Consider the following 141,951-nt stretch of genomic DNA (forward strand, 5'->3'; position numbering starts at 1 on the left):
GCTGCTGTACATGTTGAACGGGAAGGTATAGGCTCTTTGAAAAACATGGGCCCTTCCTTACGGGCTTCAATGGCTGGGAGGAGAATTCACGGGAGGATGGTGTCTGATAAGTCTTCAGTGGCAGCTGTTAAGGAGGGGTCTGTTTTGCGAGTTACTTCTACATAGGTGATGGAGAAGTTCACAAGGATGTCTATGGAAAATGAGGCACGTAAGTTGCTTACTGATAGTAATAGCTTGGCTTTGGGTTCTAAACTCGAGGTGGTTAAAGGCTTGGCTACAATTGTGGGCTCTAAAGACGTTGGTTCCCAAGTCAATGCTCCTGTGGTAATTCGTGATAGGAGGGAGGAACCTGATGTGTTGGCGCTGGCTACTAATTTGGAGCATGTGGCTCCTAATTCAGAACAGGTGGCATCAAAAGGGAAGGAGCAGGTGCCACCAATGGGCGGTGAAGATTTTATTTTTGCTGCTACCACACCTTTGCATGATTTGGTTGGGGTCGATAGTGCTTTGCACTGTGAGAGGAGTAAGAATAGTGGGGGAAAAACAAGTGTTATGAACTGGAGGCGTGCAGCCAGGTCTGGGGTTCCTTCAGGAAGCAAGGTAGGAGGTGATAGTGGGGAGGGTAAGCGTAGGGAAGGTATGATGTTGGATGATGACAGTTCACATGCTGGAGTGCACAAGCGCACCAAGATGTGCACATCAAATTGTTTGTCTACGGAGGGTATATCGGCCGAGCTGGAGGACCAGCTCCACCGAGAGCAATGAACATCTTAAGCTGGAACTGCTGGGGGCTTGGGATTCCCCAGGCAGAACAGGCATTACAAAGGTTAGTGTCCACTCAAAGTCCCGATGTAGTCTTCCTCATGGAGACTAGAAGGAAAGTGGGGGAATTGAAGACGGTCCAATGAAAAGTTGATATGCAAGGGATGTTGGGGGTGGATTGTAGGGGGCATGTTAGAGAACGGGGTGGAGGTTTGGCTCTTTTGTGGAAGGAAGATATTGATGTTCAAGTGGTGAACTACTCCCTTAATCATATTTTTGCTACAGTCAAAGGTGAGGGATGTCGTTTAGTAACCATTACTGGTTTTTATAGTTTCCCAGAGGAAGCAAATAAGCATTTGTCTTGGGCGCTGCTTTCTCATCTTCATGGTATGGGACGGGTTCATGAGTTTGTTTTGGTGATTTTAATGCTTTAGTTTCCAATACCGAAAAGCTGGGGGAAGGGATAAATGTGTTGAACAGTTGGAGGCTTTATGAGGGTGTCTTTCATCATGTCAGTTGCAGGATTTTGGCTATTCAGGTCATTCTTTCACGTGGTGTAATGGCAAATCTGGTCAAGCTCAGGTGCATGAGCTGTTGGACAGGGCGGTGGTGTCATTGGAGTTCGTGGAGGCATGTCCTTTAACATATGTGGTTCATTTGGTGCGATTTTATTTGGACCGATCCTTGCATGCATAACAAATCAAGAGCACGAACCCCCAAGACGCAAGGAGCGTATTTTTCGTTTTGTAGATTACTTATCACACGACCCGGATTTGACCTTCATTTTGCCTCAGACATGGAGAACGAGGGGATCTGATTTTGATAATAGACTTAAGAAGACCAGGGAGATGATGAAGAAATTTAAGGAGGGTAAAGGAAGTCTACGACGCGACATAGAGCTGCTGTCCCGTCGGCTCGAACGGGCACAAGGGTGGGATAGCAGCGAAGAAAATGTTATTCAACGTCGTGCAATGGAGAGAGATCTGTCTGATCTATTGCAGAAACAAGAAGTTTATTAGCGACAACGTTCTCAAGCTATGTGGCTTAAAGAGGGAGACAAGAACACCAAATTTTTCCATAACAAAGCCAATCAACGAAAAAAAACGAAATTTCATCTAGAGAATCAAAGATAGAAATGGTGCTTGGGTGACAACTCATGAGAAGAAGGTAGAGGTTATAAGGAAGCACTTTAGGGAGATTTTTACTTCTGGTCAGACTTGCAATGTTTCACAGGTTTGTGCAGCGATTACTCACATGTTATCTCTGGGTATGGTGATGGAGCTTCAGCAACCGTTTAGTGGAGCTGATGTGAAAGAAGCACTTAATCAAATGCACCCTCTCAAGGCGCCTGGTCCGGATGGTTTTCCGGCTCTGTTTTGTCAGAAGTATTGGAATTTGGTTGGTCCTGATGTCACAACAAAGGTGTTGGCTATTTATAATAATGGGGTGGATCTAGGGAAGGTTAATCAAACTTTCATTTGTTTGATTCCTAAGGTTAAAGTGCCTGAGGTTCCAAAGGATATACGACCAATTAGTTTGAGTGAGAATCAGAGTGCTTTTATTCCAGGTCGGTCTATTACAGATAATGCTTTGGTGGGTTTTGAAGCGGCAAGGAAGGAAATGGTCTATGGCTTTAAAACTTGATATGGCAAAGGCCTATGACAGGATTGACTGGGTTTCCTTGCGCCAGGTGTTGATGACATATGGTTTCCCCAAAGCCTTTACAGATCTGATTCTGAGATGTGTTTCATCGGTGTCTTATGCCCCATTAGTTAATGGGGAGCCCACATCTTTCTTTTTGCCATCGAGGGGCTTGCGCCAGGGTGCTCCCCTTTCACCTTATCTTTTCATTCTATGTGCGGAGGCCCTGTCTGGTTTGTTACAGGACAAGGTTGGGAGGCGTCTTCTGCATGGGGTTAGAGTAGCCGGGGGGGCTCTAGAGGTGAGCCACTTATTCTTTGCAGATGATTGTTTGATTTTTGCTAGGGCATCAGTTGAGGAAGCAGATTGCTTGATGAAGGTCATTCGGGCCTATGAGCAGGCCTCATGTCAATTAGTAAATTTGGATAAGTCAGAGATTTCATTTAGCCGAAACGTTTCTGATACCAGTATGGTTATGATCTGGAATAGGATGAGAGTAAAGGTTGTTACTGTCCATGACAAATACCTAGGGTTGCCTACTGTGATAGGGAGATCTAAGAAAGTGGTGTTTGCTTCGATTCAAGAAAGGGTCTGGCGTAAGCTTCAAGATTGGAAGGGAAAATCGCTCTCGAGGGCAGGCAAATAGATTCTGCTTAAGTCGGTTGCCCAGGAAATCCCTAATTATGTGAGGAGTTTTTTTAAACTTCCAGCTGGTTTGTGCCAAAATATGGAGAGTTCCATGACAAGTTTTTGGTGGGGGGAAAAGCATTATGAGAAGAAACTTCATTGGGTGAGTTGGAAAAATTTGTGTCAACCGAAAGGTAGGGGAGGGCTTGGTTTTCGTGAGTTGGAGGCTTTTAATCATGCTCTTTTCTCTAAGAAAGCATGGAGGTTGTTGTCTTCTCCTACTTCACTGCTTTGTAAGGTATGGAAAGCTAGATATTTCCCTAGAAAGGCTTGTTGGAGGCGGATTTGGGTTTTAGGATGAGTTATTCTTGGAGAAGAGTGCGGGGGATGCTAGCTTCAGTTAAGGAGGGGGTGCGATGGAGGGTTGAAGATGAGTGGTATATTAATATTTGGCAGGATGCGTGGTTATTAGGATTTGGTCATGGTTTAGTTCTATCTACTCCGCCGTCGATTTTGAACTTAGTTAAGGTGGAGGATCTGAGTCGCTCTCACACAAGGCAATAGAATGGCTCTTTAATTGATCAACTTTTCACCCCTAAGGAGGCTCATGCTATTAAATTAATTCCTTTGCCTTTGCACACTTCTGGGAGTCGGTGTTATTTGAATTGGAGTAAGGATGGGAGATTTTTAGTTCGTTCGGCTTACCATCGAGTGCAGGAAGTGCAACGTTCGAATATAGTTGGGAGCTCTAGTGCTGGCTCTTTCCCGTGGCAGAAACTGTGGGGTGCGATGGTCCCTTCAAAGGTGAAGCATTTGCCTTCAAACTGGCTTCCAATATGCTACTTTGTCGGGCCAACTTAGCACGGAGAAGAGTTCAGATGCAGCAAGAGTGTCCTTTATGTCTTTGCTAATGTGAAGAAACACAGCGACATATTTTCCTTGAGTGTAACTGGGTTCGAGCTGCATGGTTTGCACACTCTTTGTCTCTGAATTCAGATACAGTGCAGGCTCCTCTTCGTGATTGGTTTGCGTCTTGTTTGCTGGGATATACACAGGACTAGGTTGTGGCTTTGTGCAGTGGGCTCTATGGAATTTGGAAGGCGTGGAATGATGCTTGTTTCAACGGGAAATTGGGTGATCCTGCAGCTGTCATGGTGGTCGCTTTTGCCAAGTTGGATGAGTGGAAACAAGCCCATGAGAGGGGTGAGCCGGGGACGAGTTCAACTGAGGATATTCGTGATTGGTGGCAGGTACCTCCGGTTGGAGTTTGGAAAGTCAATATCGACGCGGGGTGGTCCGGCAGTGGTACGGGGTTTGGTTTGGTGGTGCGCAGTCATGCGGGTGAGTTTATCTATGCGGCTACTCACCTGTAGTAGTTGAGGTAGGATTCTTTGGTAGCAGAGGCACTTGCACTGCGATGATGTTTAGGATGACTTCTTCATTTGGAAATAGACAAGGTTATGGTGGAATTGGATGCTGCAGTGGTAGAACAAGCAATGAAGGCTCTAACTTGTCAACCTAGAATTGCTGCTATAATTGAGGATTGTAAGGTTTTGGCAAACCAGTTTTTTGTTTTTACAATTTCTCATGTGAGGAGGAATGCCAATGTTGTGGCTCGTAGTTTTGCTTCACATAGTATTGATTTTAGATCTTTTGAGTGGTGGGATGTTCCTCCACATTTTATTTCTCATGTCCTGCTAGTTGATTCACGGTTAGTTAAAGTTCTAATCCTAGCTCATTCCTAATCCTAGGGTTAAGTCATCGACTATATGGTCATTACCTGATTGGTGAGGGTGTGGGATGTTACAGGTAGCGGCGTGGAAGATGGTGTTAGGCGTTACATTCAATGTTTGGTGGCTATGGTTGTGTTTGGCCTTGGTTTCTAGGTTGTGATAGTAATGACTCTTGCTCTGATCTTGTTGTATGGTAGGCTCGTCCGACCGAGTCAGTGTAGGCATAGTCCTCCGGTGGTGGTACTTGCAAAATAAGAAACTTTTATCCTAAGCTCATAACATAATTCCAGTACTCTATTCCTATAGTTTCCTACCTTCTCAGACTAACTAAACCATTTTCACAAGTTGTTGAGCACTGCTACAAGCTCAATTAGCCATTTTAAAAACCGGCCGAGTGGTGAAATTGGGGTTTTTCACCTCAAGGCTTAATTATCAATTCTACCTATCCTAATATGTCCTAACATGTTCCAGAAGCATAAACCAACTCTCATAGTGCTCCAATTTGCTCTAAAGACCTCAACTCGAAGAGAAAACTGAGGTCAAAAGTTCATGCATTGGCTGCTTCGATTCCTATGGTTTCAGGCTTTGAAACTAGTCTAAAGCTTCCTAAAATCACTCTAACATGCTTAAGGATAAGTTTAGGATTGAAATTCGTGAAGAAAATCGAGTTTTGGAAACTCACAGATCGGAAGCTCACCGCAAAAGACGACATGTTCGTCTGACCTTTCAAAAACGTCGACGTCGGAGCTGTTATGGGCACAGGTTCGTGTTTTACTCGTCGAGAGAAGAAGATTAGTTGTGATAGGTGGCTCTGGAACTGAACGAGGTGATCTGAAAGTAGAGTTGCAGGTCGTGCAACTCGCCGAATTCTGGAAGTCACTCGCCGGAGATGATGATCTTCTTCGTTTTTTAGCTATCCTTGCTCAAAGCTTCACCAAAATGACCCAGATCCACTCATTATCCTTCTAGAAGTCTAATGAACTAAGAATTACACTCTAACACTCAAGGAATTGGAAGAATCGAAGAGAAGAAGCTCTTGAAGCTCTTGAAACTCTTCTCGGGTTTTGGGGTGTTAGGGGCTCTCTAGACGCTCTTGGATGAAACTGAGGCTTTGAATGGATTGCTGGGGACTCAAGAACTTCATCATGCATCATTTTATAAGCTGGAAGGTAGTTGATTTCGAAAATCAAGCTTAAGCTCCTAAGCTAGTTGCACCTCCAATGGATATTCATGCAGCTGGATTAACACATGGTTCTAGGGCCACTGCATGTCTGATCACGTCCGGGTAGTATGCAGACAAGACTTTATGGGAAATGGAAGTCATCATGGAGCTTACCATTGATGAATAGTAGCTGGTCATCATGGGTGAATAGTGCTAGCTTGCACTGGTTGGTCGATTATTATATTATGTCTTCAGATCGGGACAAAGTGGCTACTATGCATCATTATTTTTGGCTGGTATAGGTTTCGGTCTGACGGCTCGAGTATTGATTGATCTGAGACAATGTATTTCCATTGTCAAGAGATTTGATCAAAGTGTCTTCATATCCCTCTCTATTCGAATTCTATACCTTATTCGGGTTATGACAACCATGTCTTTGGTACTTTTCATTGTCGGTTTGACCTAATCGTCCTACCGACCGTCTATCTACGTATCCTTCTAATCTCAAGTCGTATACAAGCATTAGGTCATACACACATACACACACACACACACACACACACACACACACACACACACACACACACACACACACACACACACACACACACACACACACACACACACACATATATATATATATATATTCACGGGTAGTTAAAGTTCTAATCCTAGGTGATTCCTAGTCCTAGGGTTAAGTCATCGACTATATGGTCATTACCTGATTGGTGAGAGTGTGGGATGTTACATGCAACACACATTCATTGGTTATAGAATATATATTATGCTTTTCAGCAAGCCTTTGAGTTGAATCCCAACTTACAATCGTGAGATGGAAACCCTAATTCTCCACTGAACAATCGTTTAGAATATTATTCGTTGAAGTTAAGAAGCTTGACAATCCCCGCTTCAAAGTACAAAAACTATCTATATCCAGGGAATCATCAAAGCTAACAACCGATCAACGTTAGAGATGTACGTTCTTAGAGAATGAATTCACGATCGCTTCATCGTCTCGTGTAAAATGCCTTGCGACTTTGACCTTCCTCTGTTTGGTTCAAGCTGTCTTGTAGCTTTGTCTTGCATATATCATCAGACAGTAGAAGGATGTGAAGCATAAGTGATATTTACTTAAATATAATTCACATGAAATTTTTAACCGTTCTACTTATATCCTTGAAATTGTTATCATTCAAAATTTGATAAACGATATAGATAGCGTTTAAACTTAACATCTTAGAGTCTCCATCTTGGCATCTTAATTGGATGCTTGGTCGTCAGAGATTTAGGGGAGAAGTGTGGCATCGCCGCTGTTGACGCCGTCAAGAAGGCCAAAGAGATGGTGGCGGCGCAGCAATGGGAGTGAGGAGGTAGCAGTTAGGGTGAGGAAGAGGAGAGGTCTGCTAGGGTTTTGTCGTAAATGTTTTGATATATAAAAACATTAAGATTTGTTTGTTTCAAATTAATATATTTTTTATTATTTAATAGGAACGTAATTAAAAAAATAGCTCAAGTGGTAGGAGATGGGGGACATATGGGTTGGGTAAGGGAGGTACATGAATCGATTTCTGGCGGGTGCAATTTATCTTTCCGATGTACCAAAAAAAACTTTTTTTTAATTTCAAAAAAATTAACAAAAATTATTTTTGTTTAAAACAACAATTAAATGTACTTATTATTTTCCACAATATATCGCACATCATCGCAATAAATGTAGGATTTAAGTTTTTTTTAATAGGCAAATAAAACTTGTTAGTAATGTTAGTAAATTAGTCCCTATCCCCGAATGATAGTTCGAGTGGTAAGAGTTAGGGGACATATAGGTTGGGTGGGAGAGGTCCAGGGATCAATCCTTAGATGATGCAATTTATCTTTTCGATGTACAAACAAAAGTAAATTAGTAACTCCTTAGGGCCCGTTTGGTGCACCGTATTAGACCTGATTGTATAAGCTTATACAATACATTATTGGCTTCTCAGTTGTTTGGTGCTTACGTCGTATTGGATAACTTTATCCATCAATCCTTTCTAATACATTAAAATGATGGATAACTTAATCCATCACTAAAAGGCAGGATAAGACCTGATAAGTTTTAATGTATTAGCTATTTAAAAATCTTCCAACCCTAGCCTCATTCATCTGTATGCTCATCACACGTCGTTCCTGCTTCCTGTTGTCACGTTCATATTCATCTTTGTGGCCTTCATTCATCTTCTTCCTCCTTTCACCTTCTTCTTTCTCCATTCCTCTTCTTCCTCCTCTTTTCTATTTTTCTCCTAGCCCTATTTCATCTTCTTTCTCCTTTCACCTTTCCTCTGTTCTCGCTATTATTTTCCCCCAAATTAGAAGCTAGAGTAATTTCTCTTTGTATGGGATTTTGTTCGATACTATTCATATGTTTGATGTGATTATTTGGAAAACTGCACTTGGCTGGATGGTTATAGGAACTAAATCAATTGTGGGATTTGTGGCTCTGAAGCATGTAGGGGAAAAAGGATTACCAGTAATCGTGTCTGTTTGGAATTACCATGGCTTAATTAACCGTTCTCCTCTTGCATCAATTCACGAAAGATTAGTGAAAAGGACTTGACAAGCTCTGAAATGGAGTTTAGCTATTGATACATGTTGATTGGGGCATTGACAATTTTGGCCACTCATATGAACGTTCTGGGGTGTGGTTTTAAATTATTAAAATCCCTTTCTATTGCAAAGTTCTAATTTGGGGGTTTTAAGGGACTTCTCACTTGTCCCTTAATCCATTATTTTCTGTTCTGATATTGTATTTTAGTTCTAAAACTGTCTGTGCTAGCTTAGAATACAATTTTGATTTATGAAAAAAACAATTGACTGGATGATTTAGAGCGTGACTGAGACTAGAGCTGGCACATATATTTTGCATATCCTCTTGATTTTGATTAGTTGTGTAAGATTGGATACTCTCACCACAAATTATGTGTGAGGTAGACAATGTTATTTATAATGATAAAAGTACAGAATATGTTAAGGAATATTCTGAGGCATATTACAAAATATATAAAAGAATATCCCGTAGGATAGTACACTTATTTATCTCTAACACCCCCCTTCAAGCTTAGCGTTGGATTGAGACCAACTCGAAGCTTGGATCTAAAAAGGTCAAACAACGGACGAGACAACGCCTTAGTGAAAATATCAGCAAGCTGGAGAGAAGTAGGCACATGGCGAACAGTTAATCGACCAGAAGCAACCAGCTCACGAACGAAATGACAATCCAAGTCAATGTGTTTGGCATGCTTATGAGCAACAGGATTCTGGGCCATAAACAAAGCACTTTGGTTGTCACTAAAAAGAAGAGGGGTCGCCGATAACCGAACACAAAGCTCATGAAGAAGATTAATCAACCAAACGAGCTCAGAAGCAGTATTGGTCATAGCTCGGTACTCAGATTCACAACTAGAGCGAGCAACAGTGGGTTGTTTCTTGGCACTCCAAGACAATAGATTATCACCAAGAAAAATAGCGTAGCCATAAGTAGATCGGCGAGTGTTCGTGCAGCGAGCCCAATCAGCATCACTAAAACCAAGAATAGCAGGGGAAGAGGTACGACGAAACGTAAGACCAAAGTGTTGTGTGCCACAAACATAACGAAGAATGCGCTTGACAGCCTGAAAATGATCCACAGTCGGAGCCTGAAGGAACTGACTAACCGTGTTAACAGCATATGACAAGTCAGACGAGTAATGGTCAAGTACTGCGAGGCCCCAACCAAAGAGCGATAATGTGTAGGATCTGAGTAAGCCGCACCAGAACTGACAAGATGAGAACCAGCAGCCAAGGGTGTCGAAACATGACTGGCCTCAAGCATCATAGCACGAGAAAGCAAATCATGTGCATATTTGGCTTGTCCCAAGAATAAACCATCAGCAGTATAAGTGATCTCAAGACCAAGGAAATAGCCAAGCTTACCCAGATATTTAATGGCGAACTCATCATTAAGACGAGCAATAAACTGAGTCAGAAGAGATGGATCACTACCAGTAAGAATGATGTCATCCACATACACAAGTAGATAAAGAGTAATATGTCCTTTGTAGAAAAAGAACAAGGATGGATCAGCTCGACTACAAGAAAAACCATAGCGCAGGAGAAAAGAGCTCAAGCGCTGAAACCTAGCACGAGGCGCCTGTTTGAGGCCATATAAGGCCTTGTTCAACCGACACACATGACTCGGGAAACGAGGATCAACAAATCCAGGAGGCTGCTCCATATAAACAGTTTCAGTGAGATGACCATAAAGGAAAGCATTTTTGACATCCAACTGATGAAGCTGCCAATCATTAAGCACGGCAAGAGATAAAATAAGGCGTACAGTAGTAGCTTTGACAACTGGACTGAAAGTAAGAGAGTAATCAAAGCCTGGAATCTGCGTGAAACCCTGAGGTACCAAACGCGCTTTTAAGCGCTCAACAGTGCCGTCACTATGAAATTTAGTGCGAAAAACCCATTTACTTCCAACAACATTGGTAGTGGAAGGACGTGGAACCAAAGTCCAAGTGCAATTCTTATGAAGAGCAGAAAGTTCATCCTCCATGGCTGCCAACCATTGAGGATGCTTCAAAGCAGATTTGAAACCCTTAGGCTCAGTAACAGTATGCAAAGCAGTGAGAAGACCAGTAGGCTGAGCATGAACCAAGGCATAACGCGGATTCGGCCGAACAATGCCATTCTGAGATCGAGTCCGCGGGCGATTAGCAACAGGAGCAAGAGGAACCTTAGCCACAACAGGAGGAGTAGCTGGCGGTGAAGCAGGCGGAGCCTGAGCCACAACAGTAGGGGTGGCCGACGGCGTTGGGGAAGTAGGATCCGGTGAAGGTGGTGTATCATTGTGAGGAACCAACGAAGGTAATGCATCATTGTGAGGAACCGGCCGCACATCTGGGTCATCACAAGAAGGACATGACAGAGGACCAGTCGGTGATGAACTCTCTGAAACAACGGGAAGAGCAGGTTGTGAAGATGTAGGGGAGCATGCAGCTGGTTCATAAAACGTAGAGACCTCCAAGTCATTAGTATAAGAGTTAGAACCTGCAAAAGGGAAGCAAAATTCATCAAATTGGGCATGACGGGACACATAAGTGCGAGAAGTAGCCGGTTCGAAGCATTTGAATCCCTTGTGGTGACTGCTGTATCCCATAAATATGCAAGGAGTACTCCGAGGACTAAATTTATTTTTCACGTAGGGGCGCAAGCACGGATACACCCGACATCCAAAGGGATGAATAATGTATACCGCAGAACTGAAGGCATCAACCCAATAGCTAGTAGGTACATGTGAGTGATACAACTTAGCAAGACCAAGCTCAAGAACATGTCTGTGTTTCCGTTCAACCCGACCATTCTGTGCTTGAGTATGAGAGCATGAAAATCGATGAAGCACACCAGAGGAAGCAAATAAGGCTTGTACTTTGTTATTTGTGAACTCAGTGCCATTGTCACTTTGAAAAACTTTGATCGACCGAGAGAATTGATTTTCCACAAACGCTTTGAATCGAACAAGCACATCATAAAAATCAGACTTGCGCTTCAATGGATAAAACCAAGTAAACCGGGAGAAGTCATCCACAAAAATAACAAAGTAAGAGAAACCATCAACAGAATCAACATGAGACGGTCCCCACAAATCACAATGTATAAGGTCTAAAACGGCAGAAGCTCGTTGATGATTATCATAGAAGACTAAACGCTTACTCTTAGCCATCTGACAAGAAGTGCAGCAGATGGGCTTAGGCAAAATAGAGGAAACATCTAAACAACCATGTTTATGCAATTGTTTAATGATGTCAAAATTAACATGTCCTAACCGTGAGTGCCATAATTCAAAGGAGGCACGGGGTAATGGAGATATGGTAGTAAGCAACGCTTGCGGTCCTTGGTTTAACACATAAAGTCCTTGTTCACATCGGCCCCTTCCCAGAACGGCGCCTGTCTTTCGGTTCTGAAGCACAAAAGAATCATCCAGAAAAATAGCTCTAGCATTATGGTCGCGTATCAATTTGCTAACAGAGACAAGATTTTTAGTTAACTGAGGCACAACCAAAACATTAGATAAAGGAACAGAATGTGAAACAGAACGAGAACCAATATGGGAAATATGTAAGCCAGCACCATTACCCACAAGAACACGATCATTACCGGAGTAGTCATGAGAGTCTGTTAGCTGAGATAAAGAAGGAGTCATATGAGAGGTGGCACCTGTATCCATATACCAATCGGAACGAGTTGAGTTGTCCAACGAACAACCCGCAGCAAATGATTGTGCTAAATTTGCAGACTCGGAAGAACGATCCCAGCGAACCGGACACTTAGCTGCATAGTGACCCTGCTCACGACAAATTTGACAGCGAGGAGGAGAAGAACCACGATGACTAGAGCCACCATTGTTGCGACGCTGACAAGAGCCATCATTAGAGTGGCCATGATTTCCACGGTTTCCACTATTGGAAGACTGATTGCTAGAAGAGTGAGTCTGAGTGCTCGCATGGAAGGCAGTAGGCGGAGGGGTCACTCAGTCCTCAAGAGAAGCTTGAAAAATAGCATGGCTCTCGACTTTACAAAGAATGTCAGCAAAGAGAGGTAGGGGTACGTGATCAAGTTGACCTGTGGAAAAATTTGCATATGAGGGGCCAAGACCACGAAGAAACCAGTGAACTTTGTCATCATTAGCCACAGGTGCACCAATAGCAGCTAACTTTTCACAAATAGAGCGGAAGTTCCGTCCATACTCAGAGACTGAGAGAGAACCACGACGCATAAGTTGAAGTTTATCGCGGAGACACAGTTCACGAGCCTTGCTTTGTGAATCATAAGCAGAGTGTAGAGCAGTCCAAACATCCCGAGCAGTGACAGCACTGAGAGTCTCAGATAAGGCCTCCTCAGTCAGAGAGGATAGAAGGAGACTATTGACATTGCAATCACGAGCCTGCCACTGAGCAAAAGAAGGATTTGGAACATGAACACCTGTACACAAACCGGAAGAGAGGATTTGTGGCACAAACTCTGGCGGTGGATCAACCGTAGCATCAACAATATCAAACAAGTTCTGATTCTGAAGAAGAGCAGTAACCTGTTTACGCCAGAGAAGAAAATTATTGGCTTTAAGTTTCACTGTAATCATATGCACCAGAGTGGTGAAGGAAAGAGTCCGTGGAGTAGCATGGTCACCCATTGCTGGAAAGAACCAAAGTTAAGCCTTTACAACCAAAATAATAATCAAATAGCTGAAGAGTATTATCAATTGAAAATTTCAACGTTGATATGCAATTGAACAAGTTCAAGTTGATAAGATGACAAAAAGTAATAATAATAAAAAAACAATCGCACAAGACAGAAGGAATTCAACACGTCCAGGATGCTTGTGTCTATATTTCAGCTTTGAATTGAATCCAATTCAACACGTTGGCGGTGGCTGCAGAAGGACAATAATAGAGGAGCGTAGCGACGCGAGAAGATCAGAACGGATGCGGTGCGAAAGGGGCCCTTTGGACAGATCTGTACTAAAACTGAAGTAACACCAAATGGAGGTTAACAGATCTGAAACTGTGAAAATAGAAGAGAATATGCGAGTGCGGATGTGCACAGCGGCGCGAAGGCGGCAACGATCAAAGAAGCAGTTGCACGCGGGAGGAAGGGCGCAAGAAAGCGGCAGACAGTGGCGGTTGGGTCGCAGGCACGTCACGGGCTGGAGAAAAGGAGAGAGATGGGGCTCACAGTGGGTGGGAGACGGCACAAGGGTTTGGAGGCTAGGGTTTGGAACCTAAACCTGATACCATGCAAGATTGGATACTCTCACCACAAATTATGTGTGAGGTAGACAATGTTATTTATAATGATAAAAGTACAGAATATGTTAAGGAATATTCTGAGGCATATTACAAAATATATAAAAGAATATCCCGTAGGATAGTACACTTATTTATCTCTAACAAGTTGTGTTTAGGGATTAGGTGTGGTAATGTTCTTTTAATTGATGAAAACTAGTTCAAATCTTGAAACTATTTTGCAAGTATGATAAAATATGTTTAAAGGGTAATTTTATACAAATATTTAATTTTTATACTATACATCATTATTCATTACTTAACCAATTATAGGATTGTATTAAGTTAAAGAATACGACAAATTATACAATGTCACACCAAACGTTGTATAGTATTAATTTTTATCAGGTCTTATACTATCAGGTCTTATACAATCAGGTTTTATACTATCAGACCTTATACTATACAACATACCAAACGAGCCCTTAGAGTTTGACTTTGAATCCTTTACCCTTCATTCAGCAAACCCTTATGTCCACTAACTCTTACCACTTGAGCTAACACTCAGGAAAAATGTAAGATTAAAATATATTATAAATTTTTAATTGAAGTGCATGTGAATCATATTATTTTCATCTCATGCGTAAATTTCTCTGTGTTTTACTTTATTAATTAATTTAAAAAAAGTTTTACTTTGTTAATTACATATTTGCATTTTTAGTAGAAACTTACAATCTGATTCTAATCTTCAAATCAACGATTTTTTGGCCTCTTCCTGATCAAAAATAGGATCCCGATCTTGATAACCTTCTTCTACGTAATTAGTTCCATTGATTTTACTCTTTTCTAATTTTCCAGGTGATTTCTATGATACCCTAAATGCATCATACATGACTGACGTGACCAATAAATAATTTACATCTATCTTTTTTTTTACTTTTTTTTTTTTCGTTTTTTAAAAGAGAAAATAGGAGATGCACTGACAGTGTAAACTTGTTTTACACATGCACCCAATTGATTTCCGCCACATCAGCAATTTATTAATTTACTAATTAAAATTAAAAAGATTTGTAACTACTTAGTCTTATGTGGCATAATGTGATTGGACGTCAGTGTAAAACTTCTTTACACTGACAGTGCATATTCATTAATCTCTTTTAAATATAGAGGGGATAGATGGTAAATTTAAAGAATTGAGGGAGTCAATAAAATTAAATATTTATTATGTTATAGTCCTAACATTTTTTCATAATTCACATTCAGGAAAATGGATTAAGCTTCATCTTAACCTAGAAATTTATCCTTCATCTTCATCTTCTTCATAGTCATCTCCCTTAACAAAGTTAAAATACCACTTCATCTTCCACAATTCAGATTTGGAAAAAAGAAAAATAGAAAATATGAACACCAAACCTAACCACAATACATATCTGAAAATGAGAAAAAGAGGAATGAATCACCAAATCGAATCCTGAGCTTTCTATGCATACCCAATTCAATTTCTTGAACCTTTCACAAACGCCACTGCTTCTTTCGCATGTCGCTTCACCTTCTCAATCATCTCGTCATCTTATTGCCCTTCCGGCGACGATATTGCTTTTGTCATAGCCGCAAAAACCGATTTGCCAAGCCTCTCTTGTGGGTACATGGGTCTTCCTGGACCGGTTCTGAACCAGAAAAATTCATACTTTGCAGATTTGGGAAGGACACAACATATATCATGAAATTCTAGTTCCCATGTGGTAGATGTCCTACGCGATGCTTAGGCAATTGCTTTGACAATCGAATAACAGTGAAGAGTAAAACATTAAAATAAACAAAGCACAACAACAAAGTTGTTAACCCAGTTCGGTGAAACTTCACCTACGTCTGGAGGGTTTGCACCCAATGAAAGGAAATCCACTATCTCAAGATATAGGAACTACAGACACTCATGAACACCACAACTCATAGTTCTCTTCCTAATCTACCCAGTGTATTTCTACTTAGTATATCGACCTAAGTATGAGAGCCCCTCTCACTTTCTCTCAGCCACTACCACAGTGATTGGTAAGAACAACAATAATTAGAATTTTAACACTCAAAAACACAGAACACAACCTTGCCTTATAGAATCAATGAGCAAGGTTTGTTCACAACGAACACAAGGACTAACACAATTAACAATCCTAAAACACTTGATCTGTTTCTCTCAAAAGCTCTGGTAGTCTTCACGTTTGAGCTTCAGCAGCCACACTAGGGTTGCAGAGGCCGAAGCCAGTAGTCCAACATCAACAAATCAAAACGCAATCTTCCATTATGATGATTGTGTTTACAGATCAATCAACCATTAACACAATAGAGACATATCCTCAATCAGAGATTGCCTCATCAAATAAACCAGCCCACAATAAATAACCAGAATACAACTACTTAAACCATAAGTAACCACAATAAAATCTTCACCAGATTTTCAGGGCACTTCTGACACTTTTGTACTGAGAAGTCACATGTCGAGGCACTTGCTGAGACATCTGTCCAGACAACGTGCTGTTGATTGGTTTCTTGAATTCAGATTGCTTTCCAGCAGCCACAAATTCCTTTGGAACCTTCTAGCCTTCCCTGTTTGTAGTCCTGTAGTCAAAGCCAATACCCTTCAAGCTTCTCCCTTGTTTGCTTCTTTTCTTGAGAATCTCATCAAGCATATCTGAGCCATTGTTCAGCATCCTAAGGGATTTGTTTGTGGTTTCAAGCTTGTTTTTCAAAGAAGCAACTTCCTCCTGCAATTCTGCATTAACACCCATTAATTTTACCTTTTCTAGAGTATCAATGTATTCAAGCTTTGATTTCCAGTCATCAAGTTCTTCTTTTAGTTTGCTGCTGATCTCATATAGCTTCTCTTTTTTAGTAGTCAGCTGCTCTATTTCACTTTCTTTCTCTCTCACACGCTTACATGCTTCCTTCCACTTTCTATGCAATAATCTGTAAGTTTCAGCCAGCTCTTCATCAGTTACGCCCTCATCACTGGAGTCAGGTTCATCTATTATTCCAGAGAAAGCAGTAACTTTGTTTGCAGAGACCCCATCTTCCTCATTTGTGTCTTCATCTGACCAGGTTACCATTATGCCTTTCTTCTGCTTTTTAAGATAGGTAGCACATTCAGTTCTGATGTGACCATATCCTTCACATTCATGACATTGCACTCCTTTATTCTGACCAGATTTATCATCCTCTTTGGCCTTCCTCTGAAAGTTAGAAGATCTAATGTTGTCGAACTTCATGTCTGTTAAGTTCAAACACATCATAATGTTTTTAAATCTAATTATTGATCATAACAATTTTTATAGAAGCACCTCTATTGTCAACTAAGCTTCTTATAACATTTGAATTTCAGGAGAAATTCAATTCACTCTATTTGATTCAACGTTCAATCATCACAAAAAGAAAAAGCTTCAGAAGTCACAAGACTGTTTGACAAGCAAACTCTTTCAAGTCATGACACATCTGCTCTGACCGTCCAATGCCAACTCATCAGTCAGAAATATTGAAGACAAATTTTGAGCGCCAAAGACAAAGTCAGATTGCAACCAATTGACTTACATTCAAATCAAATCACGTAAAGACTATGTTGCTTTAGTTAAAGGCACTCTGACCAACAAGGGAAAAGGATAAGATGTCAATATCAAATTTCCCAATTGTCTCATGTCTGAAAAGTAGCCCAAGTCTATTGTCACCTACTAGCTGACAAACATCACCTTTATGGCTAAAAGATAGACTGGACTCTAAGCATGCATTCAATGAAGCTACCGACCGAAGCCATTTGAATCAACAGATGGATCTCATCTCACAACGGCTAGAACAACGGTCGGATCATATGACTCACAACGGCTACAACACTAGCAAGCGAGTATATAAGGCACTCATGAAGAATGGAGATCAAGGGAATTTGTAAGACCCTAATTTAATTAGTATTATTATTTATTGGGATGAATAAATAAGTATTGATTTTGTGAAGTTTTGGTGAAGTTTAAGTTGTTTGAGAATCTGTCTGTGACCTTGTATGATTTTTAGAGTCATCTTAACGACCTAATCTTGAGAAGCTTTCTTCATAAGAGTTGTAGTTCGCTCTGTTAGCTAAAGTCTCCCGTTGATTTCATGTCATTCAGACCTTTGTAGCTCGAGTTATTAAAGTTTTGGTGAGCAGAGGTCAGGCTGTACAGTCCTTGCGATTTTGCTATACGAATGGTTTTAATTCCGAAATTATTTTCAAAATTCAAGGAAGGGGGGACTGTTTAACTTTAATATTCAGTTTTATTTTATTAAAAAGTTGGATAATTAAGTATTTTCAAATAATAGAAGGTAGAATTTGAAAATAAAACCCTAATGGGCCTTGGGGGCCGCGGGTTTGCATGGGAAAAGAGGGGGAAGGTTTCAGCTTTGAGTGAACAAAAGAGGGCTGAATTAGAAACCCTTCCAAACACTTTTCACGTTGAAAACAGAAGAAAGAAGAGAGAAAAGAGAGAGAGGGACTCGTGAGTGAGAGAGAAGAGAGAGGAGCCGCCACCATCAACCCTAAACGCCGCCGCCGATTCGTGGAGGAAAAGGAAGAAGTGCGGCCGAGAGGAGGGAAAGGAGAGGAGGCGCGTGTGAGGGGGAAAAACAGTAAGGAACTATTCTTCATCTTCATCTTCTTTCAAGTTTTAAGGCCAAGGTGAGGGGGGTTCTAGTAAAGGGTAGAGTCTAGGTTTATTTGTTGCAAGATTTATGATGTTCTACGTGATGAAGATGCCATGCTTGTCTCTAGTACTTGCAAAACTTTCCTTGATATTTTAGAGCCTTAAAGAACATGTTTAGGGGCTGGAGTTTTCTGTTTTGACATGCCTATGCTTGATCTTGATGATTTTGGTGTCAAAACCTTGCCATCTTTGCTCTATATGCTTAGTTTTGAGTTTTGGGTTTATGGTATGTGCTAGATCTGTTTGGATGATGATATTTGGTGTTGAAAACCCTGTTGGAAAATGAATATGTACGACTTGATGAACATGAACAAAAATTTTGGAAAGCCCTAGGCCAAAGGAGGCCACGACCGAACCCTAATTTGGGGTTTCAGCGAACTTTTCTCGTTTCTCTTGTCTACATGTTGGCTTGATAATTTGGTACTGTTTTGGTAATGTGTTTATGATAATATGAATATGGTGATGAGGATATGGATACCCATTAGATACACGAACCTATTTCTTGATGATTTATAAGCCAAATGTACATAGTATTGATGCATGACTTAGAAACCTTGAGAATATGTGAGTAGATGAGACTTAAGTGATGTTATATATGAATATGTGTTGCTGGATTTTGTATGAATGTTGTGAATAAGCATGTTAAAGCGACATTGGTTGTCCACTTGACTAGTTAGGCCGAAACCCTAACTATCTCAGGTTTCGGTATGCAAGTTTGAATAACTTGCTATGTTTAAGTTGCTGAATTTTTATATTATGTTATGATACAAATTTGACTAATGGACACTTCTATAATATGAGAATAGGAGTAGAACCTAGAGATGAGACTTAGTCGCTTGCAAGTAGTGTGATGTGACTTAAGGTAATAGTTCTAGGAGTAGGCTATGAACCATGAGAACGATGGTGCCGTTAGAGACAAACGGTTACTTGCACACGAGGGTGGTTGTGGATTGATTGTGTGTCTCCACGTGATCAGGATTGACTGTGGTCTCCTCGAGATTTATGGATTGACTGAGTGTCTCCATGTGATTTAGGTTGACTGAGTGTCCCCTTGTGATTGTTCATCTGCGGATGATCGAGATTGGATCCATGGTGTTGAGGTGGTTGTGTGAAATGGTGAGGACGTTAGTTTGACCAACTTAGGGTTACTAACTTCAGATATGACACTATTAATTATATGATTATATGCCTGTGATTTCTGAGAGTCTTTGCATGAGAACTAACCCTCTTTATTTGTTTATGTGTTTGTTATGGGAGAGCCCAGATGGTGCGGATCACGAGTTAGGTGCACCCCTGGACGATCGATCTCCATGATCAAGCGAACGACAATGCCTAGGTGACCGACTCATGCCAGGAGCATCGAATATACGTCGGCAGTGCTACGATCACTAGTCGTGATCGAAAGGGGGACACCATTCAGGTCCAAGAGATGGAGCGAGGAAAAGTTAAGATGTCGTCTGTTCCTTGTCGTTTCCTACACCTGAAGGACGAGGGTTCGAGGACGTCTTCAGCATAGGTATCCGAAGAGGAGGAAGACCCCTCGGAGGATATGGCGATCGCTCTGGGGCGACCATTGGCAGGGCCCATTGCTACACCAGTGCCAGCTCCGGAGGCAGCTACCGTCAAGCGGAAGGCTGAGGATCCAGTAAAGCCACGGAAGAAGAATTGTGGAGGGTGGCTCGAGGAGTCTGAGTCAGAGTGATGTTCGTCTTTATTTTGGGATGAGTGACCGTTAGCATTGGACTTTACTTATTTTGATTCTTTTGATTTTTCTGCTAAACAATTTAATGTAATCAGCACTTGAGTTTTCAGACTACGGTTGGATATTTGTTTCCGTTTGGATTTTACTGTTTAATGAAGAGAGTTATTTGTTTCAACGGTTGTGATGTTAAATAATTCCGCGCTTTTGAAAATTAAGGTTTCAAGAGTTTTATGTAAAATGAACGTTCGTCGCTAATTAAAGATTAATTAATTGAACGACGAAAACTTTTTACGAAAACTTTGGGGCGTTACAAAATTAACTTTGCAAGACAAGAACTCAAAGCATTCATTTCAACTTTCTTCAAAGCATTCAAAGCTCAAAGCAGAAAATTCCCTAAGTGTCAAATCCAAGCCATTACTTCTGCAAAGTGAAAGAGAGAACCTCGTACCTTAAAAAGAGTCAAATCTCTTTATTCCTTTCTCTCTTAGACTTAGAACTCTCAAGTGAACCAAAGTCAAATCTTAACCCAAACACTTAGAGTTCCAGTGCTATAAATTATCTACTTATACTCTTGTACGAAGAGAAAACTTGTAGAGTGAAATAATCTTGTAAAGATTGTGGGAGAAGTCATGAACAATACTTGTAGGAGAAGTCCTGAACAATACTTGTAGGAGGAGTCCTGTAGAATACTTGGAGAAGTCTGTGATAATACTTGTTGGAGAAGTCCTTGAGAATACTTGTATCGAAGAAGTCCTTGATACTTTCTAGTGAAAATCTTGGTGTTGGCCAAGTACTGGACATAGCTCAGTCGTTTAGGGTGAACCAGTATAAATCTCTGTGTATTGATCGTCTGCCTTTACTTGCTTAAATTTCCGCTGCACTAAACGGTTTACGAAATGTTTTACTAAACGTTTTTCAAGAACTAATATTCTTTTCACAAACCTAGGTTTTAAAAAGCAATTTTCAAGTACACAATTCAAACCCTCCCCCCTTTTTTGTATTATTTATTTGCATCTCAATGTCTTGGACATTAGACTTTGATCTTTTGTCAATCTTTCTTAAGGCTCTGTTAAACTTTCTTCCAATAAGAGCTAGAGCTTCAGAAAGGTTTTCACCTTCACACTCAATATCATCATCCTCATCAGTGTTTGACACAAAAGCTATGCACTTATTCTTTTTCTTAGTCTTGTCAAAGGTTAACTCATAAGTTTGCAAGGAACCAATAAGTTCATCAACCTTCATGCTTCCAATGTCTTGAGCATCCTCAATTGCAGTAACTTTCTTAGAAAACTTCTTGGGCAGAGATCTCAGGATTTTCCTCACAAGCTTCTCATCTGACATAGGTTCTCCCAAGGCAAAGGATGAGTTAGCAAAGTCACGTACACACATATGAAATTCTGAAATTCTCTCATCTTCAGTCATCCTCATGTTCTCAAACTGAGTAGTAAGCATTTGAAGTCTGGACATCCTTACTCTGGTAGTTCCTTCATGAGCAGTTTTCAGAATATCCCAGGCTACCTTTGCAACAGTACACATATTGATGAGTCTAAACAGGTTCTTGTCAACACCATTGAAGATGGCATTCAAAGCTTTACAGTTCCCCAGAGCAGCTTCATCTTCTTCCTTTGTCCATTCTTCCTCAAGTTTCTTAGTGGTCGCGGTAGAACTTCCTTCAGTCTGTTCCTTGGTAGGATGCTTCCATCCTTTGACAATAGCTTTCAAAGTCTTGCTGTCAATTGACTTGAGAAAAGCAGTCATGCGAACTTTCCAATAGTCATAGTTAGTACCATCCAGAATGGGTGGCCCATTGACTGATCCTCCCTCCTTGTTGTCCATGAGAACTGAATCTATCTCCCTGGAGCTGACCCAAACAGAACAGGGTGCCTGCTCTAATGCCAATTGAAATTCTAGTTCCCGTATGGCAGATGTCCTACACGATGCTTAGGCAATTACTTTGACAATCGAATAACATTGAAGAGTAAAAGTATAAAATAAATAAAGCACAACACTAAAGTTGTTAACATAGTTCGGTGAAACTTCACCTACGTCTAGAGGGTTTGCACCCAAAGAAAGGAAATCTATTATCTCAAGATATAGGAACTACAGACACTCATGTACACCACAACTCATGGTTCTCTTCCTAATCTACCTAGTATATTTCGACTTAATATATCGACCTAAATATGAGAGCCCATCTCACTTTCTCTCAACCACTGCCACAGTGATTGGTAAGAACAACAACAATCAGAGTTTTAACACTCAAGAACACAGAACACAACCTTGCCTTATAGAATCAATGAGCAAGGTTTGTTCACAACGAACACAAGGACTAACACAATTAACAACCCTAAAACACTTGATCTGTTTCTCTCAAAAGCCCTGGTAGTCTTCACGTTTTGGGTCTTCATATATATAAGCTTCAGCAGCCACACTAGGGTTTCCAGAGGTTGAAGCCAGTAGTCCAACAACAACCAATCAAAACGTAATCTTCCATTATGATGATTGTGTTTGTAAATCAATCAACCATTAACACAATAGAGACATATCCTCAACCAGATATTGCATCAACAAATAAACCAGCGCACAATAAATAACCAGAATACAACTACTTAAACCGTAAGTTACCACAATAAAATATTCACCATATTTTCAGGGCACACATAAGCACTCCAAGTCATGGACTGATGTCCTGTGCTACACATTGGCAAATGTCACAACATCTGCTTCGACACCAGGTTGTTTTTTACAAAATGCAAGCAGGGCTAAGCATCGGGCGGGTTCGGTCGGATTCGGGCCCATTTTGGCCCAACCGACCAAAACCGCCATGAACTAATACTGGCCCATTCCCGACCGTGAACATTTTCGGGTATGTCGGGCTCGGGTAACTTCTGATAGTGGTTTATTCGGGCGGGTTACTGCGGTTTGTTTCTAAAGATGATATGGGGAAAAACGTTTTTGATTTTTGCCAACTTGTGAGAATGAAAAAAAGATGTAAAGTGTAGATGAGAGATAAATGTTGCAGATAGAAAGAGAAGAACTGATACACCCTCATTTTAGAAACATAAAACAGATTTAGAATTTAGAAATCAATAAATCAACCTCAAAGAGAAAATTTAGTACAGGAAGGACATTGAATCAAGAAGAAACCATAGAAGAATACTTGGAATCCTTAACCACACTGCCGCATCAAGATCTAGTCGTGCAACGGTCTCAAACAGAAGCAACAACAACGAAGAGGAAGAGGACCTTAAATAGAGGAGGAACCCGTTGAGAATCCTGTGGAACCTTCACGAAGGACCTGTTACACTCTTGTTGAGTGGTGATATTGATTTTGTTGAACAAAAACAGAGCAAGGAAGATTGCTTTTGATGCTACGTGGTGTTGTTGAGTGTTGAGTTAGAGCAAATGATGTGTGTGGGTCAGTGGGAAGAGAAAATAGTGACTAGTGAGTAACATAAAAGATTTGAAATAAATTAGGTGAGATACAACTAGCTTCAACTCCCAAGATTTATAGTATAAAAAATAAAAAGAAGTCTGAAAGTGTTCAGTATTAAAGACAAGACATGACATGTTGAGAAAGAAGTATAGATAAGACACTATCGAGACATGAGTAATTGTGTATGTGAAATTTGAATATTTAACTCAAAGTGTCGGTCGGATTCGGTTACCATGGGAAAAAAATCTCACACCCGCACCCGCCCGGTACACCCGCTGCTAACTGAATTGTTCAAACCGAAAATGAGCAGTAACCCGATTAAACTCACCTGAGAGGAAAAATCTGTGGTCGGGTATTACGGTTTCGGGCGGATTCGGTTTTCTTGCTCACCCCTAAATGCAAGACAACCAAAAGTAACCACATATTAGAGAAAAGGTTGAAGCTTGGTGATAGATTTCTGGGTTTCTCGTTGGATGGTGGTGATGAGATTCGGGAGGATTAGGTTTCTCTCTCCCACCACAACCCCAACCTCAGATCTGTAGTGAAACTCACTTCTTCTTCTCCAATCCCAGATCTGCAATGAAATCTATTGACAAAATTGGCGAGACAAATTGGACATGTCGAAAAACTTGGCGCCATCACTCCCTGTAATGTGGCAATCACTATCTGTAAAAAAAAAATCATGCACGATGACTCAATCCTTCCTAGAAGCATTTGAATCTCAACGGAGTAAAGCAAGTTACCTGAATCTACAAGATTGAACTAGTCTTGATAGATCTTCTGGTGCTGTTTTGAGCATGAAACGAAGGGGAGCGAATTGAACTCCATCGTTCTCATAACGCAGCTTCTCTGCGTTTAATGTTCCAAAAGCAAGCGAGAGCGTTGTACGATGATGATGGCTTGTACTAGCGGTGTCGTATTTTTGGTGAGAAACAAGAGGTTTTACAAACTCCGTTTATTCATACGAAGGAAAGTTGGGAGTAACAGGGAATAAAGATTTAGAGAAAAGACCTATGAAGAAGGGTGATCCCCTAATGTGCGCCACTTTTAAAGTCCACTTGCTTTAACCTGCTATAACAGGTCAACACATTTTTTTTTTATTTTTTTGGGAATCCAAATATATATATTATATATAATAAAAAGGGGAGAGACTAAGCTCAAATATAGGATAATGAGGATACACAAAACCAAAACCTCAAACATCCAAAGAAATGCACACCTACTTAATCATCCTAAAAGGTATAAACAGCAAGAACCTCTCTAAACAAAGGAGAAAAGCCAGTGGGGTGAACTCAAAAACTTAAACCATAACCAAAGAACCACCAAAAGTAGAAACAACACTCAAGGCGGCCACCACTCCTCCATTTCCTGTGCCAGGCCGCGAATAGCCGCCTCATCCCCACCGTCAAAAGTACAACCCACAAGCTTACCAACCATCCACGCCTTTGTAGCTCGCGTCCAGTAACGACCCCTTGTAGCGCTCCCTGAAACAAACGGAGCAGGATGAGGCAAGGGCAAGATCTCACTCGACGAAGGACCTCCACCATTAGCTGCATATATTTTTTTTAAAAAAAAAGATGTGTCAACATGCTATAACTGTAAAAAAAAAATAACAGTCAAAATAAGTGGTGTAAAATTGCACCACTCTAAACGTGGTGCATATTAGGGAGAAGGCTTATTAGCACTTTTGTTCCCCCAGGATTACAAAATGTGCAAAAGGCGTCCCTAAACTTAAAAAATAGCATATTGTATCCCCGACGTTATTCTCCATTAACAGTTTTGGTCCCTCACCATATTCTGTTAAGAAACTAACGTTTTCTGGGTAAAAAATAATAAAAAAATCAGAAACACATGAACTTCATCATCCTTATCTCTTTCTTCAAACATTCTTCATCATCTACCTAGAAACCACAAGCTTTCAAAATAAAATCTTCCATAATCATCTTTTTTTCCCAGAATCATAATCCTTCTCCTTCAACCCTCACACTTCTCACTTTTCCCATCTCTCTTCCGAATCCAAAGATAACCAACCTCTTCAAACCCTCTCCTCAATCAGACTTTTCTCCTCCGCTTCCAAACCCAAAACCTAGCAACGCTCTCCCTTCTACGCTCCTCTTCTGCCCTTGTTCTGGGTTTGTTGCTGGTTGGGCGTAGTGAGTCAGTGTGGGTTTGCTGGTATGCGATTTGGGGGCGGGGAGATGGAGGTTGTAGGTTGCGATTGAGGGGTGAGGCGGTGGAGGTTGTTGGTCGCGATTTAGGGAAAGCGGTGGTGGTGGTTGTAGGTTGCGATTTGGGGGTGAAACAAAGCTCCATTCATTACATTAACACAAGGGTGGGGCGGTGGAGGTTGTAGTCATCCAAACTGCAAGTTCTCTAAAGTCTGTCCAGTAAGAATCACCATTTCAGGAGCATTTGGTTTTGAAATTGGGGTGGTTTTTCAATATAGGAGTTATGTGCTCTCTGTAACTTGATGCTTGGTCTCGTGGAGTTTGGATTTGGGCACGAAAGTGGTTGGAATGGTGCTGGGTGTATCTCCTATAGTGGGGGGTTTAATTTTGCTGGTTTAGCTTGCTAGTTATGGACTATAACTTTATTAGTCTCATTTCTGTATAAGTCTCAGTTAATGTCACTAAAAAATTGATTTTTTGAAATTTTGATTTTTTATTCTGGATTTTTCTGACTGTTTATGAAGAAGATGATGAAGAATGTTTGAAGAAAGAGATGAAGATGATGAAGTTCACGTGTTTTTTTTTTTATTTTTTATTTTTTACCCAGAAAACATTAGATTTTTAACAGATTATGGACAAGGGACCAAAACTGTTGACGAAGAATAATGTCGGGGATGCATTATGCTATTTTTAAAGTTTAGGGACACCGTTTGCACATTTTGCAATCCTGGGGGACCAAAAGTGCTAATAAGCCTAGGGAGAACCATGAAGAAGACGTAGTGATTTTTAGAGAAGAGGTGTTTGAAGACTAGGAGCATTATCAATTAATACATTAATTGAGGACTACTTAATATGCGGTGAAATTAATAATAATATTTGACAGAAAAATAAAATAAAAGTGTTTAATTAATTACACTCTAGATTTATTTGATTGGAACACATCATCTCATTATCAGATCCTATTATGGCTTAAGGTATGGTAACAAACACCTTTTCAATATATATCATCCACATATTTTGCGCTGGTTTTTGTATGGTAGAAGGTTTTTTTGTCTCACATAACAAACTTTTATTTCTATCAAAATACTTGAGCGTTATATTGATGCAAGGACAAACAATCACTTTAAAAAGTAGCACCGTATAATATATCAAAACAACTACGTACGTCGTTATAAGTAATTTCTCCAAATTCATCTTGACCCGGCCAAAGAGGTCTTAATCAGACAATTCTCACAGGTAAGTCCAAGAAAAGGTGTTTGGTGGTTTAAGTTGAAAACTACAAGATCAACATATAGTTCATTTTTAACTTTCCTATAAATACCACAAATCATCTTGAATACCAGCACAACACATCTTTCTCATCACATCTTTAATTAACCAAAGTTATTCAAAGTCACCATACTCCATACACTAGCTGACTAGCTACCATGGCTACCAAAAATCAATTCTATCAAATTTCATTTGCATTGGTTCTCTGTTTGGGATTGTGGGCTTTTCAAGTCTCATCTCGCACTCTCCAAGATGCCTCAATGCATGAGAGGCATGAGCAATGGATGGCTCGCTATGGCAAAGTCTATAAGGATCTCCAAGAAAAGGAAAAGCGTTTCAACATATTTCAAGAAAATGTGAAGTACATTGAAGCTTCCAACAATGCTGGCAATAAACCTTACAAGCTAGGTGTTAATCAATTTACAGATCTCACCAATAAAGAGTTCATAGCAACTAGAAACAAATTCAAAGGACACATGAGCTCATCTATCACAAGGACAACCACTTTTAAGTACGAAAATGTAACCGCGCCTTCCACTGTGGATTGGAGGCAGGAAGGAGCAGTGACACCTGTGAAGAACCAAGGCACATGTGGTAAGTATTTGATAATTCATGCAAATTGAATCCAAGAAGTCAAGATTGAAATGTCATCTAACTCTAGTTTCAATTAATTACCTTTCTAGGATGTTGTTGGGCCTTTTCTGCTGTTGCCGCGACAGAAGGAATTCATAAATTGAGTACTGGGAATTTGGTTTCTTTATCTGAACAAGAACTTGTTGATTGTGACACAAGTGGTGCAGACCAAGGTTGCCAGGGTGGTCTTATGGATGATGCTTTCAAATTCATCATCCAAAATGGTGGACTCAACACTGAAGCTCAATATCCCTATCAAGGGGTTGATGGAACATGCAATACAAATGAAGAAGTTACCCATGTTGCTACCATTACTGGGTATGAGGATGTCCCTAGCAACAATGAGCAGGCACTGCAACAAGCTGTGGCTAATCAACCAATCTCTGTAGCAATTGATGCCAGTGGTTCTGACTTTCAAAACTACCAAAGTGGTGTCTTCACTGGTAGCTGTGGCACTCAGTTGGACCATGGTGTTGCTGTTGTGGGTTATGGTGTTAGTGATGATGGAACCAAGTATTGGTTGGTTAAGAACTCATGGGGAGAAGATTGGGGTGAAGAAGGATACATTAGAATGCAAAGGGATGTGGAGGCCCCAGAAGGACTCTGTGGCATAGCAATGCAACCATCTTACCCAACTGCATAATTACCAAAAAAATTGATACCACTTGCAATTCTATTGCAATTTCTTCTTAAGTTCAAATTCATACTATCTGATATTTGTACATTGTACCCTCTACATGAACCATTCACCATTGTACCCCTCAATTTATACGCAATGAAATATAGTATTGTCATGATTATGACTTATGATACATAAGCATCCTGAGTTTTTTTTAAATGGATTGAATGAAATTTACAGATTTCAATATGTAGGATATGTAGGGGATTCAAGCACTCGATTGCACGAAGTAGTAGAGCGAGAAATCACAGATAAAACACACAGCATCTTTGGTCACGCAGTTCGGCCAAATTGCCTACCTCTGCGGCTATAGAGTAGCTATAGCTCCTTTGTATTACTTGTAGCATGAAGCATGTGGTGCCAAGTACAACTTTTATGGTTACATTGTTATCCTATTTAGAGTTGATTCTTTTGATCTCTATTTTACAATAAAATCCTAATAAATCCTATAACAATCCCTTAAAACCTTTTACAATCCACATTAAATCAAATCCTAATAAACTAAAGATTTTAGTCCAAAATATAATGAGTCAAATCTCAACACAATAACATAATGAAAAGTTTATAAATCCAAAAATAATGAAGCTCCAAAAATAATGGAGCATTATGTTATGTTGGTTCAGGATCATTACTCTACTTATAAATGTGAGTTTGATTGGTGGATGTTATTACCTATATATGTGTATTGTGTGTCTGTTTAGTAATTCACGAAGTACTATCCCATACTTTATTAATATGGAGACAAGCTATGATGGGTGAGATAGCTTCTACTTGGATACCCAACCAAACCTAGCCACTTAAATCATTTCTACATAGAAAATATGTTTTTAGTGTTGAGAATAGAGTGGTGCAGCGGAAAAAGTAGGAACACAAAAATTTATCTTCACTTGTGAGAAGAGAATATAGAAACTTGCAACAAAACCAATATCAACAGTAACAATAATAGATAACAATAAAATAAAATAAAATAGACACAAAAGAAATTTTAACGTGGAAAAACTTATCTCAATTTGAGAGAATAAAAAATATGAGCACAAGCCAGAAAATCACCACTGTAGAAAAATAATGAATACAAAATAGTGTCTTCCTAAATACATCAAAATCTACACCTTTAAGGTGGAAAGTGGAAACAGACACAACCAAAAAAACCCTAACAAAAAAGGGTAAACTATCCCAGACTACAGAGAAGGTAAAAACTGAAATAAAAATTTCAAAAAAAGCTGAAATAAAAAATATTAAAATAACGAGCACGTCGATAGGAAACACATACTGAAACTATACCACCAAAATCTGTCAACGACTTAAAACATTCTCCTTTTCTTGCCTGCTACTGTTGTGCTGCTTTAAAGTGTGAAATAAGGGTGTGCTGCTTCAAATTGTGAAATAAGGCTTTACTCCCTTAAAAAGTGAAACTTGGGGTACAACCCATTTTCTTTTCCTTAAAATCAAGTTGGGCCCCACTTAAGGACCACCCAATTGTTAGACGCCAACTAGATTTTATTGTTAGATGTTTGTGGGTATTAGGAGTCATATATGTTTGATGTTAACTAGCTCGACCCGAAGAAAAGCAGTGCCCCCCATGTTAGCATCAACTAAAAGTCAACACTATTAACTTACTAAAAAGGTCAAAACTACGGTTAATATCAGCCAATCCAACCATAAATAATCAACATTAGTGTCGGTCTAGCTAACGTAACATATAAAAATAAAATGTCTTTCTTCTTGTACTAGGGACGTAACTTTCTATTATCTATGCTTTGATAGATTATATTTTCACTATAAGAATATGGTGATTTTAACGTGTGAATTTAGAATCGGCTACGACAACGACACTAAACTCTACACATTTGTGTTGGCTACACTGGTTTATACAAAATGAAAATAACTTACTTAAAATTTGCGGCAACTAGACCTTCGATAAATAGTGTTGCATTTTACCAAGTTAGCATTGGTTAACACGAACGCTAAGATGATTGACCATTTTAACATCTGACTTCGGGCAGTTAGAGTCGACTGTTCTACGCTAAGTCCGCCAACCAGTGTAGTGGCGGGTGGAGCTGGTGTAAATCATGCTACAGACTAGCCATGACATGGTCAATAAATTGTGTTAGATCGGTCGACAATAAGTCTCATATTTTTCTTCGCTCGAATTTCCTTATAAGCTTCTCTTTTCCAAAACCACCTTTCTCACAAACCTTACCTTTCAATATTCTCTTCCACCTCCATCTCCCTCCCTAGCCACCCCTAGTTGCTCCTCCTCTGCACCCTCATGCGTTGTGTTTCACCATGTTTCACCATCACGCCCACCATTACTGCCACCCCTCTCGGGAACCCTCCTCTATCACCCCTCACCATCACCCCACCCTTACTGTTGCCTCTCTATCAAACCCTCCTTTGTTGCGCCTCACCTATCCCCCACAAATATTTCCTCTCCTCCCCCAAAGCCTCCTCCGTCGCGCCTCACCATCACCCCATCCTTACCTCCGCTCCTCCCCCAAACCTCCTCCATCGCGCCTCTCACCGCTCCTTCCTCCTCTGCCATTTGCTTCCCCCGTCCTTCATCCTCCGCAAAAGTCACTATCTCTTTCTCCACCCTTCGCAATTGTTTCGCACCATTTGTCCTACTAGCGTTGTTATAATATGCACTACATTTTTCAGTATATGTTTTTCTAATCTGGGTTGTATCTTTTCTATTTGTGTGTTTATTTGCTAACTTTTTTTTGTTATATTTTTCTAGGTTGTGTCTCTTTTTAATAGACTTATCTATTAGGATATATTGGTTTACCAAAATGAAATTCATGGTCAAAGGAGACTTGGCACATGTATGTTTGTAATTTTAAACTGATTTTTTTTGGATGATGTAAATTGCTTATAGATTATGAATACTAATTTGTTTAAGTTTAATTTTGTTAGGTTGTGGTTGTATTACAAGTTTGTATGCGTAAGTGTGAACAAAAAATTGAGCTTCTAAAGAGAAAGGGACTCAATGCTAAGACCGGTTAGAGCTCATTTACTGTTTTTGACTGATTATATGCAAAACTGGGCAACACTATATAGAAGTTATGAGATTCTCGTGTTTAGATGTATTGTATGTAAAAGTGAGAAGTGCTATATAGGAATTCTAGGAATATTTCCAAGTATTCTCAAGTATGTTAAAGTGAGAAGCACTATATATATGAAATTTGAAAATATTTGTTTAAGTTTAATTTTGTTAGGTTGTGGTTGTATTACAAGTTTGTATGCGTAAGTGTGAACAAAAAATTGAGCTTCTAAAGAGAAAGGGACTCAATGCTAAGACCGGTTAGAGCTCATTTACTGTTTTTGACTGATTATATGCAAAACTGGGCAACACTATATAGAAGTTATGAGATTCTCGTGTTTAGATGTATTGTATGTAAAAGTGAGAAGTGCTATATAGGAATTCTAGGAATATTTCCAAGTATTCTCAAGTATGTTAAAGTGAGAAGCACTATATATATGAAATTTGAAAATATTTGTATGATATGTAAACTTTATTATTGATGTATAAGTATAATAGAAATATCTCGTTCCTATTATAATCATATGAATGAATAATGTTCCGTGCTAAAACATAGAGAAGAAAGGTAGTACTCAAAGTGTGAGGAAAGTGATGTGAATGCTTAGAGAGAGAAACTCTAACCGCTTAGAGAGAGAAACTTTAACCGCTTACAGAGAGAAAATATAACTGAATTTCAATGCTATTATTTCTCAAATGAGCTAAGAGTCCCTTACAATTGGTATTCCCCTCCTATTTATAGAGGTCGAGTTGGGCTTTGGGGCCTTTAGTCTGTCTAAATGGGTCAGTTGGGCTTCGGGAAGGGAGACCCAAGGTCATGGTGTGTCCTACGCCCAAGGTCAGGTCTCCTGGGCGAGGGACCCTGGGGTCTCGCCTAGTCCACAAGTCCACAAGACACCGAGCTCGAAGCATGAGAGCTAAGTGTGTCTTTAAGCAAGAAACAAGGCAATAGCCCTAAGGATGCCGACTAAAACTTAAAAACTTAAAATCTAGAAGTGAAAAACGATGGCCAACATGGCCTGATAAATAAAGCCTTTTGCAATCGACACTTTGGACCTTCAGCTGCGTCCTCTTCTTTCGGACGACCCCAGTCCACAAGCAGGCTTGTGGCGGCGGCTTTTAGTCTGCCCGCCTCAGCATAGTTATGCACGTACCTTGAATCGTGACACTCTGTCACGTGTTGTGTCCATCCCACGCGTCGAGCCTTGAAGTGATGTCAGGGTCAGTGAATCCACAGAATCTCAACCGCTACCTTTGACATGTCCCTTCCAGTCACGTCACAACTTTGACAATTTGAATTTTAACCAATCGACAGCAACCGTTGCAGCTTTTCATTTAATGCGTCTTTCTCACTCCCTAAAATTTCGCAACTGCAATCATGTCATTTCCTGACGTCATGGGGCACAACCTCTCTTTTTTTCTCCACATCTCTCGGTAACCGTCCACAACTTCTTCCTACATGTTCCCTTCTGCACGTCACTCCCCGCTTATAACAGCATTATCTCACTAACCCCTTTCGTTCCTTTACGATTACAAACCTTTGCTTTTTCACCCTTACGCGAACTTGTCCAGTGTCAAAATTACCTTTATTCCTTGCAATCCCTCTGCAATGACTCCAAAGCGCCAGACCAAAAGTTCCAAACGTAATGTCGTCGCTGCCACCCCTCTCTGGTGCGTTCCTCTTGAAGAAAAAGACGGCATTGCCTTCCGAACGAGGACTTGGAAATCTTTAAGTGCTCCCGCCGCGAGGGCTTTGCCGGCCGGGACAATGCCTAACCAACGGTCAAGTTTGGAAAAAGAATCGTACATTTGGGAGATTTCCAAAGAATCGTCCATTTGGAAAAAGCTTATGTATGTCAGTCCCTGCTCACCCTTTGAACGCCCTTGGCTTCGTCCCAAAGACGACTTCGTGGGTGCTCCTCACTTCTTTTACGTGTATGGGTATATATTCACAAATTTGAAGATTAAATTTCTTTTTTCCCCTTTTATCTGCTCCGTTCTTCACAATATCAATGTGGCTCCTAGTCAACTTCATCCACAAAGTTGGGCGTTCCTCCGGTGTTTCGAAATTCTCTGCGACGCGATTCACCAGGAACCTGAACCTTCAACCTTCTTTTATTTCTATCGCGTATCTGTCCAGCCCTCCCCGCAGCGCAGCTGGGTTTCCCTAGAAGCTAGGCCTGGTCGTCAGCGCTTCAACCCTATCTGGCCTAGCATCACCGTCGATTTAGCCCAGATATTCTTCAGGGTTATGGTGTCCCACGAATATCCTGAGGTTTTCACACACAGAGATGGCACCGCTCGATTTCCTTTCTACTGGACTCAGGGCGCGCGCCAAATAATTGACTCGTCTGATGACTCCCTCACTCCTGAATACAAGGCTGTCATCGACTTGCTGGCCCGTCTCGTCGTTTCAGACTGCTCTCGCGTGATTGGTAAATCTTCCTCTTCTACCCCTCTCATTCTTTCTATTTTCTACCAGCTTACCTTTTCCTTTTTTTTTTTTATTTTTAGGACAAACTCACTGTGCCGATGAGGAGCTTCTGGCGGCCTTTGAGAAGAAAAATAACGTCTCCTTTCCTCCTCGAATAAATTTGAAAGGCGACAAGGCGTCTCTGTTGAGAATACAGGCGAGCGGAAAACGGCCCCTTGGCGAGGAGGATCCTCGCCCTTCCCCGAAAAGGTTGAATTCCAGCGAGCCTTCAGGGACGATGCCAGCCCAACACGGTCTTGTCGACGACTCACTTTCCCGTCCAACAGTTATCTCGTCGCCGCTTGGTCCAAACTTGACGTCTTCCGCCAACGCCCCTCCTCCACCTGCTCATACTTCCACCCCCTCCTCAGAGTCTGTGAGTCGGGGATTCCCGTATTCTTTAACTTTGACATCAGCCCAAATGGCGCGAATGGATGAAGTTGTTAAGCAGCGTGGTTTGGATAATGTCTCTGAAGGGGCTGTGGCGGGAGTGCTCCACGCGTTCCACTACTATAGGCGCTCCGCCCAGGATGCTGACGAATTACGATCCAAAGTGGCGCGCCTCCGCGCTCTCAATTCTCAACTTGCTGAGGATCGCGAAGTGCTCGCCGCTCAACTGATCGCCAAGGAAAACTCATTTTCCAAAGAGCTAGCCGAGCAGTCCGCTCGTGCTGAAGTTAGCTTAGAGTTTCGAGATAGGAGGATTTCTGAACTGGAGAAAACTCTTGCAGAGCTGCGGCAGGAGGCGCAGCTAGAATTGAGCGCGAAAGCATACCAAATAGCTTTGACGGAGGCCGACCTTGAAAACCTTCGATCTGACCTGGCGAAGAAAGATGATCTTCTATCCTCAGCGAAGACTCAAGCCCATCTTGACGCGAAGGCCTTAGAAGAAAGATTGAGGTCAAAGGCTGCTGTTGCTGCCGTTTCTAAACGCGGCCGAGGCTTCTTCCTCGCCAAAGCCCAAGTCAAACATCTCCATCCTCTGATTGATCTCAGCCAGATGGGGGCATTTAAGAGGGTTACACCCACAGGATTGGTCGGGCCCGACGATCATCCAGGCTTCGTCGCCGAGCGTTTCCTGACGGAAGAACATGTAGAGCCAACTCAAAATGTTAGGAGTCCTTAGATTATCTTTATTATCTTTGTACCAAGGGTCTCTTTTTTTTTCTTATTTTTAATGAGAACCCCAAGTTTTTACTGCTTTTGCTATGAGTCTTTATTGTACGCCTCCCGCCGGGAGATAAACTATGCGGGACGTTCCTCTTAGGGAATTTCAAACGTCTGCCCAAGTGCTTCTTTTCCACGTTCCAACGGTTTACTGTTGACCACCGGCCACGAACGCTCAAGCCTTAATTGCAAGTCGCTCCTTTTCTAAGAAAAACTCCTCGAGAAACTGCTCAAACAATAACTTCCGGAGACTGAACCGGGCTTATAAATAAGAACCAAAACGCAGCAAACTTCACATCTCATCTGCTTTCTAAAACTTCAAGGAAATGGCATCCTACATTGCCTGTTTGGAAGAGCTTAGAAAGAAAGCTTTTGATGAAGATCTCTTCATCAACGTTAGGCATCCGGAGGATCCCAACGTTTACGTCCTGACCAACAAGTTGCTGGGAATGGATTTGAGTCCAAAGATGGACGTTATCCTTAGAAATTTCCTCTGCTTCGTGGAAGAGATTCAAGAGCTCTGCTGATGGGAGCTGGATTTGCTGGAGGAGATAGGAGCAGTGAAAACAGCTCTGGAGACGGCGGAAGAAGGTCTTGAGAAGCTGGAGCTGAGCCGAAGACTGTGCAACCTAGAGTACAGGCAATACCGTTTGGAGCATGAGAGGACAGAGCAACGCAAAGAATGTAGGAAAATGAGAAGAGATCCTCCCTTTTGAATGTATAAAGTCAAATATTTGAATAAAAGTTTTGTTTCCTGAATTGTTTTGACGTGCATCATTATGAATCATACGAGCAAACAAATAACCGAGTTAGTAAATCGTCACGACACAAACAGATAAATGAAGGAATAAATGAATAATTAAATGAGCGAAGGATAGTTAAGCGGGCGAGGCGGGCGGCCCGCTACTTATCTTCGCCTTTCGTTGATCGCTGCTTAGCACGTGTTTTCAGTGCTTGTCTCCCAGTTTTACGTGAGTAATTTTCGAGAGTGTGCTACGTATAACTAGGACTTTCGCTCGGTATTTTACCGAGGCTTTTGTTCGCACCAATATTTCCCGTAAGAGCAGGTGCGGCCCCTCCAGCCTTATTAGGTGGGGATTTGCAGTTGCTCGGAGCCCAATGGCCATATGAGTTTACCCGAGACTTTTGGCCTAGTTAAAAAATGCTTCCCGCATTTCAGGAAGACTCGACTCGCCCAAATTTCAGGGAGGTTCTTTGGATAAGGAGCTTTATTCGCGCACGCCGCCAACGGGTGGCGACGGGAAGCTCATCCGCACACGTCGCCTGCAGGGGCTATGGTCAGCGCCGGACTTTCCGGAGTGATCCCCAGACATCAAGGTCGTGTTGGGATCGCCACCTTCAGGAAATTTTCCCACCAGGCTGCCGTCTCAGTTCGATAGTTAGGAGTATTGCTAAGAATATCCTTTTGTATTTGATTTGTTTAAATTTTTACATCGAGGGATGCCTCGTTAAAAAACTCCCGTGTCGGAGAAAAAGAGTGCATCTTTATTTTGGTCCTTGCCTTTTGGTCTCCTTTTCAATCAGAGTATTACTCCCAGCATCCTGTCTTCCTCGCCTTCTTTGCCTTCTCTGCCGTGGCGAGGGATCTGTCCCTGTCCTTCCTCGCGATTGGCGGGCCGAGCTGACTTCGTTGGTCTTCTGTCCTCATCCCTTTGTTGCTCGCCCTCCCTCTTGTTACCCCTTCCTTCTGCTGTTTTCTTTCCTTCATTCCCGGTCTGACGATGAGTTTCTCCCATTCCTGCCTTCCGAGGGGGCCAAGCAAATGCAGGCGGCTCCCCACAAACAATTCATCTTTTCCCCCAATTGAAGAGGTCAACGTTATCTTCTACTATTTCACTCAAGCGTTGTTCTTGTTCCTTTGTGAGTCTGGGCTCGATTGTCAGTATTCCTCTACTGGTAGCGTTCATGTCCCAGTTCTCGTCATACAGCTCATTATCTTTTTGAGCGTAGAGCTTGCCTTCCCCTATCCTACGGGATTCTTCGCCCTGATTCCTCCCCTTCCTTTCGTCGCCGTCGCTCTGGTTCTGTGCTCCCAAACGCTCTTGTTCACCTTCACCGCCTTCAGACGTCCCAATCTTTTGGCACCTGTGCCCGTCACCAGCTCCTTTTCTGCCATACAGGTTGAGGCAATGGCTATTGCACTTCCTCGCCTCCTTTTGGTCTACTGCCAGTTTCCATATCCCTCCGCAAAGTAGGGGATACTTTACCGCAAGGTGGGCCGTAGATATCACTGCATGGAGGTGATTTAAGGTACCTCGCCATATGATGACGTTATAAGCAGCCGCGACTTGTAGGACCAGATATTTTATCCTCAAGAGCTCGGCGTCCTCGCCCACTCCGAAAACTGTATCCAACTCTACGTAGCCACGTACCTGAACTTGCTTCCCGGAGAAACCTACCAAACTTCCTGTGTATGGCTTTAAATCCTTGTCCGCCAGCCCCATCTGTCTGAATGCGTCCTCATAGATTATATCCGCCGAGCTGGCCTGGTCTAAAAGCACCCTCTGTACATTGAAACCTTTTATTCTTACCATTACTAATAACGGATCGTTCGTATGGGCCTTGATTCCCTTGAAATCCGCGGTCGACATGACTATGTTTGGATGTGGGCACCCATATGGTCCTGGATACACCTGTACCGATGTTGTCGCCCCACTGTCTCCCGGCCCGCCGCCGATACGTCATTGCAAACTTCGAAACCTCCAGCGATTGTGTTCGTTGCTTCAACCGTTCCTCCGCCCTCGCCGCTATCAGCTTCTTCAAATTCCTTCCCCTTCGCCTCTGGCGGCCTTTCGCCCTGATAAGCTGCCTGATTCGACCCTTCAGCATGAAACAGTCGGTGGTGTTATGGCCCTCTAAGTTGTGGTACTCACACCACCTCAGCGGATTCCTCGCCTCGCTTCTGGGGTCCTTTCTGCACTCGTCGACTCTGTTCATATTCTCAATTTCCGCCTCGAGAAGTAAATTTGCTAACTCCTTGTTTGAGCATCCCTGCGACCTCATTCGCTGGCTTACCTTCGCTTCTCGGCGAGGGAACCAGTGCTTTCTATCCCTCGTTTTCGGGTGGAGTAGTTGTCCTTTATTCTTCTTTAAGAACCGGCCAGCTTCCCCAAACCTCTGCTCACGACTTCCTTCCTTGTATTGTATCATTTTCCTTGCCAGCGACACCTTTGTCGCACGCTCGCCCTTCCTCTTGTGCACTTCAATTTCCTCTTTTAAGATGTAGCCCTGCGCTCGGGCGCGGACTTCCACCATTGAGCATGCCAGCTCCCTACTCAGCTCGCAATAAAATTCTCCCCAGGACAGACCGCCTTTGAAAGCGCACACGCACACGCGTGGCTGAAATTCGTCGAACCTCGCGGATATGGCACTGTATCGTTTCACATATTGTGTCAAGGTTTCACGTTCCTCCTGCCGAATATCAAATAGATCCTCGATCGTCCTCGCAGAGAAATAGTCAAGGAATTTTGATGAGAAATCGCGGAACTTAGCTATGGATCCTGGAGGCAGATTCGTGAACCATTCCTTTGTCGCGCGTCAAAACGTTGATGGAAGCATCCTGCATTTCACAGCGTCGGAAACCGCGTACTTCGCCATCTTCGCATCAAAACGAGGCAGATGATGAAGGTATGAAAAACGGTAGAAAGGGGGGGTTTGAATAACGTTTTCAGAATAAAACTTCCACCTTAAAGATTTTAACAAATCTTTCGAGAACAAAGTGCTTAAGATAAGAGATAGAAAAGCACACAAGGATTTTTATCCTTGTTCACTTGATAAATCCCTCAAGCTAATCCAGTCCACCCGTTAAGGTGATTTCTTCCTTCTTAGAATGAAGGCAATCCACTAATCAGGTAAATGTTACAACTGCACTTGAAACCTACAAGTGACTAACAATTACACTGACTTAGCTCACACTAAGATTCACTCTCTTAGTCTTCTCTCGGATCCGATCCTAAAGGTAACTAAACAACTGTTTTAGAAAGAATGTTTACAAAGAGTTTTCTTCTGAAAAGCTAATAGTAAACACAATGAATTCAGATGAAAGAATGCTTAGAAGGTTTTTTGAATTTAGCTTGCGCGTGTGAGATTCTTCCAACCGCATCTTTCAATCTTCAGCCTCTATTTATACTCCAAGGATTAGGGTTTGAACGCTGCATGGAAATGCTACCGTTGGAGGGCAGTTCTGGAAATTCTAGCTTCTGCTATGGCTGAGAATGTTAGGTAGGTCGTCGGGATAGTACATTTGCTTTTGTACTTGGATAGTGACTTGACCTTTAAACCTAGTAGACTTCTGATCAGGGGAATGCTTCATGTTGGAACTTGTGAAGCCAGTTGATCAGAGTCAGAGGGAAGCACAGATCCTCTGACCGTTGTATCTTCTGATTCTGAACTCAGAGGGAAGTACATGGTCTTCAGAGTCATCTTGCTTCTGGACATCAGAGATTTCACGTTTCAGCTTCTGGATCTTCAGAGTCTTCTACACCATCAGAACATCTGAACCTTCAGAGTTTCTTGGTTGTCAGAACGTCTGAATCTTCAGAACTTCAAGTGATTGAGTCCATATCAGAGCTTTGTGTGGCTTCAGATCTTCTGAAGCGTTTCTACTGTTCATAGTGAACATAGATGTTGCGAAAGCGTTGCTTGGATCACTCTTTATGCACAGTGCTTCTGATTTGTGTGAGATTGAATTGAGGTCAGAGCCTGTAAATAACACACTCAGAAAAACACGTTAGAGTACCATAATTGTTCATACTAAAATGTTAACTTGTAATCATCAAAACATAGAGTTGTACTACTCGATCAAAACTTGATCTTACAATCTCCCCCTTTTTGATGATGACAAAACCACGTATTTTGATGAACAATTCTTAAACAATAAACTGAATTCACTCAGAGTTTAGAGATATAGAAATAGACTTATCCTGATGTGAATAGTTTATTTTGCTCATCCTGAATCCATGTCACAGCTTGATTCTGAGCATAGCTCCCCCTGAATCTAAGACTTAATGAAAAATGTTAGAAATGTCTAGATTCTGAGCTAAATAATGTAAGAGTTCAGAGTGAAGGCGCATGACATAGATGAAATAAAATAATCAGAGCGCATAAGTATTCAGAGTCAACGATAAGTGGTATCAGAGTCAAATAGAATCACTTCAGAAGAAGTGAAATGTATTCCTTGTATTTGCCCAGTGACACATCTATGGTCATAAAGGTGGAACTCTTAAATTCTCCAAAGGAAAAATAAATCACACTAACACAGCTTACACATAAAAAACTGGGTGTACTCCCCCCTTTTTGTCATAAGCAAAAAGTATGAGGTGTGAAAAAGCTTAGCTTGAAGTACGAGGTACTCCCCCTTAGAGAAGGTCTAAGTTTAAAAAAATGGAGAAAGAAACGATGCATGAATGAGAGTTAAGCGAACTAAAGAAGGGAGTTAATGCAAAAGATGAACGTTTACCACCGGCCACGGGAGTAAATAGAAGCTTCAGTTACCAAGGACTTAACCTCGAGAAACTGTAGGAGCAATAACTTCCAAGGAGAGAATGAAGCTTATATAAGGCGATTTAGAAGAGGGTAAGCTTCACAACTCAATCAATACCATAAAAAGAAATGGCTTCATACATGGTCGCACTGGAAGAGCTCAGAAGGAAAGCCTTCGAGGAAGACATGTTCCTTAACATCCGGCACCCTGATGGTACACGAACGATACACGAGCTGACGAAGACACTGCTTGACGAAGACCTTTGTCCAGAGCTGGAGAAGGATTTGAAAGAATTCCTTGCCTTCGTGGAGGAAATTCAGGAACTCAGCCAGCTTGAGCTGAATTTACTGGAAGAGAAGGAAGCTATGGAAAAGAGACTCAAGACGACAGAAGATAGTCTGGAGAGGGATGAGCTGAACAACAAACTCAACAACATCCAGTATTCATTGGATCATCTGGAGAAAGAAAGGGTAGAGCAGCGCCAAGAATGCAGAAGAATGAGGAAGGATCCTCCATTCTAGATTTAGGGACAAAATGTATGATGTAATAAACATAAATTATTATGAATAAAGAAAAGGATTTTGCAAACACAAGGTCATTTATATATATGCAATGATAAACTACTAGTAAGCAAAACATAGCAAGTAATGCAAAGAAAATAGAAATAAAGAGAAATTAAGTTAAGAAAAACGAAAGAAATCCTAAAACTAAGGTTTATCAGAGCGACGCAGGAGTTCTTGAAGAATTTGCTTCATGTCCATCAGCAGAGTCTCATGAGAATTAAGACGTTGTTCCATGATATCAAGTCTGGAAGAACTTGGCTGTGTAGAGCTAGAAGGAACATTCTGAGCAGATTGATGAGCTTGAGTGGAATCAGAAGCAGCAGGAGTGAAGACCACTGGTGCAAGAGCTTGACATCTAAGAGCTTCAGCTTCAGCTTCAAGTCTCTCAGCTTCTAATCTTGCATTTTCAGCTTGTACAGCCGCTTGACGTGCAGCTTCTTCTGCTTGCTCTTTCTTTCTTCTGGCCTCTTCAACAGCTTCAAGTAACTTAGTTCTTTGCTGTTGTTCATGCAGAGCCACTCTTCTTGTAAACCGCTGCCTAGCAGCCTCAATCCTCTGATCCCTTTCTGCAGTGAGATGACTCATCATAATAGGAACCTGAGCAACTAACCAAGTACTCAGACGATTCCATTCTTCAGCAACAGAGTCAGCGTTCTCACTCAGGTCAGTGTGACCTTGCACATTGCGTAACATCAGTGAAGCTTCATGATTAAAAACACTGATGCACTCAGAGAGAGAGGTTGGCCTGAGATATGTGTAGGGAATAATGGAGAGGTTGGTTTCAGGAGAGGTTGGGTGGTTGCTGCGGTTTGCCTCAGAGGCACCTTGAGGAGAGCCAATATCAAAAGTTTGGACATTTGGTTCAGAGGCTCCAAGGTTTGGTTCAGAGGTTTCAACCTGAGGATGTGGTGATCTAACCGAAGAGTGATTAGACACAGAGTTTTCTGGTTCTGGTTGAATAGGCTCTTGATGAACTTGGTCAGATTGGACTTGTTGGGTTAAAGGGTCTGCTTCATGCAAGGGTTCAGCCTGGATAGGATCATCTGGGTCAACTAGATGTTCTGGTCTAGGTCCAGGGTATCTCCTGGGGCTTGGTACTGTGAGGTAGTACTCTGGAATGGCAGACACTTTTTCTTTCCTGACGTCCAAAAATTTACGAAGTGACTCAGAGTTGTTGGAAGGTGAGGAGTCAGCAACATTGGTAGGAAAGGATACAGAAGTATAGGGAGTGGAAGAATCTGTATCAGCAGTTCTACGATCAGGACGTTCTGATGCTCTGGGGACAGAGTGATCAGACGTTCTGGGTTCAGGTTCTGGATGTTCAAGTTCTGGTTGTTCAAGAATGATGGGTTCAGAGGTTAGTGGGTTGTATTGGATGGTAATGGGAGAGGTTGGTTCAGAGGGACGTGGAGTCTGAAGCATATTCCACAGAGGTGCTTCTTCTTGGGAAGGTTGAAAAAATGAAGACCTTGGGGAATTAGGTGGAGATGTGGTTTGAGCAGCTGGTTGAGACTCTGGGATAGGAGTGAGTTAGGTGGCGGTGCGGTTAAGAAGTGTAGAGATGGGGAGTGCATCAAGTGAATTTAAATCATCATCAGATTCAGTGACAGCAGACTTACTTGATGAACGCACGACAAACCGAGTCACTCTGGCAGAAGTCTCCATTCTGATGACTGCAGCAGCAGGTTCCACACGGGTAGGCTTATCCACAATTCTGACTTGCTTCTTCTTTTTCTTTGGAGGAGAAGGACCATCATCATTATCACCATCATCACCATCATCAGGCTTGGTGGTTTCATCATGCTTCCTCTTAGGCTTGTCAGCCTTCTTCTTCTTCTTCTTCAGAGGAACATCAGACTCCTCAGAAGATTCCTCCAAGACCATTTTTCTCTGAACTTTCCTCTTGGGAGGAGAGTCAAACTCTGGAGCTGGTGGCAATCGCTTGAAGAACTCATCTACATCAATCTCAAACCCTTGTTGCTTCAGATCATCAATGTAGCACAAAATAGCTTCTGGGTTGTCTGCTTGGGTCCACAAAGGGAAATCATTCAGAGGCACCCTTCTTTGTCTTACTTCATCAGAAGTATCTTCATGAACAGGGGCTATTTTCTTCTTGACCAATCCCATCTTCTTCAAAGATGTGGATGTGAAGACATCACTGACAATTGTAGACAGATCCTCTGTGCATCCTGCCTTGATCAGATCTTCTACGAATTTACTCTCAATGAAGAGATCTGAAAGCAGTCTCCCAAAGGGGATGTACTTGATGGCAGACTTGATGGAGGCAGTGGTTCTGGACTTCCTGATGCATTCTTTCATGTAAGAGAACAAGAAGAAAGGAAGGCGGATCTTCCTCTTATCCTGAATGAAGAATAGCATTGCCTTCTGGCAGAAGTTGATGTAATCAGGAGAGCTACCCTTTGGCCTCTGGTTGATGCAGTGAAGCAGAATCTTGTGCTAGATTCTGAGCTTGGGATGAAGATCCACCACCTTGTAGTCGCTCTTGCCATGTTTGTAGTTGGTGTAAAGAGCCTTGTTGGTTTCTTCCTTTGTTCTGGGTTTCAACTTCGATTCTGTCAGTTGGAATCTATACCCAGTTCCAGTGTGTGCACCCAGCAGATTCACAATGGACTTCTCAGTGATGATTATCCTCCTTCCAGCAATGTAGGAGACAACTTGTGTATCATCACAGTCCGTGTGTTTCCAGAATTCCTTGACCAATTTGTCATAAATTGGACCTCTAAGCCTGTTGAAATACTCTTCCCATCCCTGAACTTGAACTTCAGGACGAAGATCATACCCATTTGCAGCTATATTATCCAGGTCGAATCTCCATTTAGCAAGCACTTGGAGTTCTTCCGGAGCATAAACGCAGTGAACGGCACAGCCCCTTTCTGCAATCGGAATCATCTTCTCTGAAGCTTGACCTTGATTAGGAGCTTCAGGACCCAATTAGCCTGTAGCTTGACCTACTACCATATGAGGAAACCTGGTTGCATCTGCAACTTCGTTTCTGTTTTGTCTCACCATTTTGAAGTCGGTTGAAGGTTTTGGGTAGAAGGAGAAAGATGTACAGAGAGAGAGAGAGATCGTGGGGATAAGTTTTTGAAAAACTGAAGAGAGAGAAGGTAAAACCGTAAGTGTAGGAGAACGTGTGTGTATAGTGGGTTTTGACAAATAACCGTTGTTGGTCAAAAAACAATTTAAAATCAACGGTTAGAAATTAAAAACATGATAGTAGCAGTTAATACACATATCACACGCAGGAGAGAAGCACATCAACACTCATTACGACAGACTGTCACAAGGGCACAAGGAACTATGCATCAGAGATACTGACACGTTTACTGTCTCAGCTTCAGAGTCAGCACCAATGGGTACATAAACTCTGATAGAGTTACCTTCTGGACTAGACATCTTCTGATAAAGAAGTATAATAGTCAGAGGTTCTGAACCATCTTCATGCTGGACAAAAGTCCATATTCAGATTTTTCAGAATGAAATTAAATCTATCCTCTGCTAAGGGCTTTGTAAAGATATCTGCCCATTGATGGTCAGTATCAACAAACTTCAGAAGAAGTACGCCCATCTGTACATAATCTCTAATAAAGTGATACTTTACCTCAATGTGCTTTGCCCTTGAATGTAAGATAGGGTTCTTACTCAATGAGATTGCAGCAGTGTTATCACAATAGATTGGGATATTGCTCTCAAGGATTTGATAATCCTCCAGCTGATGTTTCATCCAGAGCATCTGAGTGCTGCATATTGCTGTTGAGATATATTCTGCCTCTGCAGTAGATAGTGCAATGGTTGATTGCCTCTTGCTTGCCCATGAGACTAAGTTGCTTCCCAGAAATTGACAATTTCCAGAAGTGCTTTTTCTCTCTGTTCTATCTCCAGCATAATCAGCATCACAATAACCTGAAAGCTTATACTCTGATGTTTTCTTATACATCAAGCCAAGGTTAGTGGTACCTTTCAGATACCTTAGGATCCTCTTAACAACAGTTAAGTGGGTTTCCCTTGGATCTGATTGGAAACGAGCACATAAATGAACACTAAACAATATATCTGGCCTAGATGCAGTTAAGTATAGAAGTGATCCTATCATACCACGATAGAGCTTCTGACAAACTTTACCACTTGCATCTTCTTTCTCCAGAATGCATGTAGAATGCATTGGAGTCTTGGCAATTGTAGATTCCAGCATATTGAACTTCTTCAGAAGTTCTTTAATGTACTTGCTCTGATGGATATATGTTCCTTCTGGTGTTTGATCAACTTGTATTCCCAGAAAGTACTTGAGTTCTCCCATCATACTCATCTCAAATTCAGCCTGCATCATCTCAGAAAATTCTTTGCATAGAGATTGATTAGCAGAACCAAATATAATATCATCAACATAAATTTGCACAATTAAGATATCATCTTTGTAAGTTTTGCAAAAGAGAGTTGTATCTACTTTACCCCTTACAAACTCATTCTCCAGAAGGAATGAGCTGAGTCTCTCATACCATGCTCTGGGAGCTTGCTTCAGACCATAGAGTGATTTCTTCAATTTGAAAACATGGTCTGGGTTCTTTTCATCCTCAAAACCTGGGGGTTGATGAACGTAGACTTCCTCTGATATCAGCAGTCTGATTGCTTCTAGTCTTGCTACTGGAGCAAATGTTTCTGTGTAGTCTATTCCTTCCTGCTGGCTATAGCCTTGAGCAACTAGCCTTGCCTTGTTTCTGACTACATCTCCTTTCTCATTCAACTTGTTTCTGAACACCCATTTTGTTCCAATTACATGGACACTTTGAGGCTTCTTCACTAGGCTCCAAACATCATTCTTGGAAAATTGATTCAATTCTTCTTCCATGGCCAGAATCCAGTCCTTGTCCTGAAGAGCTTCATCAATTGACTTGGGTTCAATTAAGGACACCAATCCTTTCAGACTGAGCAGGGTCTCTTCAGAGGGTCTGAAGGCTGATCTGGTTCTGACTGGTTCGTCTTTGTTGCCCAGAATCAATTCCTTAGGATGAGCTGCAGTGATTCTGCTCTTCTTCTGAGTTTGTGAATTAGAGGGACCAGCTTCTTCTGGTTCATCTTCCTCTGGCTCAGCTTCCTCTGGAGCTTTGCCTTTGTCAGAAACACTTATACTTAAATCTGCAAATTTCTCAACTAGCTTTGACTGGTCAGAGTCAAGCTTATCGTCAAATCTAACATGAATAGATTCTTCAATTGTTTTAGCATCAGTATTATAGAATCTGAAACCTTTAGATCTCTCAGACTAACCAAGTAATAGACATTTAGAGGACTTAGCATCAAATTTATAAAATCTATCCTTAGTATTAAGAACATAACAAACACAACCAAAAGGATGAAAGTAAGAAATGTTGGGTTTTATATTCTTCCACAATTCATAGGGAGTCTTATTCAGAATTGGTCTCACAGAGATTCTGTTCTGAATGTGACACGCTGTGCTTACTGCCTCTGCCCAAAAGTGCTTAGCTATGCCAGTTTCTTGGAGCATGGTTCTAGCCATCTCCTGAAGAGTTCTGTTCTTCCTCTCACCAACACCATTTTGTTGAGGAGTTCTGGGGCAAGAGAAATCATGTGCAATTCCATAGGAATCAAACAGACACTCAAACTTGTCATTCTCAAACTCTCCACCGTGGTCACTTCTGACACGCACAATCCTACAAGCCTTCTCGTTTTGCACCTAGGCTATGAAGGTAGAGAACACAACATGAGACTCATCCTTGCGGGTTAGAAATTTTACCCATGTCCAGCGGCTATAGTCGTCAATAATGACCATCCCATATCTCTTGCCACCTATAGACTCAGTTTTCACTGGTCTAAATAGGTCGATATGCAGAAGTTCCAACGACCTTGAGGTTGAGACAACATTCTTTGCCTTGAAAGGGACTTTTGTGAATTTGCCTTTCTGACATGCTTCACAAAGAGCGTCTGAAGAGAACTTCCGAGTGGGCAAGCCCCTGACAAGGTTTAGCTTGCTCAGCTGAGAAATCTTTCTCATACTGGCATGCCCTAACCGTCTATGCCATACCCATTGCTCTTCATTAACAGACAGAAGGCACTTCACATTCTGAGCCTCCAACTCAGATAATCTGATATTATAAATGTTGTTCTTCCTCTTGCTGTTAAATAGAACAGAGCCATCGATCTGACTTACAGCCCGGCAGGACTTTTGATTAAAGATAACATCATAACCCTTGTCAGCTAATTGACTTATAGACAATAAGTTATGAGTTAAGCCGTCTACCAATAAAACATTGTCAATGCATGGACTACTATCTACACAAATAGTACCAGTACCAACAATTTTACCCTTTTCGTTGCCACCAAATCCAACTTCGCCTCCAGGCTTAAGTTTTAGCTCTTGGAACATACGCATTTCTCCCGTCATGTGACGCGAGCATCCACTGTCCAGATACCATGATTGGTGTTTCAGTGGAGCTATCAAGGATATCTGCAACATAGATAATCTTATCCTTAGGTACCCACTTTCTGGGTCCTCTCTTGTTAGTTACCCCAGAGGTTCTGATCACCTTGGGTTTCTCAACATGGTAATGTAAAGGAATTTTTGCATGATATTTAGACATGGAGAAGGATCCCTTTTTAAGAGGAGGTTTAGCAACTTCAGCAGGTAAAGGATCAGGTAAAATGGTACCAGAGGGAACAAAGCATTCATACAAAGATTTAACTTTAGGCATAGAAGGCTCATTTCTAATTGGTTTAGAATAGCCAATGCCATGCATTCCATTTCTGCTTACGCCATAGATCATTGAAGCCATTAAGCTCCTATCTACACTTTTAGCCAGGAATCTTTGAAAATATTTTTCATACTTAGATTCATGCTTACTATCAGAGGCATCGCAGGTAATAACTTCTTCTAACTTAGCAATTTGATTCTTAAGCACAGAGTTAGTATTCGCTAAAGCATGGTTATCATTTTTCAAATCAGAAATGATTTTCTCATGTTCAGAAGGAGTCTTAGAAACATCAGATAAGTTCTTTTTCAGCTTCTTATGCTTAGACAATAAAGAGTTATACTTATCCATGATATCAGACAAAGCATGTTTCAGTTCAGAGGTTGAGAAAGAAGCGAATACCTCATTTTCATCGTCTGAGTTAGGATCTCCTTCTGATTCTGAGTCAGAGTCAACAACATCCTTTGACTCTGCTCCTTTGTTTTTGACAATGGCCATGAGTCCTTGGACTTCTCCATCAGAGTCAACATCCTCTGACTCTGATTCATCAAAAGTCACCATCAGACTTTTCTTGGTCTTGAAGTGCTTCTTCGGCCTCTTGTCCTTCTTCAATTTTGGACAGTCACTTTTGTAGTTCCCTGATTCTTTGCACTCAAAGCATGTGACTTACTTAATTGAGGACTTCTTCTGACCTGAGGATTCAGACTTTCCTTTGGCCTTTCCAGAGCCTTTGTACTTGCTCTGCCTGTGCTTCCAGATACAGTTGAGTCTTTTAGAGATCAGAGTCAGCTCATCTTCATCAGAATCTTCTGATGCTTCTTCAGATTCTTCTGCTTCAGCTTGAAGAGCTTTTGACTTTTCTGCTTTAGCCTTCTCAGATTTGGATTTTAAGGCTATTGACTTCTTCCTCAGATCTTGCATCTCTGAGCGCTTCAGCTCATGGCACTTCAGTATGCTAATGAGTTCTTCTAAACTCATACGCTCAACATCCCTCGTAAGCTCTATTGAGGTCACCAAGGGCATCCAGCTTTCAGGAAGACTTCTGATGACCCTTATGACATGATCTTTTGTTGTGTAGCTCTTTTTGAGAGGTCGTATTCCAGCTACAAGCAACTGAAATCTGGAGAACATTTCTTCAATGGACTCGTTTGGCTCCATGATGAAGGATTCATACTTTTGGATCAAAGACAATGCCTTTGATTCTTTGACTTTCTTGTTTCCTTCATGAGACATCTTCAGGGATTCAAAGATGCCTTTTGCATACTCACGATTTGTAATCTTCTGGTACTCTTCATAAGAGATAGCACTTAGAAGAATTGCTCTAGCTTTGTGATGTTGTGAGTAAAGCTTCTTTTGATCTGCAGTCATCTCTGACCTTGGGATCTTCTTGCCTTCTTCATCAACTGGACGCTCATAGCCATCCACAATAATATCCCAGAGATCTGCATCAAAACCCAGAAAGAAACTTTCAAGTCTATCTTTCCAATATTCGAACCTTTGACCGTCGAACATGGGAGGCTTTGCATTGTAACCATCTTTTTGCGTTTCACTGGTGGTAGCCATTGTTTTTCACACCGGCCCGGATCACTGAACACTGTTAGGTGTGATAATCAGAACTTGCGCTCTGATACCAATTGAAGGTATGAAAAACGGTAGAAAGGGGGGGTTTGAATAACGTTTTCAGAATAAAACTTCCACCTTAAAGATTTTAACAAATCTTTCGAGAACAAAGTGCTTAAGATAAGAGATAGAAAAGCACACAAGGATTTTTATCCTGGTTCACTTGATAAATCCCTCAAGCTAATCCAGTCCACCCGTTAAGGTGATTTCTTCCTTCTTATAATGAAGGCAATCCACTAATCAGGTAAATGTTACAACTGCACTTGAAACCTACAAGTGACTAACAATTAGACTAACAATTACACTGACTTAGCTCACACTAAGATTCACTCTCTTAGTCATCTCTAGGATCCGATCAAACTTGATCTCCTAAAGGTAACTAAACAATTGTTTTAGAAAGAATGTTTACAAAGAGTTTGCTTCTGAAAAGCTAATAGTAAACACAATGAATTCAGATGAAAGAATGCTTTGAAGGTTTTTTGAATTTAGCTTGCGCGTGTGAGATTCTTCCAACCGCATCTTTCAATCTTCAGCCTCTATTTATACTCCAAGGATTAGGGTTTGAACGCTGCATGGAAATGCTACCGTTGGAGGGCAGTTCTGGAAATTCTAGCTTCTGCTATGGCTGAGAATGTTAGGTAGGTCGTCAGGATAGTACATTTGCTTATGTACTTGGATAGTGACTTGACCTTTAAACCTAGTAGACTTCTGATCAGGGGAATGCTTCATGTTGGAACTTGTGAAGCCAGTTGATCAGAGTCAGAGGGAAGCACAGATCCTCTGACCGTTGTATCTTCTGATTCTGAACTCAGAAGGAAGTACATGGTCTTCAGAGTCATCTTGCTTCTGGACATCAGAGATTTCACTTTTCAGCTTCTGGATCTTCAGAGTCTTCTACACCATCAGAACATCTGAACCTTCAAAGTTTCTTGGTTGTCAGAACGTCTGGATCTTCAGAACTTCAAGTGACTGAGTCCATATCAGAGCTTTGTGTGGCTTTAGATCTTCTGAAGCGTTTCTACTGTTCATAGTGAACATAGATGTTGCGAAAGCGTTGCTTGGGTCACTCTTTATGCACAGTGCTTCTGATTTGTGTGAGATTGAATTGAGGTCAGAGCCTGTAAATAACACACTCAGAAAAACACGTTAGATTACCATAATTGTTCATACTAAAATGTTAACTTGTAATCATCAAAACATAGAGTTGTACTACTCGATCAAAACTTGATCTTACAGATGATCCTTTGGACTGGTTTGTCCGTCGTACGCTTCCAACACGAGGTTCGTCATGCTGTCCGAAACAATCACCTCACGTACTGCCGCCGAGAAAGGCTTGGTTCCGGTCGTAGCCGCAGCTTCCTCCTCCTCTTGATTCCACTGCCGGAGGTGATAATACCTCAACTGCTCCTGTAAACACTCATTTTGCATCTTAAAGTCGCCACTTAGCGCTCGACGTGCTTCTGCACAACGATTTCTATCGCTTCTTGCGGTGCGCGGGGAAGAGACGTCGTTGCCATGTCGTTGGCGAGGCGTCTTCATCAAACTTCGCTAATGAAAACGAAAATTCCGCCAAAAACCTTCGAATTACGGAGAATCTCTTAGAGGATCGAACTTTTCGAAATCAAAACGCAATAACCCGAGAACCAAGTCCGGATGAGGAAAATCGTACAAAAAAGCAAGCTTCACTCCACTGAATCACAATCCACATAGTCTAGGAATAGAAATCTACCGATCCCCACAAACGGCGCCAAATGTTCCGTGCTAGAACATAGAGAGGAAAGGTAGTACCCAAAGTGTGAGGAAAGTGATGTGAATGCTTAGAGAGAGAAACTCTAACCGCTTAGAGAGAGAAAATATAACTGAATTTCAATGCTATTATTTCTCAAATGAGCTAAGAGTCCTTTACAATTGGTATTCTCCTCCTATTTATAGAGGTGGAGTTGGGCTTTGACGCCTTTAGTTTGTCTAAATGGGCCTGTTGGGCAGGCACTTCTGAAAGCTGTGGCTCATCCACCAGTTTCTGTAGCCATTGATGCAAGTGGCTCTGACTTTCAATTTTACAAAAGTGGTGTCTTTACTGGTTCATGTGGAACTGAGTTGGATCATGGTGTCACAGCAGTTGGATATGGTGTTAGTGATGATGGAACCAAATATTGGTTGGTTAAGAACTCATGGGGAACTGAGTGGGGTGAAGAAGGATACATTATGATGGAAAGGGGTGTGGATGCTGCAGAAGGACTCTGTGGCATAGCGATGGAAGCATCTTATCCAACTGCATAATTACTAAAAATTGTATAGGAATATTGGATTATTCCTAGACTATATACAGTTCTAATATCTTTCATATCTCTTGCTATCAGTTGTGTATAAATTGTATCCTCTACATTATCATTATACTTGTTTCTATGCTATGAATTACATATATGAGCCATAGGCCATAGCTATTACTTATCAGATATGACATACAGCACATCTTGAGTTTAATTTTTGTTGTGATGTTACCGAAATTTTAATTGAAGTTTACGAATTCCAGAGTAATGAGTGATTGAAAAATGACCAGGCCTTGACATGATTCTATTGAAAGTGTAGTCTAGTCGTTCATTTTAAAAATCTTTTTTTTGGCTACATCGGAAAATTTAAGTAGCGGAACAAACCTATCAGTAAATAGGATAATAGGCTTATGCTAACATGTTAAGATATTCGTTGTTTGTTGACAAAGACTTTCAATTCATCAAACCCTGCTTACAAGAAGAATCAACCTATTCTTATGCATGACCACAAGCAATTTTATAGCAAGCTCAACTCATTCCATATAAGGCTTAATTGCATTTTATGTGTATGATATATCGAAATTATGCGATTTGAGTTACAAATTTTAGTGACGTGAGAAATTATTGTTCACTCATTTGTGTTACATCAAAATGCTAAAAAAAGTGAGTGATGTGACTCTCATTTAATATCCCGCACTCCAAACACTATAAATGTATTTTTTTTCATAATATTTGAGACATCACTAAAATAGTTAGTAATAGAGTAAAATACACTCACCCCCTCAAGGTTTGTCAGAATGACACTCCACCCCATTCTTCTTTTAAATCTACACTTCACCCCACCTCCATCTAACAAGTTAACACCTTCTAAAAAGATGCTAACGGAATATTTTTTTCCTCATAATAACAATTAAAATCTAATAAGTAAAATAACAAAATCATTTTTTTTTATTTAGAGTAGCAAAACTTTTCAACAAAGGAACTTCAAATTAACTTATAATGTATTCATTAAAAAAGTGAAAAAATTTTATTTTTGTAATAGTTTAAGTTAAGGGTGAAATGTATGGAATAGTCCTAAACTTTTCAGATTTTCAGAATAAATATGACTTACTATAAATTAATCTTCAAATTATGAATATTGCTATTATTATATTAGACTATTTTGTTAATCAGAGTTAACTCAACAATCGTTAATGATCTTCATAAACTATAATTCTTGTATGTGAGAATGTTCAAACAAAAAAATAGTAATCTTTAGGATAATGTAAAAAAAATTCTCTAGTGTCTAATAGGGTTTGTAAAATTTTTTTTCTTCCGGATATCTTCTTTAGTAACTTTGAGATCCAGTGCATCCATTGCTATAAAATATAACTTATTTAGAGCAACATACTACCAAAACCTAGATTCATAAATTAAAATAGTACAAAAATATTTTCATCATAAATGAATCTGAAATTTCTTTATATTTATTGATAATTTTTTTATAGTATTTATATTCTCTAAATAAACAAGTAAAAATGATTTTTATTTTAATTATTATTAAATATTTAAAATAATTAGTTGAGTTAATACGAGAATAAATTTTTTAGTTCTAAATAATTATAATTTTTAACGAATGAAGTTTACCATTTTAAAAATATTTTTACTATAAGTTAATTTGAAGTTCTTTATATTTATTGCTGAAAAGTTTTGTTATTCTAAATAAAAAATTAAAAAATAATTTTGTTATTTTACTTATTAGTTTTCAATTATTATTATGGGTTAAGCGTCATATTGGTCCCTGTCTTTGTCTCGCAGTCTGAGGTAAGTCTCTCCCCGAAAAATTTATTGCATTTAATCCTCGTGTTTGAACTTTCTTTGGAGCGAATCCTCGCCAGAGGGCAGAGCTCCGACGAGTTCTTAAATGGCATGCTCACGGGGTTTAAAATGCTTATGTGGATTTTAAAAATAAATTACACATCATAAAATTAACAAAATTAAAACATATTACTAATTCTAACCTAATCTAATTAACAAAATTAATTTCTCCCCCAAATTAATCTCAATTCCCCCAAATTAACCCAATTCCTTTTGAACTATCATCAACTTCATCAATCTTCATCAATCTTCAAACCCAGGACCCCACCATCAACAATCAATCTTCATCAATCTTCAAACCCAGAAATCATCAATCTTCATCAATCTTCAAACCCAGAACCACACCATCAACCATCAACCTGCAACCTCACCCTCACCCTACTTCACCCTCACCTTCACGGTCTCACCCAACCTCAACCTCACCCTCACCCACCTGCAACCTGCAATGTAACACCCCGATTTCGGTGACGTCACTTTAGTAACCAAAAATCAAATAAAGCGGAAAAGCAGGTCTATTTTTTTCGTTTTGTTTAAATAAAAAGACTTGTCGAAATAAAGACTCAACTCAATCGCGATTAACAGCGACTAACATACAATATAAGTACAACCCTCTCTGCAACTAAAAACATCGTCACGAGTGTCCTCAAGTGACGGAAAGTAAATGAAAGTAGCGACCGCAGGAAAATAAGTGCGACCCATAGTCAGAGTCATAACCTTTATAAATACAGTCCTCCAATAAAGTAAGTCAGCCCAGAACGGCCTCCAAAAGACCTCCTACGTCCGACAAACTCCCTGTGATTCTCATGGAAGAGAGCCACACAACAAGCTAATAGTCGGGGACCTACCCTGCCCCAAAATAAGAAATGACAATCAGAGCTATGACAACGACACCCGATATACTACACCCCTAACATCGACCCTCATCCGATCCAGCATGAAGTTCGGGTCCACGTCGAAGGCTTAGTAGTAGTCATTTCGCTCTGGGTCCTCCCCGAACGACGAACCATCACGAATCAGCTGTCGAACGTCTGACAGCAGGCCGACCGCCTAAAGACAAACATAAACACAAAGCCACAACGCGAGGGTCAACTCACAGAATATAATAGATAATACAAGCAACATGTGAAGAATAAGGGGGTATATATATATATATATATGTTGTATATATACGTATAAGTTCTGCATTGCCTACCCTAAGGTATATACATGGCATGTTATCGAATCTCTAGTAACAACACAATATTCAATATCTCAACAATTCAACAAATAACATAACATTGTTCACCAATATCAAATCGTCAAAATCTCAACCTATGAAGCTAGGTGATAAGGTTAGTCAAACAATGTATCGTCCTCCCAACGCACAAGTGTCTAACTAAACAAATGTTCCCTGTCATTTGCCCTTGGGTAAACGACGATGAAATCTCACGCTTCCATGAAGTCTCACGCTTCAATGGAGTCTTACGCTTTCACGAAGTCTCACGCTTCAGTGAAACTTATAGTTTCCCCGGCTTATCCTTTAGATAGCCAAACAACAAACTGCTCATCGAGCGAAGAGTATCAACATACTCAGAAACTTATTAGTTTCCCCAAAACTTGGATTCGGCGACCCTTCTCATTTACCAAAACTAATATCCAAGCCCTAAGCTTTCACCTGACATTGTTATCATTATTAAAAGGGTTCAGAGATTGTTTAGTGTATTATGAATTTTCCTTGTAAAATAGTTTCCATTTAGGTTCATCTCTAATCTTATAAGTTTAAAAGACCTCATCATCCCAGTAATTCCCAGAGAAGGTCTCGATCCATTAAACAATAACAAGGTCGAACCTCTGTTCGTCCCGTCAAACTTTCCCAAAATCTCATGATAAATTTGACATAACCGTCCGTTATCCTCACTCTGACGTACAACAGATATATGTGTAATTGCATAATCAAATTAGCACAATCCGAAAGTCAAGGCACATATATCAACACATCCTAGATTAACCATTTAGCACATAGCATGTGAATCAATATCAACACATCCCAGATTAACCATTTAGCACATAGCGTGTGAATCAATAGCAAAAACAAATCCAGCGATAAATATTCAACATTGTCAGTCGAAGCCTCAGAAAACGTTTCTCAGTCAATCACAATCAGGTGCATAAATAATAAATCAAGTCGAATTCATCGACGCCTAAAACATTAGCTAGCAAGGTAAGTTGCCCTCACCTTTGCCAATTTCCGTACTAAGGTGCAACTCCGATCCGATTACATCTTTTTTTGCCTGCGTCGGCTCGATTCCTTCTATTGTGTAGCTTCGATGCAAGGTGCTTCCGTTCATCGTACCTTTCACAAGCATACTTAACGAAATCACTAATCGAGCTACTTACTACTCAAGTCTAGAGTTATGACTTCAGGCAATTGACTCGAAACGAACGAATGTTAAACGACTCTTCCTCAGAACACAGCTACATCAATTAGTAGAGTATTTATCTCTTTTTGAAATTAAAACCATTTTGTAAAGCAAATCGCAACTCCTTCCTTAACAACTGTTAAACTTCAATTTTCACAATAACAATGAAAATATTTATTTTTCTTTAAAACTTGCTTACTTGAGGCTAAAACATATACAAGAGTTGAAGGCTTACGAAAACCAAGTTTTAGACACTTGTCGGCGAAGAGTCGTCAGAGAAAGTTGCGGCTCACGGGTTGACGGAGGAACTGTCGCCGGAGACACAAAGGAAGGGTGTTCCTTTATCCTTTCGCGGCTAGAAGCTCAACGGGCTATCCGTTTCCCCAAAGAATCGACGGTTTGCCCAGAAAGTTCAGCCGAAGGTCGACGGTGGTCGTCGGGGTCGTCGAATAAAATGACCCAAATATTAAATTGAAAATAGGGATTTACTCTCCTCGCGACATGGATCGTTGCAGTACACTCCATTTTTACATTGGTCGCTGGAGTTGACCGGATAAAGCTCCCGAAGGCGGCAGCGACGGCAGTCGAATGCGACAGAACGACGATCCGAAACATGGGTTTTGTTGTGGTGGTTGCAAGGGTTCCAATGGGACTAACCTCGCTGTGAACGGAGGCCCGAGGACACCGGAATCAAAGAGAAAAGTTGTCGACGTCGGCGACGTCGGCTTGGCGTTTCAACTCTGTTTTCACGTTGCTTTCTCTTCTGTTTTTGCTCACGTTTTTTTCGTGGTCGTTGAGCTCATGGTTATGGCTAGCTGGAGCTCTCTGCGATGGTGGTTGGTGTCAGTCCGGAGCGGCAGTTGTGGCTGCACAAAAAGGGGAGAAACTCGCGTGATGGTGAGGTGGTGCTTGCGGCCTTAAGCTCGCCGGAAAACCCCCAGATCTCGTCGGTGCTTGCTCCAACAGCTTCAGTGGCTGTCCATCTTCGTGTTGCAGGTCATAACCAGCGTTTTCTTGGGGTTTTGAGGTGACTCTCAAGCAAGAACAGACATGGGTCTTGGTGTTGTTCTCGTCGGAGTTGGAGATGTGCTCGCGTGGGAGAAAGAAACATGGTGTGCGTGGTTTGCACGAAGGAAGGAACGTGGTGATGTTGTTCCTTGCTGCAGAAAATAGAAAAGAAATGGGGAACAAGAAGCATGATGTGCGTGGTAGCTTCTCGTGGGAGAAGAATTGATGATGGTAAGAAGATGGCATGGTGAAGAGGAGATGATGAAATATGATGATGATGAGCGGCTGTAGTAACAAAGAAAATGAAGAAAACGGAGAATGGGTTTGTATTGTTTAGGAAAGAAGAAGAAAATAATGTTGAAGGTATGTGTGTGCTGCAACGAGAGGAAAATGAAATTGCAATTAGGAGAAAGGGAGAGTGACTCGAGTATGAGAGGGAGAGGATAAGTATGAAGGGAGGGATAAGGATGGATAGATATTTTGAGAAATTATTTTTAAAACTGGTATGAATTGATTTAGACACCGGAAGATTTATCCTATAAAGTTAAGAGAAAAATGTAGAGATAATATATTACTATACCAAAAATTATGAGAAACTTAATGAAATGATAAAATATAAATTAGAATCACTTTGAGCAAATTAAAATGATTCATAGATAAAGAAGTGAGTAAGAATTAAGCCAAAGAATAATCGTTAGACAATTAGAACAAATATGACGTCGTCATATTATGCAATTAAGCTAAGTATCCTTCAATAAAAGGCTGATACTTGTTTCAGATTCATTTTAAATGAGGAAATGGCTTGAACGCAGTCTGCTTCAAAATGCCGCAGAACTACTTTTTGCAATTGATGTCAGATGAGAAAACTTCCTTCTGAAGAAAGATTAGAAACATCGAAAGAAATCGGTACGCACATGTGAAATCTTCATTTGAGGCTCTGAATAGAAAAAGTCTTCATCGACAGTTTATTTTAAGGTTCTTGAGCTATCAGAGATTCAGTTTCGGCAAACTTCCGAGAATTGGAATCGGACGTTCGTATATTCCAGGGTTTCGTATCGAAACACTTGTCATGGAAATGAATAAGAGAAATTCTTATATTTCTCTGAAGATTTTTGGAATTAGTTCTTATAGTGTTTTAGGAGTAAATTAATCGTTTACTAACGCTCTTGCCCTAAGCGTAAGCGAATAAGACTCGCGCTATAACTTATATCGACTTTAATACTATTCTTAGTCGGCGTAAGCGAATAAGACTCGCGCTATAACTTATATCGACTTTAATACTATTCTTAGTCTTTTCCTGAACTTTCTCCTTCATAAATTTATTCCATTCAATAAACACTTGTTCAGGTTTCCTTCACGATACATCGAAACCTAATCGTGGTTAGGAATTTAATTAATTAATTCTATAACTGAAATTTTGGGTCTCACAATACTACCCTCCAAAAAGAAAGTTTCGTCCTCGAAACTTAGAGTTCAGTAAAAAGCTCCGGATATTATTCCTTGATCTTTTCCTCTAACTCCCATATAGCACTGTTTGTGTCTTTTTTCCAAATAACTTTCACTAAAGCACTCTGCTTTCCCCTCAATTGTTTCACTCTTCTAGCCCCAATGCTGACTGATGGCGTCTCAAAAGACATATCATCTTTCAACTCTATGTTGTCCGGCTCGACCACTTGCGTCGGGTCTACGTTGGAAATAATATTGGTTGGCATTTTGTGCAATCGCACAGCCTTAACCACTTGTTCATTTACTTTCGTTCGTCCGAAATTCTGCTTAAACTCGGTATACCTCTGCCATTCCAGAGTGAATGTTCAACTTGTCCTCGTATTCTTCACTCATGATCCAAAACTCAACTTGATCGCTTGATAACCCCTAGACGAACTATTCCCTTGGAATCTACTATTTCATTAACGTCACTTCCAACTTCGTAACTATCCTCATTCGCACCATGAAATCAATCTTCTACTTAGTCACCATTCGCATTAAAACCCGACTTGAGTCTTTATACCTTGTGCATCACTAGACTCATTCCCTTTAACATCAATTCATAAACAACTGATAAGCTAATCATCATCTTAATATCTAACAATCCATTATTGTCATTTCCTTCCTTAAAACTTTCCTCACTCAAACCAATTTACACTTACTGAAATCCTTAACACTTCACACAAATAAGGACTCATCCCCTAGAAGATCAAATCATAACTATACCTCAAGGGACTTAACTAGTCATTTTATCATCCAATCCTCCAACCTTCCGAGATTTAACTGATATCATAACCGCTAACACCACTAAATCTCTTATTCGTACATGATTTTTTTTTTAACTCACAAAATTAATCTTAACCATAGGATTCTTATTCAACTTAGTAAAATTCACTCTCTAAATCTAGCAGGCATCATCGGAATCTATAACAAAGTTCCATTCACTCTTAGACTTTAAGCAACTTGTCCAAATATGAAAACCTCAAGTATTCATCTTAATACTAACACTTTTCTTTCTGCAACTTGATCACCATCTCGTCAATCAACTTCCTAATCTCTCAATCAAATTCTGACAAACTTCGAGTCCTACGCACTTTTAGACAAGAATTCATAGACTTAAAACCTAAACCTTTTCCAAGTTTGGATCTCTGATGCTCTGTAACTCTTCAACATTTCCTAAAAGAATATTCATCTCTTAAAACCACAACTCCTTCGCAAGGAAAACAAATACTTAACACAAATTTTCCTCCCAAACCCAACTAATCCTCGATCAAATCAAGTTAATCTTACCAATCCTTCTATCAAAGTCCATAGCCAGCTGTGATTCCAAATATCACCCCCTCAGTATTAAGTTGATCAAGCCTAATACATCGAAGGTGGAAATTTAGAAAAACCCACTGGAACAGTCAATGAGTTCCTATCATCCAGTAGTCACAAATATCCTGATATTAAATCCTCAACGATTCCGCTACTGAACTACACCCCCTCAACATAATACGTATACTACCCATAAGGAATCTCTCTGGAATTCATTCTTCAACTCCTAACTTCCTTTTAAACGCATCGGTGGAAGACTACTTCCTAGGCTTAGCGTGTTATTCTAAACCTCGTTTACTTCTATAGTTTAAACATGAGCAACAGTCAAATAAAGTCTTAATAGGTGTAATAACCCTAAGGTCAAAACTCAGACAGTAAAAGCAAGTTAGGCGTGTTGCACACGCTACGAGAGTAATGAAGTGTATTATACTAGAATGAGAAAGAATGGTTAGAAGGTTACCATCGTTCTTTTTAGTTAAACAAACAGTTAGTACTAATCATAAGATAGCATTTACCATAACTATACAATATGATTAAGCAATAACTTCAATCAATTTTAAGCGAAAAATCGCTTGGTAGACAATCAATTTTTATTCTTTGAAGAGTCACACAACCTAGCACAGAAGACCTATTCCCCAAAGACTCCCGAAAGACTCGACAAGCTCTGATACCACAATGTAACACCCCGATTTCGGTGGCGTCACTTTAGTAACCAAAAATCAAATAAAGCGGAAAAGTAGGTATATTTTTTTTCGTTTTGTTTAAATAAAAAGACTTGTCGAAATAAAGACTCAACTCAATCGCGATTAACAACGACTAACATACAATATAAGTACAGCCCTCTCTGCAACTAAAAACATCGTCACGAGTGTCCTCAAGTGACGGAAAGTAAATGAAAGTGGTGCCCGCAAGAAAATAAGTGCGACCCATAGTCAGAGTCATAACCTTTATAAATACAGTCCTCCAATAAAGTAAGTCAGCCTAGAACATCCTCCAAAAGACCTCCTACGTCCGACAAACTCCCTGTGATTCTCATGGAAGAGAACCACACAACAAGCTAATAGTCGGGGACCTACCCTGCCCCAAAATAAGAAATGACAATCAGAGCTATGACAACGAAACCCGATATACTACACCCCTAACATCGACCTTCATCCGATCCTGCATGAAGTTCGGGTCCACGTCGAAGGCTTAGTAGTAGTCATTTCGCTCTGGGTCCTCCCCGAACGACGAACCATCACGAATCAGCTGTTGAACGCCTGGCAGCAGGCCGACCGCCCAAAGACAAACATAAACACAAAGCCACAACGCGAGGGTCAACTCACAGAATATAATAGATAATACAAGCAACATGTGAAGAATAAGGGGGTATATATATATATATATATATGTTGTATATATATGTATAAGTTCTGCATTGCCTACCCTAAGGTATATACATGGCATGTTATCGAATCTCTAGTAACAACACAATATTCAATATCTCAACAATTCAACAAATAACATAACATTGTTCACCAATATCAAATCGTCAAAATCTCAACCTATGAAGTTAGGTGATAAGGTTAGTCAAACAATGTATCGTCCTCCCAACGCACAAGTGTCTAACTAAACAAATGTTCCCTGTCATTTGCCCTAGGGTAAACGACGATGAAATCTCACGCTTCCATGAAGTCTCACGCTTCAATGGAGTCTTACGCTTTCACGAAGTCTCACCCTTCAGTGAAATCCCACACATTCACGAAGTCTCACGCTTCAGTGAAGTTTCACGCATTCACGAAGTCTCACGCTTCGGTGAAGTTTCGCACCTTCATGAAGTCTCCCGCTTCAATGAAGTTTCACTCCTTCACGAAGTCTCACGCTTCAGTGCAGTTTCACGCCTCCGCAAAGTCTCCCGCTTCAGCGAAGGATCCCGTCGCCACAAGGTCTCCCGCCTCAGTGAAGTTTCTGCTTTCACGAAGTATCACGCTTCAGTGAATTTGCACACGTTCACGAAGTCTCAGGCTTCAGTGAAGTTCCATGCTTTCACGAAGTCTCACGCCTTAGTGAAGCTTCTCGGCTCATCCCTTGGATAGCTAAATAAACTGCTCAAAGAGTGAAGGAGTACCAATGTACTTGGAAAATTATAGTTTTCCCGGCTTATCCTTTAGATAGCCAAACAACAAACTGCTCATCGAGCGAAGAGTACCAACATACTCAGAAACTTATTAGTTTCCCCAAAACTTGGATTCGGCGACCCTTCTCATTTTCCAAAACTTATATCCAAGCCCTAAGCTTTCACCTGACATTGTTATCATTATTAAAAGGGTTCAGAGGTTGTTTCGTGTATTATGAATTTTCCTTGTAAAATAGTTTCCATTTAGGTTCATCTCTAATCTTATAAGTTTAAAAGATCTCATCATCCCAGTAATTCCCAGAGAAGGTCTCGATCCATTAAACAATAACAAGGTCGAACCTCCGTTCGTCCCGTCAAACTTACCCAAAATCTCATGATAAATTTGACATAACTGTCCGTTATCCTCACTCTGACGTACAACAGATATATGTGTAATTGCATAATCAAATTAGCACAATCCGAAAGTCAAGGCACATATATCAACACATCCTAGATTAACCATTTAGCACATAGCATGTGAATCAATATCAACACATCCCAGATTAACCATTTAGCACATAGCGTGTGAATCAATAGCAAAAACAAATCAAGCGATAAATATTCAACATTGTGAGCCGACACCTCAGAAAACGTTTCTCAGTCAATCACAATCAAGTGCATAAACAATAAATCAAGTCGAATTCATCGACGCCTAAAACATTAGCTAGCAAGGTAAGTTGACCCTTACCTTTGCCAATTTCCGTACTAAGGTGCAACTCCGATCCGATTACATCTTTGTTTGCCTGCGTCAGCTCGATTCCTTCCATTGTGTAGCTTCGATGCAAGGTGCTTCCGTTCATCGTACCTTTCACAAGCATACTTAACGAAATCACTAATCGAGCTACTTACTACTAAAGTCTAGAGATATGACTTCAGGCAATTGACTCGAAACGAACGAATGTTAAACGACTCTTCCTCAGAACACAGCTACATCAATTAGTAGAGTATTTATCTCTTTTTGAAATTAAAACCATTTTGTAAAGTAAATCGCAACTCCTTCCTAATCAACTGTTAAACTTCAATTTTCACAATAACAATGAAAATATTTATTTTTCTGTAAAACTTGCTTACTCGAGGCTAAAACATATACAAGAGTTGAAGGCTTACGAAAACCAAGTTTTAGAAACTTGTCGGCGAAGAGTCGTCAGAGAAAGTTGCGGCTCACGGGGTTGACGGAGGAACTATTGCCGGAGACACAAAGGAAGGGTGTTCCTTCATCCTTTCGCGGCTAGAAGCTCAACAGGCTGTCCGTTTCCCCAAAGAATCGACGGTTTGCCTAGAAAGTTCAACCGAAGGTCGACGATGGTCGTCGGGGTCGTCGAATAAAATGACCCAAATATTAAATTGAAAATAGGGATTTACTCTCCTCGTGACATGGATCGTTGCAGTACACTCCATTTTTACATTGGTCGCCGAAGTTGACCGGATAAAGCTCCCGAAGGCGGCAGCGGAGGCGGTCGACGGCGACAGAACGACGATCCGAAACATGGGTTTTGTTGTGGTGGTCGCAAGGGTTCCAATGGGACTAACCTCGCTGTGAACGAGGCCCGAGGACACCGGAATCAGAGAGAAAAGTTGTCGACGTCGGCGACGTCGGCTTGGCGTTTCAACTCTGTTTTCACGTTGCTTTCTCTTCTGTTTTTGCTCACGTTTTTTTCGTGGTCGTTGAGCTCATGGTTATGGCTAGCTGGAGCTCTCTGCGATGGTGGTTGGTGTCAGTCCGGAGCGACAGTGGTGGCTGCACAAAAAGGGGTGAAACTCGCGTGATGGTGAGGTGGTGCTTGCGGCCTTAAGCTCGCCGGAAAACCCCCAGATCTCGTCGGTGCTTGCTCCAACGGCTTCAGTGGCTGTCCATCTTCGTGTTGCAGGTCATAACCAGCGTTTTCTTGGGGTTTTGAGGTGACTCTCAAGCAAGAACAGACATGGGTCTTGGTGTTGTTCTCGTCGGAGTTGGAGATGTGCTCGCGTGGGAGAAAGAAACATGGTGTGCGTAGTTTGCACAAAGGAAGGAACGTGGTGATGTTTGTAAGATTGGACACTCCCGACTACACGAAAAACTATAGCGCATGAGAAAAGAGCTTAAGCGCTGAAACCAAGCACGAGGGGCATGTTTGAGGCCGTAGAGGGCCTTGTTCAACCGGCACACATGAGTCGGGAAACGAGGATCAATAAAACCAGGAGGCTGCTCCATATAAACAGTTTCACTGAGATGACCATGAAGGAAAGCATTTTTGACATCCAACTGATGAAGTTGTCAATCATTGAGCACGGCAAGAGACAAAATAAGGCGTACAGTAGTAGCTTTGACAACAGGACTGAAAGTAAGAGAGTAATCAAACCTTGGAATCTGCGTGAAACCCTGAGCTACCAAACGCGCTTTTAAGCGCTCAATAGTGTCGTCACTGTGAAATTTAGTGCGAAAAACCCATTTACTTCCAACAACATTGGTAGTGGAAGGACGAGGAACCAAAGTCCAAGTAGAATTATTATGAAGAGCAGAAAGTTCATCCTCCATGGCTGCCAACCATTGAGGATGCTTCATAGCAGATTTAAAACCCTTAGGCTCAGTAACAGTATGTAAAGCAGTAAGAAGACCAGTAGGCTGAGCGTGAACCAAGGCATAACGCGGATTGGGCTTAAAAATACCATTCTGAGATCTAGTCCGGGGGCGAGCAGCAACAGGAGCAAGAGAAACCTGAGCCAACACCGGAGAAGTAGCCGGTGGTGAAGCAGGAGGAGCCTGAGCCACAATAGTAGGGACTTCTAGCGGTGCTAGGGAAGTAGGAGCCAAGGTGGGGCATCATCATGAGGAACCGGCGAGGGTGGTGCATCATCGCGAGGATCCTGCAGAACATCTGAGTCATCACAAGAAGGACAAGACAGAGGACCAGTATGTGGTGAACGCTCCGGAATGACGGGTATAGCAGGTCGTGAAGATGGAGGTGATCCTGCAAACGGTTCATAAAAAGTAGAGACCAACAAGTCATTAGCGGAAGAGTTAGAACCTGCAAAAGGGAAGAAAAATTCATCAAATTGAGCATGACGGGACACATAGGTCCGAGAAATAGCTGGATCGAAGCATTTGAATCCCTTGTGGTGACTGCTGTATCCCAAGAATACGCAAGGAGTACTCCAAGGGCTAAACTTATTTTTCATGTATGGACGCAAGCACGGAAACACCCGACATCCGAAAGGATGCAAATTAGCATACGTAGGCGCAACATGAAATAGAAGCTGAAACGGAATCTGATTAGAGAGCACCTTGGAAGGGACACGTTTAATTATATATACGGCAGTACTGAATGCATCAACCCAATAGCTAGTAGGGACATGTGAGTGATACAACATAGCAAGACCAAGCTCAACGACATGTATGTGTTTCCGTTCAACTCGTCCATTCTGTGCTTGAGTATGAGGGCATGAAAACCGATGAAGCACACCCGAAGAAGCAAACAAAGCCTGAACTTTGTTATTAGTGAACTCGGTGCCATTATCACTTTGAAAAACTTTGATCGACCGGGAGAATTGATTTTCCACAAATGCTTTGAATCGAACAAGGACATCATAAAAGTCAGACTTGCGCTTCAATGGATAAAATCAAGTAAACCGGGAAAAGTCATCCACAAAAATAACAAAGTAAGAAAAATCATCAACAGATGCAACAGGAGACGGTCCCTACAAATCACAATGGATAAGGTCTAAAACTGCAGAAGCTCGTTTATTATTATCATAAAAGACTAAACGCTTACTCTTAGCCATCTGACAAGAAGTACAACAGATAGGCTTAGGCAAAATAGATGAAACATTGAAACAACCAAGTTTATGCAATTGTTGAATAATTTCAAAATTGACATGTCCTAATAGTGAGTGCCACAATTCAAAGGAGGCACGAGGCAATGGAGAACTGGTAGTAAGCAGCGCCTACGATCCTTGGTCAAGCACATAAAGTCCTTTATCACATCGGCCCCTTCCCAGAACGGAGCCTGTCTGTCGGTTCTGAATAACAAAAGAATCATCGAGGAAAATAGCTTTAGCATTATGGTGACGAGTCAATTTGCTAACAGATACAAGATTTTTAGTTAACTGAGGCACAACCAAAACATTAGATAAAGGAACATAATGTGAAACAGAACGAGAACCAATATGAGTAATATGTAAACCAGCCCCATTACCAACAAGAACACGATCATTACCAGAGTAGTCCTGAGAGTCCGTCAGCTGAGATAGAGAATGAGTCATATGAGAGGTGGCACCTGTATCCATATACCAGTCGGAACGGTTTGAGTTGTCCAACAAACAACCCGCAGCAAATGATTGAGCTAAATTGGCAGACTCAGAAGAACGATCCCAACGAACTGGACACTTATCAACATAGTGACCCTGCTCACGAAAAATTTGACAGCGAGGAGTGTAAGAGCCACGACGACCAGAGCCACCATTATTGCGACGCTGACGAGATCCACCGTTAGAGTTACCGTGATTTCCACCACGAGAACCTCCACCATAATTGCCACGGTTGCCACTATTGGAAGACTGATTTCCAGAAGAGCGAGTCTGATTGCTTGCATGGAAAGTAGCAGGTGGAGGAGTCACTGATTCCTCAAGGGAAGCCTGAAAAATAGCATGGCTCTCGACCTTACAAAGAATGTCAGTAAAGAGAGGTTGGGGTACCTGATCAAGCTGACCTGTGGAAAAATTTGCATATGAGGGGCCAAGACCACGAAGAAACCAGTGAACTTTGTCATCATTAGCCACAGGAGCACCAATAGCAGCCAATTGATCACAAATAGTGCAAAACTTCCGTCCATACTCAAAAACGGAGAGGGAACCACGACGCATTAGTTGGAGCTCATCACGAAGACATAGTTCACGGGCCTTGCTGTGTGAAGCATAAGCAGAATGTAGAGCAGTCCAAACATCCCGGGCAGTGGTAGCACTAAGAGTCTCAGATAAAGCTTCCTCAGTCAGGGATGAGAGAAGGAGACTATTGACGTTTCGATCGCGAGCCTGCCACTGAGCAAAAGAAGGATTTGGACCTGGAACAACATTACGCAAACCAGGGGAAACAATCTGTGGCACAAACTCCGGCGGTGGATCAACTGTAGGATCAACAATGTCATAAAGATTTTGATTCTGAAGAAGAGCGGTGACCTGTTTACGCCAGAGGAGAAAATTATCTGGCTTGAGCTTCACTGTAATCATATGAACCAAAGTGTTAAATGACATCGTGGGAGTAGTAGTAATATCAGCCATAAGGAAATTGCCAACTAATCAGATATGGCAATGGTGAGTAATAACAAATCAGGCCTTAAATAAAAGATGACCAAAAAACTTCAACGCTGGCCAAAGAGAAAAGTGGCCAGAAATAATAAATAAATAAAATTGGAAGAAAGTTATCCAGAGGGAGCCAATAAAGCTTGTGCAGCGCAGATACCAATTGTCCAGGAAGCCAATAAAAGTAACAATTGACGGTGGTGATCCAGAAAAAAAGCAAGCGGTCAAAAGTCAAAGCTGGAAGAGAAAAGTGATGAAATTCAAACCGGCGTGAATCCCAACAGCGGACGGCTGGCGGCTGACGGTGAGATAGCAGCGCATGGAAAACAAGGTCTGGTGGAGCAGAAATCAGAGGAAGGTGGCAGAAAGCTGCACAGCAGCACTGGAAAATAAACAGTAGGGAAAGAAGAAAGTGGCGGCAATGTAGGTTTGGAGACTAGGGTTTCACCCTAAAATCTGATACCATGTAAGATTGGATACTCTCACCACAAATTGTGTGTGAGGTAGACAATGTTATCTACAATAAAGAAAGTACAGAATATTCTAAAGAATATTCAGAAACATATTACAAAATATATTAAATACCCTTGAAACATCAGGGGTCAAAAGTGTTTTTTAGCCAAATAGATATTTTACCATTGATGATGTCTATATATTAGAAATTTATCATAATATCTTGATATTATATACTTATTAACATTTTTATATATCGGAGCAAATTGACTTATATAATGAGTCAAAGTTTTAAGTCTATTTAGAAATAGATAAATAATGTATTTTAATAACTTAATATCATATTGGCTCTCCGACTCTAAGAAATCAACATAATATCGTTTAGTTTCATCTCTACCTAGTAACTTATAATATTATAAGTCTGATTGTTGAAAAATTTATTTTAGTATAATTTAACCCGTTAGCTTATAAGTTTGATAGCTTTTGTACAGATAAGTTTGTTAGCAAACGTAAAACACTTGTTGTGAAATAGGTCTTTAAATAGGCTACCAGGCCAAGTCAGGCTTTCGAGAAAGCCAGACCAGGCTCGAATAAAAGCCTTTGATCGGCCACAAGTCAGGCTCAAGCCTTAAGATTTTTAAACAGGCTAGGCGTATTTACACAAAGCCTACCTAGGCCCAGCGTATTCCCACCCCTAAATTCATGCGTTATGCACGGATGGGATAAAAATACTTTGACGACATATATCATACAATTTTCATATTTTCTCTCTTGTTTTTCTTTTTTAATTATTTGAGGTTTTTTTCTAATTTTAGTAACATTTCTCAAGTATTTTGTTTTTGCGTCCCCATCCTTGACCCATCTCGATCGGGATTTCAGATACAAGAGAGATTCATTGAGTTTCGCTACACTCCAAAATTAAGATTGCAAGTGTTTCCTCAATAGGATGTCTTCTTGATTTAAGCCTTCTTCCCCCGCTTTTCTATCAAGACCTTCTAGTTTACAAGCTATTTCCTTCCCTTCTCGATTCAAGTCATCAAACACCTCAAGGTTTCAAGCTTTCAAGCGAGCCTTGAGAGCTTTAAATTTTTCCATTAAGACAATCGACCCCATCCTTGGAATTGCAACCTATTCCAAACATCTCCACAAACACTTTCAGTCTTTGGTCCTCGAGCCAACAATTTAAAGTATGGATGGCTTTTGTTCCCTAATTATGATTTGAGTTCCAGACAATAAGGGGACAATGGTCGGAGAAGTCTCTACTCAAAATCTGCTGCTAGGTATTTGGCCACACCCCCAACCAATCAGCAGAACCAAGTGAACCTCTGTCCCGTCAAAAGGACATCAGCCAGCTCTAGAGAGTTTATAAAGTCATTAAATTCTACCATATCCTTGCGAAAGAGATTGGAACCATAACCGAAAGGGTTGCTTATACCCCTTCTTTATAAAGTCATACTGGTTGGTGTCTAACTGTTAAAGTTCTTGCAACTATCCCCTTTTTTTATCAGCTAGAAATGAATTTATAAAACAAATATAACGGGTGCTTGAACCCAAAATATAAGGGTAAGATACAATAATAGAGCAACAACTCATAGCTATTATGGACGATGAAGACATGGTGAAATTATTCCTCTACACTGCTAGATCTTCATCCTTCTAATACAAATCAGAACTATTGTTATTATAGTAATTGTGGTCAGAACGTCCATTTTCCACTCTCTAACGTCCACTGCAACCTTCTAAGTAAGTCTCATACCTTATAACAGTCATATGCTCAAGACTAAGTATAAAGGGATTCTTTAACTTATAAGGAGACGATGAATCGATTGTGAATTTGTTCTCTAAGAACAGAGATCTCTAACTCCGATCGGTTGTTAGCTTTGAGAATTTTGTGACCACAGATAGTTCTTGTACATTGAAGCGGCGACTGTCAAGCTTCTTAACTTGAATGATCCATATTCTGAACTATTGTTCAGTGGAGAATCAAGATTTCCATCTCATGATTCTGAGTTGAGATTCAACTCAAAGACATGTTAAAAAGTAGAATTAATCTTTTATAATCATGTATGGTTTGTTGGCACTTGAATGTTATAATCCGAGGACTAACGCTTTCTCATATCTGAGTTAAATCTCTTTTAATTTATGTTTTCTTACTTTGCAATCAAAACAACCAACCCCCGCTCCCCTTAATTGTTTTTGTTTACTCTGTTTTCAATCAATTGTTCATCAAGTCCTTGTGAGATAGATCCTGGTGTTCAACACCTTGTAATGCATTTAAAATAGAATACTTTGACACGCATTATGACAAAGAGAGTTCGTCAATTATAATAAATACTATTGTGTCACTAAATAATTTAAAGTATTGTCTAGTCATCAAGCACTGTTAATTATTGGATGAAAAAATCACAAAGGGACTAAATTTGTTTGATAATAAAAATTATAGGACTAAAATTAAACGAAAAAAACTAGGGAGATCTAAATCACCCGAATAGTACAAGGGAGACCAGCAGTACAATTAAGCATTTATTCTTTAAATCAAAACACACATTACATTTTGTACTTCATAAACTGACAATTTTTCTATGTATCAAGGAAGGATGGGTTGAACCATTAATGATCGAATGAGACTCTGAATTTCAGGATCATGAATAGTATAGCCATCTCCTCGCTGGTATGACCATATTGCTACATTTACAAAGGTTCTAACAGTATTTTTAAAACCTTGGGAGAAAGAAGAATTATGAGTCGCTTCATTAAACTTCTTCCATGTTTTATGTATCACTGATGTTAAATGCTCACGAGCTTCTGCTTCAGGAGCTCCACTTTGGTTCATGTAGCATTGAAGTGACTTAGCAACATCACCCGTCGCATCTTCACGCTGAAAATTAAAGTGGTAAAAAAATTAGAGAGAAGATAATATTGATTGTGCAAAGAATGAGAATGGGAATGGTAATATACTTTATATGTTCCAATATCATTAACCATGCGGAAAATCTTTCCCGCAAAACAAATTATGTCTGGGTACTCTTCCAAATTTTTTATCTCCTCCTCTTTGAAAGAATTTGGAATTAAGAAGTAAGTATGAGTGAGTAAAAGAGGCACACTTGAGGAAGTCACTCCATTTTGTATGTACTCTTCAAAGCTTGGCGTATATCCACTATGGTACCACTTCGCTTCATTTAAAAATGCTTTACATAGATTTGCCCACTGACCAAACAAGTTAACAATTAACATTCTTAATGAATTAAGCACATATTTTTAGGTGTACAACTTCAAACCGAAAATTGATAACTAAGAGGGATTGGATAAAAAAATTCTTACCGCTTTCATTAGGTATGAAGTGATATTAATATTGTACCCGTTCTTCTCTGGATATTCGGAAGCCATTTCATTGACTAAGTTATAGGGTGCTTGAAAGCATGTTTTCATGTAGTCTGGGAGACTATCCATGGAACTTAGATCACACCTATATTCACAAAATAAATACTAGTAGTAATTATTGATGGTGTAAAATTTACAAATGATAGATATGGACCATTAGTGAGGAGCGACTATGCTAACCTGTCAATTACTTCTGTGAAACGCTCTAGTTCTTCCAAGGTACCATACACATCATAAACATCATCAATTAAGGTAATAAAGGAAATGATCCTTGTCATATGTTTTCTGAAAAAATCAAGATCCGGCCTTGAATTTGCTCCCAAGGCCCAAATGTAGTTATCAACCAACCTTTCTCTAAAAAAACTCAACTTTTCTCCAAGTCCCCCTTGATTCCACCATCTTAAGTAATTTACAAAAGTAAAAGAGTTATGAGATTTAGTATAAGGAAAATAAAATATAATTAGTTTTGATTTGATTTTGATATAATATAAAAGCGCAATATAAGTATCATACTATGAGAAACAGGTATGATAAACTTGTGAAAAAGAAACATGATATACTTTATAAGATTCAAGAATTATGACTCTGAGGTGGATTTTAATCAAGAATCAACTGTAATGTATCAATGAAATAATTGACATATCACCTGGATGATTCCTTGAGTTCTTCTCGATAGATTGCTTGAGAAATGTTGAAATCCAATTTAGCTAACTGAAGTAAATCTGGAATCATGTTTTCCTTTTTTTTGGTACACATTAATGAACCACCGAGCCTCGAACTTAGGAACTCTCCAATGTAATGGAAAATCTAAAGCATGATTGATTAGATCTGATATATAGTCACATTTACCCTCCTTCAAATATTCTTTTAGAAATTTGGAGGCAAAATCTTTTAATTCATTCAATATATTTTCATCCTCGAATGAATGAAATGAGGCTTCATACAATGATAACAATCCCTCCATATTAGCGTGCTCGCATTTCTTGAGATTTCTATTTTCATCTTTAAAGCGAATAAAAATATCTGTAATCAAAAACTATTACGCACATAAATACACCATCATTTTTATAAATTTCCTAAGTGAAATACTGGAAAGTAGTACAAACCTGAAGATATATCATAGCCATGTTGTCTTAAGAGTCTGAACTTGAGTGATGTGGCATATAAATTCTTCTCTTCATTATTCGAGTTTTCTGTTTTATAGATATTGTCCAAGACATTTCTAATTTCATTCGGGTAATGATACTCCACTCCAAGTCTTTGCAATAAATCAATAAATTCAAGTTGATCAAGCTCATTTTCTACTTTGCAAAACATCATCCTCACCTTTTCCCTTAGCACACTGTTGGCCCAATATTTTGGCCCAAACAAGTAAAAAGCACAGCCAGCCTAAAACACACGAGGCAGTCAAATTTAGACTAAGGAAAGGAAAGGAAAAAGGCACCAAGTTAAAAAGGCAGTCGAATTCGACAACGGGAGCCATTGCTACAAGCATGGGCACGTTTAACACGTGCAACATTGACCAAGTCAGATCCTCACCACGTTGGTGAAACACGTGGCCAAGAAACGGTTGAAGCAGTTGAGGTCCACGACCTCCACCACTGCACAAAGAACTCCCGGAACCAACTGCAGATCGTGGGAAAAACGGGTTAGACCCACTAACCCATCCAAGAAGAAGGAAAAACCGCCAAATACACGCTCTATAAATGGAAGAATTCAAGTCAGGAAAAGGGGTTCCCAACTCAACTCTGAAAAATTCACTAAAAAGCTCTAATGTTCGCATCAATGAGACTCGAAGAGCAAGACGTGATGATGAAGGAGTATGTTGCAGAACCACATGTTTATCTTTACTACGTTTAAGCTCGTCGTGTTATTTGTTAATTTCCTAGGATTCACCAGTTCTGTTCTTTAATTTCTTGTCGAAATTTATATTCCTTGCAGTTTCTTTGTCGCTTTGTCACACTTTGATCTTTATGTAATTGATCCTTATGAAATGAAATCCAGTTTCTTTTGAATTGTTCATCGTTGTCGAAAAACGCCCACTCGCACACAACACTTTGGCAAGACGTTTTCCCAAAAGGACCCTGAATCTAAACTTCCTTTAGTCGAACTAAGAGGATATTTGTTTACCAAAAATCAGCGTAAACAAATTGGCACACCTGGTGGGACCGTTTTTGTGAAAACTAAGTTTTACAGAAGCGTTTGTGTGTTTGGTCTATTTTATTGCATGCTACCTGGTATTTGTTACTTGCTTTGCTTGTGATTTACGTTTTATATGCACCTGAGAAGTGGTAAGACCGTAAGTATGGCAAGCAATCGAGGAAGAACCTCTCCCCAAGGGTCTAACGTGGGCAATCAGAGCAGCCCCGGGGGAAGTAGTGGTAACAATAATGAAGAAGTGTCTACTGGGATGGGGCCTGGCACCAATATGCCAACCCAGAACGTGGCAATTTCTGCAATTACATAAATGCCTGTATCTACATCAGTGCAGGCACAAATTGTTCCAACGGTTACAAGAGGAGACATGCCTTATGGTATGCCTACATCTATAATGCAGGGCATACAAGGCACGTATTCGACGTTCCCTGAGAACGTTCCCCCATTTAGCATACCCCCCTTTGGGGCAAATGGGACAATGCTAAATTTAGGGAGTTGAGTTAGTCCTCCTGGCCCCATTCCTGGGTCCAGTTCACAAATTTATTTGTCTACAGGTATAAACACTGGTTCACTTCAAGCCATTAGGCAGCAAGTAGATGATAGTAACCATGAAATGGTTAACATGCTATCTCGTCAGATAGGTGAACTAATTAACCCTGTGCTCCAAAATAATAATGCCAATAATCAGCATTTGGCACGTCAGATGGATCGTTTGGCTACAGCCCTGGGGGCACCAGTCGAAATTCAACCAACACCAGGGGTTAACCAAATCCCATTGCCTAACCATGTCCCTGCCCCTGTGCGCTATCAAGCGCCACAACACCAAGATATGGGGGCAAACCCTTTGTTTAGGGGAAACGATGCAGTGCAACCACCACTGCAAAATGTGTATATGGTGAACAGAGAAGAACGCGCTGATGGTGTGCTAGAAAGAATTCGACACCAGAACGCTGGGGGGCAACAAAATGTTGCTGCTGTAGTGGAACAATTGTTGAACCAACATGGTTTCAACATGGGTTTCGCGAATAGACCCCATTTTGTGTCAGCCTTTACAGAAGAGGTTCTCGAATCAGAACTTCCTCGAGGCTGGAAGGTCCGCAAATTCACTAAGTTCTCTGGGGATTCAGGAGAGTCTACTGTAGAACACATAGCCAGGTACCAAATCGAAGCAGGGGACTTAGCCATCAATGAAAATTTAAAAATGAAGTACTTCCCGAGTTCTTTAACTAAGAATGCGTTTACCTGGTTCACCACCCTCGCCCCGAGGTCAGTCCACACATGGGCCCAATTGGAAAGAATTTTCCATGAACAATTCTTTAGGGGAGAATGCAAGGTGAGTTTGAAAGATTTGGCTAGTGTCAAAAGAAAGCCAGCAGAGTCCATTGATGATTACCTAAACAGGTTTAGGATGCTTAAATCTCGATGTTTCACTCATGTCCCTGAACACGAGCTAGTTGTCTTAGCTGCTGGTGGTCTAGAGTATTCTATTAGAAAGAAAATCGATACTCAGTACATTCGAGATATGTCTCTACTCACAGACAGAGTGAGGCACATCGAATTACTAAAGGCTGAAAAGTCCGAAGAAAGGGCCAAGACTACTAAGTGGCCAAAGAAGGAAAAAGTAGCGTACATAGATACTGACCCAGTGTGTCAAAATCCATGTGTTTATCGAGAAGTCCCTGCGGACGTCGACTTAAATGATGTCAATCTGGCTGAACTTCAGCCAGGCGATCCTTATGTTTGTAAAGCATTGAAACCATATGAAAACAAACTTGGGGAAGAAAACCCCAAGAACACGATTCCTGCTGTGAAAACTTATACTTTTGATGTGACCAAATGTGATGCAATTTATGATATACTTGTGTCTGATGGTTTGCTTGTGGTCCCTAAAGACCAAAAGCTTCCTTCTCCTGAACAAAGGAAAGGGAAGAAATATTGCAAGTATCACAACTTTTTAGGTCATTGGACCTCACGGTATGTTCGTTTCAGGGACCTTGTACAGGGGGGATTGGATTCAGGAAGACTCAAGTATGATGAAAAAGCCAAAGGCCAAATGAAGATTGACTCTGATCCATTGCAGGTAGCTGAGGCCAACTATGTGGAACCTTTCTACATTGGCATGGTCGACATTTCTGAAAAGCTAGATCTGGGCCTGACACTTGGGGGGCAAATGAAGGTATGAAAAACGGTAGAAAGGAGGGGTTTGAATAACGTTTTCAAGATAAAACTTCCACCTTAAAGATTTTAACAAATCTTTTCGAGAACTAAGTGCTAAAGATGAGAGATAGAAAAGCACACAAGGATTTTATCCTGGTTCACTTGATAAATCACTCAAGCTACTCTAGTCCACCCGTTAAGGTGATTTCTTCCTTCTTAGAATGAAGGCAATCCACTAATCAGGTATGTGTTACAACTGCACTTGAAACCTACAAGTGACTAACAATACACTGACTTAGCTCACACTAAGATTCACTCTCTTAGTCTTCTCTAGGATCCGATCAACCTTGATCTCCTAAAGGAAAACTATACAACTGTATATGAAGTTCTTGTTTACAAAGAAAGTGCTTCTAAAAAGCTTATTGTAAACACAATGAAATTCAGGATGAAAGAAAGCTTAGAAGGATTTGAATATTTCTTGCGCGTGTGTGAATGCTTCTAGCCGCTTCTTTCAATCTTCAGTCACTATTTATACTCCAAGAATTAGGGTTGAACGTTGCATGGAAATGCTACCGTTGGAGGGCAGTTCTGGAAATTCCAGCTTCTGCTGTGGCTGAGAACGTTAGGTAGGTCGTCAGGATAGTACATATGCTTTTGTACTTGGATAGCGACTTGACCCTTAAACCTAGGAGACTTCTGATCAGGGGAATGCTTCATGTTGGAACTTGTGAAGCCGGTTGATCAGAGTCAGAGGGAAAGCACAGATCCTCTGACCGTTGTATCTTCTGATTCTGAACTCAGAGGGAAGTACATGGTCTTCAGAGTTTCTTGCTTCTGGACATCAAAGTCTTCACTCTTCAGAGTCTGGATTGTCAGAGTCTTCTACACCATTAGAGCTTCTGAGCCTTCAGAGTCTTTTGGTTGTCAGATCTTCTGGATCTTCAGAACTTCTGGTGACTGAGTCCATATCAGAGCTTGTAAGACTTCAGATCTTCTGAAGCTTTTCCACAGTTCAGAGTGAACATGGAGATTGCGAAAGCGTTGCTTGGGTCACTCTTTAAGCACAGTGCTTCTGATTTGTGTGAGACTGAATCAAGGTCAGAGCCTGTAAATAGCACACTCAGAAAAACACGTTAGAGTACCATAATTGTTCATACTCAAAAGGTTAACTTGTAATCATCAAAACATAGAGTTGTACTACTAGATCAAAACTTGATCTTACAGCAAAGGAGGAGAACATTGCTGTCGACGAACCAGAGGTCGAGAAAGAGGTGAGCTTAGAGGAGGTTTACCCCAAGGCCGGAGAAACTCTTGTTGAGTTTTTGTCCCGGAGCAAGGATGGCGAGAAAGAAGTCATGATGTGCCCTCGATGCAGCGCCGTCTTCGACAAGTCTGCAGCCAAAGCCTACCAAGATTCTGAAATGAAAAGGCATTATCAGAACAAAGTACATGTGTCTAGAAGGCTGAAATATCCCCACGAGGAGTGGGTTGAGAGAGGCCAGGAACTCGATGGCCATAAAGACCAGAAGCCGAGAGGTAAAGACAAGACTTACGTCCCTGATGCTGGGTTACCAAAAAACCAATGGTTCAGGCCAGCGCCTCCAAGGCCAAAACAACACCAAAAGTGGCAGAAAATCGACTTGGGCCAGGGATCCTCTTACATCAACAATTCTCGTGTGTCGCGAAGCTACTCCTATGGCTCTGGAAACTACTACACTCCTGAACAAATGACCAGGACTCAGTTCAGACGTTTCCTGAGGAAAAGGAAAGCGGAAAGGGAAAGAGGTGGCAAGTCCCGTTCACTTTGGGACATAAAGCCAGAAGACAACCCTCGCAATGAACCTAGTGTGGCGTCGATTATCAATCAGCTGGACCACGCCATTAAACAAGGAACAACTGTGCCACCAAACCCGGCCAAGGAAAAGGGGAAAGATGCTGTTGAAGATGAGGATGAAGACATGCTCGAAGATTTTGACGACAGTGATGGAGAAGACCTCAACATCATCTGCATAGTGTCTATCTTACCTGCTGAATTCGACAGAATCTCAGAGGTTACAGAAAGCGAAGAAGATTACTATGTCGAGGAAGAACCAGATGACAACCCTTTGTGTTATTATGTTATGCAGAGAGGATTTGTCGAGGATGAGAGAGCTATTTTCCAGAGGCCAACCGAGCAGATGAAGAGCCATTTGAAACCATTATTTGTTTGGGCCAAAGTCGAGGAGAAAGGAGTTAATAAAGTCCTTGTCGACGGGGGAGCTGCAATCAACCTGATGCCTGGGTTTATGCTAAAAAAGTTGGGTAAAACTGAAGCAGATCTAATCCCACATGATATGGTACTTTCTGATTATGAAGGAAAGACAGGTTCTTCCCTGGGGGCAATCATGCTGAATATAACCGTAGGAACGGTGGCCCGCTCCACATTGTTCATTGTGGTTCCTTCAAAGGCCAATTACAATTTGCTGCTGGGAAGGGAATGGATTCACGGCGTGGGGGCAGTGCCCTCGACTTTGCACCAACGTATATCCATTTGGAAGGCTGACGGAGTCGTCGAAAATGTACAAGCAGATCAAAGCTACTATTTAGCGGAGACAGGCTACGTTGGTAAAAAGAATTTTGAGAAGAGCTTAGCCACAATTGCTCATTTGGAAACAGTGGCCAATCAATATTTCAATCCATACTCAGAGTACTCAGTGACGTTGGATTCCATCCGGGGGCTAAACCTCAATGAAGCTTGCAAACCTGATGCCATGAGTGGGTGGCACAGTGATGAAGAAAAGGATGCCACTACTGAGTGGCAAAACAGTGGTAAAAATGATTAATTCGAGCATAGCTCGAATTTCGGCTTACGCGGCTGAAAATAGAGTAAGAACGGCTTTAGAGGCCGTGAGAATGGCCAAAGAAATGGCTAGTAATGAAGCCAATGTCTCAATCCTGCCCGTCGAGACGACACTTCAGGACGAGGCAACAACAAATAAGGATAACACGTGCCAGGAAGAAGGCGAGCAGAGTGTCGAAGAATTCGAAGACCTCCGCAATTTAAGGCTAGATTGCATTTATGATGATAGCCCATTGGGTTTTGAGAAACCAGTGATCGATGTTTCCAAGAGAATGGAAGCGCAGGACCCTTTGGAAGAAGTGAACTTGGGAGATGGCTCAGAGAAGAAGCCAACATACATCAGTGCTCTTATTGACCCAGAGTTAAAAGATAGGATGGTGAAATTACTCAAAGAATTCAAAGACTGTTTCGCTTGGGATTATGATGAAATGCCAGGACTTAGTCGAGAACTGGTGGAACTGCAGTTACCCATCAAAGAAGACAAGAAGCCAGTCAAGCAATTACCCAGGAGGTTCCATCCAGATGTGTTGGTAAAAATCAAGGAAGAAATCGAAAGGCTCCTCAGGTGCAAATTTATCAGAACAGCTCGATATGTGGATTGGTTAGCCAACGTGGTCCCAGTGATCAAGAAGAATGGAAAGATGAGGGTTTGTATCGACTTTCGCGATCTCAATGCTGCCACTCCAAAAGATGAATATCACATGCTTATTGCTGAGATGATGGTGGATTCCGCTGCTGGTCATGAATACTTAAGCTTGTTGGATGGTTATTCAGGCTACAACCAAATCTTCATAGCAGAAGAAGATGTGTCGAAGACAGCTTTTCGATGTCCTGGTGCCTTGGGGACATATGAGTGGGTGGTCATGCCATTTGGGTTGAAAAACGCTGGTGCGACCTACCAAAGGGTAATGAATACCATTTTTCATGATTTTATTGAAACTTTCATGCAGGTTTACATTGATGATATTGTGGTGAAATCCCCATCAAGGGATGACCATTTGTCCCATCTGAGGAAATCCTTTGAGAGGATGAGGAAATATGGCTTAAAGATGAACCCCCTTAAATGTGCCTTTGGTGTTATTGCAGGTGATTTTTTGGGTTTTGTGGTGCATAAAAAGGGCATCGAGATCAACAAAAACAAAGCTAAATTCATTCTCGATACAAGTCCTCCCACCAGCAAGAAGCAACTGCAATCGTTACTGGGGAAGATTAACTTCCTGAGGAGATTCATTACCAACCTTAGTGAGAAGACCAAGTCATTTTCCTCGCTTCTTCGACTAAAGAAGGAAGATGTGTTCCGCTGGGAAGCAGAGCACCAAAAAGCATTCGATGAACTCAAAGAGTACCTGTCCAACCCACCTGTAATGGTACCACCCATCAGGGGGAGGCCAATGAAGCTGTATATCTCTGCCACAGATGAAACCATTGGAAGCATTCTGGCTCAAGAAGATGAAGATGGCAACGAAAGGGCCATATTTTACTTGAGTAGGGTGTTAAATGGCGCAGAAACTCGATACACCATGATCGAGAAATTGTGTTTATGCTTGTACTTCTCTTGTGTAAAGCTGAAATATTATATAAAGCCAATCGATGTAATAGTTTTTTCTCATTATGATATAATAAAGCACTTGTTATCCAAACCAATCTTGCATAGTCGAATTGGTAAATGGGCTTTGGCCCTAACCGAATATTCACTAACTTATGCCCCATTAAAAGCAATTAAGGGGCAAGCAGTTGCTGATTTCTTAGCGGATCATATTGTGCCTAAAGAAATCGTAACTTACGTGGGCATACAGCCTTGGAAGTTATATTTCGACGGTTCCAGCCATAAAAATGGAATCGGAATCGGGATGTTCATCATATCCCCGCAAGGCATCCCCACTAAGTTTAAATTTAGGATCAAGGATAATTGCTCGAACAATGAAGTTGAGTATGAGGCATTGATATCAGGCCTCGAGATCTTGCTAGCTCTAGGGGCAAAGAACGTTGTCGTAAAAGGAGATTCTGAGTTGGTGATAAAGCAGCTCACCAAAGAATACAAGTGCGTTAGCGAGCATCTAGCCAAATATTATGTAAAAGCAAATAATTTGTTGGCTAAATTCAACGAGGTTGGAATAGGTCATGTTCCTAGAATAGAGAACCAAGAATCCAATGAATTGGCGCAGATTGCTTCTAGGTATATGGTAGATAAACTAAAATTGACAGAGCTAATTAAGATCAAAGAAAACCTGAGCCCTTCGGATCTCGACATTATGTTTATCGATAATCTAACCCCCAACGATTGGAGAAAGCCAATTGTCGAGTACCTGCAGAACCCAGTAGGGTCAACTGATAGAAAAGTCAAGTACAGGGCTCTAAGTTACACCATCTTAGGCAACGAGTTGTTTAAAAAGAACGTCGACGGCACATTGTTGAAATGTTTAAGCGAGGACGACGCATTTATAGTTGTATCAGCTGCTCACGATGGCCTGTGTCGTGCTCACCAAGCAGGGGCCAAAATGAAATGGATTCTATTTAGGCAAGGTTTGTATTGGCCAACTATCATGAAAGATTGCATTGAATATGCAAAAGGCTGTCAAGATTGTCAAAAACATTCAGGAATCCAGCACGTGCCAGCTAGCGAATTGCACTCTATTATCAAGCCATGGCCTTTTAGGGGATGGGCAATAGACTTAATTGGCGAAATTCACCCAGCCTCATCAAGGCAGCACAAATATATCATTGTGGCAGTCGATTATTTCACTAAATGGGTCGAAGCCATTCCACTACAGAACGTGACACAAGAAACGGTGATCGAGTTTATACAAAACCATATTGTGTATCGGTTTGGATTACCGGAGTTAATTACGACGAACCAAGGCACAGTGTTTGTGGGACGCAAAGTGGCAGCTTTTGCAGAATCCTGGGGGATCAAACTCTTAACCTCGACCCCTTACTACGCTCAGGCAAATGGCCAAGTAGAGGCGGCCAATAAAACCCTAATAAGCCTAATCAAAAAACATGTGGGTCGAAAACCAAAAAGCTGGCATGAGTCTTTAAGCAAAGTCATGTGGGCTTACAGGAATTCACCAAGGGAAGCGACAGGAACAACGCCTTTTCGACTGGCCTATGGCCAAGAAGCCGTGCTGCCTGCGGAAGTATATTTGCAGTCGTGTCGAATTCAAACACAAGAGGAAATCCCAAGTGAAATTTACTGGAATATGATGTTAGATGAATTGGTTAACCTCGACGAATAAAGGATCTCGGCACTAGACATTTTAATGAGGCAAAAGGATCGCATAGCTAAAGCATACAAAAAAAAGGTTAAAAATCGATCTTTTGTCACAGGTGATTACGTGTGGAAAGTTATCCTCCCGATGGATAAAAAAGATAAAGCCTACGGGAAATGGACCCCCAATTGGGAAGGGTCATTTACAATCGAGAAAACGTTACCTAATAATGCTTACGTGATTAAGGAATTGAGCAATCAGCGTCAATGTGTTACGATAAATGGCAAGTATTTAAAAGCATATAAGCCAATGTTGCACGAAATTAAAATCGAATGAAACATAAGCATTGAAATTGCCAAATCACATTCATTGATCGGAAAAACATTACAGGTATGGCAAAATACAAATAAAACTAGAAGCCTAAAAAGGAAAAATGGCTCTGTATCCGTCATATCTAGCTTGCATGGGTGCTAATCGATCCACCAGCGCCACCATCTGACCCTCAAGTCGAGCCTTCTTTTGACGAGCAACCAGGTCTTCAAGGGAGGCTGCAGATATCTCGACGGCTAATCGAACAAGACCTTCCGGATCTTGTTGATCCAAAGAGGCCTGGAGAAAATCGAATTTCTCCCTCCACTCATCTATTTGGTGTTACTGAAAGAACATCATTACTGAAAGCTCCCGGAACTTTTCGAACAGAGGCTTGGCTTCCAAGAGAAGCCCCTGGAATTCCTGAAGAGGAATTCTAACGCGCGCGATGATTGGCCTATGAAGCAGTTGATCAATGAGCCTTAAAAGCTCATCGAGGCCAGCAGAGGAGTCATACAGGTTCTGGAAAAGGTCATCCTGGAAAGCCAAGTCCCTGATACGACGAAGAATGATTCTACTATCCATGGTTAAGGGTGAAAGGTTCTTAGATTGCAGGAAGAAGATGAAAATGGAAGGAAGAGGAGTTACTGGTGAAAAACGAGTAAAAAACGGCTCCATTTATAATAGGGATGTAACAAACAGCCGCATTAATGCAAGCATGCAGTTACCAAAGCGTCAGCCAAACACGGCAAACCACGTCAGCACCACCGCAAGTGGAGGAAGTTCTTAAGTCGTTGAACAAGAACGTGATAAAAAGCGTTATAAATTATCGTGGTTTTCAAGGAAACTTAGAAGATGAAAGGTTAGATTAAGCGCCAAGTTAAATGGTGTGAAACTCAGCAATACAATGCAGGAAGTAATGTAACAAAGACTGAATCGACAATAAAATGCAAATCGAAAAATAAAGCATGTCGAGTATCGCCAATACAAATTCATTCATTGATCAGAAGTCAAATAGAGTTACAGGAATGATTGTTACAAGATTGGCAACAAAGGCCACAATAGATCCATGGCCACTACAATAAACAACAATTATGAAACCTAAATCCTCGACTTGAAGGCTTCAAGCTGAACCCCGGCAGCAGCAATCCTAGAATCCAAGCTTTGCTTCACGCGCCGCTCCGCTGCAACCTCTTTAGAGAGTTGAGATGTCGATAACATCACATTTGTGCATTCGGCAGCTAGAGTATTCAGCCGGGAATTCACAGCCGGGCCTTCATCAATCAACATTGCCTTCTGCTTCTCGAGCCTTGCCACCTCCCTTTGAAGCTCATCCAGTCGAGCATCAACACTTGACAACTCATCTGCTATAAGAGCCTTCCTAGCAGTCAGCTTGAGAATTTCATCTTTTGCAGGCAAGAGTCCATTGGTGTTGGAAGCCACTTGTGCCTGTTTAGTCTCGATGAGTTGTTCCACCGCAATGGCTTTGTCAAGTGTGGCCAAGATATCGACCAAGAGAGTCTGAAGCTCGACGAGAGCATCTGCCCGAATTTGGTCGAATCGTTGGCCCAATAGGAAGGCAAGCAGCTCTTTAACCTCCTGGCCTAATCGAGGGTTAGCTCGAACCCCGTCGATGAAGCCTTCATCGAAAACCAGCCCTTTCAACTTGCCAAAAGCCTCTTCAATCTGGCTATCATTAACCACTCCGCCAGACTGAGCAGTCTCAGTAGTTTCAGCTTGGCGTGGCGGAGACTCGAGATCCAAAGTGCCATCAAAGAAGCTCTGAAAGATGGAAAGAGGATCCTCGACTAAAAGAGCACTAAGCCTCTCACTAGAGGTATGGGAAGAGGCAGCCGTCTTAGAAGAAGCTGAACCTCCCTTAGCATGAGGAGAAAGCAAAGCGACCCTGGTACCTTGTTGAAGTTGCTGAGGAGAAGGTTGAGGCTGTTGGGGAGAAGTTTGAAGCTGTCGAGGAGAAGGTTCAGAATGAGTTGAGGCCAGAACATCAGCCTTGGGTGGGGGCATCACACCAATCACTTGGTCAGGCTGAATGATTGGAGGCACTTGACCCTCACTACCCTGCACCTCATCATGTGGTACATTTTCTTCACGAGCAGGGGAAGGCATGTTCTGCATATCCTGCGGAGGAAAATTAGAAAGGTTATCTCGACATTCTTTGGTATAATAGGGTTCACAACCAGGATGTTGTCAGGCAATTGGCTTCGAGTTAAAATAGAATGTCAGCTTGTCCCACACAGGGTCTGGCTCAGTAGAGTCTAAACTCGAGCTAGAGGACTCTAAACTGCTTGAGGAGCTAGACAGGACAACTTGTGGGGGTTTAGAAGAAAACCACGTGGCTCGAGGTACAGCCATTTTAGACATGCCAACCCTCTGAAGAATAAAAGTAAAAATGATTGAGAAAGAGGAAAAGAAAGCGAATTGAGACAAGATGTGAACTAATGATTTACCTTAGGGCCAGATTCTTTGAGAGGACTGGAACTGGTTGAACTCTTGGAATGGTGGGAAGAAGAGCTGCCAGATTTACGACTAGACTTCTTCCTGGAGGTCTTCTTCGCCGGAGCCATCTCGACAGGAATCGGTGTAGTACCTTGATGCAGAGGGCTGGAAGCCTGCTGATCAACACCTTGATCACCACCTTGCTACATTTCCTCACGCTGGCTGGCTGACTTAGCCGGGGAGGGATTTCCCACAGTAAGTTCACCAGCACCTTTAGCCCTTTTTTGGCTTGCAGAAGTGGTAGAGGTGGCCCCTCGTTTTCGACTCTGAAACAAAAAACAAATGATCACAAAGATATACATGTCGAATAAAGGTCAAAGTTTCACAGGTTTCAGTATTACCTTAGGCATCTTGAGCTTATCAGCCAGAGTAACATCATCATCATCATCCTCAACTTCGACAGTAGCAGAAGTCACCCGAGGAGAAGCTTGAGGGGTCGGTCGCGGAATCGGCTCAGCTACAAAAGGAAAACAAAGGAAAATTAAGCCATAAGTATCGCAAAGATGCCAGGTCGAAATGATTACCTTGACCAATAAGCGTTCTTATCGATATGTGGTTGAAGATTTCAACCGGCACATGGAGAGGGTAATTCCATAGGTAACGCTTGGTCCAGGTCACCCGCTTCCGAGGGGGCAGTGCACTATGGTAAAAGTTTTTGATACTTACATGATCAACCCACTTAGGAAGCACCACCGGACAGGCCAAAGCATACTTACAAGTAGGCAGTGGTGGGAACCTAAAGCTTGTTTTTCGAATAATGAAAGAAAGACCATCCTCATTAGAGGGAATGCTCAATCGGGTTTTCTTGGCTTTAGCTTCCCACATTTGCCTTAGAACTTGGGCTGCTTTGGCAACCGTTTCCTGAAGTCGAGGACCCGGAAAGTATACTACACCGAAGAATTGTTGAAAAGCGTTGATCTCAGATGTATGCATACCTTTGGTTTTCTTTGGGGCCTGCTTCTGCAAAAGAAAAATATTCGTTATGCGCCGGAAGCAATCTTCAATTGGCGTCGAAATATCATGCCAATAAGCAGACCACCACACCTTAAACGCCTGGGTGACGTAAAAGGATGGAGTAAAACTGAAAGGACTAAGACCAAGCAGCTCCTCCTCGTTGTAGTAGCTAATGGTACTGTCGAAGGCACTACGTTTGGTGATGGTACCAGGATAGAGGACGAGGGATTTGTCGAACAAAGTATTGGGCAAATCCTGGCTCAGCCCAAATTGTCGAGACACAAGCTGAGGATTGTAACCACAAAGAGTGAAGTCATTACTGGCAAAGTTGATGGTCAACACCCTGGGAGATAATATAGTCTGCCAAAGCTCGACTTGATGCTGAGAGAGGTTCTCTGAGCCAGGAAGATTGGGGTAAGAATTCCTTAGCCATAGAGGGCCACAAGAAGGTTTGTGATACGACGCAAAGCTCGAGCGGAAACGTTTCAGCTCGAAAAACATGGTGAAATACTTCTTAAAGTCAACCTCGAACGTGGAGGCGTCATAAGAGAGAGTGTGGGCTTCAAGCCTGAAAGCATCAACCCTTGTGTTAGACACCACAGGAGGGGGGTTCTTGGCTGGAAGAAACGATTCGAAAACCGCATTCATCCAAAGTTGAAGGAGCCAGAAAGGACCAGCTACATTCAAAGACGCAACCTTAGGATCTCGAATGTCGGCTATCGCTTCATTGATCATTTGGTAAAGATTGCCAAGTACAAGCCTGGCCATGGCGATAATTCGACCCTCATGTAACAGATTGGCCAAAGGAAGAAGTTTAGCCGGAATCCTCAAGGATTTGGTGCGGAACACATAAGCAGAAAGCCAATACAGCAGAAATGCGACATGCTCAGCATCGGAGACTTCACCATTCTCAACATAGTGATCTTTAATAAACTTACTAAAAGCGATGTTATCCGTCGGAATGGCGATAGGATTGGTGGGAGCAGCAGAGGAATGGTAATCATCACCCACCACCCAAAGGCCAGTAATGGCAGCAACATCAAGGAGAGTGGGAGAAAGCATCCCAAAGGGGACATGGAAGCTATTGGTAGACCGCTCCCAAAAGAAAAGAGAACTTAAAAACATAGCAGGATTGTAAGAAATCGGCGACCTCGACAACTGAATGAGGTCGAAAATTCCAGTGACTTTCCAATGCCCAGACTTACTGGCCTCCACCCTGTCGAGCCATTTCAGATAGGCTCCTTCACCAGCAGTTGGGTTAGGAGGCGCAGACCTAAAAGTCCTTTTGGGATCTTTCAGAAAGGGCAAGCGGTAAGAGGGTCGAAATGCAAGAATAAGCTCATCCCCACGAACACTGGGGTGAAACTGCTCGTAACCCTCAGGAAGACTGTTAGGCCTGCCCTTCTTCGCCTTCTTCAAAGGGCCTAAAATGGCACGTAGATTGCCATTTACAGAAATAGGAATAAATACCTGGGATTTCCAGATAGCCCGTTTCTCCACTTCGTACGGCGGGTCTGGAATGGGAGTGCGTTTGGCCTCATTCATCTCACACGCAGCGGCCAAAGGAATGACATTGTCAGAGCTGGAAGCCTTAGAAATGTTCAGAGAGTGCACCAAGAAAGCAGAAACCAAACGATTGAAGATGATCACAAGCAGAATAAGGCAAAAGCTTGAGTGTTTGAAAAATGGTAAAGCTTGCAGAGGGCCAACAATGGCGTATTTATAGGCAAATGAAGAGTCGGACGTGAAGCTGCATTATAGGATGGTGTATAAAAATTTTTTGAAATCCAACGGTTATTTTATTATATAACCGCAAACCCTAACATAAAGGCTAGAAAGGGGTCATGTTTACCCTAGAATAGAGACGGCAGACGACAGACGAAATCAGACGCCAAAGCTTCTGATTGGAGCAAAAGTCAAATGACAGGATCTCTGATGAGACGTGAAATCAGAAAGCTAGAAGTCGCAAACAACCATTAGACTTCATTCGAAATTCACGAGCAAAAATGCTTGATCTCTCCAAGATCTGGTAGTCGAGAATCAACATTTTTGGGGGGCATCTGTTGGCCCAATATTTTGGCCCAAACAAGTAAAAAGCACATCCAGCCCAAAACACACGAGGCAGTCGAATTTAGACTAAGGAAAGGAAAGGAAAAAGGCACCAAGTTAAAAAGGCAGTCGAATTCGACAGCGGGAGCCATTGCTACAAGCATGGGCACGTTTAACACGTGCAGCATTGACCAAGTCAGATCCTCACCACGTTGGTGAAACACGTGGCCAAGAAGCGGTTGAAGCAGTCGAGGTCCACGACCTCCACCACTGCACAAAGAACTCCCGGAACCAATTGCAGATCGTGGGAAAAAGGGGTTAGACCCACTAACCCATCCAAGAAGAAGGAAAAACCGCCAAATACACGCTCTATAAATGGAAGAATTCAAGTCAGGAAAAGGGGTTCCCAACTCAACTCTGAAAAATTCACTAAAAAGCTCTAATGTCCGCATCAATGAGACTCGAAGAGCAAGACGTGATGATGAAGGAGTATGTTGTAGAACCACATGTTTATCTTTACTACGTTTAAGCTCGTCGTGTTATTTGTTAATTTCCTAGGATTCACCAGTTCTGTTCTTTAATTTCTTGTCGAAATTTATATTCCTTGCAGTTTCTTTGTCGCTTTGTCACACTTTTATCTTTATGTAATTTATCCTTATGAAATGAAATCCAGTTTCTTTTGAATTGTTCATCGTTGTCGAAAAACGCCCACTCGCACACAACACTTTGGCAAGACGTTTTCCCAAAAGGACCCTGAATCTAAACTTCCTTTAGTCGAACTAAGAGGATATTTGTTTACCAAAAATCAGCGTAACCACACACTTACTTGATTTTTGTAAACTTCTTCCTACATTAATTTATCAAGAAGACATTAGCCTGATCATCATAAGGAAGCATTTGTAATTTCATGGCGATTTTTGAAATTGAGAAATATAAAAAAAAAAAAAAACCTGATACTCTTATTTTTTTAAAATAAAAGCATACCTTATATTCAGTACTCAATGATTGGATATAATCATAACTCCAAGTTGAAGGTTCAAAATTTGCAGATCGACGAGTAATTGTTTGATTAGTATTATAAACTTTAAATGATGCCTTGGGTTGAGTTCCACCATGGAGATTGAAGCTTCTCTTTTCTAGATATGAAGACTTTGTTTCGCGAGGTAAAGGCAATTTAGCAAGGCTAAATGGGAGAGAAGTAATTTGGAGGAGAGCCATTAGAATAACAATCTAAATATTAAAATAGTTTTCTTGGCTTTATGTTGCTTTGCTATACTATTGATAAACCCAAAACCAAGCTTATATAGGCAGTGTAGTGACCCTACTATGATATTATATATTATACTATAATATTATACTTTACATATTATAATGGTCAAATAAAATAGATATGGAAAAAATATTATAATGAAATATTATTGTATATTATAATATATCAATATTTTATATTATATTATTAAAGTATTTATGTTATAATATTATTTTACATAAATAAATTATAATAGTATAATATATATATATATAATATTATAAATTAATAGTATTCAAATATGATAAAATGTTTAATTAGTTATTAATATTTTTCTATATTATTCATTAAATGAATTACTAACAGTGAAAATTTTGAATATCTCATTTAAAAATAAAAATTATAGTCATGTTGTCAATTTTGTGAGCCCAACAATGTTGGATGCTCATGGTAGCATGTTCTTGTGGGAATTTAAGGGAATTGATGCGAACACTCTTGTGAGCCAAAACAAAAACATTATCAAAATTTTATCTATTAATCATATTTGAGAAAAAGTTTAAAAGTAATAAGGATAAAACTAAGTGAACGTTAAGTTGACTTGACCTTAACATTAATAAAATATTAATTAGTAATTATATGAATACCAACTTTAAATATTTTCAACTCTCTTATTTAAAAATTCAATTATATTAATTACTCATTATATAAAAATTCAATTTCTGATTTTAATATTTAGTATTAAAATAATTTAAACTGATAATCACAACTTTGGGGAAAAGTTTAAATCCTTATCATGATGATAATAATAAAAATAAAAATAATAATTTTTACTGTAAAATAATAAAGATATTATATAACATTGATATTAATCATAAGTAAAATTGACTTGACCTTTATATTAATAGCAATATTAATTAGTAGTTAATAACCTTTTATATTTATACTAAGTTCTAAGAAAATTCAATTTCTCATACATTAAATTTGTGATTAATATTATTTTTATTTTTATTACTAATAAAAATTAAATGATTCTTAAATAATATATTAAATTAGCTACTATTTTTTATATATAATAACTGTATTAAGTATTAAATTTATAATTCCAAAAAAAGCTTTTCATAAACAATAATTGAAATAAAGTATAAGGGTGAAATTCACTGACTTATACATTAATAAAATATTAATTATTTGTTTATTGTCAGATTAATTTTTTTTGAGTAAGTCAGTATTATTATTATTATTTGTGTATTAATTGGGTTCATTTACCATACACAAGAAAATCTTTGTGCAAAGTTACACAAGTCTCATATTTACTTGTTATTGTAGGTTTCCAGGTCATCCATATTTTTAATTCAAAAATATAAATATTAACTTCCTCCTCCTTCCACCACCTTCCTCCTCTCAACAACCTCCATGCTATCCGCCAATGGCGCCGCCGCCGCCGCCACCGGATCTTCTTCTCCCTCCCCCACCAATCACCTCCCCTCCCTTCCTCCACCACTGACTCCACCCTGTTCCTTCTTTCCCCTTCTTCCTCCTTCCCCTATAACCCAACAACCCCACCACCGAAAACCCCCACCCAACAGTACAACTACCACCCGACTTTGGAGGGTTCCACATGCCCAGTAACTAATCTCCACCATGCTCACCCCTTTCATACCCTCCACCTCCTTCCTCACCTTCCTCTCGCATCCATCGCAGTCCACCTTCACTTTCACCACTTCCGCCATGTGCATCACACAAAATTAACACTCAGCAGTTTCTTCTATTTCTCGCAAATTCAATATTTTCCTATTAATCAAAGAAGAACTAACTTTTTAATTTTAATTTATGGATCAGAATGATGTGAGGTGAGATCTATAAAATATGTACTGCAATTGTTTGCCTTTTTGTGCACAAGAACGGGGGACCTGGTTCAAATACAAGTGCCATAGTTACATGGTCGGGTTATAAGGTCATCAATAGTTCAACACTTCTACTAAGGCAACTCAATACACAGTTGGGGAGTTCAATTCACAGTTGGGGAGTTCATACAAGGTAATGATTGGTTGTGCTGTTGGGTGGGAATTTTCGGTAATGGGGTTGTTGGGTTTAGGGAAAGGAGGAAGAAGGGGAAAAGAAGGAATGATGGTGGAGGAAGGGAGGGGTGGTGATTGGTGGGAGAGAGAGAAAAAGATCTGCTGGCGGCGGATAGCATGGAGGTTGAGAGGAGGAAGGTGGTGGAGAGAGGAGGAAGTAAATATATATATATTATTTAAATTAAAAAAAAATGACCGGCTCATAACCTACAATAACAGGTATATTTAGGTTTGTGTAACATTGCACTAGGAAAAACTTGTGTATAGTAAATGAACCCGTATTAATTATAAAATTTATCATACACATAACCAAAAATAGAAATATAATAAGTAATTAAACTATTAATTGTCAACAATAAAGTACATAAAATATATAAATAATTACTGATAAATATTGTATGTTATGAATTATATTAATTATCAATTATCAATTCTCAACTTTTCCGTTAGGTTATCAAAAAAAGATTATCAATTGCTCATTCTTATAAAAATAAATAATTTATTAAGTATTAATTAAAAATAATTATAATATTAGTTGTTAATCTTGGTTTGAGGAAAAAATTTGGAGTATGAAAACAAAACCAAGAAATATTATATATCTATATATATATATATAATTAATAATTTAAATTAATTAAGAATGAAATACTATTTAGTTATAAATAAAGTAGGAAAAATAATGTTACATTTTCAAATGCTGCTCTACGCTATTTATTTTATTTAGAAAGCAATAGGCATTAAAAAAAACTTATTTTTATTAATGCTTTGTTCTCGTTCTCTACAACACACGGTCTGTTAGGGTTTCCCTAACCCAATGACGGCTGGTGGCGTTTTGACAGCGGCTAGTGGCGGGCTGACGACTGAAGACGACGAGGATGAAGAAGGTGAGGCGGAGGAGGTATGGGGCAGTCCGATTTTTGCCCTGGATGACGATAATGAGGAGTCGGTTTCCGACATAACAGGGGTGTAGAGGGTTTTACGTTTTAGAGCTCCAAGAGGTCGCGGTGCAGTGTCGCTTCCCACTTTGTCATCGAAATTGAGGTGGTTGTCGGGTACCACCACATGTGAGGCCTCTTCTCCCTGTTTGGTAGCATCACAAGGGTTTTTGTGCAACGAAACTGCAACCTAGGGAGGCATTTTCTCTTCAGCTTTGTTCGTTTCCTCTCTCTGAAGCAAGTTTCTACTGCTATATCGATGCTCTCTATGGACTCAAGGTGGGAGGGGCTGCCCTCTCGGTGTAACTAGCCAGGTTCCCAAGAGAAGAGTTGCAGCCCTCTATATTTCAAGCTTCTTGCAAGAAGAGCACTACTTCGAGGTGGTAGCTCAGTTCAGATCCTAAGGGTTGCCTTTGGGGGAAAGAGAGATGGTCTTGTAGCTTGACAGAGGATGTTGTTCTGATGAAAGAATCCCTGCTATTTTCCTCTTCCCGGAGCTAAATCCACAGTCTCTTGTTGTTTCTGCAATTGTTATTGGGGAAATGTCCTTGCTTCAGCGCTCTTTGCCTACTACAGGGAATGACCATGTTAGAGGGAGTGGAGCGGATGTCAACCTCAGGGTGGAGGGTTTGGGTTTCGCTTCTGCTATCAGATCCTCCTTTAAGGAGGGGGATGGGTCGAGATAACCTTTTCTATCTCCTTCCATCCCTCAACTCTCTCCTCCCAAAGTGGCGGTGAAACTACCCAGACCAAGAAGCAGACCTAAGAGGGTTGGGGAAAAAGGAAGCGAGAAGGTACCTTCAGCGACTTTAACTTGATGGAGACGTGGTATCAACAGGGAAAGAGTTGATGGTCCTTTATAAGGAGCTGTCAAATCCTTACGATGTTATGACTCGTGCAAACAGTGTTATCATGTTGGGGAAGCGTCTCAGTTTGATGTATGATTGCCCAGACGCCATTGACCAAGGTGATATTGCGGCTGAACTCATGGCTCAAAGGATTTTGTAGCCCTTGAGGAGGGAGGTTTGAGGTTTTATTTTTATGAGTTTTTCTTTCTAGGATTTAGCAGTTTTTGGTGGGTTTCTTAGACTTATGCGGTTTATGCTAGGCTTTGTTGACCGTTTGGTTGTAGCTTTGGTGGGCATGGTGTGGCCTTCTGGGCTTCTTTTGACAGGTTTTGGGTAGACTCATTTTGGTTTGTTTTAGTTTGTTTTTGGATCCCCTTTGAGGAGAGTGAATATCGTGTATATCTCCTCATCTTTGTCTATGTTTAGCATGTTTAGCTGATAAGCTAGCTGAAAGCTGAAAAGCTAGCTGAAAACTTATAAGCTAGCTAATAGCTGAAAGCTGAAAAGCTACGTGATTGAAACAAAAGTGTTTGGTAAAACTAGCTGTTAAACAAGCTGAAATTGTAAAAGGACATAAAATGACATACTTGTATAATTATTTTGATATTTAACATTACTTTATTTTCACATTAATACATATATTATATTAATATTAAAATTCTTATCACTTTAAATATTTTTATTAACTCAAGTTTAGGGATGGCAATGGGTCCATGACCCATTGGGTAGCCGCAAAAAATATCCACAATGGATAGGGTAAAAATCCGCTAAATGGGTACGGGTTGGATATAGGTAAACACTCGCAAAAAGTAATGGGTATGGGTGCGGGTATGGGTACTATAGTACCCCACCTGTCCATACCCGCACACACATATTATAGTCAAACACACATATAATTGGTATTATATTAATAAATTTAAGGCTTAATACATCATAAGGCCCCTGAATTTGTAAAGGGAATCAGTTTCAGGGTCTGGAAAATTTTCGCATCAAATTGGGTCCCTAAGAATTTTTTTAATTCAATTAAGGACAAAGTGTGTCTGATGCTGAAGTGGCTTCAATTTTAGCCTACTCAGCTTTTCCACGTGGCATTTTAATTTTTTTTAATTGAAAAAATTGTAAAACTTAATTTTTTATATCCAACTCATAAAAAATTAAAACTTAATAAAATCTCTAATGTAAATAAAAACCTAAATCTACAAATAAAACAGATTTAATCTAAACCTAAAAAATTAAAATCCTTGGTTCCTCACATTCGAGAAATCCAAATCTCAGTTCAAGCAAATGGCAGAGGCTAACCCGTTGAGATTCCTCCACTTCCCATCTCCAATCCCCCCCCCCCCACACACCAAGACTCCAAATTTCACTACTCAAAGGCCAAAACCCCACTCAAATTGAAACCCTCATCCCAAGTCTTAAATCATCCTTCTCTTCCCTTATGGCGGAGGAAATCGAGAAAGCGGCGCTGTTCGATTTCAACCTGACGTTGATGATCTTAATGGTGGAGTTTCTGTTGATGGTTTCTCTTGACAAGAGTTACTTCACCCCGCTTGGGAAGTTCATGGACGACAGGGACGCGGCGATTAGGGAGAAGCTGAACATCGTGAAGGATACGTCGTTAGAGGCGAAGTAGCTGGAGGAGCAGGCGAGAAACCCTTCATCTTCATCTTTCAGATCGGGGGGTGGGGGTTGATTTGCGGTTGTGGGTTGCGGTGGGGATGGGGTGAGGTTGGTGTGGTTTGCTGGTGTGAGTTCGGTGGGGGTGGTTCTGGGCTGCGCAAAAAGGAAGGATTTTGAGAAATGGGTGTAGCAAAATTCTGGATTTTGAGATTGTTTGGGTTAATGGGTCATTGAAGATCTTGCCTTTTTGTTGATTCGGTACTGAGGAGAGGAAAGTGCAGCGGAGTCATCAATGCTTCTCTGCACCATTCCTTCACTCCTTCTTTTCCTTTATAAAAATTGGATTTTGCTCTGTTTCCTGTTGCTGATTCAAATGGTTTTCATTTGGGGTTGAGGAAGAAGATAACAGTTGCTAGGGTTGAGGATGAAGATTTGGAAATTGTTAGTGAAACCCTAGATCTGTGTTGTTCGAGGTCGGAGGGGTTGTTAATTTCTGGTTCGGTTTGATGTTTTTTGTTATTATTAGATTATTAGATTAGGTTATTATTTAGGTAATTATTTATTTAAGGGATTTTATTTAAATTAGGCATTTATTAAGATTTTTAATTTTTTTCAACTTAAATAAATGAGTTGGAATTAAAAAATAATAAATTTTTTAATTAAAAAATAATTATAAAAGCCACGTGTAATTGATGACTGGGACAAAATTGAGGTCTGACAGCATTTGGCCTTAATTCAATTAAAAAAAAAATCTTAGGAACCCAATTTGATGCGAAAATTTTCCAGGCCCTGGAACTGATTCCATTTACAAATTCAGGGGCCTTCTGATGTATTAAGCCTAAATTTAAAGTATAACATTTTAACTTCTTTAAAAAAATAAGTAAATGAAGTGTTAAGATTATATATATGATTGTTAATTATTCTCATTTATTTGAAAGTAAGTTAGGAAATACAACTTTAAGAGTTTATTAACAAATCTAAAATTATAAATTTATAGCTTAACTTTTTTCGCTTATTCTTTTTTCTTTAAATACTTATTTGAATGATTTACTTGTTCAATATATGGATGTCTTGCATATTTTTAATTAATGTTTTATATTTTATAATAGCTATTATATTTTGGTTTTCTATCGAAAAAAAAAGTGAAAGTTAAATTTTGGTTAGCTAAATTGCGGGTAACGGGCACGGGTACGAGCATGTAGATACTAAGAGGGTACGGGGATGGACATTCATGTTGCTACCCACGCGGGTATGGGTCCAGGTACGGGTACTTTTTGAAAACGCGGGTATGGGGATGGGTACTATAGTACCCTACCCAAACCCTACCCATTGTTATCCCTACTCAAGTTATTTATCATCTAAAAAATACAATATTAATTTTTACTTATTTTTATTAATATAATATTTTTAATACTTGTGGTGCGCAGCGGTGTGGCGGGAATGGTGACAGGAACTGCATACGTAAGTGTGAGGGAAAAATAGGTTTAGTGTTTTTATACATAATAAGGGTAATGGTGGAATTTTAATAAAATAATAAGGATAAAAATAAGAATAAATTTAATAAGCTATAAGCTACCTGAGATAGCTTATAGCTTAAAGCTTTAAGCTACTGAAATAAGCTCCTTCATCAAACACTTTTGAAGAGCTTTTAAGCTAGTCAAATAAGCTATAAGCTAGCTGAAATGACCTGCCAAACATAACCGTAGCTTTGGTGGGTGTGGTGTGCCTTCGGGGCTTCTTTTGGCAGGTTTTGGTTAGACTCCTTTTTGTTTGTTTTAGTTTGTTTTTTGATCCCCTTTGAGGAGATTGAATATCGTGTATATCTCCTCATCTTTTTATCAACACTTTTTCTTTCGAAGGAAAACTTATTTTTAGTGGCACAACATTTGTGGCATTTACCAAAAATTGCCACGAGTTGATATTATTCTAGCATTTAATTAAATTGCCACGAATTTAGGAAAACATTTCTAGCTAATTAGTAGCTATTTGACATGTTTTCAGAAGTGGTAATATCACCAAATTAATAGTGGAATTGATATAATCATGGTATTTAATTAGAATGCCACTAATTTAGACACACATTATGTAGCTAAGCTATTTGACAACATGTTTCTGAAGTGCTGATCTAATTACTAGTGGAATTCAAATTATTCTGGCATTAAATTAGAATGCCACTAGGAACACATTCTCGAGCTAAGTAGTAGTTATTTGGCAGCATGTTTTCTGATGTGGTGATATCACCATATTACTAGTGCGCTAGAGACTCTGTTATTAAATTTTCCCTCTATGCATTCTCTCTTTCTCGAACCACCACTTCTAGACTCCTTCTCTCATTTCTCAGATTCGTAGAGCATTATCTTCTTGAATATTTGATTCTTTCTCTTTCTTCCTACCTCAAAACCCTAGCTTCTCTGTCTGCAGCTGAGAACTGCATCGTCGTTGCCGTGGCATAACAGTAGTATGAAATCTCTGCATTTGCTTTCCCGTCCGGTACATCGCCAACGTCCATTGACGGTGACTAGACCTGAACAAAAAAAAAGGCGCGTTCAGATTTGAAATCAAAACGGTACATTCTTCAATGAACATGAGCTTGTTGTTCTCAGTTCTTACAATGTGATAGTTCGATTTAGCATTGTAGTTATGAGCAAAAGCCTTGGAGGCACGGAAATCAATGTTGATTTCATGGTCGTAGTGGTTCTCGGTGGTGGTTCTCTTCCTCTGCGGCTGCACCAGAATAAATATGTCGGCAGTGGCGGCGCTATTGTGATTCGGCGAGTCAATTTTGGTGAAGTTGAGGCTGTCTGTGTCAAGTTTGGAGAAGGAGTAGTGAGGTGGTAGATGATGAAATTGAGTACAACAAGTTTTTGCATCTAAGTGAAATTTTGATCTCTCTTTGTTTGGATTCAATGTTGAATCTCTTGATTTATCCAGTTACACTACTATGTTTGGTAGAGGGAGGTTTGGGTAGAGAGAGATGGGAAGAAAGAGAGGGTTAGGGAGAGGAAGAAGGTTTTATGTGTGTTTGGTTGATGGAGAGAGGAAGCAAGAAAGATTTTTAATGGTGGGCCCCACACCTTTATTGGGTCTCTCCAATTTGGAGAGAATGGGAACATTGACTAGAAGAGGCAACATGTGCCAAATTTGTTTTTGTTAATTCTTCGTGGGTTAAACTTGAAAACCGTCCCTGGACTTTGAGCCAGATTTGATTTTCGTCCCTCGCCGGAAAATCTTCCTATGGACGCCCTTGAACTTAGGTTTTTTTTTGAAACTGTCCTTGTCGTTAAAAAGCTCTGGCCGCCGTGTGCAGGTGTCTGTTTTGGGCTTGTGTGGACAAATGACGTGTAATTTTTTTAAAAAATAAATAAAAACTAAAAATTTTAATTTTAATTAAGTCCCCCAATTATTTCCTAATTAAAAATCTAACCCTAAAACTAATAATCAACTAAAACCTATCTTCTACCCCCTTCCTCCTTCAGATCAGATCAAAACCCCCCATTTCATGTCTTCCTGCTTCAGACCCAATTCACTAGATTTCTCTATTCATTCACTCAAAAGGGTGTTGATTGGGGAAAGAGATGGGGTTATGAGAGCGAGATGTTGCTGGAAGGTCTGGGTCGCAAGTTTTGGTTGATAGGAGAGGCGCCGGACAAGGAAGAAGGGTCAGATCTGAGTGACGCCAGACAAGGACGGAGGCGCGATTGCTGCAAGAAGGGCGACCAAGGGCGGCGATGCTAGAGTGAGGAGTGGCGGCGCGTGGGGTCGAGCGCGGGGAGGCCACAAGCAAGGACCTGTGACGGCGATGTGGTTACAAGAGGCGCGTTAGGCTCGCGAAGAAAGCAAAGGGTCGGCGGCAACGTGGGGTGCGACGTCTGAGGAGCGGTGCACAGGGGTGCATCGCAGACGGTGGTGGACAACGGCTGGAGGATCTGTGGTTGTGTTGTGATGTTGAAGTTGTTTGCAGTATGAACATGTAGAGTTATATTATGTTCTTTGCTTAATATAACTTCATACAAAATAGCCAAGACTCAGCATACGTCTCCTCTTGAGTCGAGCATAGGTTTGGAATTTGGACTGCAGTGTTTTGTGGGATCTGTGGGATCTTATTGCCCTATATTGACATAACCACTCAAAGGAAGTTGTTTGATAAGGTTTAGTTATTCAAATAGCCCAATACAAGCTTAACAAGCAGCTGTTATCATCGGCCAATTCAAGCAGTTTGAAGAAGCAGGAGAAGTAATTACTGATTTTTTGATCTGAGATTGATTTTTAATTTTTTTAATTTTGGATGGAGAAGATGAAGATGATGATGATGAACAAAATAAACATTCATATGTTTTTAATTTTTTTAATTTATATTCTGCATTTTTTTGTTCTTAATGGTGAAGATGATGATGAAGATCATTGAATATGAATACCAAAAGAGATGAAATGGGGGGTTTTCATATGATTTTATTAGGAGATGAAGTTAGGTTAGTGTTAGTTTTAGGGTTATAGTTTTAATTAGAAAAGAATTGGGGGATGGACTGGGCGAGCCTCGAGAGGGCCTCGCACAAGGCTGCTCGCCTCGTAGCGGTCACACAAGCTCAAAGTTGGGCCTCCCCGCAAGGCCCAATCGCCCAATAGGGGTAGTTAGACTAACAAGGCCCAGCCCCTAGCCTACAAATAAGGAGCGATTACCACATGTAAAGGACTCATGGCTCATTTGCTTAATAACAAACTCTCAATTCAGTTATTTTCTCTCTCTAAGCAGTTACATTCTCTCTCTAAGCGGTTACATTCTCTCTCTAGGCAGTTACACATTCATCTCTCTAGATTTTCTCTCTTGTGCAATCCCTTCACTCTAGGTACTATATCCTATCTCTATGTTCTAGGCTGGAACACAAGCAAATCACGATTGATGACTTGTACAACGTTCGCCAGCTAGACGAAGAAACTCTAAAGTAGTATGTGGCGAGGTACAGCGCATCGTCTGTAAAGATCGAAGAATTGGAACTGCACGCTTGTGCGAGAGCCTTCAAGAATGGATTATTCCCTGAAATGTTGAACAACAAGCTAAGATGGAAGCCAGCTCATTCACTGGCAAAGATTCGTGCGCGGGCGAACACCTACATTTTGGACGAGGAGGATGATGCGTTCAAAAGAAAGCGTGCAAAGAAGGAAAAAGATGGAGGACAAGTGGAACAATTGAAAAAGGACGGGCAAGGCCGGGAGAAAGGTGAAAGCAGCAGGCGAAGGGAGAAGAAAGGTAAGTCGTCTAAGAAATACGCTAAGGAGCAGCTTTATCTAAAGAAAGTGAGTTTCGAGCGACGTCGCCCCTGGTTGCAGCAAGGATTACGTCGGCGAGAGGAAGCAAACAATGACCTGAGCGCACATCTGACAGATTTTCTTCGTGAGGTGAAAGCAACTCATGCAGTTGCGGAAGTCGAGCAAGAGGCGCGCCCGCCACGAGTCGCGGTAGACAAGACTAAATGATGCGAGTACCACCGCTCGGCGGGCCATGACACTGATGACTGCTTCACTCTGAAGAAGGAAATTGAAAGGATGATCAAGGCGGGACGCTCACAGCAGTACGATCGAGGCGATCGTCAGCAGGGGGACCGCCAAAGAGAGAATCGCCGACAGGACAATCGTCGCTCAACCCCGGCGAGAGACCGGAAGGAGACATTGGTGACTGGAAAGAACGGAGCTGAGGAAACCTTCAACAAAGATCTGGAGCCACCAGTTGGTACTATCAATACAATCACCGGAGGTTTCGGTGGCAGGGGGTGACTCTCCGGCGGCGAGGCGAAGGCATGTCAAGGCGGTAAGTTCGGTTCAAGAGATTTTGTTTGGTTTTCAGCATCCAGATATAGTAGGTTCGTTGGCTGATTTTGAAGGGATCAAGACCCACAAGGATGATCCTACAGTGGTCATGGTAAGGATCAATAGTTTCAACGTAAGGCGTGTACAATTGGATCAAGGCAGTTCGGCAGATATAATCTACGGCGACGCGTTCGACCAACTGGGACTGACAGATCGAGACCTGACGCCGTACACAGGAACTTTGGTGAGATTTTTCTGGAGAACAAGTTTGGGTGTGTGGCTACCTGGATATGGACACGATTTTTGGTATTGATGACAACGCAAGGGTTCTGCGAGTAAGGTATTTGCTTTTGCAGTTACTGGTAGCGTCGTACAACGTCATCAATGGTCGGAACACATTGAATCCCCTGTGCGCAGTAATCTCAACGGCTCACCTGGCGGTGAAATATCCGCTGGACAGCGGTAATGTAGGAAAGTTAGCAGTTGATCAGCGGAGGGCGAGGGAATGTTATAACAACTGTTTGAGTCCGTACAATAAGAATGGAGCTGTTGCAGGTCACAGGTGCCACGAAATTGAGGTTTTAAAGGGCGATCAGGAGCAGGTCCGGGGAAGAATAAGCAGACAAGGACAGTTGGTTGAAACGAAGAACAGCGAGCGCAGAGCGGGCTGATATAAGGAAAGAACTGAAGGATGGGTAGGAAAGGATGAACAAATCATTGACCCTCATACTAAGGAGCGTGGGGTGAGCCGGATTTGGGATCTTGAAATGTTTAAGTTTGCAAGGGGAGTTCTAGCGGTTGGGCCTCGGAAAACAGAAGAGCAAGAGGGTCGTCTAGAGAAGTTGCTGGGAGATAATTTGGACCTCTTCGACTGGAGCGAAAATGCGAAGTGGGAGCCACCCAAATTTAAGGAACCAATTCCTCGGAAGCCAGCGTGGCCTACCAAGGTCGTCACCGCAATAGCAAAAGAAATGGGAGGGCTATTCAGCAAGATGGCGGTTAGGGAAAATCTGAAAAGATAGGGGTGACGCGTCAGGAGTGTCGCTCGGTTAACAAAGGTAAAGGAAAGGAGGTGCCTTGGAAGGCTATGGGGGCGACAAGTTTCAAGCCCCCTAGGACGGCTCGACAACTTAAGAGCAAATTCAAGATTGGGGAAAACCAGTTTTACCACAGGAGGTCAGGGCGAGAGGTTTGGTCTTCGGCGGATGAAGAATGGGTGGCAAGCACTTCGGGGTTGAAGGACGGGTTGCTTGGCGAGGTGCTCTGACGGACGACAGAGGTCTGAAGAATCAGAAATGCAACCGCTGGCGTGGCGAGAGCTTGAATCTAGAAGGGCGAGCTTCGAAAGAAATTAGGACTAAAAATAAAAATGTACTCTTTTTCTCCACTACAAGAGTTTTTTCATGAGGCATCCCTCAAAAAAATGTAACGGATATTCTCAGCTAATACTCCTACAAATCAATTGAATTGTAACGGTTGCACGGTGGGAAACCTTCCCTGAAGGTGGCGATCCCAACACGACCTTGATGTCTGGGGATCCCTCCTGAAAGTCTGGCGCCATCGTTGCTACCTGTTGGCGACGTGTGGGATAAGCTTCTTATTCAAAGAGCCTCCCCGTACAAGGGTGAGCACACTTAACTAGGCCAAGCCTTGGGCAACCCAAATGGCCATTGGGACCCGAGCCACTGTAAGTCCTCGCCGAGTAGAGTTGGTGAGGCTACACCTTGTCTTACGGGAAAAGCGTGTGAACAAAGCCTTGGTTCAAACCAACCGAGCAAAAGTCCAAGTTAAACCCTACACATTTTTAATGTCGTTAAAAACGTAAGTCAGATTTAAGTTGAAAACATACAAAATGGCACGGCAATATCAAACGCGGTGAGAAAGCAGAAAAGCAAGGCGAAACATTAATCGGATAAAATGGAAACAGTAACCGTTCTTCATTGATAGTCAGCCCAAAGGACGGTCAAAAATACAAAGTTAAGTTAAATACAATTCATTTACCAATAATATCGTTAACATCTTCTTCTGCTTCCCCTTCAGAGTCTATGAACCTTTCAGCAGTAAAGCCCGGAGGATCGTCAAGGCCAACTAGCCCAGCAGGAGTGACCTTTTTAAACGCCCCCATCGTACGAAGATCCAGCTGCTTATGGAGATACTGGACTTGGTCCTTGGCAAGGGAGAAGCCACGACCACATTCTTCGGCGACGGCGGCCATAGCGGCCTCGTGCGTCAACCTCTCCTCAAGGGTTTCGGCGTCAGCTTTGGCCTGGACTTTCATCATGGCAAGGGCCTCGTCTTTCCTAGCCAGTTCGTTACGCAGAGTGTTAAGTCTTGCGTCCTTGGCGGAAATGATCTGGTCTTTGGAGATTAGCACATCATCCTTCGCGGTGACCTCCGCTTGCGTGTCATGTTTGAACTCTTCCAGGGCGTTCTCCAGCTCCAGAATTTTCTTGTCTCGAAACTCCAAGCTGACCTTGGCCTGACTAACCTCCTGCGCCAACTTCTCTTCGAAGGTGGTCTTCTAAGTCGCCAACTGAGCCTCCAACACTTCACATTTTCCGTTGTACTTGGAGTTGGAGGCTCGGAGTTGGCTCACTTCTCGCCGCAAAGCTTCAGCACCCGCGGCGGTAGAGCAATAACGGTGGAAAGCGTGGAGCAAGGTCACCAGGGCGCTCTCGGCCACTCTGTCCAGACCTTGGCGCAAGACCACCTGTTCCATCCTTTCGTGGCTGGCCTGGGAGAGGGAAAGGGAGAGCGGAATCCCAGTTTTCTCAGTTGTGGTAGGAGTTTACTTGTGACTAGAAGGCGGGGGCGGAGTTTGGCTAGTTAGAGGCCTTAGGACTTGACCGGCAGGAATACCGAGATGTGGCAGGACCCTGGCCTTACTTGAGGAATCGACAATGTTGGGGATCTGAATAGTTTGCGCCGCCACCTCCACTTGTTGGAAGGACGAGGCGGCGGCGTCGGCCTTTGAAGCGGCTCGTTGGTTGGGTCTACCCTGATCGGAGATGGCGGTTTGAGGATTTTTCTTCTTAGGCGGAGGTTGGCAGGCGTCGCCGCCGTCATCTTGGGGTGGACGTTTCTTTTTTTTGCCCTCCATGTTGAATCACGGGGGAAAGGGGCTGACCTTCTTCTTCTCGAAAGCAGCCAGGAGGTCAGCACTGGTGAATTTCATGTCCTCTGCTCAGCAAAAAGAAGAAAGGAAAATCAGTAAAGCGTGATTTAAAACGGTAAAAGTAATAAAGCATATAAAAAGATGCGTGAGAGTCTGGCGACCTAGATATTTAGGGTTTAGCGAGGTTTTGGCTTCCACGATTACGTGAGTACAATCCAAGATTGGAAGTTTGGCAAAGAAGCTAGTGATGATTTTGTCCTCCTTGGTCAAGGAGCTTTCTGGCGAGTCAGCGATCCTGGCGGGCTCCTCCGTCCAATAAATGGGAAAGCAGGCGGTGCCGTCCCTCAAAGTAAAAGATTTGGGATACTCGTGGAACACCGCAATTTTGAAGTATTTCCGTGCGAAGGTGTCCATGGGGTTGGACCGAAAAGGGTTGAGGCGTTTGCGACCGGTCCTGGCTTTTAAGGACACCTAGCTGCTCGGTTGCGAGGGTTGGGCGACCACGTCGTAGAAATAAAAGAAGTGAGTGGGCGACAGCTCACGGTGGATGGCGTCGCAAAGAATATCAATGCACCGCAGGAATGCCCAGCCGTTGGGGTGCAGCTGGCAGGGGGCAATGTTGATATCTCGCAGCACTGAGCAGACGAAAGGGGAAAAAGGAAGTCATATTTCTAAATCAGCAAACATATATGCATATACATAGAAGAATTGGAAGTTGCACACATCCCTCGCCGGGCGACGGAACCAGGGGCGTTTGACCACCGTACAACCACCGTAAGCAAGGATGTTGTCGAGATGCTTTTCATGGCAAAAACCTCCAATTTCTGGGGAAAGGACAGAAATTGAGTCCTGTTTCTCATAATCAGAGGGCTGATCGACAGCTCCTGTCGGTCGACCAGATTTGATAGGGAGGGGCAAAGACTCAAAAGACTTAAGACGAAAGGCAGGGACCTCCGACGGCTTAAGGGGAACCCCACCAGGAGGAGGGAGGCCAGCCGGCGCCGGGGTGAACCGCAAAGGAGTAGCCACGGTGACACCGCGGGAAGAGCTTTTGTTCCGGCGTCTGGAGGACATGGTGGGGGAAAGTAAAGTAGTGTAGGGGTAAAACAAAGTAATTAAGGAGTTTAGGGGAATCACCTGGGAAAAACAAGGCTGGGAGATGTCCGGGAGGATGAAAAACGGTACTGATGGGGCGGCGGTTCGCTGAGAGACTTATGGGGGCAAGTAAGGATGCAAAGAGTGGAGGTTTCGAAAGTTGAAGCTGGTAGAGGAATAGGGTTTTTATAGGAAGGGGGTGACTGTTGGAGGGAGATGTGTGTGGGTCTCCTGTGGATGGGTGGTTGATATTGTGGGGGAGTAGTGGGGAATCGTGCCCCATGATGACGAAGAAAAATGATTACCTGGGGGAAAGGCGCAGATTTTTGGGAAGAACGAACGACGCATTAAATGGGAAGCTACAACGGTTGATGGGCTTAAATCTGAAGGGACAGGCTTTATCATGATTTGAGGGGACGTTTCGAGGGCAACAGTTGAGATTCTGAAGATTCACTAACCTTTGCGATTCGACTAACACATCCTGCGTGACCCTCACGTGCCGAGACACCAAACTAGCGGGCACTCGCCAGCGCTACAAGGCGAACGGGCTTATCTTCATCGCCAGAAGTGGACTTGTGGACTTAGAGAAATTTATACGTCATTTAATGATGTGGCAGGTCCACATAGGCCCAAAACAGACACTTGGACACGACGACCAGAGCTTTATAACGACAAAGACAATTTCCAAAAAAAACTTAAGTTCGAGGGCGTCCATAGGAAGATTTTCCGGCGAGGGACAAAAATCAAATCTCGCTCAAAGTTCAGGGACTGTTTTCAGGTTTAACCCTTTTTCTAATTTTTTATGCTTTGAATGGAGGGATAAATATGAAAATGGTCCCTGAACTATGATCGAGGGCTGGTTTTGATCTCTCGCTAGAGTAACTTCCAGAAAAGGTCCCTCCGGTTAGGGAAACTATCGTGCTTGGTCCTCGCCGGAGAGTTGCTTTGGCCACCGTGAATACGTGGCACTGCCATGTCAATTAATGAGCAGACGTGGAATTTTTTTCTTTTCCTTTATTTATTCAATTTCTTAATCAGATTAATTATTATTAAAAATGAATCATAAAAAAAGTTAAAAAATAATAAAAAACTCTTTACAAATGATGAATTGCCGTAAAATCTAGAAAAGTTGTGTTTTTCAACATTATTTCATCCTTCTTCATCTTCATTATTATTCATCTTCGTCACAAAATTTCAACTAGAAAAAAAAATCAATCCCTAATTTTTTAAACTCTAATCCTTAATTTGAGATTTAAGCTTCAACTAATCATCTTCATCTTATCATCTTCTATTTAGCTTCAATGATATATATATCATGATCCTCAACATCTTCATTTTTGTTTTCCTAAAATCGAAAATTCTAGTTTAAAAACAAAACCAACATATGATACCCAGAAACATGTCTAATTCCAAAATAATCGCCAAACTGATAACAAGTATCCCAAAAACAACTTTGGTACATTAAGATTTTCCATTAAATATGCAAACCCAGGGAAGTAACTTCCAATAGTGTCCAAAATAGGACAATAGCTATAGAAAATATCCTGTAGTTGCTAGAAAATCAACCACTACCAAACGGCTGAGGTGGAGGTGCAGGTCGTGATCGTCATTTCGATCTTGACCTTTGCCCTGTAAGATTTGATTGGTGAAGCTGATCTGGATCAAGATCGTGACCTAGATACAGATCTATCCAAAGACCTACAGATCTACTATGCAGATGCCCAAAACCCGCTTCTTTGACCAACCTTCTTCTTTTGCAAAACCCTTCTCTTTTTCTTTTTGAGCGAATGCCAGATCAGAACCCTCGACGCCGTCGGCTCGATCTGGATCACGGTGGGTAGCTCGCGGCGACTCTGAAGGCTTCTTCAATATGAAGGGATGGAGGCCTAGATCTGTTGTTTATTTTCCACGAATGTGTGGGGTTGTTGTTTTTGGGGTTTTGGAAGGGGAACGTTGGGGTTTTGGTTACGGTTTTGATGAAGGGGGACAATTGTGGCTGAGATGGGTTGTTGAAGTTGGAGGTTGCGGGTGTGTCGTCGCTGCAGAGGGTGAGCGACGTGACACCCGCAACCAAAGTTTGATCTTTTGGGTCAACAATGCATCTTTACAACAATGAGGTTTGGATCTTGTGGTTTTTGCTTTGTTTTGAAATGAACCGAGATTGGTTGAAGAAGCAAAGTGGTAGAGACAGGTAGAGGTTGAAGAAGAAGAAGGAGTTTTAGGTTTTGACTTATGTTTTATTAGGTCTAATTGAATAGATGCTGCTATTTAGTGATTTAGGAGAAAGTTTTATTAAATTGGGATTTTGAATCTTTAAGGGCTTTTAATTTCATCTAGTGATTTAAATTAAATCTGACATGTAACCTGATTTTTTAAATAAAAAATTAAAATAATTCCATATAAGCTTATTAAATGATGTGGCAATGTCATGTATTCACGGTGGCTAGAGCAACTCTTCGACGAGGACCAAGCACGGTGGGTTCCCTAACCAGAGGGACTATTTTCAGAAGTAACTCCGGCGAGGGACAAAAATCAGTCCTCGCTCAAAGTTCAGGGACCAAAATCATATTTATCCCTTTAATCAATATACCAAAACCATTTTAATCTTTCAGATAGAAATATGAAAACATAAAATACAATTTTTTTTGAGTTAATTTCCAAATCAATCCTTTAAAACTATTTGACATCAACTTTTTATGGCATATTTGATACTCCCTCCGTCCATAATTATAAGCTAAAATTGTAAAAATCACACTTATTAAGAAAGGCTTAATTGATGCATTGGTTTTTAAAAAAATTGTACAATCTTTCATGTTTACCCCTATTTAAGTGAGTAGTACTAGGAGGAAAGAGAATAAAAGTGAGTATCAATTTCAAAATTTTGAAATTGGAAAATCAATAAATGCAAGGATAAATATGAAAAATAATATTAACTTTTGCATAAGTCATTTATATTAAGCAATGTTCACAGAACCGAACCGGTCATCGAACCGGTGAGGGTATCAGTTTAAGGTTTAAAGGTCGGACCGGGGTCGAACCGAGGTGGAACCGGTGATAGTTAAATAAATATTATACAACATATATATGAAAATAAATACTCTTTTCAACCACTGTAATATTATTTTTTTGTTTTGTTTTTAAAGTATTACTAAATTTTAAAAGTTAACGTAAAAAAAAACAGTAAAATGTTTTAGAGGGTCTATGTAAATTTTGTTTTTTTGTTTTTGTTTTTTGTTGAAAAGTATTATATAGACTTTTGATTCACATATCCTCCTATTCAATTTAGTTCTTCTGAAAAGATTTCTAACTCAATTTGACAGCCCAATAAAATCTGATGAGTGATATGGCCTAACCCACAATAGATTTAAAGCCTAATATTTAGTTAACTTTCATGTTCACATCTTCTCCATCTTAGCAGCCACAATACTGCGATAATGAGAAGGATACAAATTGCATTTTCTTCTCTAGATCCTCTTCCACTTTCCATCTCATTCTTATCTGTTGAAGTAATATACCAGAGGCTTGTGATTGATTTGAATGGGTGGGTTTGTTGCGTGGGGATTGCTCATGGATGGTAATATACCAGGGGCTTGTCATGGATTGCTCATGGATGGTCATTGATTTTGTTAGAATATAATATAAAACCATTAAAGTGGCCCTTACCCAACAGCTTAAGCTTTTGGGATAAGTGGTTGTTTGACATGGTAATCAGAGCACAAAGATCCTAACCTAATTTCTTTTTCTGATCTGCTTTCTTAATCTCCTTTCTTTCCCTACAGCAGTCGCTGCCTCCCTTTTGCTCTCCTTCCCCATCGTCAGCCGCTGTCTCCCCCGCGCCGCCCACCGCCGCTCCTCTCTTCCAGAGCCGCCGCCGGCCACTCGCACCACCACTGCGAGCCCAAGCGCGCTGGGTTTCTTCACGCCATACTTCCTTCTTATGCCTGCGTGAGGACCCGCGTCCACAGCCGCCACTCGCGCCGCCGGACCCAGCCTCCCCCTCCGCCGCTATCGTACCTGAGCCCGCCGCCGGACGCCATCGTCCCTTGCCCCGCAAGCGCCGCTCCAGATCTGCTAACTTCCGCTGTCGTTTCAAACGCGTGGGTCTGCTACCATTACAAACCCGACCCGCGTGCCTATCATTCCACCCGACCGGTTTGCCCAGACCGCACCACTCGGTTCGACCATATCCGGTTCAACTACCAGTTAAAAAAAAAAACCTATTTTCCTTTGCTATGTCAAACAACCACTTATCCCAAAAGCTTTAGCTGTTGGGTAAGGGCAACTTTAATGGTTTTATATTATATTAAAAAAAAAACCTATTTTCCTTTGCAAGGCCAAACTCCTCGCCGTCATGTCTTCTCAAGCCACCTCGGACAGCACCTCCGTGCCCGTCACCACTTCTCCGGCAGTCACCCCTGTGGCCTCTCCTGCCCCGCCGGCTAAACCTGATTTCCACCCGGCGCTTGCTGTTACAAACATTAGGAATCACATTCCTCTTATGCTTGACGTGGAGACTGATCGCTATGGCACATGGGCGGAGCTTTTCCTCATTCACGCCCGTTCTCACCGGGTTCTGCATCCCATTGTCCCTACTGCGGACAAGCCTCCTCCGCTTGCCACTGACCCTACTTACGAGTTGTGGATCACTTTGGATGCCACGGTCCTTCAGTGGATTTATGCCACCATCTCTATTGACCTCATGACTACCATCATGGAGCCTGACTCCACCGCTCTCACTGCTTGGACGCGTTTGGCTGATATTTTCTAGGATAATCAGAACGCTCGTGCTGTCACCCTAGAGCAGGAGTTCTCTACTATTCGCATGGAAGCATTTCCGACTGTGGCCGCCTACTGTCAACGTCTGAAGACGCTTTCTGACCAGCTCCGTGATGTCGGTGCTCCTGTGAACAATCACCGTCTGGTTTTGCAGCTCATCTCCGGCCTCACTGATGCTTACAAGGGTGTTGCTACCTTGATTCGCCAGAGCAATCCGCTCCCCTCCTTTCATCAGGCTCGCTCCATGCTTACCTTGGAAGAAGCCGGTATGGCTAAGCTTAAACCTGCTGAGCCTCCTGCTGCCTATGTTGCTGCTCAGTCGCGTCCTTCGGATGCCTCCTCTTAGAGCTCTGACCGTCGGTCCTCCAACCGTTATCGATCCAACAACTCTAAGGGTCATGGTGGGAATCGTGGCAACGGTGGAGGAACCCGTAGTGGCACCTCCCAGGGCTCCTCTCCTCCGATGCCACCTCAGCAGCAGTACTACCCGTACCAGCATTGGGGTTGGGCCCCACCTCCATGGGCCATGCCTCCGTGTCCATACCCTACATCTCAGTGGACTCGTCCTTCTGCTCCTCCTCGGCAACCAGGCATTCTGGGTCAGCGTCCTCAGGCACGTGTTGCTTCGTCCTCCCCTGTGCCCACTGACATTGCCACTGCCATGCACACCATGACACTTGCTCCTCCGGACAGCACCTGGTACATGGACACTGGAGCATCATCTCATGTTGCAGCATCACGAGGTAATCTCACGTCTTATTCTAATTTGAGTCATCTTAATCAGAAACTGTATGTAGGTAGCGGTCAAGGTATTCCAATCCAGGGTAAGGGCCACTTTAATGGTTTTATATTATATTCTAACAGATTTGAATGGGTGGGTAATATACCAGGGCCCTGTGCCCTCACCTCTGCTTAAAAAAATACAAAACAACTTAATTTAGTTGAACCGCCCTAAACCGGTTTTGCCGGCTTTTTCCGGTTCCACCAGTTCCTGTCCGGTTTGCATGTTCTACGGGTTTCTGAGCAAACCGAACCGTCCTCACCAACGGTTCACGGTTGAACCGATTTGACCGGTCCGGTCCGGTTCTGCAAACACTGATATTAAGTGACACCACATAGGTCTCAATGTTAGCTTATTATTAGAGACGGAGGGAGTATCGTTTTGAACGTAAGATAGTACATTCAACTTTTTTTTGTATTAAGAATAACCATAATCAATTAAAAAAGACTTTGTCAGCATACATCTTAATAGTAGAAAAGTTACAATTGATTGTTATTAATTATTCTAATATCATCAAAAACCACTAAATGTCAAATTAATACCGTAATTATTTTCAAAAAAATTACAATTAACTTATGTTAATTATTTAATGTCATTAATAACTATTAAAGATTCAAATAATATTTTATTAGGCTAAGCGATTGATTGTGAGGCAAACTTTAATAATGAATTAAGCTGAGGGGGAAGCCATCGATGGATGAGGGATTGCAGATGGAGAATCAAAGAAAGAGAAGAATCATGAATGGTGGATGGTGAAGGCGAAAATCGAGTGGTATCTGAGTTGAAAACATTCAAGACATTTTTCTTTCAAAAACCTAATAAATGTACATTAAAAATACTCAAAAAGATGTAAATAGTAGCGGTTAAAGTAAACTGTCAGAAAGTGCATCCCACTATAATATAAAAACAATATAAATTAAAAATTAATATTATATTTTTTTGGAAAAACTAAATATATATATATCCGAGGGGAACAAAGCCCAAGATTCAATAATATAAGAGACTACTATGAGGAAAAGATGAAAAAAAAAAACAGTACAGAAACAAAAAAGAGAGAAAACAAGAATGGATATCAATCAAGAACAACCTTGATAGGGCCACTCGTGGATGGGTACATGATCTTCATAAATTTCCATGCCTACAAAATCTTCATTTTTGAGATGATGGTTTAAAATAAAATTAAAATATTTAAAGTGTAATTATTTTAATATTTTAATTTCATATAGGTATTGATGTGCAAATAAAGTAATGTTGAATGTAAAAAAAATATATATAAATATGCTATTTTACAATTTAAGCTTGTTTAACAGTTAGTTTTACCAAACATTTTTTTACAGTTATGTAGTTGAGTTTTTTTTTTTTTGTAAAATTTATGTAGTTTAGTTAGGGGTTTAGACCGTCGTGAGACAGGTTAGTTTTACCCTACTGATGATAGTGTCGCAATAGTAATTCAACCTAGTACGAGAGGAACCGTTGATTCGCACATTTGGTCATCGTGTAACATCCTGACTTGGCGACTGACCCCACTATAACAACACGAGTTTTTTCAGTGCGCTTTGTCCTCACTTGCGCACTTCCCGAGAAAACTTCCCAGGAGGTCACCCATTTCAATATTACTCCAAGGCAAGCACACTTAACCATGAAGTTCTTATGAGTTGGGCTCCCGAAAAGAAGTTGCAACTTGTTGTCATAAGTAGTATCAATCAAATCTTTTATGCCCTCCTCAACTGTATAGTCCATCCATATACAGTCTCGGAATACCTCTTGTTCGGGTGTGAGATCGGTTCATTCATGTGCCCCTCCGCCTAGAACTCTGTCAGGAGCCGCTCCTTGTCTGTGCCTCACTGCACCGACGATCACTCCCCGCCCTCGTTGGCCCCGGGCGTTACACATCGTGCTTGGTTGAGAAGCCCGTGGCGCGAAGCTACCGTGCGTTGAATTATGACTAAACTCCTCTAAGTCAGAATCCAGGCTAGAGCGATGCGTGCGCCCGCTGTTTGTTTGCCGACCAGTAGTAGGGGGCTTATGCTCCCCAAAGGCACGTGCCGTTGGCGACACCCGTTGGGTGGATGCACCTTGCGAGACGCCTTGAAGTGCAATTCCCATCGAGCGGCGGGTAGAATCTTTTGTAGACGACTTAAATACGCGACGAGGTTTTTTAAGTGGCAGAGTGGTCTTGCTGCCACGATCCACTGAGATTCAGCTCTTGTCGCTTCTATTCGTCCAAAAAAAAATGTAGTTTAGTTAGTTTTTCTTTTTGCTGTAAAAAATAATTAGGTACTTTTTCAACTATCAGCTACCAAAATATGTTTGGGGTCCCTGAACTATAGCGAGAAATTGATTTTTGTCCCCAAACTAAAGTTTCGTGGTTGTTCATCCCTTAACTTGTAAAATTGTTTGATTTTCATCCTTTTACCAGATACAAAACTGGGTTGGCATGCTAGCATGTAAGTAAACTTTAACATGTTATTTTTTTCCTAGTTTTAAATTATTTTAATTACACTATAAAATATACAGAGAGACTAAAACTAAAAAAAAACTAAAATATTATTAAAAATAAATAATTAGAAATTTAGATTTGTTCAAACTCTCTATCTCCATCTCTAGATGCCCACAATTTCCACCCCCATCACTTCCCTCTTACACCCTATCTTTTCTTCTTCCACCGCACCGTTGTCGCACTCCTACTACAAGGGCTGGTCCGGGGGCCTAAAGCAAACTTTAAAGTGATGTCTTTTTTTGGGGCCTTTTTGACTTATTAAAAAAAATTTGAGGCCTTTTGTACTTTGTAAAAAAAAAATTGGAGGCCTAAAGCGCTTGTTTGAGTGGCTTTACCATTGGGCCAACCTTGCCTACTACCTAACCCTAAAAAGGACTGCTGACATGCCAATTCAAGGGTGAAAATTAATTTCTCACTATAGTTCAGGGACCCCGAACATATTTAACTGAAGTTATGTTGTATTTTTTTAAAAAATCTATGTTGTATTTGAAATGAAACAAGTATGGTTTTACTCGGTATCATTAACTTAATACGCGTAGCTTATAATGTTTTTTTTGTGCTTATGATGACCAGGATTTATATGATGTTTTTAGGGTTTTTCTTTGCTAGTTTTGAGTCTTTTTCTTGTGTCTGATGTAGTGTTTCATGCATTCTCATGCATTTTTATATTTATTTGAGTTTTTTTTTAGTTTTGGTAATTATGTAGTTTTATAAGGGACTTTCTTGCATTTTTATAAAGTTTAGGTCTTGCATGTGTTTTCCATTGAATTGTGAGGACTATTGTGCTTAAAAACCCTTTGAATTTCTTGATATTTCTCCTTGTCTTGGTCCTTAAGTATTTCAGCTGGTAACTCATGGAGAGGGGAGGCCAAAAAGCTGGAAGAATTGATGGAAACATTCAAAGGGGGGTTACAAGAAGCCAAAAAGACTATCAGAACGTGTGTCTGGCGCATGGGCTGGCGCTCAAGCGCCAGCCTTCTAGTAGTACGGAAACTTGGTTCTGTTATATGGGCGCTCAGGCGCCCCAGTGCAGTGCTTGAGCGCCCCTGCTCGACCCTTTTGCCTATAAATAGGATTCTAGTCATTTTCTTTTGTATCTTTTTCATACTTTATAAAATTCAGAGGTAGATGATCATCTAGGAGAGTGAGAGAGGGCTTCCAAGCTTGTAATTCAGGTTCTTAGCCAAGCATGACACTAATCTCTTCTTTTGCTTTTGTTTTCTTGTAAGACTTTTCATCTTTAAGTTATAATCTTAAGTTCTTTCCCACATGTTCTTCTTTTTCCCTTGAATCCCATTTTCTGACATCTAAGCTTGTATGCATGCTTGCTTTATGCTTTTCTATAATCAGAACGAAAGTTTGTTATAGATTAGGGAACCGGTTTGAGATTACCCCTTCTTTCTTGGCTACTAGGAATAGAGGAAGGGTTGGGGTTTGTTGGCCTGAACATTATAATCTTTATGCTTCAAACAAATGTTTAAGTACACAAGGAATTGAGCTTATCTTTTGGTTTGAAAGAATTATCTATGCGAGACATCGATAGGTAGTTGCTTAGGCTATAGCATCAAAGAGAGATTTACGAGTTCATGTGCTTAGAATGATGTGCTTGAATTGACTAGTTGAACAAGAACCCAAAGCATCTTTCATTTCTGAATTGTCTTTTTATTTTCCTTTTTCTTTAATACTACTTCGACATATATCTTATTCAATAAAACAAACCTTCAAACTCAAGGCTTAAGCTGAACTTAGTCACTCACAATCCTTATGGTTCGATAATTAAAACCGGGCGGATTTATACACTTGCGAATTTACCAACAGCTTACGTAGCTTATAATGTTGACAGTAAAGTAGTGTTTGACCCAGCTTTTTTATAGCTTAAAAGTAAAAGTTGAAAATAAGGCCTAAAATAAAAAGTAAAAAGTTGTTTGTCAATTTTTTTTTTTAAGAAGATCATTTTGAAATTATTCAGTTATTTGCCATGCCCATCTACTGCCCACCCACAATCAGCGCCCATAAAATTTGAGATAGCTGAAACAATAAAACCAAATTCATAGCATAGTATATTCTCCTTTGCTCATATCCAAATTTATCTTCACGTTAACCCCTTCACACCTATTAGAATTAAAGAACTTGAACATGGGAATCAAATTGGGGCTGTTCTCTTATTGTCTTCTTCTCCGGTTAAGCAGTGTTATGGATGCTGATCTTGACTTCTAAACTAAATTGGGGCTTTCCTCTTTTATCTTCTGTTCAAGTCAAATATTGATCTCTCCAAAACCACCAAAGTAATTTGAATGTTACTTCTCTCCAGTGATCTTTCTAGATCTGGCAATTCATTGTTTTTGAAAAAAGAAAAAAAAAACTGGTTTATGGCCACTAGTGGGCTGCTGCAATTGAGGAAGATCTTGTTTGCAGCTTCAACAAGTTTAACCTGGGCATCTAGATCTTGCTCTTTGGTGATAATTAAAAAAAAAATCTTGCTCATGGTGATAATTAAAAGAGCGGATGTTTGATGTTCCTCAGGATAATGAAGATGTGAGAAGAGATGAGTTTGATGTTGCCCAGGATGAGGATGATGATGGTGGATGGGGAGGCTAGGGAAGTGGAATAAAGGTAGATGACAAAAAAAAAGAAGCTTAATAGATAAAAGTTACTTAGATTAACTTTTAATTTAAGATCTTCTTTTAAAATTTCCTTCATAAAAAATAAGTTTATATTTTAAGAACTTTTTTAAAATTTTGTTTGGTCCAACTTTTACTTTTAAGCTATAAAAAAGTTGGGCCAAACACTGGCTAAACGTCTAAACCTATGATTTTCTTGAGCTAATATTTTTTTTTTTGAAAATGAGCTAATAGGTGAAGGATAAGGTGCAATACAAGTTGAGTCTTGCACCGGTGCAAGATACATTTATAACCACTGAAATGGAATATTCCCTTTAGATCCTATATGTGCAACCTGTTAAACTTGTAATCTTATATTTGTATTTTATTATAATTTTATTTTGCTTTTTACAATAAAACCCCTCTAATGCATTTCTCCCTCAACTCAAACCTCACCACCAACTGTTGCCGCCGCAATTGCCGGAATTCCGCCGTCTAGAACTGAATCTCAGCCCAAATACCCCATGACCAAAGGTCTTGACCACCACCAAATCAACCACCATCAATCCCCTTTTCCCAAACACAACAATCAAACAGATATATGGTTCTGTAAATCCAAAATCCAGCAAGAGAAATTTTTTGGGTTATATGCGGTGGCAGTTCCTTCTTCATACGTACAACTTCTCTAATCAACTTTTTGTTTTCACTCCAAATAATATGAACATCAACCCAGTTAATAACATCATTCCAATTCAGTCCCCACTAAAATCTTAAATTTTCTTAATAATATACATACAGTATTGAAAACACCCCCATAAGTTTAATTTGCTCAATTTGTTTTCTCTCTACACGGGTTTTGTAAACGGGTGGCCCCAGTTGGGAAAGTTTGACACAGGATTTGGTTCTGGGTTGGTTCCTGCTTCTGGGTTTGATGCTTGCTCTGCAACTTCAAGGACTTGTAGCAATGTAGACTTGGTTTCCACGATAAAGAATCCCTCCACCCCCAGCTACTACCACTCTAACCCAGAAAAATGAACCCACTATGTAACAAAAACCAAACCCATTTCTTAAAAAACACCAATCAGCTAGAGAGATGAGGGAGATGATGGTAGAGGGAGGAGGAGCTGCAGATCCCTCCGCTACAATCCAGGGTCCTGCACACCAAACTAGGGTCCCTCTGCTACAATCCACGGCGGGTCTCTCCGCCACATCGACCTCAATGTCGAAGGGGATGCTGAGATCTGGATTCGCGTGGGTTTTCTGGCTGAGGATTTAGTTTGTGTGCCTTTTTCCGGCGGGGATCTCGGTGGTGCAAGGCTACAGTAACAGAACTATTTGGGTTCTTAGGATGTGCATGGGATGAGGGGAGATGGTGGTAGAGGGAGGAGAGCTGCGGTGGAGGACAAGGATGGAGAAAAGGAAAGAGAGGTGGATATTTTTGTAAAATGTCTTTTTAAATATTTTTTCAGCAGGTAACTTTCACCTGTTATAACAGGTAAAATTGGCTCTTGCATGGTGCAAGACCTAGGTTGCACTTGCACCATAACATCCACCGTACTAATATAGTATTAATATACAGATAGCTGGAGAATCATATAATATCTCAAAGGCTCAAACAGATGGCATTTTGGCGGTTGCCAGTTGGTATGACATCATTCCCTTTTATAAATCCACCGGTGGTTGTCCATTTATCATAAATAAATAAATAAAGCAGAAATCAACTAAGAGTTAGTTTAAAAAAAAAAAACACTAAGTTAAGTGTCGGTATGGGAATAATTTATTTATTATAATTTATAAATCATTTGCAACTCTATTAAAAAAACTACATGCCGAGATTTATGGTACGTGTGTGGAAATATTTTGTCAAGAAAAAAATAAAAGAAGATGAAATAATTTATTGCACTTTATTTGTTGTGAATGCATTATTAAAAACTAATGTATCACCTACTTGTTGTAAAAGAAAAAATAGAAAAAGTTTATAGATGGTGAAAGGGATAAACTCACATGTCACAACCCTTCTAATAGTTGTTGCCTGTTGGTATCAATAACTTACATAAAGTTCCTTACATCTATTTCATTAAGTTCTTCAATCATGTAGTAATATGTATTCAATTTATTTTAAAATTTAACAATTAAGTCTTAATAAATATTATTTCATTTAGAAATAAAGTCTATTTGTTATTATTTCAAGAAAGAACTTGATTGTCTCCGTAAGATAGCTCAAGCGGTAAGAGTTGGGGACATATGAGTTGGGTAGGGGGAGGTCCAGGATCAATTCCAACGCGGGTGCAATTTATCTTTCTGATGTAAAAAAAAAAAAGAACTTGACAAAATGAAAATAAAAAACTTATCTAAATTTTCCATAATAACTGATATTGATTATCATGATCTTAATTAATGTCATTAAAATCCTGATAAAGAATTAAAAATAATAAGTAGTTACTTATCAATAATTGCAAAATCAATATTTTTAGTTTTTTTTATAGGAAAATGCTAGTTATTAATAATGTTAGTAAATTATTCATTTTCAGGGTTCGAATCTTGAACCCTTCATTTCACCCAATCCTTATGTCTCTAGTTCTTACCACTTGAGTTATCATTCGGAGACAAATGAATATTTTTAGTAAGTATTGATTAGTTAAAAAATTGACCAATAGTTTTAATTAGGATTGACCTAGTAAGTTTATTTCCCACCGGGAGAGTTAGCTCTACCATGATGTGAATGTTCCCGGCTCGAACAAGATTACTTCCGAAAGAAAACACCAATTAAAAAAAAAAAAACCTAGTAAGTTTTTGGTAAAAGAAAAGACAAAAGGAAGGAGCAGTTGACTACTCACTTTACTCTACAACATCCAGAACTACAGCTCAACCTTTGGAATTGGATGCTCTTTCTCTTTCTTTCCTTCTCTCTCCCGGAACCTTCCACAAGCCTCCATAATTAAGTAGCATTGCATTGCATTGCAATGCATAGTGGCATCATCGAAACTCTGAAACTTGTGTGTTCTGTGAGCAATGGCGATGCTGCTAGTGCTACCTCACAGGCACACCCTCACTCTTCTTCTTCTTCTTCTTCTTCTTCTTCTATTCCTTCCACACACAACACTATCAGTATCAGTATCAGTATCAGATCTGGATTCCGAGCGAGCCGCATTGCTCGCCCTCCGTTCCACCGTCGGCGGTCGAACCCTTTTCTGGAACGCCACCAACACCAGCCCCTGCGATTGGGCCGGCGTCCAATGCCACCATGACCACGTCGTCGAGCTTCACCTCCCCGCCGTCGCTCTCTCCGGCCAACTACCCCTCGGAATATTTGGTAATCTCACCCACCTCCGCACCCTCAGCCTCCGTTTCAACGCCCTCACCGGCACCCTCCCTTCAGATCTCGCCTCCTGCCTTGACCTCCGCAACCTTTACTTGCAGGGCAACTTGTTCTCCGGCCAAATCCCACCCTTCCTCTTCCGCTTGCCCGAACTCGTCCGCCTCAATATGGCCTCCAACAACTTCTCCGGCGACTTCCCCGCCGCCTTTGACACCCTCGTCAAGCTCAAAACCCTCTTCCTCGATAACAACCAGCTTTCTGGTCCTATCCCGGAGTTGAACCACCTTGATCTGGACCAGTTCAATGTCTCCAACAACCTCCTTAACGGCTCTGTCCCCCTCAAGCTCCAGAGATTCACTTCAGATTCCTTTCTCGGAAATTCACTCTGTGGCAAACCCCTTTCTCTCTGCCCTGGAACCGACAATGCCGCCACCGGAGGAAACAAGTTGTCCGGCGGTGCCATTGCCGGGATCGTTATTGGATCCGTTGTGGGTCTTCTGTTGCTTGCTTTCCTTTTGATGTTTCTGTGCAGGAACAAGAGCAGCAACAAGACCAGCACCGTTGATGTGGCCACCGTCAAGCATCCTGAATCCGAAGTTCCTGCTGAGAAGTCGCTTCACGATGTGGAGAACGGCATTGGTAATGGTAATGGTAATGGTAATGGCAATGGGTACTCAGCTGCGGCGGCCACCATCAACAAGGTGGAAGCCAATGGTGTTGGGGCTAAGAAGCTGGTGTTTTTTGGCAATTCAGCTAGGGGGTTTGATCTGGAGGATTTGCTGAGAGCTTCGGCTGAGGTGTTGGGGAAAGGGACTTTCGGGACGGCATACAAGGCAGTTCTGGAGACTGGACTGGTGGTTGCTGTGAAAAGGTTGAAGGATGTGACAATTTCTGAGAAGGAGTTCAAGGACAAGATTGAAACCGTGGGGGCGATGGATCATCAGAGTTTGGTCCCTCTCAGGGCTTACTATTTCAGCAGGGATGAAAAGCTGCTTGTTTATGATTACATGCCAATGGGGAGCTTATCTGCGCTTTTGCATGGTCAGCTTTTCAATACATTTCTCTTCTTTACTTTGATTCTCTCATTTTTAATTTGTGTAACTTGGTCCATAAGCTATTCCTGTTGATTGTATTGCAATTGCATCTGATCTGACTATAGAAGGGGTAGCATGCTTTTGGAATTAGATTCTGAGATGTAGCTGTCTTGTTTCATCTTACATCCCATCTGGGGTTTGTGAATCAGCATAGTGTCTTTTAGGTCCCATTGGATCACAAAAATGGCTAGTTATCTGAATTTTGTCAATCCGCTGTTAGGCTTAAGCAATTAGTAGTAAGTACTAGTGCATGGTGATGATTCAGAGGTTAAAGTTCTTTTTTTTTTTTCACAACTTGCAATCCCATAGGCTTGACGGGAAGTGGAACTATGTGAAACACTTAACACAGCCTGAAACCAGGGTCTCATTCATGGGCATGAACTATGGTACAATGATGTTTCTGACTTTTTATTACAGGAAACAAAGGGGCGGGTAGGACACCACTGAATTGGGAAATCAGATCAGGGATTGCACTTGGAGCTGCTCGTGGCATTGAGTACTTGCATTCACAAGGGCCTAATGTTTCCCATGGGAATATAAAGGCATCTAATATCCTCCTAACCAAATCATATGAGGCCAAAGTATCTGATTTTGGCCTTGCACACCTTGTTGGCCCCTCATCTACCCCCAACCGTGTTGCTGGCTACCGTGCGCCTGAGGTAACTGATCCCCGCAAAGTATCTCAAAAGGCAGATGTGTACAGCTTTGGCGTGTTACTCTTGGAACTTCTAACTGGGAAAGCACCTACCCATGCTCTCCTAAATGAGGAAGGAGTAGACCTCCCAAGATGGGTTCAATCCGTGGTTAGGGAAGAGTGGACTTCTGAGGTCTTTGATCTTGAGCTCCTTAGGTATCAGAATGTTGAAGAGGAGATGGTTCAGTTGTTGCAACTTGCTGTTGATTGTGCTGCCCCATACCCTGATAGGCGTCCTTCAATCGCTGAAGTAACTAGGAGCATAGAAGAGTTATGTCGGTCGAACTTGAAAGAGGACCAAGATCAAATCCAACATGATCAGATCAATGATATAAAATTGTGATTGATTGTCTATCTTCTCCATGAGTTGCCACCATGTTACTTGGTGGACTCTGCTTCATCAGAGTCACTGCCTATATTTACTTTCTAAATGATGATGTACGTATGTTTGTATTCTGTATCCTGGGCCTCAAATTTCTTTGTTGAATTTCCTCCTTTTCTCCTTGAATCTCCATTTCCCTTCCCATTGTTTCATTAGTTCTATTGTTGTTGGATTCTAGTTGATGTAATTATTACTTTTGCTTTTAACATGTCTTTGGCTTTGGCTTTTGCTTTTGCGGAAGACTTTTGCCTGCTGTAAACTTGTGATTGAGATTTATAGTCGTTGTCATTGGTTGGTTGCTAAATCTCATCGGTGGAATATACGGCCTCTTTAGTTGTTACCTAAAACTTTTGTTGCAAACTTAATCATCATACCTTGGTAAAGATAGATGATGATTTATACCGGGCACCAACTTTGATTGATTCATCCTCCTCTTGGCAGTTGTTTTAAAATTAGTGCTCACATCACAAGGAAAAAGAGTTAAGAATATAGATGACCTTTACTTAGAGTAAGTATGTACTGTGTGTGTGGATTCTCAAAGTGATTCTATGAAATATTGAAATCTAAGATCCGGAGGGAATGCCATATGTGCAAAACATAAATGCTGGCAACACACTTTTCAATATAGTTTACACACTTTTTAATATAGTTTATGCCACTGATTTATTTTTAAAAGGTTTAAGAGATATTTTAAATGAAATTATTATTCAAACCCTCCACATATATTTGTACCGTTGAAATGTCAAGAAATCCGAAAACATCCCTATAGAACGCACTTACAAAGTGTATGCGCATGCGTGTGCATCGTACTTACAAAGTGTGATGCAAATGCAGTAGGAGAGTGCGATAGTGACGCACTGTGCAAGTGCGAGCTTGACGCACTTTGAAAGTGCGTTAGTAACGCACCGACCACTTTGATCGTAACTTATGAACTGGCCAAAAACATTAAATATTCTGTTATTTCCTATGCATTTTTTGGTTCTATAAATAGGTTTTCTCCAATTCTTCTTTTCACACAAATCTTCTTCCATTCTATTTAAGATATCTTACAAGATATCTTTTGTTTATGTGTATTCTGTTTCTGATTCTATTTTTAATCTGCTCAATCTTAGCTTCTGTTTCTGTTTCATATTCTGTTTCGTTTTGTTTCTGTTTCAGATCCTGAGTCGTATCGCATTTGAAAAGTGCGTTGACCACGCACCCTGAAAGTGTGATGTTAACATACAATAAGAACATCTAAATTTCTTGCATCCACAAACATTCTAAATAAAACTAGAAAGATCCAAAACCATCCTAAATAACAGAATTACATTCATCCAACATAAAATTAAAGTCATCGTAAATACGCTGAGAGCTAGAGGCTTCGGTTCTCATCTTTTTCCTCTTTTTGTCACCACCACCGCCACCTCCACCTCCACCTTGACCTCTATCTCCACTGCCACTATCATCATCATCACCTTCAAGTTGCAAATTTTCCTCTATGATAGAGTGCATACGCTGGTTTGCTTCCAAGATATGTTCTAGCGTCTCATTAGGGTCAATTGTAATAGTACTCAATTCCCTCAATTGCTCAAGAATAACCTAAAATAAAATTGTTATCAAACACAACATACATGTTTATTTCATATACACAATTTCTTAAAATATGAAACAACATAAGGGGAATTATTATTTCGTACCACAAGAATTACTACCACAAAACATCTAATTTCAAGAGGGACCACCAGGGGGTGTGAGATCGACTTGTACCAAGTAAAGAAATGAGGCTTTGTCAATGGAATTGAAGAATGCTTACCACCCACGCAATGATCAGTGAAATGAAGAAACCTTTTATCAATCTCCTCAACAATGAGTCTCTATATTGGTGGTTCATTAGGAATATCCTAGAGCATTTGGAATTGCCTCATTACACGCTCTGGCAGGTATGAGCACACCATTCTTGAATGGCGAATCCACCGAGTAAGAAGACACACCGACTGAAAAGGCTAACGCACTTTGTGCCCGTCATAGGGTGACCATATCACACGGCCCTCCCTGAGGTCATCTAGGATAAACCTCTTCTTATGCAGGTCCATATTTCCCTCTGATGATTCCCCATCACAGACCAAACCCATTTTCGTATACTAACTTGCAAGTTTCTTCTTTACAACCACACCAACCCCAATAAAAGGTACGACATATGTTGGTTAAAGGAATGATATCATTGAGGAAAATTGAATTCTACCTTTGCAGCCTTCAAGTCAAAACCTAGGGGTTATTCTGTTCGTTCTCAAGACTGTTGAAGTGTGGAGGCATAAGTACGATTTCAATTTGATTAGCACGGAGATGAAGAAAAAAATATTCTCTCATAACATTTTGTTATTTTCTCGAGCTACAAAGGTTGTACAAAAGATTTGTCTACATGAATATATGATGGTATCCATGACAATGTAGACAATCAAGTCAAAGCTCAGAATACCACAGAACCACAAACACTTCAAATTGAAGTTCAAAAACTACAAATGGAACAGGTTGAGAAACCACTTCGACACTATAATTTCATCCTAAAAATCTTCTTAAAGAGGTTCCACATTCAAACCTATAAGTGGTCTCTCAATCTGTTTTGTTTGAGGTTCCTGAACTTCAATTTCATGTGTTTGTGGTTCCATGGCATTTTGAGCTTCAGTTTGATTGCCTGCATTGTCATGGATATCATCAGATATTCATGTAGACAAATCTTTATACAACCTTGTATCTCGAGGAAACACCAAAATGTTATAAGATGATATTTCTTTCTTCCTCTCCATGCTAACCACATTGAAAATGTATTGTGCCTCCACACTTCAACAATCCCAGGAACGGATTGAATAACCCCAAGATTTTGACTTGAAGGTTGGATAGGAAGGATTCAACTTCCCCCAAAGATATCACTCTTGATACCAACGAATGCCATAACTTTTATGGGGGGTTGGTGTGGTTGTAAAGAGAAAACTTGCAAATTAACATATGATAAGGAGTATGCATATGTGATCAGGAAACACCACAGGTTGTGGGGATGATGCATGGGAAAACCACTATTAGCATTGGGCATAGTTTCTTGTATCAACAAAGGTCTAGAAAATTTAGGTTGGAAATGGGGATTTATCAAGTTTCTCACGTAAAGACTCTCATAGGTTATATGAAAATAAAAATAGGCGATGAATGGATGAGAATCAAACAAGATTTGGTTTCACAATATGCATGCAATACTTTTGTACTGATTATTATGCAGGAAGCGTTGTTTTTAGCTGAGGAAAAGAAGCTGATTGAAGTTGAAAAAGTTATCAATCATGCTGGTGTTGGTTTGGGGCAAGGAAGTGAGAAACTACTATTGGAGCACTCTAAACATATCTAATGAGGGCATTTTATAGGGAAATTTTACTATGCACGTGGAATGTACGAATTGGCATTTTGATATGCATCTTACTAATAAATATTCTAAGGGGGGAATCAGTTAATGCTTTGAAAAAAATAATAAATAGTTTCTAACAATATTATATTTAAAACATTGATAATAATATATGCTAATTTTTTATAAATTTTCTTATCACGTTCAGAATATAGTTTATTAATAATTAGAAATATAAATGAAATTTTTTAAATACTGAATATCATTACTTATCATAATATTTATTAATAATGTTATTAATAAATATTTATAATTAAATGCATTTAAGGTTTGAATAATTATAATAATAATTAATATAGTTAATAATATGGTTTCAAAATATAATTAATACTATAAAATACATTGAATAACTAACAAATAATATTATTAATTATAGTATTGATTAATACCATTGTTTAATAAATCTTGAATGTAATCCCTTTCAAAAAAAAAAATCTGCTCGGGCAACAAATCTACTCCGTTCTTCAAATGCCTTAAGAAGAACCCAATGTTTGAGTGGACTCTAGAATGTGAGGAGGCCTTCAATCGCCTGAAGGAGCACTTATCTGCACCACCCGTTTTATCAAACTCTCTCAAGGCCTTCCTCTGCATTTGTACTTCTCCGTATGCGACCATGCGATTAGCTCAGTAATCCTTCAAGAAGTAGGCGGCGAGCAGAAAACTGTTTACTTTGTGAGTCACACGTTGCAAGGGGCGGAGACTAGGTATCAGAAGTTAGAGAAGGCGGCGCTAGCCGTGCTCACGACCGCCAGACGTTTGAGGCCGTATTTTCAAAGTTTCCAGGTAAAGGTAAGGACTAACTGCCCTTGAGACAGGTGCTGTAGAAGCCAAATTTATCGGGAAGACTGGTAGCATGGTCAATAGAACTATCAGAATATGGTCTGCAGTATGACAAGAGGGTAAAGGTCGGAGCGCAAGCCTTGGCAGACTTTGTGGTAGAGTTAACACCAGAGCCCGACGAAAGAGTGAATACACAGTGGACACTATTCGCGGACGGATCATCAAACGAAAACAGAAGCGGGGCGGGAGTGACGCTGCAAGGGCCAGGGGAGCTGACATTGGAGCAATCTTTGAGATTTCAGTTTAAAGCAAGTAATAACCAGGCGGAGTACGAGGCACTGGTTTCATGTTTGAAATTAGCAATTGAAGTTCAGACCGACAGCCTACTCGTCAGGACAGATTCACTGCTAGTAGCAAATCAGGTAAATGAAGTTTTTCAGGTGATGGAGCCCATCTGGCCAAATATCTGGAGCGAGTGCGTCTCCTGATGGGCCAGTTGCAAGAGGTAATAGTTGAGTTTTTTCCAAGAACAAAGAATTAGAGGGCGGACGCGCTGGCCAAGCTAGCTAGCACCCGGAAGCTTGGGAATAATTGAAGCGTGATCCAAGAGACGCTGGCCAGCCCGAGTATTGAAGGAGAACTGGTGGCCTGCGTTAACCGGTAGGAAACTTGGATGGGTCCCATTGTGGATATCCTAGCGGGGCGACCAAGTGGGGTGGTAAAGTACACGAAGGAGCAAAGAAGAGAGGCGGGGCATTACACGTTGCTCGATGGTACGTTGTTCCGCCGAGGATTCAGCTCACCCCTCTTAAGGTGCTTACCGCTAGAAAAATACGAGGCGGTCATGTCAGAGGTCCATGAAGGAGTATGCACTAGCCACATCGGGGGAAGATCTCTAGCGTGTAAGGTCCTTAGGGCAGGTTTCTACTGGCCCACGATGGGGAAGGATTGTTCAGAATTTGTAAAGAAATGCGAAAGGTGCCAAGTTTTCGCGGATCTACCGAGAGCGCCGCCAGAGTAGTTGGCCACAATCAGTGCACCTTGGCCTTTCGCCATGTGGGGGGTCGATTTGGTCGGACCTTTCCCAACCGCCAGGTCACAAATGAAGTTCATTCTCGTAGCAGTGGACTACTTCACGAAATGGATAGAGGTGGAACCCCTCGCCAGTATCACTGCAACCAAGATCGTGAGTTTCTATTGGAAGAGGATCGTGTGCAGGTTTGGAGTCCCCAGGGCGATCGTTTCAGACAACGGGACACAATTCAAGAGCAACCAGACGCGAGAATTCTGCAGGGAAATGGATATTCAGATGAGATTCTCTTCAGTTGAACATCCTCAAACCAATGGACAGGCAGAGTCGACAAACAAGGTGATCCTGCGCGGGCTGAAACGGCGGCTTGATGACGCAAAAGGGGTTTGGTTAGACGAGCTCCCGGTTGTAATCTGGTCTTACAACATGACACCGCACTCGTCCACAAAGGAAACACCATTCAGGATGACTTATGGGGCTGACGCAATGTTACCAGTTGAGATAGACAACGGTTCATTGCGAAGGAAGCCGCGGCTTGAGGGAGAGAATTCTTTCAACATGGTGGTAGAGTTAGATCTGTTGTCGAAAACTCATGAAGAGGCTCGCGTACGGGAAGCGGCGATGAAGCAGCGGGCTGCGGTGAAGTACGATACCAAGGTTCGCCCACGAGCAATGCAGGAAGGAGATTTAGTTCTCAAAAGGCGGACTGGAAATACGGGGAATAAACTGAGTCCAAGTTGGGAGGGCCCCTATAGGATTTTAAAGGCGTTGGGAAAAGGGGCCTATCACGTTGAAAGCTTGGATGAGAGGCGAGTGCCACTGTCTTGGAACACATCGAGCCTGCGATACTACTACAGCTAAGAAATTGAAAGGAGAAACAGCTTTTTGGGTGAGCAGGAGTCAGGACGACTCTAGGATTAAAAATAAAGACGCGTTCTTGTCCTCCATCTCAGGAGTTTGTTGACTAAAACGTCTAAATTGTAAAAACAAATACATGTTCTTGTTTTCCATCTTAGGAGTTTGTTGACTAAACGTCTGATTGAAAAATATAAAGTTCGTATTAAACAATATTGATCAAAACTGAATTGCGGGGAATGCTAGGTGGGAAAATTCCCTGAAGGTGGCGATCCCAACACGACCTTGATGTCTAGGGATCGCTCCAGAAAGTCCGACGCAAGTCGCCGTCACCCGTTGGCGATGTGTGGGATAAGCTTCTTATCCGCAAAAGCCTCCCGGAAACAGGGGTGAGCATTTTAACTAGGCAAAGCCTTGGGCAACCAACATGGCCATTGGGACCGAGGCCCCGTAAGTCTTCGCCGAGTAGATTTGGCGGGGCCATGCCTTTTCTTACGAGAAAACGTATGACCGAAAGCCTCGAATAAAAACGAGCGAAAGTCCTAGTTACGCACACATCTGGAATCGCCGAACGTAATTCAAATCAAAGTGGAAAGCGTGTAAAATAGCGAAGAACATTCAAACATACATTAAAATCAAGAAAATAGCATTAAAATTGTCGAGATAAAGATGACGGCTCGCAAAACTTAAATTCATGCCCGGCGGGCAAAAATAAAACATAAGTTACAATTGGAATTACAACTGTTTGTGATTAATTGACATTTTTCTCATCTTTTTCTTTCTCTTTTTCCTCCGTGGCATCCTCCAGATCAAGGTCCTCGAGCTCCGGTGGATCTTCCGGACCTTCATGACCAGCAGGGGTGATGGTCTTAAAGGCCCCCATAGGTCCCAAATTGGCGGTGGGGTGAAGGAACTTCACTTGAGCTTTAGCAAGGAAAAAGCCGCGCACCTGCTCTTTGGTCGCGGCCGCAACAACTTCAGTTCTGTAAGGCCCAAGTTTTTAAGCTTGTGTCAAGTAAATAGAATCCTATTCACGATTAGGGTTGATGTATCGTGAAGGGAAACCTGAACTAGAGTTTACCAAATGAAATAAATATGTGAAGGAGAAAGTTCAGGAAAAGTCTGAGGATTGTATCGAAGTCGATTTAAGTTATAGCACGACTAATATTCGCTTTAAAACCTAGGACAAGAATCTTAGGAAATAACACTATGTTCCACCCTTGGAACACTGTAGGATTTTAGTCCAAAAATCTTCAGAGAAATGTTAGAACTTCTCTTTTTCCATATATCAAAATCGTTTCGAGGCGAAACTCTAGGATCTAAGAACGTCCGATTCCAATCATCGGAAGTTTGCCGAAACCGAATCCCTGGTATTTCAAAACCCTAGAATCAACCGACAATGAAGACTTTTTCTATTCAGAGCTTCAAATGAAGATTCTACACGCAAACACCCATTTCTCTTGATGATTTCAATCTTTCTTCAGAAGGAAGTTTTCCATTCCGACATTCGATGCAAAAAGCAACTTATCGGGTAAAATAGTTTTACACCGACTATGCATTAGTTGCCAAAAATACAAGGAGACATCTTTATAGTTTTGGAACTCTTTTGCCAAAACATATCTATTAATTCATGGAGAATGAAGTCGGAAAAATCAGATTCGCGAAACTTTCATTTTCCCGCGAATTTCCAACCTTTATATATAGCAAAGAAAGGAAGAAAAACACAAATTCTCCTCCATTTTCTCTCCTCAAACCCGCGGCCAAGAACAAGGAAGAAGGAAGAAGAGTTTTTCTTCATCGTTTGCTTGATCGTCGATCAATCAGTTGCTACTTCAAGGTTTCGATTTGGAAAACGAGAAGTGTCGTCGGATCCCAGTATTGAGAAAGTTGAGAGGCTTCGAGTATGTAGATGTTGTGGTGCTGTTGGAGCAGCGTTTGTTATTGTGCTGTTGGAGCAGCTATGTTGTTGGGCTATCCTGGGGATAAGTACGGGGAATTGATAGTTCCCGAGTATGTTGATACTCTTGCTCATTGAGCAGTTGTGACCATCGGATTGAGATGAGTCGGATGATTTGGAGATCATCATGAGAGAATGTGTGTTGTGGAAAGAAGTGTCTTTTGTCGCAGAATCGACTTTACCTTAGGGTAAGCTTTTAGAGACTTTAATTTAGCTAGAACACGTGGCGACGTGTCGAGTGAGATTCGGAGACGTTGTTTGACTAATCATCCTGCATTCATGCAACATTAATGGGGTATTAACACAGGACGTACTCTGGACCTCGTCGGATTCAAAAATGGTCATAAGACCCGGATTTCCGTGTAAGAGCGTCTGTAGACGTCTCTTGTAGCAGACCGAAATGGCAGACCTACGGGTTACGGCTGATCTGACTACCGCTGATGTTGGAGTAAGAGGCACGCGGGCCGAAATGGTCCCACCGTGGCTGGTGCTAGGGCTGATCCGTTGATGTCCATCCGTTCCGGATTGCATATTGGTTGACTGGGTTAACCTGCATACATATCATGCAACATGCATACTAATTTAGTTGTTGAGTGTGATTGCTACTTGTTAATCCTATTTGGAACATGCTATCTGTTATTATTGCGTTTATGTTATTGTGGAACATGCAACCCTAGGATGTTATCTCTAGCTATAAGCCTAAGTGGCTATCTATTATTTGTACCTATCGATGTTATTATTTACATAATTCTTTGGAGTTGACCCTCGCGTCTTCTGTGTGTGCTTTGGCGGACAAACGTCCTTTGTCAGATGTCCACGGCGGACTAGATCATGATGGTTCACCCTTCGGGGGGAACTAGAGTTGAGATACTGGAATAGGAGCGCATCGCGGTAGCGAGAGGAGGACGGATGGTGTACTTAGACTAGGTCGTTCTGAATTCAGATTTGGACGACGATCATGCTAGCATGTAGGTTTTAGTGCTGGTGTGAGCTCCTCGAGATGGGATTAGTGTAGGAGTAGAGTCTTAGCTCTGAAAATCATTTGTTTTCTTTGGGGACAGGGTAGTTTCCCACCTATGGCTTTTTGTGTGGTTTCTTTACAGGAATCACAGAGAGTTGGTTGGACTTAGGAGGTCTTGTTTCAGGCCGATGGGCTAGCTTATTCTCAGTTTTGAGGGATGGTGTTGCGGACACTTCACCTTTACTTTCAGTCTGTACATATTGCCTTCGGGCGCTACACTTTTCTTTCCGTCACTGGAGGTTACTCGTGACGAGGTTGTTACTTACAGCGGGGACTGTATTATATATTGTACATTAGTTCTGTTGTTTTTCGCTTTTGGGTTTTATCTATTTCAGTCTTGTCTTAGTTATTATCAAAAAAAAATATATTCACGTTTTCCGCATTAAGTTTACTTTCGGTTACTAAAGTGACGCCACCGAAATCGGGGTGTTACATTGTGGTATCAGAGCACGGTCGAGTCTTTCGGGAGTTGTTGGGGAATAGGTCTTCTGTGCTAGGTTGTGTGACTCTGCAAAGAGTGAAAATTGATTGTCTGCAAGCGATTTTTCGCTTGAAATTGATTGAAGTTATTGCTTACTCATATTGTATAGTTATGCCAGAGACTATCTTGTGATGAGTACTAACTGTTTGTTTGAGCTTTGACCTTATAGTTATTACGCCTATTAAGACTGTATTTGACCGTAGCTCGTATTTTAGCTATAGAAGTTATACGAGGTTTAGAATGACACGCTAAGCCTAGAAAGTAGTCTTCTACCGATGCGTTTAAAAGGAAGCTAGAAGCTGAAGAATGAATCTTATAGAGATTTCTTATGGATAGTATACGTATGATGTTGAGGGCGTGTAGTTCCGTAGCGGAATCGTTGAGGAGGTGATGTCGGGATATTTGTGACTATTGGATGATAGGAACTCATTGACTGTTCCAGTGGGTTTTTCTAGATTTCCACCTTCGATGTATTAGGCCTGATCAACTTAATATTGAGGGGGTGATATTCGGAATCACAGCTGGCTATGGACTTTGATAGAAGGATTGGTAAGATTAACTTGATTTGATCGAAGATTAGTTGAATTTGGGAGGAAAGTTTGTATTAAGCACTTGATTGTACAAGATTAAGATTTGAACCTATGGAAGTTGATGATTGTCGTATAGACATTAATTGGTTGGTTCGTGTGATTACTCCAAGTAGAGGTAGACTAAGTCAAGAGATTTAATGTTGGAAAAATATTAGGTATTTTCTCGGAAGTTATGAAGTCATAGGTTATGTGATTACTGAGTGGAATTGTTAGAGACCAAATAGGTTGGATTTAATCAGGTTATAGATGATAGCTTGATAGTAGCAAGATTGAGAAGAATTAACTTTGAACTAGATTGTTGTAGTCGAGTTCGAGGAATAAGTTTTGCTAAGTGCATGATTAATTTGTGGAGACATTATAGTTTTAAGAAATGGATATTCACTTAAGAAGTATTGAAGGATTAAGGGCCATTAGAGGACCAAACTTGGTGAAGGTTTAGGTTTTAAATCTATGGATTTCTGTCTAAGGTGTGTAGGACTCGAAGTTTGTCAGAACTTGATTGAGGGATTAAGAAGTTGATTGACGAGATGGTGATTGAGATACAGAAGGGAAAGTGCTAGTATTAAGATGAATACTTGAAGTCGTTATATTTGGGCAAGTTTCATAGAGTTTAAGAGTGAATGGAACCTTGTTATGGATTCTGATGAGGTATACTAGAGTTAACCAATGAATTCTACTAAGTTGAATGAGGATCCTAGGGCTAAGGTTGACCTAGTGAGCTGAGATTCATGTACGCATAAGGAATTTAGTGGCGTTAGCGGTTACGATAACGGTTAAATCTCGGAAGGTTGAAGGATCGAATGATAAAATGACTAGTTATGTCCCTTGGGGTATGGTTATGAGTTGATCTTCTAGGGAATGAGTCTCGTGATGCGCTAGGTATTAAGGCTCAAGTCGAGATTTAATTGGAATGGTGACTAAATAGAAGATTGATTTCATGGTACTATATGGGATTTAGAGGAAAAGATCAAGGAATAATATCCGGAACTTTTTACTGACCCTTAAGTTTCGAGGTCGAAACTTTCTTTTTGGAGGGTAGTAATGTAAGGCCCAAGTTTTTAAGCTTGTGTCAAGTAAATAGAATCCTATTCACGATTAGGGTTGATGTATCGTGAAGGGAAACCTGAACTAGAGTTTACCAAATGAAATAAATATGTGAAGGAGAAAGTTCAGGAAAAGTCTGAGGATTGAATCGAAGTCGATTTAAGTTATAGCACGACTAATATTCGCTTTAAAACCTAGGACAAGAATCTTAGGAAATAACACTATGTTCCACCCTTGGAACACTGTAGGATTTTAGTCCAAAAATCTTCAGAGAAATGTTAGAACTTCTCTTTTTCCATATATCAAAATCGTTTCGAGGCGAAACTCTAGGATCTAAGAACGTCCGATTCCAATCATCGGAAGTTTGCCGAAACCGAATCCCTGGTATTTCAAAACCCTAGAATCAACCGACAATGAAGACTTTTTCTATTCAGAGCTTCAAATGAAGATTCTACACGCGTACACCCATTTCTCTTGATGATTTCAATCTTTCTTCAGAAGGAAGTTTTCCATTCCGACATTCGATGCAAAAAGCAACTTATCGGGTAAAATAGTTTTACACCGACTATGCATTAGTTGCCAAAAATACAAGGAGACATCTTTATAGTTTTGGAACTCTTTTGCCAAAACATATCTATTAATTCATGGAGAATGAAGTCGGAAAAATCAGATTCGCGAAACTTTCATTTTCCCGCGAATTTCCAACCCTTATATATAGCAAAGAAAGGAAGAAAAACACAAATTCTCCTCCATTTTCTCTCCTCAAACCCGCGGCCAAGAACAAGGAAGAAGGAAGAAGAGTTTTTCTTCATCGTTTGCTTGATCGTCGATCAATCAGTTGCTACTTCAAGGTTTCGAGGTATAGTCGCTAATCCTTACCTCTGATCGCTTTTTCCATAGCTTTTCTGTAGGCTTTTCTGAGCTGATAGTTTATGGGTTTTTGCAAAACTATCCTGAATCTTTCATTTCTGATTCTAAACCTCTTCCTTATATGCCCAAGATCACTTCTGCCGGATTAGATTTTCCGTTATGTCGCCGGAATTCCGCCGGAATCAATTTTAGCCTAAATACCCATTTTTGGAGTTTTTGGAGTAAAGCTTCAACCTTTAGGCTGAAAACTATCGCCTTAGCTCAGTGCTAGTAGGATTAGTTGTCATAAACGCCGTTGGGGACGTCCCTGCAAAATTTGGTTTTTGGGATTTCAGTTTTGAAATTTCTAAGTTAAAAATCATGACCAAAATACCCCTGCGTTGATCCGATAATTTTTCCGAGTTCAGAATAACCTTAGTTACGGCTAATGATAGCATAGGAACCAAGTTTGATCGAAGAAAAATCGAGTCTCCTAATTACCTAAAGTGGCCGAACCTATTAAAGGGGGAGGAGGAAATTTCCTTTTCCGAAAACTTGTCTTTCGCGCTAGATTATCGTACCTTAGAGTATAGATTACTTCGAGTAACCTTAGTAAGTATCGATAACTTAGTTTTCGATAGATTTTGATTGATTTCTGTGGTTTTGTTCTAAAGGTGCTTTTGAAGAGTTTCCCGAGGAACAAGGCTTTGCTTGCGAGGAAGCGTTAGACGATCATTCTGGAGAACCTACAGGTGAGGGCTTCTCACTGAATCTCTAGTTAATACTGAAGGTATGAAAAACGGTAGAAAGGGGGGGTTTGAATAACGTTTTCAGAACAAAACTTCCACCTTAAAGTTTTTAACAACTCTTTCGAGAACTTAAGTGCTAAAGATAAGAGATAGAAAAGCACACAAGGATTTTATCCTGGTTCACTTGATAAATCACTCAAGCTACTCCAGTCCACCCGTTAAGGTGATTTCTTCCTTCTTAGAATGAAGGCAATCCACTAATCAGGTAAGAGTTACAACTGCACTTGAAACCTACAAGTGACTAACAATTACACTGACTTAGCTCACACTAAGATTCACTCTCTTAGTCTTCTCTAGGATCCGATCAACCTTGATCTCCTAAAGGAACTACCACTAAGATTCACTCTCTTAGTCTTCTCTAGGATCCGATCAACCTTGATCTCCTAAAGGAACTAAACAAACTGTTTATCAAAGAAATGTTTACAAGAGATTTGCTTCTGAAAAGCTAATAGTAAACACAATGAATTTCAGATGAAAGAAAGCTTAGAATATTTTGAATATGTCTTGCGCGTGTGTGTTGCTTCTAGCCGCTTCTTTCAATCTTCAGCCTCTATATATACTCCAAGGATTAGGGTTGAGCGTTGCATGGGAAATGCTACCGTTGGAGGGCAGTTCTTGAAAATCCAGCTTCTGCTGTGGCTGAGAACGTTAGGTAGGTCGTCAGGAAGGTACACTTGCTTTTGTACTTGGATAGCGACTTGACCTTTTAACCTAGGAGACTTCTGATCAGGGGAATACTTCATATTGGAACTTGTAAAGCCGGTTGATCAGAGTCAGAGGGAAAGCACAGATCCTCTGACCATTGTATCTTCTGATTCTGAACTCAGAGGGAAGAACATGGCCTTCAGAGTTTCTTGCTTCTGGACTTCAGAGTTTCCACTATTCAGCTTCTGGATCTTCAGAGTCTTCTACACCATCAGAACATCTGAACCTTCAGTGTTTCTTGGTTATCAGAACTTCTGGATCTTCAGAGCTTCTAGCGACAGAGTCCACATCAGAGTTTGTATAGCTTCAGAACTTCTGAAGCTTTTCCACTGTTCATACTGAACATGGTGAATGCGAAAGCGTTGCTTGGGTCACTCTTTATACACAGTGCTTCTGATTTGTGTGAGATTAAGTTGAGGTCAGAGCCTGTAAATAGCACACTCAGAAAAACACGTTAGAGTACCACAATTGTTCATATCAAAAGGTTAACTTGTAATCATCAAAACATAGAGTTGTACTACTAGATCAAAACTTGATCTTACAATCTCCCCCTTTTTGATGATGACAAAACTAAGATTTTTGATGAACAATTCTTAAACATTAAACTGAATTCACTCAGAGTTTAGAGATATAGAATAATACTTATCCTGATGTGAATAGTTTATCTTGCTCATTCTGAATTCAAGTCACTGCTTGATTCTGAGCTTAGCTCCCCCTGAATCTAATACTTGATGAAAACGTTAGTAAAGTCTAGATTCTGAGCTAAAACATATAAGAGTTCAGAGTGAAAAACTTATGACATAGATGAAAAACGAATAATCAGAGCGCATAAGTGATCAGAGTCATGGACAAGGTATCAGAGTCTTGGGTATCAGAGTCAACTTATAATCACTTCAGAAGAAGTGAAATGTATTCCTTGTATTTGCCCAGTGACACATCTATGGTCATGAAGGTGGAACTCTTAAATTCTCCAAAAGAAAAATAAATCACACTAACACATCTTACACATCAAAAACTGGGTTTACTCCCCCTTTTTGTCATAAGCAAAAAGCTTGGGGTGTGAAAAACTGGGTTTACTCCTGGGTTTACTCCCCCTTAGAGAAGGTCTAAGTTTAAAGAAAATGAAAACGATGTAAGAATCAGAGTTAGGCGAAAATAAATAGAAGAGTTAATGCAAGGGATGAACGTTTACCACCAGTCAAGTGAGTAAATAGAAGGGTCAGTTACCAAGAACTTAACCTCGAGAAACTGTAAGAGCATTAACTTTCAGAGAGAAAGTGAAGCCTATAAAAAGCGTTGGAGAGAAAGGTAAGCTTCACACCTCGAATAATTTTCAGTAAAAAAGAATGGCATCATACAACGTAGCACTAGAAGAGCTGAGGAAGAAGGCCTTTGAAGAGGACTTGTTCCTGAACATCAGGCATCCAGAGGGTGAAACAACCATCGCGGAGCTGACACGGACACTGCTGGAAGAGGACCTGCGTCCAGAGTTGGAGAGAGACCTGAAGGAATTTCTTGCCTTCGTGGAGGAGGTGCAAGAACTCAGCCGGCTTGAACTCAAGCTGCTGGAAGAGAAAGAGAGTTTGGAAGAGAAGCTCAGGACTTCAGAAGACATTCTGGAGAGGGATGAGCTAAAGATCAGGCTCAGCAACATCCAGCATGTACTGGATCGTCTGGAGAAGGATAGGTCAGAGCAGCGCCAGGAGTGCAGAAGAATGAGGAGGGATCCTCCATTCTAGATTATATGATGTAAAGAAATGTGATGTAAACATAGAATTATGAATAAAAAAGATTTTTGCAAACATATGTGACATAAGTATATAGCTATGCATATATAATCACAAACGAACAAAAGAGAATAAATAAATAAAAAGAAACAGAGTTTAACTAAAAGGAAAACAAAGTTAACGAAAAAAAAGAAAAAGAAGAGATCCTAAAAACTAAGGTTTGTCAGTGCGTCTCAGAAGTTCCATCATCATTTGCTTCATCTCAATCAGCATGGATTCATGAGTGTCAAGACGTTGTTCCATGATGTCGAGTCTGGATGAGCTTGTCTGAGTAGAACTGGAAGGAACAGTCTGAGCAGCTTGAGGTTCGGGAATGGAAGCATAAGCAGCAGGAGTAAACACAACTGGTGCAAGTCGCTCTGCCTCAGCCTCAGCTTCAAGACGCTCTGCCTCAAGTCTGGCTTGTTCAGCCTGAGCTGCTGCTTGACGTGCAGCTTCTTCTGCTTGATCTTTCTTTCTCTTGGCTTCTTCAATAGCTTCAAGAAGCTTATTTCTCTGTTCTAGTTCGTGAAGAGCCACCCTCCTAGCAAGCCTTTGCTTTGCAGCCTCAATGCTCTGACTGCCCTCTGCATGCAGGAGCTGCATCATAATTGGAACTTGAGCCACTAGCCAAGTGCTCAGATTGTTCCACTCATCAGCCACATTTTCAGCATTCTCACTGAGATCAGTCTGACCGTGCACATTGCGGAGCCTCAAAGAGGCTTCATGATAGAAGATATTGATGCACTCAGAGAGAGATGTGGGTTGAAGGTGAGTATAGGGAATTATGGAGAGGTTGGTTTCAGGAGAGGCTGGGTGATTGCTGCTATGAGCTTCAGAGGCACCTTGTGGAGAACCAATGTTAATCATGGGAGCATTGGGTTCAGAGGTTCCAAGGTGAGGGTCTGAAGTTTCAACCAGAGGGTGAGGTGATCTAACCGAGGATTGGTTAGACACTGATTGTTCAGGTTCAGGGTCTGGTTGAATGGGCTCTTGTTGTTCATGGACAGGGTGAGCTTGTTGAACTAAGGGGTCTGCCTCTTGGATAGGATTGGCCAAGATAGGTTCATCTGGGTCAACTAGACGTTCAGGTCTAGGGCCAGGATATCTCCTAGGGCTTGGACAGGTAAGGTAATACTCTTCCAAGGCAGATACCTTTTCTTTTCTAACCTCCATGAATTTTCTAATTGATTCAGAGGTATTGGAGGGAGGAGAGTCAATAACATTGGTTGGGAAGGATACAGGTGTAAAGGCGGTTGAAGAGTCTGTATCCGTGGTTCTGACAGCAGGACGTGCTGATGCTCTGGGAGCAGAGTGATCAGACGTTCTGGGTTGTGGTTGTGTTTGGTTGGGCTCAGGTTGGTCTTGGACGATTGGTTCAGAAGATAATGGGTCGTATGGAATGGTAAGGAGAGATGTTGGATCTTCTGATCTAGAGGTTGGGTTCTGAAGCAAATTCCAGAGAGGTGCTTCAGTAGGAGAAGGTTGAAAGAAGGAAGATCTTGGGGAATGTGGTGGAGAGGTGGTTTGTGCGGCTGGCTGGGATTCAGGAATAGGAGTGAGGGGATTTGAGGAGTGTTGGAGCAAGGCAGAAATAGGAAGTGCATCAAATAAATTCAAATCATCATCAGAGGCAAGTGCAGGCTTACTTGAATGTGCTGATGATCGAGTCACTCTGGCAGGAGGTTCAGTCCTTCTGACCACTGCAGCAGCTGGTTCCACCCGAGTAGGCTTCACCTCGATTCTGACCTTCTTCTGCTTCTTCTTTGGAGGACCTTCCTCACTATCATCACCATCATCATCATCAGGCTTTCTCTTTGTCTGCTTGACCAGAGGGACATCAGATTCCTCTGAGGATTCTTCCAGAACCATCTTCCTCTTGGTTTTCTTCTTGGGAGGAGAAGGAAACTCTGGAGCTGGTGGTAGTCTGCTGACGAAATCATCAAGGTCAATTTCGAATCCTTGAGCCCTGAGGTCTTCAACATAGCATCTAATGGCTTCAGGATGGTCTGCTTGAGTCCACAGAGGGTAGTCATTCAGAGGCATTCTTCTTCCTCTGATCTCAGAAGATGTGTCTTCATGAGCAGGAGCAATCTTCTTCTGGATTAAGCCCATCTTCTTCAAGGAGTTTGCAGTGAAGACATCACTGACAATTGTGCTCAAATCCTCTGTGCAACCAGCATCGATCAAATCTTGCACCAAGTTGCTTTCAATGAGAAAGTCTGAGAGCAGCCTCCCAAAAGGGATATATTTGATTGCAGACTTGATGGAGGCGGTGGTGCGAGACTTCCTGATGCATTCCTTCAAGTAGGAGAACAGGAAATAGGGAAGGCAGATCTTCTCCTTGTCTTGAATGAAGAACAGCATCGCCTTCTGGTTGAAGTTGATGTAATCTGGGGAACTGCCCTTCGGTCTCTGATTGATGCAGTTGAGCAGGATCTTGTGCCAGATTCTGAGTTTGGGGTGAAGATCCATCACTTTGTAACTCGTCTTGCCCGGTTTGAAAGTGGTGTACAGGGCCTGGTTGACTATGTCCTTGGTGCTGGGTTTCAGCTTCGATTCCGTCAGTTGGAACCGATACCCATGAGCAGTTTCTGCACCTAGCAGATTCACGAATGACTTCTCCGTGATGATGATCTTCCTGCCAAGAATGTGAGAGACCACCTGAGTGTCATCGCAGTCTGCATGCTTCCAGAATTCCTTTACCAATTTCTCATACACCGGTCCTCGAAGTCGATTGAAATAGTTTCCCCAACCTTGAGCTTGAACTTCAGGACGAAGATCAAACCCATTTGCAGCCAAGTTATCGAGGTTGAATCTCCATTCTGCCAGGACTTGGAGTTCCTCAGGAGCAAATACGCAGTGAACGGCACAGCCATGTTCTGCAATAGGAACAATCTGCTCTTGAGCTTGAACTTGTTCTTGTACCGGGTTCTCAGAGCCCCTTTGACCCGTTGCCAAACCAACTTCCATGTGAGGGAACTGAGGTGCATCTGCAGTAGATCTTCTGGTTTGTCTCACCATTTTGAAGAGGTTGAAGGTTTGAGGTAGAAGATGAAGTTTGAAAGATGAAGAGAGATCGAGAGAGAAATCAAGAAAGAGGCGGTTTTGAAAAGCAGAGAGTGCGAGAGTGAAAACCGGAAGTGAACGAGAACGTGTGTGTATAGTGGGTTTTATCAAATAACCGTTGTTGATTCAAAAAGCACTTTAAGATCAACGGTTGAAAATTAAAGATAGATAGTAACAGTAAAATACACAATCACACACAGGAGATAAGCATATCTACACGCACTCATAACAGACTGTCACACGGGCACAAGGAACTATGCATCAGAAATTCTGACACACGTGTTGTTGTCTCAGCTTCAGAGTCAGTACCAGTGGGCACACACACTCTGATTGAGTTACCTTCTGGACTAGACATCTTCTGATCAAGATGTATCATAGTCAGAGGTTCTGATCCATCTTCACTCTGGACAAAAGTCCATGTTTAGATTTTTCAGAATAATATTAAATCTATCCTCTGCTAAGGGCTTTGTAAAAATATCTGCCCATTGATGGTCAGTATCAACAAACTTCAGAAGAAGTACGCCCTTCTGCACATAATCTCTAATGAAGTGATACTTTACCTCAATGTGCTTTGCCCTTGAATGCAAGATAGGATTCTTGCTCAATGAGATTGCAGCAGTGTTATCACAATAAATTGGGATATTGCTCTCAAGGATCTGATAATCCTCCAGCTGATGTTTCATCCAGAGCATCTGAGTGCTGCATATTGCTGCTGAGATATATTCTGCCTCTGCAGTTGATAGTGCAATGGTTGATTGCCTCTTGCTTGCCCATGAGACTAGATTGCTTCCCAGAAATTGACAATTTCCAGAAGTACTTTTTCTCTCTGTTCTATCTCCAGCATAATCAGCATCACAATAACCTGAAAGCTTATACTCTGATGTTTTCTTATACATCAAGCCAAGGTTAGTGGTGCCTTTCAGATACCTTAGGATCCTCTTAACAGCAGTTAAGTGGGTTTTCCTTGGATCTGATTGGAAACGAGCACATAAGTGAACACTAAATAATATGTCTGGCCTAGATGCAGTTAAGTATAGAAGTGAACCTATCATTCCACGATAGAGCTTCTGACATACTTTACCACTTTTATCTTCTTTCTCCAAAATGCATGTAGGATGCATTGGAGTCTTGGCCACTGTAGATTCCAGCATATTGAACTTCTTCAGAAGTTCTTTAGTGTACTTGCTCTGATGGATATATGTTCCTTCTGGTGTTTGATCAACTTGTATTCCCAGAAAGTACTTTAATTCTCCCATCATACTCATCTCAAATTCAGCCTGCATCATCTCAGAAAATTCTTTGCATAGAGATTGATTAGCAGAACCAAATATAATATCATCAACATAAATTTGCACAATTAAGATATCATCTTTATAAGTCTTGCAAAAAAAGAGTTGTATCTACTTTACCCCTTACAAACTCATTCTCCAGAAGGAATGAGCTAAGTCTCTCATACCATGCTCTGGGAGCTTGCTTCAGACCGTAGAGTGATTTCTTCAATTTGAACACATGGTCTGGTTTCTTTTCATCTTCAAAACCTGGGGGTTGATGAACATAGACTTCCTCTGAGATATAACCATTTAGGAAGGCACTCTTTACGTCCATCTGATGTAGAACTATGTTGTGATTTACTGAGAAGGAGATCAACAGTCTAATTGCCTCCAGTCTTGCTACCGGAGCAAATGTTTCAGTGTAGTCTATTCCTTCCTGCTGGCTGTAGCCTTGAGCAACTAGCCTTGCCTTGTTTCTGACTACTTCTCCTTTCTCATTTAGCTTGTTTCTGAATACCCATTTCGTTCCAATAACATGGACACTCTCAGGCTTCTTCACTAAGCTCCAAACATCGTTCTTGGAAAATTGATTCAGTTCTTCTTCCATGGCCAGAATCCAATCCTTGTCCTGAAGAGCTTCATCTATGGACTTGGGTTCAATTAAGGACACCAATCCTTTCAGACTCAGCAAGGTCTCTTCAGAGGGTCTGAAGGCAGATCTGGTTCTGACTGGTTCATCTTTGTTGCCCAGAATCAATTCCTTAGGGTGAGCTGCAGTGATTTTGCTCTTCTTCAGAGTTTGTGAGTTAGAGGGACCAGCTTCTTCCTCTAGTTCATCTTCCTCTGGCTCAACTTCCTCTGGAGCTTTGCCTTTGTCAGAAACATTAATGCTCAAATCTGCAAACTTTTCAACTAGCTTTGACTGGTCAGAGTCAAGCTTATCATCAAATCTAACATGAATAGATTCTTCAATAGTCTTAGCATCAGTATTATAAAATCTAAAACCTTTAGATCTATCAGAATAACCAAGTAATAGACACTTAGAAGACTTAGCATCAAATTTATGCAATCTATCCTTAGTATTGAGAACATAACAAACACAGCCAAAAGGATGAAAATAAGAAATGTTGGGTTTTATGTTCTTCCACAATTCATAAGGAGTCTTATTCAGAATTGGTCTCACAGAGATTCTGTTCTGAATGTAACATGCTGTATTTACTGCCTCTGCCCAAAAGTGCTTAGCCATGCCAGTTTCTTGGAGCATGGTTCTAGCCATCTCCTGAAGAGTTCTGTTCTTCCTCTCAACAACACCATTTTGTTGAGGAGTTCTGGGACAAGAGAAATCATGTGCAATTCCATAGGAATCAAACAGACTCTCAAACTTGTCATTCTCAAACTCTCCACCATGGTCACTTCTGACACGCACAATCCTACAAGCCTTCTCGTTTTGCACTTGAGCAATGAAGGTAGAGAACACAGCATGAGACTCATCCTTGCGGGTTAGAAACTTTACCCATGTCCAGCGGCTATAGTCATCAACGATAACCATCCCATATCTCTTGCCACCTATAGACTCAGTTTTCACTGGTCCAAACAGGTCGATATGCAGAAGTTCTAACGGCCTTGAGGTTGAGACAACATTCTTTGCCTTGAAAGGGACTTTTGTGAATTTGCCTTTCTGACATGCTTCACAAAGAGCGTCTGAAGCGAACTTCAGATTGGGTAAGCCCCTGACAAGGTTTAGCTTGCTCAGCTGAGAAATCTTTCTCATACTGGCATGCCCTAACCGTCTATGCCATACCCACTGCTCTTCATTAACAGACAGAAGGCACTTCACATTCTGAGCCTCCAACTCAGATAATCTGATCTTATAAATGTTGTTCTTCCTCTTGCTGTTAACAGAACAGAGCCATCGATCTGACTTACAGCCCGGCAGGACTTTTGATTGAATATAACATCATAACCCTTGTCAGCTAATTGACTTATAGACAATAGTTATGTGTTAAGCCGTCTACCAATAACACATTATCAATGCATGGACTACTATCTACACAAATAGTACCAGTACCAACAATTTTACCCTTTTCATTTCCTCCGAAGCCAACTTCGCCTCCAGGCTTAAGTTTCAGCTCTCGGAACATACGCTTTTCTCCCGTCATGTGACGCGAGCATCCACTGTCCAGATACCATGATTGGTGTTTCAGTGGAGCT

The 141,951-nt window shown here is 41.1% G+C and overlaps 4 protein-coding genes, 1 long non-coding RNA gene and 1 pseudogene across 5 annotated transcripts; 3 read left to right on the top strand and 3 right to left on the bottom strand.

Annotated features, from left to right (window-relative positions):
• The first annotated feature begins 27,104 nt into the window (after positions 1 to 27,104).
• On the top strand, positions 27,105 to 28,482 carry LOC130748343 (senescence-specific cysteine protease SAG39-like). Its single transcript, XM_057601531.1, has 2 exons — positions 27,105 to 27,605; positions 27,695 to 28,482. Exons 1-2 carry the CDS (start codon positions 27,170 to 27,172, stop codon positions 28,285 to 28,287), a joined length of 1,029 nt encoding a protein of 342 aa, XP_057457514.1. The 5' UTR covers positions 27,105 to 27,169; the 3' UTR covers positions 28,288 to 28,482.
• Positions 28,483 to 54,079: 25,597 nt separating this feature from the next.
• Positions 54,080 to 57,356, bottom strand: LOC130742729 (uncharacterized). Its single transcript, XR_009021255.1, has 3 exons — positions 56,170 to 57,356; positions 55,751 to 55,867; positions 54,080 to 54,582 (listed from the first exon to the last, which is right to left on the bottom strand). It is a non-coding gene; the product is annotated as an uncharacterized LOC130742729 (long non-coding RNA).
• A 12,857-nt stretch (positions 57,357 to 70,213) lies between these two features.
• Positions 70,214 to 71,285, bottom strand: LOC130744158 ((-)-alpha-terpineol synthase-like). Its single transcript, XM_057596347.1, has 4 exons — positions 71,188 to 71,285; positions 70,948 to 71,092; positions 70,609 to 70,833; positions 70,214 to 70,504 (listed from the first exon to the last, which is right to left on the bottom strand). Exons 1-4 carry the CDS (start codon positions 71,283 to 71,285, stop codon positions 70,214 to 70,216), a joined length of 759 nt encoding a protein of 252 aa, XP_057452330.1.
• A 364-nt stretch (positions 71,286 to 71,649) lies between these two features.
• LOC130744159 (myrcene synthase, chloroplastic-like) lies at positions 71,650 to 88,416 on the bottom strand (annotated as a pseudogene).
• Positions 88,417 to 108,291: 19,875 nt separating this feature from the next.
• Positions 108,292 to 108,708, top strand: LOC130744160 (uncharacterized). The gene has a single exon (XM_057596348.1). The coding sequence runs from the start codon at positions 108,292 to 108,294 to the stop codon at positions 108,706 to 108,708; it is 417 nt and encodes a 138-aa protein (XP_057452331.1).
• An 8,749-nt stretch (positions 108,709 to 117,457) lies between these two features.
• LOC130742733 (probable inactive receptor kinase At1g48480) lies at positions 117,458 to 120,390 on the top strand. The gene is made up of 2 exons (XM_057594834.1): positions 117,458 to 118,957; positions 119,428 to 120,390. Exons 1-2 carry the CDS (start codon positions 117,610 to 117,612, stop codon positions 120,045 to 120,047), a joined length of 1,968 nt encoding a protein of 655 aa, XP_057450817.1. The 5' UTR covers positions 117,458 to 117,609; the 3' UTR covers positions 120,048 to 120,390.
• The last annotated feature ends 21,561 nt before the right edge of the window (positions 120,391 to 141,951 follow it).

Source organism: Lotus japonicus, chromosome 3, assembly GCF_012489685.1.
Source record: "Lotus japonicus ecotype B-129 chromosome 3, LjGifu_v1.2".
NCBI classification, from domain to species: Eukaryota; Viridiplantae; Streptophyta; class Magnoliopsida; order Fabales; family Fabaceae; genus Lotus; species Lotus japonicus.

Coding starts and splice junctions, on each gene's coding strand:
- LOC130748343 (XM_057601531.1), top strand. CDS start 27,170: ATGGCTACCAAAAATCAATTCTATCAAATTTCATTTGCATTGGTTCTC. Junction 27,606..27,694: donor GAAGAACCAAGGCACATGTG/GTAAGTATTTGA, acceptor TTACCTTTCTAG/GATGTTGTTGGGCCTTTTCT.
- LOC130744158 (XM_057596347.1), bottom strand. CDS start 71,285: ATGACAAGGATCATTTCCTTTATTACCTTAATTGATGATGTTTATGAT. Junction 71,093..71,187: donor TTCACAGAAGTAATTGACAG/GTTAGCATAGTC, acceptor TTGTGAATATAG/GTGTGATCTAAGTTCCATGG. Junction 70,834..70,947: donor CTTCATACCTAATGAAAGCG/GTAAGAATTTTT, acceptor TTGTTTGGTCAG/TGGGCAAATCTATGTAAAGC.
- LOC130744160 (XM_057596348.1), top strand. CDS start 108,292: ATGTCTTCTCAAGCCACCTCGGACAGCACCTCCGTGCCCGTCACCACT.
- LOC130742733 (XM_057594834.1), top strand. CDS start 117,610: ATGGCGATGCTGCTAGTGCTACCTCACAGGCACACCCTCACTCTTCTT. Junction 118,958..119,427: donor CTTATCTGCGCTTTTGCATG/GTCAGCTTTTCA, acceptor TTTTTATTACAG/GAAACAAAGGGGCGGGTAGG.